We start from the raw sequence: 121,778 nt of genomic DNA on the forward strand, positions 1-121,778 counted from the left end.
TTTCAGTTTTCTACCCAAAGTCTGGATTTAAATGTCTCAGAAACACTTCAAACTAAACACATCCAAAAGTGTACTCAAGTATTCCCCCCTCCATACATAGTTCTCTTAAGTGTTCCCTCCCTTAGTGAAGAACATCATCTTCCATTTGATGATATGAGCCAAACCAATAGGCATCATTGCTGGATCATCCCTCTCCTTCAATTTTGTGTTCAATCCATATTCAGTTGTGTCACTGATGCCTCTGAAATGTGTTTCAAGTAGTCCTTTTTTCTCTGTCTCCCCAGCCCATCCTTGTCCAAGTCACCATTATCTCTTATTCAGGCTAATGCCATAGATCCCTGGGATAGTCAGGGTTCTCTAGAAAAACAGAACTGATAGATTAGGTTAAGATTTAGGGAGTTATTCATAGGGATTATCTCATGAAATAATGGAGGCTAAGTCCCATGATGTGCTATCTGCAACTGGAGGCCCAGGATAGTCAGTGGCACAAAGACCCAAGAACTGGGGGAGCCGATGATATAAATCTCTGAAGGCATTAGAACCAAGATCACTGGGTTTGAGGGTAGGAAAAGATGGATCTCTCAGCTCAAGAGAATTTACTTTTCCTCTGCTTATTTTTCTTTCTTCTTTTGGGCCCCTTCATAGATTGAACTGTATCATGTCCACTTTCATTGGTCAGAATGGTTTTCTTCACTCACTCTACCAATCCAAATGTTAATCTTCTGAAAACATCCTCACAGACACACTCAGAAATTATGTTTTATACCAGGAATCTGGCATAAATTTAAAAGTATTGAGAAGCGGCTGCAGCGCTGAGAGGAGGCAGAAGGCAGATAACGAGAAGCCGCTGGGTGGGCACCATGGCCGGGATCACCACCGTTGAGGCGGTGAAGCGCAAGATCCAGGTTCTGCAGCAGCAAGTGGATGATGCCGAGGAGAGGGCTGAGCGCCTCCAGCGGGAAGTTGAGGGAGAAAGGCGGGCCCGGGAACAGGCTGAGGCTGAGGTAGCCTCCTTGAACCGAAGGATCCAACTGGTTGAAGAGGAGCTGGACCGTGCTCAGGAGCGCCTTGCTACTGCCCTGCAAAAGCTGGAGGAAGCAGAAAAAGCTGCTGATGAGAGTGAGAGAGGTATGAAGGTTATTGAAAACCGGGCCCTAAAAGATGAAGAAAAGATGGAACTCCAGGAAATCCAACTCAAAGAAGCTAAGCACATTGCAGAAGAAGCAGATAGGAAGTATGAAGAGGTGGCTCGTAAGTTAGTGATTATTGAAGGAGACTTGGAACGCACAGAGGAACGAGCTGAGCTGGCAGAGTCCCGTTGCCGAGAGATGGATGAGCAGATCAGACTGATGGACCAGAACCTGAAGTGTCTGAATGCTGCTGAAGAAAAGTACTCTCAAAAAGAAGACAAATATGAGGAAGAAATAAAGATTCTCACTGATAAACTCAAGGAGGCAGAGACCCGCGCTGAGTTTGCCGAGAGATCGGTAGCCAAACTGGAAAAGACAATTGATGATTTGGAAGATAAGCTGAAATGCACCAAAGAGGAGCACCTCTGTACACAAAGGATGCTGGACCAGACTCTGCTTGACCTGAATGAGATGTAGAGCTCCCCAGTCCCGCCCTGCTGCTGCTCCTCCCTCTGACCCTGACTCCGCCTGAGGCCAGCCAGCCCGAAGCTGACCTTGAAACTGAGGGCTGATCTTTTAACTGGAAGGCTGCTTTCTCCTTTCAACACCCCCTCAACCCCCTACCCCCCTTGTCTTTTTCACCAAACTGTCTCTGCTTCTTCCCAGAGATTCCAGCTGGGCTAGAGGCTGAGCACCTTTGGGAACAGCATTTAAGGGAATGTGAGCACAACGCAAAGTGTCTTTAAAAGCATGTTGTGATGTACACATTTTGTAATTACTTTTTTTGTTGTTACAGTAACCATTTGTAAAACATTCCAATAATTTCATAGCTCTGAAGCAGCAATCTAATTCCCTTCTCACTTTTGGAAGGTAACTTTCCAGCCTAATCCCTATTGCCCTCTCCATAGAGGAGGAAAAGAGGAATGGGCCTGCCTTACTGAGAGCCAAACAGAGCCCAGGGAAAGACTCTACTATGGCAAACCTCATTGCTCTGTGCAAAGTACTGGCCAAACCAGAAAGGTGATTCCAAGAGGAGTTAGCCAAAAAAACAAAAACCTTGCTATTCAGGTTTTGTTTTATTTTTAGCTTTAAGGTATCTTTAGACAACTGTATTCTTATTTTTTACTTTTTTTCATCAGAAATGACCAAATTAACATGGTGAGACCTCTGAGACTTTTTGTTTTTCTGGTGCTGGGGATTGAACCCAGGGCCTCGTGCTTGTTCGGCAAATGCTCTACCACTGAGCCATATTCTTAGCCCTGAGACCAAATTTTTCTCCCATCTCTACCCACTTCCCAAGTGTTCACAGAATGGATCATGGGCCCCTTAATCTTGCGTGACCACTTAATTGCTCTCCTGCTTGCTTGAAAAAAAAAAGAAAGAAAGAAAAAAATTATGTTTTGGCCACTGATTTAGCCATATGAACTCATCTCATCACCCTTTTCTGGGTCTGAAGCTGCTGTATCTAAAAGTGCCATCTCATTGTGCTTTGTATCAGTCAGTGCTGGAGAATCTTGAATAGCTTATGTATACAACTTTTTAAATTTTATATTATTTTGAAACTGCATCTTTGGGGTGGGGTACCTGGCCATCTCGTCTGGCTGTGAGAGTCCTGCAGTCTGGGCTGGCAGTGTGCTGATCTTTCAAAGTTTCTTTCCCAGCCCAATCCCCACTTTTTTAGGTGAGGTTTCGTGAGGTCTGTTAGGTGTACATCCTGCAGCTTATTGGCTTAAAATGTATTCTCCTTTGTTGTGGTCTCTTTGGGGCCAGTTGGGAGAAAGACAAACAATAGTGCAACTGTTTTGATACTGAATATTGACAAGTGTCTTTTTGAAATAAAGAACCAGTCCCCTCCAAAAAAAAAAAATAAATAAAAGTATTATGAAATTAACCATCAAACCCCACCGATCTCACCTCCAGCCTTAGTCCTTTTCATTTGCTTTTTATACTGCAATCTCAGAGATAATCTGAACATACAAAGTCCTGCTTCAGTCCTTTAAAGATTCTCATTGTTTTTTTGAGAACAATGTACTTAGCATAAGTACCTGCAAAGTCTGGCCTCTGTCGGGAGCTCCAGACCCACCTGGGTCCCCTTTCCCTGGCTCTCTGCACTGAAGCACACATGTCTTTTGTTTGAAGGTCTTTACCCCAGGGTAGGGCCTTTGTACGTGTTATTTCTACTGTTATCTGAAATGGCTCCAACCCTGGAGTTTGGTTAACTTTTACTCATTCTTCTGTTCGTAGATCACATTGCAATTTTACCTAGACACCTTCCCTGCCCCCCCTGCCCCCCTCAGTCTAGGTCAAGTTCTTCTATCATATACCATTACAATACCAGGAGCCTTTCTGTTATACGACAGTGCAGTTTGCAATTAGGCTGCTGTGTATGTGATTACTTAATTACTTTCTTTCCCAGTGAATTATGAACACCGGAAAGGCAGGGACCAGGTCTGTTCTTGCTGAACATTGTATTTCCTTCAGGACTTTGACAAAATTTCAAATAACAGATTAAATGGCAAAAACTAAATCTCTTTTGGGTGATAGGCCATGCTAAATTTTAAGGAGGTTAATTTTTTTCTGTTTTAAAGTCTCACTCTTCTAACGTGAACTTTTAAACCCGCCCTAAATAGCTCATCATAGAATAACACTGAATATCTCCTTGTAAAAATCCTCTTAATTTTCTCAGTGGGATATGACAAAAGGGTGTGATCTGGCCTTTGTCATTTCTGAGTCTTGAATGCTGGTGCCAGGCAGTGTGTGGTGGGGAAAACCAGCCGCTCTGGGATGCTGGCTGCTGATACCTTTCCACCATGTTTTCTGTGCTGTCCTGCGTCTCTATCTTCTGAGGCTCTCAGTTACCTGCCTCCACGGATTTACTTGGTCTGGGCAAACCTCAGACTGTCTTTTTTCTTCATGGTTGGATTTTGTGTCTCTCCGGCTTTGGCTGGAGTGGGAAGTCAGAGGTCTGTGCAGACGAAAGGGTGGTGGTGGTGACACTGATGGTTGGCTAATTTCTGAACCCTGATGGAGAGGTATTTGCAAAGATCTGACCTGAAATCCAAACTGCCTAGAAAAAAGAACAGGAAGTAATAAATTGTGCATAGAAAGACAAGATGCTAGTAAAAACCACTATTTTCAGTGTGTATTGCCAGACCTCCCAGTTCTCATTCTCTGATACTGGCCTAGAAGTCTGCATTTTAATGCAGTCCCACAACTTTGATGCTTGTGGTACCTGTATTATAGATTGGCATAGAGATTGCTTTAGTCAAAACAGTTTTAACCTTCATTCTCAAAACAAAGAGAAACAAAAAATAAAATCCAAAATGCCTTCCTCTATTCTCATCTCTACTGACTTACTTGACTCAACACACACACGTGCCATTGTATGTATGGGTTGATTTCCCGATTCCTTCCATTAAGGTGTATTAATGGGTATCATTATGTTTTTTTGTTAAGATGCATAGAGGAGCAGTTAACTTTTTTTCCTTGTGAATCTCAGGAACATCTGTTCACTAACACCTGGTGTTCTCTGTAACAGGTGTAGGCTAGATTTAGCAATGGCAAAAAAAATCATATGATGTCAGTCCAGATCACAATTTGCAGCCTGTCACTCCTGCCAAATGGGTCAGTGGAGATGGAAACCACAATTTGAGCAGATGCATGCTAATAATTTAGGGAAGTGTCACAATTTAAGAGTCAAAAATATGAAAGGGGAGAGGCAGTTGTGAATTGTTCAGGAACTTCAGTTTTTCCCCTTCTTTTATAAGTTCTTGTCCCTCCCTTACTCACCCCCAAAGAATTAGCTATTTCAAAAGATTTTATAAAGATGAAAATTAGAAAGTTGTTTAAACACAGTTGTTTAAATGGAGGAGACACCCAGAGTTGGAAGGACTTAGATTGCCTGGATCAAACTCTTCATTAAGTAGATGAGGAAATGGAGGTCCAGGGACATGCTGAGAGAGGAGATAGACTGTACTATCTTTTATTAAGTCTGAATCCCAGAGCAGAGCTGGAGTCCAAGTGTCACTAGTCATTACTCTTTTCACACTGCCACCACACAGTCGCTTAAAGAGTTCTTGGCAAGAGAAACGACCAATGATGTTGTCTCTATTACAGTGGAAGTTTTTTGACATGGGACACCTATCTGTATTGCTCTCCACTGTAACCTCAGCGTGTAAAATAGTGCTAGTTATATGTTGAACACTTGATAAGTCTTAAGAAGACCTGGCTGCTGCTTCTTTGGTGCTTCTGAGAACCTTGAATTGTCTGTGAATTCTCTCTCTCTCTCTGATGGGATATCCTTGCCAAGAGTCCACAAGGAGAGATGCACTGGGTTGAACAGTGTGTCCCTCCAAAATCTCTGTCTACCCAGAATTTATGAATGTGATCTTATTTGGAATTAGCTTCCTTGATGGATAAAGTAATCAAGTTAAAATGAGGCCAGACTGGAATGGATGGACCCCAGTATCCAACGATGGTATCTTTACCAGGAGGCTAGATGAAGGCACAGACTCAGGGAGGAGGCCCTCTGAGTCAGAGGCAGAGTTTGGACGAATGCAGCTGCAAGCCAGGGAATGTGGAGGACTGCTGCAAACTACCAGAGCCTAATTGAGTCAAGAAAAGATTCTTCCCTAGAGCTTCCAAAGGAGCATGGTCCTCTTGATGAACTTGATTTTGAACTCTACCTTCTAGAACTATGAGGGAAGAAAGGCATCTATTATTTTAAGAAACACAGATTCTGGTGCTTTGTTATAGGCAGCTGTAGGACACCAATGCAAGGGGGGAGGCCTTAAAACTTCATGGAGGGGAGATACAGAGTTTTCGCATTCCTGGGTAGCCCTTAACTAACTAATGGGTAAGGGAGTTTATGTCTATTTCAGCCTATGGTTAGTCCTTTAGATGACTCTAGTCCCAGCTGCTGTCTGACCACAACCACATGAGAGACCCCAAGTAAGACAAACAGAGCTTCAGACATGTGAGTGTCCTGGCATGAGATGTCTTAGACATTAGAGCCCAGTTGAGCCCCCGTGAGTGCAGTCCCAGCTATCATCATGTGGAATAGAAGAACCACCCAGCTGAGCCCACTCAGCCTCCTGAATTGGGAGAAATACTAAATGATTGTTTTAACCATTACCTGTACCAGTTCTTTGCACTGTAATAGAGCACCCAAATATTTGGGTTCTCCAAAATCATACTCTGAGATGAGAAAAAGTGACATATTAGGACACATTCTCAGGAAAAACTAGAAGTAGCATAGTGAGGTGGGTCAATGAAATGATGAAAACCAAGTGAAGATGTGGTATCAAGCCCAAGGCCCACGAAGAGTGAGTTGGACTGAATCCTGCAGGGAGCTTTACAGATAGTACAAGTTGTGACTCAGCCTTGTCCCAAAAGGTCAAGGCATTGGAGTACGTCAAATCCCTTACCCATTAGTTATGATTCAGGGCTACCCTAGGAATGTTAAAACTCTTAGTTACCTCTGATTCTTTGGGGAATAAGCACAGGGGGTTTGGGCAGCCAGAAGGAAGGCTTATGACAAGGAGATGTAGGAGCCAGCCTGGGAGTGGAGGCACACCAGAGGCAGTGTGTGTGGAAATAGTAAGGTTGGGTGACCCATTTATCTTGGTTTTCCTGAGATGGTCATATTTAAAACAGAAAGTTCTACATCACGCTGTTCTGAGAAAATAGAACTGTTGGGCTCTCTAGGAAGGAATCCCAGGGGACATGGGCAGAGCCTGATAGCGTCTGCTACAGTGAAGACTGAATATCTCCAAACAGAAGTGGATCTGTAGGAGACCAGGGGTGCTGGAGGGCAACAAGTAGCCAAGCACCCTTTTAATAAGAGCCTGTGAGCTGTAGCAGGTATAAGTGATTTCACAGTGTTTCAAGCACTGCAGAAGGGCTGAGGATGATCAGATGGGGAAACGTCTTCAAGATTGTTAAGTAGAGGTGAGGGTGAGGCAAGAGGGGCAGAGAGCACACTGATGTGACCAGATCTGGGCTATAAGTACAAAACTGAACATGAGCACATAGACACAGCCCTGTTTCCAGGGGAGGACATCAAGGGAGCTAGAGTCTGGCTGAAAACTGGGAGTTAGAGGAAGAACGGGGGTCAGCAAATGATGAGTTTATTGTTAGGATCTTTTAAAAAAGAATTTCTGGGTTTTAGAATGATCACTTTTAAATATTTTCTGAAAGAAAGGAGACCATGGATGAACATGGATGTAAAATGTAGTCCTGGAGGCTGGTGGTTTTAGGAGGAGGAAATCAAGTCCTAGCCACTCTAATTTTAAGTAGAGAAGCTTTCACTTAAATTAAGGTTTATGTAACAGGATGGAAATAGGAGTTGTTATCAGGAGTCAGAACTCTTCAGTGAGAGTGGGTAAAGGCAAAGGGTGAGTTTCATTAAGGGATCTAGATTAATATATGGTTTGAGGACGGCAAACTTGAATTTATTCATTTAACCTCAGAATATTAGATGAAAGGGAGTTTTGAAATCAGGAAATAAATTCCTATAGGATAAACAAAATGAATGCTGCTTTATTTAAATTCCACATGTAAATATATGGAAAAGGCTCAGCTAACAGGTAATACTTAATCTAAATAGATAAAGAGGATCAAGACAAATTTGGATAAATTAGTGAAAATACATATAGGATTACTAAAGAAAGGTGTTTAATATTTACCCATTCCACCCCCTTCATTTGTATTTTATTTGGCTTAAACATTTTAAAATATGAAAGTTCATATAGTGCAAACCAACTATTATGGGTGCATCTTTCCAAAGATCTTAAAAATGCATATACAATAAATTAGGAATAAGTTCCTGGAAGGCTGGGAACTTGGTCTGTTTCTTTTTCTTTGCTGTTATAGCCCCAGTAGGGTTATAGTTCCTGGGATGTAGAAGGGGTCCAATAAGAATATGGGAAATGACTGAAAATATTCACCCTCAGTTCTTAAATCCAATTGTAGCATTCTACATACACTCCAGTGTGCGCATATTGTTTTATTGACTTACCAATATATCTTTATTGATGTACAAATATCTTGCTTATCCTTTTTAAGAGCTAAATTATATTCCATTATAGGGTGTACATAATCTGTTTAACCAATTTCATATTAATGAACACTTAGTTTGTACCTAAGTTTTTGTGATTATAAAAATCATTACAAGGAATAATCTTGTGTGGTTGTTGCATTTGTAAGATGATGTTTCCAGAAGCCCAGAGTCAGTGTTAATAAGCCCTCTCACAAATATTTCAGGTAATGGTGACAGGACTCTGGATCAGATGAATCACTGATCTACTCAGCATGATGCTTCTCGTGGTGGTTTCAGTGGTACTATTGTTGCTAAAGTCAGGCGTTTCTCACCTGCCTTTTAAAAAGCTCAGAGACATTTTGAAGAATAAGAAACAGCAAAGTGTTGGAAGCAGTGAAACCAATGCTCAAGATCCTGTTGAATGATCACAGCAGAATCAAAAGTGAAACCCCTGCTCTTGGGTGGCCACTGCTTGGATCCCGTGGGCTGGCTGTTTGCATGTGAAGCTTAGGCTTTGATGCCATTGTATAATAATACACTTCTGTGTTTTTAATATTTTTCAAAGGATTTTGAATATCCAGGCCAGGACATAATAGCTTCTTTGCTAATCTTGCTTCATCATGGCCTTTCATTTTTATCATAGTCCTAGGCCTTTGATCTTATGATTTTGGTCAGACTCTGACATTGGGGACATCAGCTGAAATGACAGCATCCCACTTGGTTTATCTCGGCATTACTTCTTACCAGGAGGATAAAGCTGAATTGGATGTGGCTGATGGTGCTAAAAAGGAACAGTCTCAGAACCTTAACCCAGGCCCACATGTTCTGCGTCTTTTTATGCTGTATTTCCATCTGAAACATGAAGATAATGACATATGCCCTACACACTTGGAGGGTGTGGTGGTGAATATTAATGATATATGCTTCAAAATGCAGTTTGAGTTCTTCAAGCCTCAAGTCCTTGATAAAACTGGGTTATAGAATTAGTGAGATAAAGGGGCACATTCAAACCATGACCATTTTTCATTATAGCTACCTTGACAAGTGCATCAAGCCACTCACTCCTACACAACACCTAGGAACTTTCACTAGAGTGCATATGTATTTTTAATATTCTGCTTTATCTTCTTATGCTTTAACTGCCAGGAACTTTGGGGAGGCTGTTTATACAGTAGGTGTGTTTTAAATGTCCACTCAATTCTGAGGGAGCCATCAGACTCAGGGAGAGGCTTGGGCTTCCATTGAGGAGGTCTGCTGTCCTCAGATCCAACCTCAACCACCTGCATGGTCTTGAGCAGGTCACTTCACCTGAGCCTCAGTATCCTTTTCATTAAATCAGGACAATAACTTTGGTCCCAGGCATCTGTGTGGCTGAATGGGAAATTTCAGTGAGAAAGGATGAACAAGAATGTTTAGTAGAATAAGGTCCAATAAAGATTTATATTATTGTTTATGCAAGGTACTTCCTCAAATTGTAAGGAAGACAAAGTGTTATGTTTTCAATATTCAGTGTTTCCCAAAAGCTCATGAGTGGGAGAATTCAAGAGGGTTCAGAAGTGAAATGATTGGGTTGTGAGTATCTTAACACAATCAATGAATTAAGCCCCTGATAGGGATTAACTGAGGAGTAACTGTAGGCTGGTGGGGTATGGCTGGAGGAGGGATCATTGGGGGTTATGCATTTGGGGTATATATAGTTGGTGATTTGAACTCTCTATTTGCTTCCTAGTGCAATGATGTGAGCCAGTTTCTCCCACCACACTCTTCCACCTCCCCCCTTCTTACCTGGAGTTTAGTCTGTACACCAGGGTGGAGATAGAAGGGGCATAATGTAAAAAAAAATCTATCAACTTCCTAGAAACCAAAATTTGAGAAACAGTGCTTTAGAGCTGTTTTAGATGACCCATTTAATTTGTTAAATATCAAGGGTCCTCCTGGCCATAAGGGAGTTAATATGTATAATGGAACTGTACTTTGAAGGCCAGGTGAGCTTCTAAGATAAACTATATAAGCCATATGATAGGAAAGGTGGGTCTAAGAAGTGAAACAAATGGGTAATCATTAACACCAGCTACTTCTAATAAGGAAGGAAAGGTAACAGGCCAACAGTGACCGTCTTTGTACTTGTAAAATAGCAATGCTGAAATGTAATAGGTGAGCAGCAGACCTTATAAGATGATCCTGTAGAACTGGTTTGCTCCAGAATTGGAAGGATAAGCAGTATCAAATGATTCATTGTCTTGTTTCTTTGACTCCCTGAAATTCCCCAAATGCTAAGCAACAGCAGAAAATGCTGGCTAGGGCACAAAACAGGGCTATGAATTTGGAGAGGGCACTTCTCTTTGAATTACCACAATTTTCTCACCCATAAAAGGGCGTCACCAAATAACGCCTTTTCAATATCCTGTAAAAGCTGTTTTCTTTTTCTGTATGTAGAAATCACTTGCACTCTGTTTAATTGAACCTGTTTCTGTTTTGATAAGATCAAAGGACTATAAACCCAGGTGATAACCCTAGGGAAGGGAGAGGGTGGGCAGAAGCCCTGGAGGGGGTGAGGGTGAATCCCAACATCCTGTAGGTTCGGCTACTTGCATCACCCCATTTAATCCTCCTGATCTCCCCATAAGGGAGAGGGCATCAAGACCTTCATTTTACAGTAAAGGGAGTTTTATTTTTGAGGGTTTGTTCCAAATGCAAATCAAAACTAAAAAAATAAATGTGACACACAAGAAACAGGGGAGTGGGGAGGTGAGGAGGAAGGGGATGTTGGAAAGCTGTGTTCACTTGGCTTTACCTTATCTGAGGACTACTTGTTGGTTTCCTTCCTCTGACCCATCCATCCTTAAGAGTGTCTTTTATTTCAGTCTTTATTTCTGAAGGATCTTACTCACCCCAGGCTTGGGTCCAGCCTCCAGATAGACAATGCCATTTCTAGGTCTGGTCTGTCCTACGTTGCAGAACTGTGTCAGCCCTTCCTGCTCTCAGCTAGCCACCTGCACTCATGAGTGAGTAGAGCTCATTGCTCATGGCCAGCTGCTGCTGGTGAGGTCAGTCACTCCAGTCCCTTCCAGAATCCCAGTGAGATTAGGACTGAACAGCATCAGATCAAACCAAAAGATTGGGAATGCAATTCAAAGTGGCACTTCTGGATTGACAGCATTGACTGTAAAGTTAATGGGCTGCTAAATGTTTTCTGAGGACCATACAGAATTTTCTGGCATCAAGAACTTTTTGGATCCCTTCAAAATTGGGGAACATCCACCCAGTATTCCCCACTAGTTCCTATTTCCATACCGGTCTCAGGCTCTGGGAAGACCATATCTTAGTTTCATTCATCATTATCCAAAGTCTAACTGTTGATATTATATCAACTCTGCTCTGATACCTAGTTTGCTGCCCTTGGGCTCACACTCTAGGAGAATCACTTCCTTATTCTGAACTGAATCAAGTTCCTTGAAAAATAGCCACTTAATAAAGATTAATAATTTTTAAAAAGTTTTTATGTTAAAATCAAGAAGACTTAGTATTGCTCTTATATATTTTGTATCATACATGATGGGTTCACATCCTAGGAACCCTATAGAATGCCTTCAGGTTTGTTATTTAGGTTCTCTAGACCTCAGTTCACATTGTAAATGAAAATACTATCTCCCTCAGTTACAAAAAAAAAAAAAGTGTTACTATAGACAAAGGGCTTAGCACTATGCCTGGCACACATAGGTGACGACAATTTCCATCGTTATTACCATTATGTCTTTTCCCATGTTAGTTCCTTTTCTGCTGCTTCTCCTCTTTTCCATTTGAAAAATTCTAGAAGACCTGACTCCACATGTTTCCTCCACTATGTTCCACTGCATGTAGCTCTGTTATCATATTTTATTATCCTATGCTCATTTTATTCACCTACTTTTCCTGCTTGGTTCCTTAGCCTGGCATTCAAAACTCTCCCTTTTAACCCTCCCTTTTATCTTCTTTTTCTTCTAGTGTTCCCCTAATACTCTACCACATGACCTTCTCATGTCTTTAACACCCCCCAGGACTGTATGTCATGCTCTCTGTCCAGAATGGAAATGGATTTTTTTTTTTTTTTTGCTACTGGAATCTTACTCATCTTTTAAGCACCAACTCTATGAATTCTTCTTTGTTTCCTTAAAGTTAGAATTATTTCCTCCTCCCAGCTTCAATAACACTGCTTATCTGTAATGAAGCTTACCATTACAACATTTTAATAATGTACACACATTCTTCCTGTTGGACTGTGAGTACCTAGAAGGAAAGTTATGCCTTATTTATATTTAGTTCCCTCAGCACCTGGTACTGTGTTCAAAATAGAGTGATTATTCAACATTTGTTGCATCTGTACTATGTAGTGTACTAAATAGCTTTTGCTGAGACCAAGAGGCCAGTGACATGACTGCCGAAGCACTTTGGGATCAGCGGCACCCTCTGTAACTCTTGTGGGTTGCTGGATGACTCCCAAGGGCAGAGTGAATAGATGGTTTAAATTTATCACAATCTCTATCTGAACTAGAATTACCAGTCATGAGCATAAGTAGACACTAACATTTAATGACTAATGAAGTCCTCAAAGTGTAAAAGAATCAGGTCATATGCAAGGCAAATAGGTCAGTAAAACCAAGAAAAATCTAATAAACTCAGCTATGATTTTTAGTTCCTTTATCATGTAGAATCCTTATTGAAATTTATGGTTGTGGAAAACTGGCCAGATTCAATTTCAGCACAGCCGGGTCAGGGATGTTTCCTGTTATCAATAGGAAGTTGCTATACAATTAAATGGATCAATGATGCAGTGTGCTAAATTAGGTTTTTTTTTTATGGTCAAATAATTGGACTAGTTGTGCATTCTATATTATTTCAGTTATACAAGCATAATCTCTGAATCTATCATGAAGGAAGATTCGTGGGTTGCTTTAGCCTATTGATTTGAGGAGCAGTAAAAGGAGCTGGTGATAGTTGGGAAGGCAGTGAAGTAATACCAATAAAATGGTGCAGGGGATGCACATTTGACACACTGAGTAGCTTTATGTAGGCTTAATGATTTTTTAGAACAATTTATAAATCTGAACTGATTCAATTAGTACTATAGTATTCTACCTTAAAATATGGTGGAACGTTCTGTTATATGTTTATTGTGTTTAGTTCTGGTCCATGGGACATTATAATACTTGTTATCAGTGGCATGCTGTTTTTGTTTTTCTCCTGTTTTGTTTTTGTTTTCTAAAGCTCTGATTTGTAGTGCTTTCCTACTTTGTTGGTGTAAACACTCTTGTGGGCTTTTTAAAGCCATCACAGTTTAACTGGCTCTGAAAATTTCTGAATATCTGACAATCAGCTCTTCAGAGATGTTAAGAATTTGGTTCTAGCACAGCATTGTAAGTTATTTTAAACAGGGGAGAGAGCCTGCAAAAATTCAAAATCATGCATTTTGTATAAGACTAGAAGTATTTATAATATTATAGTCCTATCTTTAAATTTACAGAACCTTTTCTTTGCAAATGATTTTTCCTTTCACTAGCAGATTTGGGTGGAATCAAGGTGTCTGGACTCTTCATGCTCTATTATACACAGAAGTCTTTATTCAGGGCATAGGAAGAAAATGCCATCCATTGAACATGAATGGAAACATGACTATATAATCTTGTAGAAGAAAAGATTAAACTTATGATGAGTGATGTCTTGAAAGTCATATGGAATGTTACTAGCTATTGCCATAAAAAGAAAGATATATATAACCTTTGTCCTTATTTCCTGGCATGGTGTTTCAAACCCCTTGCAATATCAAGAAATTTTGAGGCTATCATGCCTACACATTGGAAACTGTAAAAAATCTGAATGGTGGGGTTCAGAGAGCTTCCAGATTGAAGAACACAAGAGAGTGCTGCACAATGGTGTGCCCGATGAGGGCATAGAGCTTCTGTACCACTTCTGATGCTTTATCCTAGGTACCTCCTTGTCAGTTTTTTGCTGCTAGAATGACACTACTGACTGGGAAATTTACAAGTTTATTTGGCTGCTGGTTCAAAGGGCTGAGAAGGTCAAGACTATAGTGCTGGCATCTGGTTAGCATCTTCATGCTGTGCCATAACATAATGAACGGGCAGGTGAGTACACAGAAGACAAGAGAGGAAATTGGGCTGAATTCATCCTTTAAGCAGGAACCCACTTCTGAGATCATAAACACACTGCTGTGGTAATGGCATTTCTTCATTTATAAGGACAGAGCCTGGGCTGGGGTTGTGGCTCAGAGGTAGAGCACTTGCCTAGCATGCATGAGGCACTGGGTTTGATCCTCAGCACCACATAAAGTAAAAAAAGGTATTGTGTCCACCTATAAGTAAGAAGTAAATAAATTTTTTTAAAAGGACAGAGCCCTCATAACCAAATCATTTCTTAAAGGTCCTACCTCTACAATACTGTTAAATGGCAACTAACTTTCCACATGAGTTTTTGAGGGGACATTAAAACCAGAGAGAATGGAGGAGACCAAGGTAAGCCTGAAATAAGGCACTGGGGAGGAGTCATTGAATCAGGTTTGGACTTTGTATGATTCATATATATTATAAAAACACAATTATGGAAGTCTAATGCTTGAGATATTATTTAGACATGTTAACATGAGCATGATAGTTATTTTTTTCTCTCTTGTGTTTTAAATTCCAAAGAAAGAATTGTTGAAAAAAGGTGAATTCATCTGGGCACAGTGGTACACTGTATAATACCAGTGGCTCAGGAGGCTGAAGCAGGAGGATTGCAAGTTCAAAGCCAGCCTCAGCAACTTAGTGAGGTCCTAAGCAACTTAGTGAGACCCTGTCTCAAAATGAAAAATAAAGGCTGGGGATGTGGCTCAGTGGTTAAGCGCCTCTGAGTTTGATCCCTAGTACCAAAAAAAAAAAAAAAAAGGAGTGGGGTTGGGGATATACCTTAGTGGTAGAAAAAATATTGCTATAATTATATTGTCATAATAAAGACTACTGCTTTTAATTATATATATTTTTGGTATGCTGGTGTGTTAATCCAGGACCTCCTGCATGCTAGGTTTGCTCATACTCTACCACTGAGTTACATTCTCCACCCCCACCCAAAACATTTTTGATGTGTATAAAAAGTTTTAAGAAGAGCCTTTGGTCTTATAATTCTAGGTTCTCTACAGAATGTCCTAAATCTTCAAAGTCTATTGTTTTCCAAGAGCATGACATGCTTGTTAATCATCCTCATGGGAGAGTTATCCATCAGAGGGGCATGTGTCTCCTTGTTTTCTATGTAAGGGTTAGAAAATGATTGCATATTTGCATATGATTTTCACAATCATTTACCTAAAGATGCATTCTTGATGTATTCTTGCGAGAAAAGGGTCTGAGATTAAATATTTGTAAAGAATAATGGAACTACATTTACTGCTTGCAGATTCATGATATAAACAGGAAATCATGAAGGACATAAAGCTTAACATTTATCAAATTTCCCTGATTAAAGAAACATTTGTTTTTGTGTAAAACTCAGGAAAATGCTGACCTAGGTTAAACTGGAGGTCAATAGAAGAAGACTTCCTTAGTGTCATCAAAAAATTGCTCTACTTAGTGAATAACATAATTTTTTTTAGTGGGTCACAGAATTTTAATGGAGAAATCATATTATTTCAACAAATTGATTAGCTTTTTGATTCACTTCTACACAGAACATCTCATCTTTAAGAACCATCATTTAAAAAAATTATTTTGAAGTAGCTTCATATTTATAAAAACTTGAAAAAAGTAAGATAGACTTTTATATAAACTTCCCCCAGATTCCCAAAATGTTAACAATTTACTACATTTCCTTCCTTTTTTTCTTTTTAAATTTCTTTCTAGTGGATGATTTTTAATAATTAATCAACAATATTATATCACACTAATTTTATATTCAGCACAATATAACTTTGCTGTTAAGATAACTGAGAAATAGCATAGAAAAATCATTCAGAAAAAAGATGTTTTTTGTCATCTTTTTATGAACATGTATTAATTGTGCCTATTAATTGAATCATTGTGCTATCTCAACACACATTGTGCTATCTCAACATGCAGCATACAGTATGCTCTAATCAAATCAGGATAATTAGCATTTAACTCTTACACTACATGTTATCATTATCCTTCTCTTTATCTGTACATATATGAATATACAAATGCACACATATATCTTGTTCCTTGAACCATTAAGTTGCTGTCAGGATGCCCCACGACATCCAAATACTTGCAGTATTGTTAAACACAAGAATACTCTAGTATATAACAATAGTAGAAATATCAAGAAGTTAAAACACTATTATTCAATCTATGTACCTTATTGGCATTTTCTGCATTGTGTCAAAATGTCTTTATAACAACAATATATATGTATATATGTATATATGTACATATATAAGTACTATGTAAATACCCTGTTTCTCATCAAACTTTTACATCTAGTTTTAGCATTCATTGATGATTCTAACCCGAGACAATTCACTATGCTTATTGCCAGGTGGTGATTTTCTAAATCTGTCTATCTCCATCTCTCTCTCTCTCTCTCTGTCTCTATCTGTGTGTGTGTGTGTGTGTGTGTGTGTGTGTGTGTATATATATATATATATACATATATATAAATAAAATACATAATGGCTCAGAATATGATTTGGAATCATTTGCTGCATTTAGTGGTCATGTCTTTTTAGTCTCCTTTACTCTGGAATAGTTCCTTGGTCTTTATTTTTCTTAACCTTATATTTTTTTGAATATAGGCCATTTTGTATAGTCTTCCAATTTGGATTTGTCTGTTCCATGATTAGATTAAGGTTATCCATTTTTAGCAGGAACTAAATACATGTGTGCCCTTTTCAGAAGGCATCTGATGTCTATTTGCTCTCATTGTAATGTTAAGTTTGATCACTGATTTAAAGTGGTGTCTGCCAGGTTTCTCTATTGTAGAGTTATACAATTTTTTTTTTCCTTTGGGGAGTATCTTACATACATTGAGACTATGTAAATACCCCATTTCTTACCAAATGTTCACTTACTAAGTGTTTTAGCATTCATTGATGAGTCCCACCCAAGACAATTCACTATGGTCATTGTCAGGTGGTGATTTTCTAAACAAAGAGTAGACATCAATGACATTTGACATAATGCCAAATGGTATTAGCTGTTATTTTTATGACATTTGACATAATGTCAAATGAATTAGCTGTTATTCATTCTCTTACTTATAATTGTATGGACTCATGATTATTCTATGGGTTATAATTCTTCATAATGATTCACTTTGATGCTCAAGTTGTCCCAGAATCTGGCTGTGGGCTTTAGACATTTCCCCATCATTCTTTAAGTACTTCCTTACTTTCTGGAAGAGCAAGAAAGTTTTGGCTAATTTGTGCTTTACCTATTCCAGCCCATAAATCAGACCTTTTCCTTAAAAAGTCCTTATTATTATTATTTTTTAACTGGGAATTGAACACAGGGGCACTTAACAACTGAGCCACATCCCCAGCCCTTTAAAAATATTTTCTTTAGAGACAGGGTGTCACTATGTTCCTTAAGACCTGGCTAAGCTGCTGAGGTTGGCTTTGAATTCACAATCCCCCTGCCTCAGCCTACCAAGCTTCTGGGATTTTTAAATAGAGCATTTAGACTCCAAGATCTGAGTACTAGGTATTGCATATAAGTTATTGTTGGGCAGTAGCTGCTTTTAGACCCTCTCAAAGAACAGAACTAGAAAATACATGATGAGTATATGTTTATTTATACATTTATAAATATTTCTGTTTATAAACTATATAGGCTTATTGTATTTGCCTATTGTATAAAAAACAGTTCATAGGCATTCTTCCATTTTCAATATAATATCACAGGAAAACAGTTTTAAATTACAGTCTTGAAACTACATAAGGCACATAGGCTTAAAGTCATTGAATTCTTCAAGCTATAGAACAGGAGCTAGAAGTTTCTACTGGAATTGTGTAATGCCAGTCACCTGCCTATCTGCTTACTAACTCAAGTTACTGGGCACTTTCTATGTGTGGATACTTGGTTAGGAATATGAAATGAAAGTGATTTTGTCTCTCTTCTCAAGCAGCTTAATCTATTAGGGGGACAGAAGAACATATCAATCACAATGTAGTGAAGTTCAAGATATGAACAGTTTTCTATGGGAAAAGACAACCTGAGTGAAATCGAATTCCAAAAAAGGAAATAAAAATAGGCTGCACATACAATGCAAGAGTTTGTAGTTTTTTTGCACAAAATAGTGTACTTTGCTTCTGAGCAAAAACATTTTAATGAGAGCTCTGATTTATCTAGAAGGGTTGAGTTCATCAAAACACTGCTCAGCCATGACAATACCTATGCAAGTAAGTTTCCAGGACAACAGGTTATATATATTTATATTAACTGGCTTCTCTCAATGACCACAGAGGAAGAAGACAATTTCAGACTTTCATACTGCCTGTTATCCCACTATGGATCCTTCCCTTCTTTACAAATTAAATAAACTAACTTATTTGTCATTGTATCGATTGTCATCCTCTCGGGTAATAGTTTATACACACCAATTTTCTCTTATCTAAACTTACAGTATAGAGAGTTTGATGAAAAGGAATAGTGTGTGTGTGTTTGTTTGTTGGGGTATATACGTGTTTAGAATGAAAATGCTAAGAAAACAATACGATTTAAGGAAGAAAACTATTAAGATTAAAAATAATGAGATTTAATTATTTCTGTTGTCCTGAACACAAAGCATTTTTATCAAAATTTATCACTGGTGCCTTTTATTTGAAGAAAATAATGGCCACCTTTTATTTAAAGAAAATAATGTGGGCCATTTCCTGCTTTGTGATCCCCTAACTATTTTTTTTTCCAGTTCTAAGGCTGACACTATAATCTGCTTATTTCACCAATTTAGTTCAAAAAGTTCTCAGAAAGATGCATAAGTAAAGATCACTAGTACCAGATGCTGATCTTCATGTGAGCTGCCAGGGCTCCTTCTATTGAATGGCTCCTGAGCTCAGCTAGCCCCAGAGACAAGATGAGGCTGAGATCTGCACATACTTACCCTTTCCTCATTCTAGTTAGTTCATCAGCAGCCTTACTCATGAGAAGCAATAAACTTCAAATGCTAATAGGGATACTGAATTTTTTTCTATACTTAAAAAATAGTAATTTTAGGTAACTATAAACAAAGTAAGGGTAACTGAGGTTCATATAAGATTCCACCACCTATTCTTAGCTGCCTCTGGGCACTTGTGGTCACTGCAGAGTTGGATCAAAGTAAAGGGGCCAGCCTTATGTCAATAGTCAAGGTAGTGACAGCAGCAGTATCTACAGAAAGCTTGGGTCATACACATTGGCTTACACAAGGAATGCTCAGAAAAATGAGTTGCAGTTTTGACATAGGTAATGACTAGTGAAAACTTCTTTGAATGTGAGAATTTTCAATTACTTTATTACACATTATATTTAATATAAAGGCTTTAACCATCATAATAACCATGATACAATATGTGTGCGTATATATATATGCAAAAAATACCCACTGAACATGCTTAAGAGGTATAATTGTGTTTTAGAAACCTATGCAGCATGAAATATAATTTGACATAAAAAAACTAATCAGAAGGATGAAAAAATTGTATGTTTTAATAAGAGCCTATTGCTGCTTCTGGAATAACTGTTGCATGCATGTCCCTGGTCATGTTGGACTTCTCCTTCAGTTTTGATTGGAGTAATGTGTGCTCCACAACACCAATCCTAATGTCCATCTGAACAGTTTCTTGCTTTAGTTTTGTTAAGCTCTGTTTAATCTTCACCAAAGGAGCTGTAGAGTAAAAATAGCATGGAATAAAAACGTTCATTTAGAGTATCAGTTTATTATAGTTGCATGACATTTTCCTCACTTTGTTTCAAGCCAAAAATAGGGTTAAAAACACAGCTAATAACTCACTGACATTCACATGGTTTTGCTGTGGAATTTTAAACACCTGAGGTTTTCAGAATGGGGAGGAATGCAATATATAACATACGGTGGGTGGACTTTTTAACTTGGTAGGTGAAAAGGTGCTAAGAAGATATTTAAGAACTTGTTGAACATAATTTTATGGGTCAGAATGTTTGTCTGTAGGAAAGGGGATCTTCAGGTAAAAAGGGAAGAGAATTGCCTCTGAAGTATATATAATGAGCCCATTTAATAATTCTTTTTTTCTTTACACAAGGTATTACTATGTTAGCTCAGGCTGGACTTGAACTCCTACCTGAGCCTCCTGAGTAGCTAGATATGTGCCCCTATGCCCAGTTAATGAGCCTATTTAAACACTGCAACAAACTCCCTACATATCCCCTCATGAAAGATCACTGAGTATATATCATTAGAACTCTGGAAAGTCTTTCTAGGGCATATAAAAGCTTTAAGTAATCATCATCAGCTCAGAATGGAGGATGATTTTTTGAAGATTATTAAAATTCTTCTCTATTTGACCCTGCCCAGTCAGGGGGAAGAAAAAAAAAATAAAAAAGGTTACCACCCTCATTGCCTTAGAGTCATTTGGGCATATACAAGTACTTTTTTTTCTATGTCTCATGGAAAAATAAAACTCATTTGATGAAAATAGAATAAAACATTATTTTTTAAATTGGCAGAAAAAAGTACATACTTAAATATTTCCCACTCTATTTTTGAATCAATACAATTTTAATTAAAAAGAACCCCAAATCATAGTAAAAAAATTACCACTCTTCCGAGCTATTTTGTAAAAAACATAATATACTGATTATCAGACATAATTTTTGTACCATGTACTAGTTTTGAAACAAGTAAGACAGTTCATTTAAAAAAACAGACACTTCTATTTATTATTACCACTTTATTAAACAGACTTCGTGAAGAACTAGCTTTCTTTTGCTTCCTTTTCCCCTAAAATGAACATGTACTTACCACCATCAGTCATGCTGCTGCCCTTTTCTTCCATCTCTTGTTTTACCTTTTCTAATTCTTCTGTAACCTTTCATTGAAAAAAAGAATTTTCATGAACACTGAATTTTAATTAACTTTCAAAATTTTAAGTGATATATTGAGAAAAATTAAATTTAGATATTAGACATAAAGAGATAACATTATTAGAAATATTTTGTTCATAATTCAAATAATAAGATCAAGTATGCAGATATATGAAGGTTTTCATTTTCCAATAATGACCATAATGTTAAACTTCACCAAATTACTTTCACCTTAACTTTGTCATGTTGTGACAATATAGAACAAAAACCAAGTTATTTTATACATTAAGCCCTCAAATCATGTAATTAATTCATAGCATCTACCATACTACTCTCTTATAATTATTACTTACAATGGCATAAGCATTCTAAATAGGTTTTGGATTCTAAAAGTTTTCTAGGCATCTTTCATGATATTGTAGTTCTATAAAAGATGGTGTCTTTTCTAGGACACTAAAAAAATGTTTATATCATCTGTTTATATAAAAAAAGTCTTCTATTACTCTATCTAAACCATGAACTCGAAACACCAAGAGACATGCTGTGCTGTCATATTGGTTCTTACATGCACTCTACATAAAGACTATACTATTATAGCCAATATTAGCAAAATTCCAAACTAGTATTATAATATAAGTAGACAATATAATCTTTAAAACATTTTCAATTTTTCATATAATCTAGACCTAAGTCATAAATATTGTCACTTAGTAGGCTTTATTTTTATCATCCTGGTGAGTAAGAACCTTTCCTGGGAATAAAGTGCTCATCCAAGTAAAGCAAATTAATTTCTTTCAGATACCTGAAACATTACAACTGGGAATAACTACCTATTCCAAAAGAACTAAATGGTTCCCTGGACTCCCTTCAAGTGTTAATTTACCTAACATAAGTGAGCACTTTACTTCTACGTAATGTTTTATTTGCCTAGAAGCACCACAGGATTACAGTCTAAATATTTCAATGCTATATTTTGAGTATTTAAAAAAAACTATTCCTAAATAATCTATACAAAGAAAGCTTAATTCTTTACTGTCAAAACAGTAAAGTTTATGAAATTATACTTAATTATAAATAAATATAGTCTTGGATTTTAGTCCTAAACTGGCTTCTGATCTTGTTAGTTCCCTCACCCCCCATAGGTTCTTCAGTGAAAAAAGAGCATATATACATTACTTAACTTGGAAGATCACGAAAATAAATGCAGTGATATTTGCAGATATTCTAGAAGTTCTCAAAATAAAGAGGTTGTAAACCACTTTCAATTGTAGACAGAGATATACCCAGGATCACACACAAGTTCTTGACATCACTAAAAATAAAGCTTAAATCTTGCAGATTAACATTAAAATTTGCTATAGACTCCTCAGTCAGTACTTTACCTACTTTTCTATATATTATTTATAATTACTATATAAAAATGAAGATTAAGAAAAGTTATCAGTGTGCTAGTATGAGCAAATTTTATGTTGAATTTAACTTCAGGCACCTTATAAAAATGAGAGAAAGAATAAATAATTGATTCATTGATAAGAAAATTAGGGCTTTTCTCTGAAACAAGATAATTTGAAGAGGAAGAAACAATTATTAAAATAAGGGGAATTCAATCATCCAATGGCTTTGAGCCACTGGGGCTCAGCTGACAGGTGAGAAGCACAGTAAGAGCACTGTGTTTACCTCAGATAGGAGCCTGGTCCTTTCAGTTACTCCACCATTTCCCTGCTGGTACCGCTCCCTTGCCTGAGGGGGAAAGAATTTTGTTTAATGACAAATCCAAAACAGAAGCAGATTACTTAAACATGACCTCTTTGTGTTTGCAATTTCTGCATATCATTTTATGACAACCCCCCTCTTTGTTTATGAATACATTTGTGAAAGTGACATTTAACTGTAGTTATTTTATGTCCTTAATAGGCACCATGTATTTAACTCAAGCACTATAAAATGATGAACTACCTTAACCTTCACATACTGACTGTGTAACTTGCATGGGCATGGTTCACAATAAAAACTGTCCTTGGCCATCCCTAAACAGTTTAGGAGAATGGTTCTTGGTCAATCAAATTTGCATGTTATGCAGAGAAATTTTATTTTAGAAAAGAAAATCAATCAAAGTAGAGCAAACTCCGAAATTAATAAGGATTAATAAAGAGTAGGACAATACAATCAATGGGAATACACTTTTAGAAATTAATCTAACAAATAATTATTTAATATTAAGGTTGGACAGATGCATGCTGGCTATAATCAAAGAATTTCACATCAGTTCAACAAAAATATTCATAAATATAAGTGTATATGAGGGAATGACAAATTAAACAGATAATACCATAAAAAGTAAAAGCTATTTTCTATTTGGTCTTTGAGTATAGAAGTATATCAAGTTTACTTCCACTTTTTCTCCTCCTAATTTGTCTGCTAAAAGAAAAAAAAAATATGCCTTCTACTGATATGAGCAAGTATTCTGACTAGTTTGCCTTCACATTAAGAAAGAGGGTGTATAAATCCCTCAAAGAAAGTCATTATACCCCTACTTCTGGTATAAAGAACTACTGCTTTCAAAAGATAGTGTTTTTATTTTTTTTTTGGTTGAAATATAATACTTTGAAAGAATGAAAAATTTGTCTCATTTCGTTAATTAACCTGCTTGTCTCTGAACATGTCTTGCTTTCATAGTCTACACTATATTACTGCAAGCCATGATGGCAAGAATTGCCTTTTCCCTCTGACACATGTAAATGAATACTATTCTTTCTCCTACTCCTATAGTAAATTAACAACAGAGTTAGAAACAAAACAAGGTGTCCTGACACTGTTCCTGTTTTAGCTTATGTTCCCCAACAACATATGTCCTCATTTATTTAAATCAAATGAAAAAATATGTTTAAAGACTTCTAAGAGATAACAATTTCTAATACATGTAAAATGGAGATAAGTTCTATTGCTTCTTTTGTTTTTCTAAAATGGGCAGAAAAATCAAAGTGTTGCTATTTATGAAAAACATTTCATAATTTTCAAATGAAAACTATCATGTCAAGCTTAGAGATTAGGGTCATGAATTGGGATAAATCCTCAGAAATAATTTTTAAATTACCTCACTCAGCTGGGCTTGAGCTGCACGATATTCTTGAACCAGATGCTCAAGTTGATTGTTGATGTACTTTTCTCGGCTGCCAATTTTTTCCAGTGTCCTACTAATTTCATTATGGAGTTTGTCCAAAAATCCCTAAAATTCCAAGGGATTTTTAGTAGATTAAAGAACTCAGAAATATTTTTAAAAACTAGTTAAAAATGAGTTAAATATCTCTCAGTCCATATGAAAAAGAAGATAGTGTGAAATTTTAATGGCAAAAAAAGTTTATGATGAGAAATATTTTTGCCACACTGCAGAATGCTACAATAAAAAAGAGCCTGGAAAGATTGATTAAATTCATTTCTCCTTATACATGTCTACAATTTACATTATATTTGTAATTAGCTTTATATAAAGTTTAAAATCAAGGTAGGTCAGGGAAGAACATGACTTCTGTATCACACAATTCAAAGATAACTAGAATATTCCAGTTGTAAGAGTTCTCTAAACAGAGTGCTCTGGTCTCGAACCTATAACTTTTCACTTAAGCTTCACTTCTTTATGACCGTCTCCAAAAGATTATTTCTAGCATGGCAGCAAGCCCGGGAAAGCTGTAGGTTCTAGGCATTGTGGGTATGATGTTCTCTCATCCCTTGGTATTCAGGACAAAGTGATGCAATGTTTCTAAAATATCTATTACATAGATATGTGTAATATATAGAACATATGCAATATATATAGTATATTTAAAATATAAAAGGTTTACATTGTTAGCTTTCTTTAGCTGGTTTAAGTATTAGAACTGCAGAAATGTAATATGATTTATTTAATTAATGAGCTCTGAAAGACAAGAATTGTGTTATTTTTCTTTCATGTTTTCCCATAACAGGTGTCCCACAAATGAGTAAATGGATATTTATTCAATTTAAGTAATCTACATACCTTGGTCTCCTTTAGAGCAGATTCAATTCCACTTTTGTGCTGGTGCATTTGGTCAACATGGATTCTCCAATCCTATCGACATAGAGCATATAGAAACAAAGTATAAAAAACTAGTTTTAATTCTTTATTTATTATGATGTTGTGTCCTTTATCTTTATTACTTTGACTACTGCCCTATTTCAGGTGGGAAAGTCTTATATATAGATTGCAATTAGGCTATAAAGAAATATGTGTAGAGAGTACTTCAGGAATAAAGGTTCTAAATAAATGTAAATTGTTTTATGTGTTCACAGAGTGATGGCTGATAATTTGAATATAAATTATTTCTGCACTGCTGGTGGTTAATATTTATGACTACCCATTAAAATGAAAAAAATTCTAATTACTAGAAAAGAAATACTTGTTTAAGCAGTAACAATTATGTTTGCCAGAAGCAACTCTCAACTCTCAACTCAAATATCATATATCAAGGATTAGTTTGTCTCTTGGAAATTACAATGGGGCTCTTTTCTTCAGTCAGAGTTTTGAGTCTCTTTCTTATAAAGTAAGTCTGTATGATTACTAGAGTTCATGAGTTCATATATTTTGAAATATTGTCTACTACTACTACTCTGATTTGAAATCTATATCAACATTTTAATTCTCTACAAGGTATCTTCATGGTATTCAGTTTATATTACTACAGATAAAAATTTTAAGAGACTTGAGAAATATCTAAGATAAGAGAAAAACATTATGGTAAATTGACTTAAGTGATGGAAACAGGATACTTATTAATCCCACATATCTATTTGCATACTTTGATGTTCAACCTTATTATTTGCATTATTTTGTGAAGAGAAAAATATTTTGTAAATTAATTCCATTCTATTTCTGAACTTTGAAACAGGCTAGTGACTACAGGACAAAAAATTCTTGGGTATTTCAAACTGAATTATAAATTATTAATTTCATACAACATATTAAAGTTGCAAAAAATCTCAAAAGACATCCTTGTCATAAAAGCAAACCACACCCTGGTGACAGGAGGGTGTACATATAAGTCCACATGGGTAGTAGTGTCCTAATTGTCACATAAAACATACTGTCAGTTTAGTTAAGAAAAGGGAAAATGGTATTTGACACTAGTGAGGGAGTTATAGAAGAAATCAGCATTTTCTTTAACCTTAAGCCATTTTACTGTCTTGTAAGCAAAAGGTATCTCAGAACATGAGAGCTGAGAGGAACTTAGAGATTATAGGCTTGTCCATTTAGCATCATCTACAAATGCACTGGTTTCATGTTACAGCTGAAGGGACCATTCACCACCTGTGACAATGAGTAGACATAGCTGGTAAAGGAACAAGACACTTCCGACTCAGTCAACACTAGAAAACAGAGAATAAGAAACTGGCTGCCCTTCTATGTATGAACAAAATATGGCTAAGTCTCAAAATGGAAACATATTTAAGCCCAAGTGAGCATCTTTATGAAAGAAAATGAAACTAATACTATTAATAAAATTATTATTATCAATTTTTTGAAAAAAGTACTTCTTCCTGGGTACCAGGAATTGAAATCAGGGACACTCAATTAGAGCCACATCCTCAGCCCTATTTTTGTATTTTATTTAGTGAAAGGGTCTCACTGAGTTGCTCAGTGCTTCACTTTTGCTGAGCCTGGCTTTGAACTCATTATCCTCCTATCTCAGGCTCCTGAGCTGCTGGAATTACAGGCATGCGCTACTGTGCCTGGTTCAGTCTCTGTTTTTGCTCATTTCTCTCTAACTATATATATGTGAAACACATAACATATACATACACACATATATATCTATATGACACATGTGTATGTATCTCCCCATATATATATGTGTGTGTGTGCGTGTGTGTGTATGTGTATATATATCTTTATTTATTGTAATGGATATGTTTAAAATAGTTTGTGGTCTCCTTTTTCTACCTAGTATTACAAACAAATATATTTTTGCATTTATTGACATTCAAAAGAAGCAACCATATCCAACTCTTCTTTGTATAATTAGATAACTTACATTGATGTTAAACTCCATGGAGGAGCTGGGATTTCTGTGAGATCTTGAAGCATGAGTAGCATTTCAACAGGACAGAAAAGAGGAGGAGAGGAAAGGTATTTTAGGCTGAAGAAGTAATATGAACAAAGAAAATACATAGGGAATATGAAGCCTAGACTGGCTAGGGTATAAAATACCAAGTTCTTGGGGTGAGGTAGAAAGGATGGAGAATGAAGAATAAAGCTGAAGAGGCAGATTGAAATAGATCAAGGGCTTTGCCTATAGCAACTAAGGAATGTGGATCTTATCATGTGGCTAATGGAATATTATCAAATATTTTTGGTTTGAGCTTTAAAGTCAAATCTATGTTTTGAGGAATTAATAGTGTGAAGGACTTATTGGAAAAGCAAAAGACTAAAGACATGTTGAAGACTAGTTAGGAGACTATGCAATGGTCCCTGTCATAGCAGGGTTTGAATTGGAGTATTTATAAGAAGTATTTATAAGAAGGGAAGGGACGAGAAAGGAGGCTTTCAAAGGATATTGTAGAGGGATAACAAGCAGGACTTGAAGACTAAAGGGAAGGGTGAGTGTGGGGTGGCTGAAGTAGAGTAGGGGAGCAGACAGAATAAGGTTTCCAGCCCAGTGAACTGAGGGGACAGTGATACCAGTGTGACAAGAACAGGGAAGGGTTTAAGGAAGTAAAAAATACTGAGGACTTTAGTTCAGGACTTGTTAAATTTGATAAACCACGGGGATATGTGTATATTCTTAGAACTCATCAAAGTGGAAAGCTAGTAGTAATTTATAATTATCTTCCAAGCCAATCTGAAGATTTGTTTTATTAAAATCTAGATGACACATTTCCTGATGTACAGTTGCAGAAGAAATCTTAAAAATGTTCTTACTCTTTAATCCAGCAAATTTCACCTCTAGGAATTATTCCCCACATTATTCCATTCTATTTCTGAACTTGCAAAATATGAAAACACAAATATTAATGTACAAGTTCCTTGTAAAAGAGCAGAAAGCAAGTATGTAATAGTAGAGGGCAGTTTAAGCTAATTTTGTAATATGCATCCCACTATTAAAAGCAATACAGTATGAAACCAGTTTATAAAGCTCAAAACCAAGCAAAATTCAATGATACACTGGAGCCATACACATATGTAAAAACACTCAAAAGGAAAGAAACTAATGATAGCATACAAACTTAAGGGTGGTTACTGTTGATGAGAAGGCACAGCAGGAGAGGAGTATGCAAGTAACTTTGAAGGTGTTGAAGTTTAATTTTTAATTCAGATAGTGGGCCTGGTTCCTTACTGAGATTTAAAACTATGTATTGTATATTATATATTAGTGTTACCTATTAAACTGCTAAACTCATGTCCTTAAAATACTTAAATGATCAGCAAAAATGTACATTTAATAGTGTACAGGAAAATTGTCTCAATAGAGTATTCATTAGATGCTCAATTTAGTAAAAATTAATATTTGAATGTATTTGAATGTATATTTGAATGTGATAATGTTATGGATGTGCCTTTGTGTGTTTGTATATTAATGCAGGGATTTGAAAAAGGGGGTCTTTTTAAACTTTTTTATCCTGCCAAAATTTTCTAAATTTCTTACAAGGGAATTTTATTACTTTAATTGTTTAAAAAATAAAGAAGAAAGGAAAGAAAGAAGGAAGGAAGGGAGGGAGGGAAGGAAGGAAGGAAAGAAGGAAGAAAGGAAAGAAAAAACTGGACCTTTTAGGGGGGTACTGGGGATTAAACCCAGGGATGATTTACTGCTGAGTTACATCACCATCCCTTTTGCTTTTTATTTTAAGACAGGGTCTCACTAAGTTGCTTAGGACCTTGCTAAGTTGCTGAGGCTGGCCTTGAACTTGCAATCCTCCTGCCTCAGCTTCCTGAGCCACTACAATAAAAAATTCTTGAAATGGTTTTATACAGTTATAGTGGAAAATAAATATATTAAATTATAATTGTGGCATTTTTAAAACATGAATGCAAAAAAGGCAAAACACAGCTTTTGAAAAACCAAGATGGTTAAAAGCTTTTCAAATGTTTACGGTAAAAATAGAGAAGTGAGAAGTTTTAATGATATGTAAGGACTTGAAATCTACTTGGATCCTTGAAATAAATAACATTAAACTATAACAATAGCAATTCTAACATCAGTAGAAAATACATTGTTACAATGCACTTTTATATAACTTTTCTTACTTGAGACTCAAATGTTTGCAGAGATGAGTAGATATTATTATCATTTTCCATTCACTTCTCTCTTCCTTCTGAGTATATTATGGGATTTGCTCACTGGGTGTGGGAGGAATAAACTTCTGTACTCCACGGATGCTAGCCTTGGCTAGTATTCTCTTTAACTAGTGGAATGATGACATTGTGCAGAAGCTCTAAAAGGCAGCTCTCTTATACTTTCTTTCAGCCATGATAAGGAGCCAGCCCTACACAGGGGTCTTTTAGTCTGGGCCCCGGAGTGAGAAACATGGGACCTTGCTGGGGTAATGTTGAAACACAGCAGAAGACATGTATCTTGAGTGAGGATAATGTGTTACTATTACTGTAACCACTGTGATGGGGGGGGGGAGTGTGTTATGCAGAAAAATGAACTATATATAAATATTTTATAGTGAGAAAAACTAGGAATCAGGCTATATAACCCTTCCAAAGTCTCATTCTGAAAAATGGAAAGCACTTCCAAACTAGTACATTTTTCACATATATAATTTTCCTGTGTACTGGGATTTTCCCCCCTAGGCTCAGGAAAAATATACACCAGGACATAGATGACCTTGCAGCTCACAGAGTCTATTGGTACCTTTTATTTCTCCCATGAAAGAGCAGGAACAAGTCCCCATGGCTCTGATGTATCTCAAATCATTTTCTATCAAAAAAAAAAAAAAAGCTACTTCTGTTCTGCAGTGTGGCCTGCCTTTTCCCTCTATTCTCACTGCCTTTTCCCAAATCTGTTATAAATAATTATCAATGAAATCTTAATTAAATGTTCTGTTTTACAGTTTTACTTTAGTGAATATAAAAATATTTATATAAGGGTTTTTATAGTCACTATTCAAGAGAGTTAGCTCCAAATCATTAGGTCTTTGTTTCAACTCAAATTTCACTTTCTTCAGGAATTTTTAAGATCATTCTAATATATAGGGAAGGAATCCTGTATGCTCACTTCAAAGATTGGGTAACAAATGGAGATTATTTGATGTTTACACTGGTAATTATTAAATGAATAGGAAACCAAATGTCCTTTCTCTCACAGATTTTCCATTATATCAAACAGTCTCTTTCATTTTCTTATTATGTCATCCAGTTATAATAAGAAGCACAAAAATTCTGATAACTCCCAATTCAAAATTTGCACATTAAATAAAATGTTTATTATCTTTATTGTTTTGCTAAAGTAAGGCATTACAGTTTGGATGTAAGGTGTCCCTCAAGCTCCTGTTAACGCAGGAAGTAAAATGGTTAGATTGGAAGAGAGGAACTTAATCAGTCCATCCTAGTTTGAAATGAATAGGTGGTAAGTGAAATCAGGCGGGGCATGGCTGGAAGAGGTGGGTAACTAGTAGCATGTACTGGAAGGATACATCCACCTTGTGGCTGCTTCTCTTTCTGCTTCCTGATCTCTCCAACTAAGCAGCTTTTCTCTGCTGGGCCCTTCGCCTATGATATGCTTGCCTCACTTTGGGCCCAGACTGATGGAGTTGACCATCTACAGATAGAGACCTCTGAAACTGTGAGCCCAAATAAACTTTCCCTCCTCCAAGTTGTTCTTGTGAGATATTTTGGTCACAGTGACAAAAAACAAAACAAACAAATAAACAAACAAAAAAAACTGACTAAAACTTGTAGATACTAGGAGAACTTACTGTTTCTAATCTGCTACAGATGAATAATCTAGATAACCTTGCTAGAACTCTCTCTAAAACAAGGATAAGTTCCAATGGATTAATGGCACTGTCCTACAAATAAAATGCCTGAGCTTTAGGCTTTAGTTTGTGTGAGAGATTTTTATTTTGGCTAGTCAGAGATTTTCTCTTTCTTTTGACATAGATTAGTACAACATAACATCCATCCTGAGAACTTTATAAATCTACTAATGATAATTACTATGCTAACATTCATGGAATGTTTAGTATGTAGTAGGCACTATGCTCATCAATACAGATACATAATCACATAAAATTCTTTAAAAATCTTTTCTAAAATGAGTAAGTTGAGATTTAGCTATTTTTTTTGGTTTGATGAGTAATATTCATTGATGAAAGTAGAGTGCTGAAATTCCCATCTACTATTGTATTACAGCCTATCTCTTCCCTAAGTCAATGATGTTTGCTGTATATAACTGGGTGGTCCATCATTAAGTGCATATATGATTTTCTTTTTGTTGAACTAATCACTCTATTATAGATAACTTTCTTTGTGTGTATGTATGTGGTGTGTGTGTGTGTGTGTGGTTTTCCAGTTTTCTGTCTATTTATGTAAGTGTAGCTGCTCCTACACTTACTGTTCATCCATTCATTCACATGGAATAATTTTTTCTGTCCCTTCACTTTTAAAGTCTGTATGTATCTTTAACTATAAAGTGAATTTCTTATAGACAATTAAAACGAAAAAAGAAAAAGGAAACATTGAAGTTAACTTATATCATAAACCAAATAGGCCTCCTAGAGACTTAAAAAACATTTAATGCAACAGCTGCATACATATTTGTCTCATTAGCACATAGAACATTCTCCAGAATAGGTCATATTTTAGTGGTCACAAAACAATTCTTAACAAATTCAAAAAAGGAAAAATTGTATCAGGTATCTTCTCTAACCACAATGGAATAAAATTGGAAACAATACAAAAAACTTCAGAAATTGTACAAATACATGAAAACAATGCTCTTGAATGACCAATGGGTCAACAAATAAATCAAAAGGAAAATTTTAAAAATTCTTGAGACCAATGAAAATGGAAACACAACATGCCAGCAAAAAAGCAGTACAAGAAGGAAGTTTATCGCATATGTTCACGTTTTAGAAAGATACAAAGAACTCAAATAACATAGTCTAACAATTCAGTACAAGGAACTAGGAAAACAGCACCAGCTAAGTCTAAAATTAACAGAAGAAAAGAAATAACAAAGATCAGAGGATAAATAAATGAAAGACAAACTAAAAAATTACAGAAGGGATGGGGTTGTGGCTCAGTGGTAGCATGCTCGCTTAGCATGCATGGGGCACTGGGTTCGATCCTCAGCACCACATAAATGTAAAATAAAGATATTGTGTCCACCTAAAAAATTTTAAAAAAAATTACAGAAGACCAATAAAACAGAGTTTTTTTTTGAAAATATAAACAAATTCAACAAATGTTTAGCTAGACTAACAAAGAGAAAAGACCCAAAGAGAAAAATGAGAAATTCCAATTGATACCTCAGAAATAAAAAGAATCAGTACAGATTATTATGAACAACTACACACCAACAAATTGGAAAACCCAGAAAAAATGGTATAATTTTAGACACATATAACCTGTCAAAATTGAATCATGAAGACATAAAACATCTGAATAGACACATAATAATAGACACAGGATTGAATCAGTTATTAAAAGGTTTGAAGTAAAGAAAAATCCAGTACTGTAAGGTTTAACTGTTAAATTTTACCAAACTTCTAAAGAAGAACTAACATATATATTTTTCAAATTATTCATCACCAAAAATGAGAAGGAGGGACTCTTATGAAGTCATCCTATGAGGTTCTGGGAGCAAGATGGCAGATTAGCATCAGGCAGCATTTCTTTTAACTCAATGCTGCCCAGAACTCAAAGAGCAGGATTACCATGTCTCTCTAAGGCTTAGAGTGAAAAATCCTGAGAATGGAGGAACAGTCTGCCCTAGCCAAACCAGAGACTGTTTGATTCATTAATCTGATATTAAAAAAACCTCTCCACCCAAAGTCATCCTATGAGGCCAGCATTATCCTGATACCAAAACTAATTAAGGACACAACAAAAAATGAGAACTATAGACCAACGTCCCTGATGAACACATGCAAAAATTCTTGACCAAATATTAGTAAATTGAACCCCGCAAAGCACATAAAAAGTATACACCATGATCAAATAGAATATGACCTAGTGATGAAAAGATGGGTGGTCAACACATGCAAATCAATAAAAGTCATACATCACATTGACACAATAAAAGACAAAAACCATATCATCATGTCAATAGATGCAGAAAAAGCCATAAAATTCAACTTACTTTCATGATAAAAAGGCTACCTTCAACAAACCCAAAGTCCACATCATACTAAATGGAAAAAATTAAAAGCATTTCCTTTAAGAGGATGTCTACTTTCATGACTCTTATTTGGCACAGTACTAGTTAGGCAAGAGAAAGAAATAAAGGATATCCAATAAAAATGGAAGAACTCAATTTATCCCTGATGAAGCTGATATAATTTTATGTACAGAAAAGTCTTTTGATTTCACTAAAAAAAAACTATTAGAATTGATGAGTGAATTCATATTTTCAGTCTGCAAAATCAACATACAAAAATAATTAACTTGTTGAATAAGAAATCAAGCAACCCCATTTTCAATATGTACAAAAAATCTAATAAGAAATTTAACCAAGGAAATGAATGATCTTTATAATTAAAATCACAAAACACTATTAAAAGAAATTGATGAGGACACACACACACACACACACACTCACACACAAAAATGGAAAGATATCCTATGTTCATGGACTGCAGAAATTGATATTATTTAACAGTCTACACTACCCACAGTGATGTACCAACTCAATGTAATCCCCATTAAAATACCAAAGGTATTTAAAAAGCACTTTGAAATTCACATGGAAGCCTAGAAGACATCAAAAAATCAAAGCAATTTTGAACCAAAAGAACAAATCTGGAGGCATCATAATACTTAATATACTAGAAAGCTATAATAACCAAAACAACATGGTACTGGCATAAAAACCAGTACATAGACCAATGGGGTAGAACATAGAATCCGGAAATAAACCCACAGATCTACAGTCAAATGACCTGACAAAAGTGCCAAAAACCTAAATTGGGAGAAAAGGAAATCTCTTCAATAAATGGTGCTGAGAGATAACTGGATATCCATATGCAGAATGAAAGTGGACCTCAATCTCTCACCCTATACAAAAATAAACTAGAAATGGACCAAAGACCTACATGTAAGACCTTAAACTATAAAATTTTAAGCAATCATAGGGAAAAGACTTTGTGGCATTAGTATAGGCAATAATCTTTTGAATAAGATCCAAGAAGTACAGGCAACAAAAGTCAAAATAGATAAATGGAATTGTATTAAAATGAGATGTTTCTGCAAACAAAATAAGAGTAAAGAGATAAAAGAACAGAATGGGAGAAAATATTTACAAAGTATTCATCTGACAAGGGATTAATATTCACATTATATGAGGTACTAAAAAACCTCAAATATAAACTACCAAATAATTTGATTAAAGATTGGCAAATGATCTGAACACATATTTTTCAAAAAAAAAAAAAGATATATACATGGCCAAAAATGCTCAATGTTACTAATCACCAGGGAAATGAAAATCAAAATCACAGTAATACACTGTGGTAGTTAGCTTTCTGATACTAAAAATAACCTGAGTTAAATCAAACTACAAGGAAGAAAGGTTTATTTTAGCTCATAATTTCAGAGATTTCAGTCCATGGTCAATTGGTCCTGTTGCTTTTGGCCTGTGGCAACACATTCACCATGTTAGGAGTACATGTGGCAGAGGAGATTTTCACCTCATGGCATCCAGAAACAAAGACAGGAAGTTGCTAAGATTCCAATATTCCCTTCAATGGCATGCCCACAGTGATCTAACTTCCTCCCGCTAGGCATCACCACTTAAAAGTTTCTTTATTTCCCAATAGCATCGCAGGCTCGTGGCCATGCATTTACTACATGGGCTTTTGGGGGAGGTTTAACATTCAAACAACAGCAGATATCACTTCACCCCAGTTAGAATGGCTATTATATATATAAAAGAGTTCTTTATGCAGAGAAATAATAAAAATTTTTCCTTATGCAGAAAAAAGAGAAATTCTTACACACTGTTGGTATGAATGTAAATTAGTACAGCATTATGGTAAATAGTATGAGAAGTATTCTCAAAAAACTAGAAATAGAAGTACCTTATGATCCAGCAATCTCACTACTGGGTATATATCAAAAGGAAATCAGTGTGTTAAAAAGACATCTGCTCTTGCATGTTTATTACAGGAATGTTCACCATCACTAAGATATGGAATGAACCTAGTTATTTACAGATGAATGAATATTCAGAGAATTTGGTACACACACACATACACACACATACACACACACAAATGCTGTTGAGCTATTAAAAAGAATGAAATTTGGCATTTGCAGTAAGATTGATGGAGTGAAGGGCATTATGTTAAGTGAAATAAGCCAGATGAGAAAGACAAATATCACATGTTCTCATTCATATGTGGAATATAAAAAAAGTTTATTTCACAGAGGTAGACAGTAGAGTCAGGGCCACTTGATGTAGGAACAGTAGAGGGTAAGTGGATTAGGGGGAAGTCAGAAACTGAGTACCAAAAAATAGTTATACAGGAGGAAGAAGTTCTAGTGTTCTATGTGGGAGTAGGGTGACTATAATTCACAAATATTTATTATATATTTCATATAAAATTAGAAGAATAATATGAAGGTTCCTAAAAGAAATGATATATGTTAAAGTAGATGAAAATGCTAATTGCCTTAATTTGACATTACAAATAATATACATGTACTGAATTTTCATGCTATTGCCCACAAATATGTATAATTATTATATATAAATTAAAAATAAAAATATCAATCAATATAATTCACAAGGGAAAAATATTTACTGTATGATCATTTCAACAAATGAAAAACACTCATTTGATAAAACATCAACATCCTTTCATGATAAAAATTCAGCAAACTTGAAACAAAAGATATAATTTATAAGTCTACTAAAAGATAGTTACAAAAGTCATAAAGCTGATATACCTAATGGTGACATCAAAATATTGAAGGCTTTCTCCCAGATAATATCACATACATCCAATATAAGCATAGAGTTCTTAGGTAGTACAGCAGGCAAGATAAAATCAAAAGGCATAAGGATTGTAAAGAAGAGTTAAGATTGATATTATCTGCAGATGACAAAACTCTAAATGCAGGCCTACCATCTATCCAAGTTTGCTGGATAGATGTAAAGATAAAAAAGAATTGTATTTGTATATACTACCAACAGATAAACAGAAAATAAAATATAAAGGATACCATTTTCATTATTATCAAATAACAACAAGTAGAATGATAAAATAGAGTCTAGATACAGACCCACAAATGCATGCTTACTTGACTTATAACATCAGTACACTGGTGAAAGAATCACCTTTTCAATAAGTGGTTGGGTCATTTGCATATACATATAAAAACAAATCTTAAGTTCTATCTCACACCATAAGTAAGAATTAAAACTTAGATAATGTTATAGTTTGGATTTGAAATGTCCCCCTAAAGCTCACATGTTGAAGGCTTGGACTACAATGGAACAATGTTAAGAGGTGTGGCTTTTGGGAAGTGATTGGATCATGAGGCCTCTAATATCACCATTGGATTAATTTATAGATGGATTCATAGCTGAATAAAGTATAGAGAGGTGTTGGAAACAAGGAGGTGGGATCTAGTTGAAGGCAATGGGGGTCCTTGGGGATTATATCTTGTGCCTGACACTGTCCCCCCCCCGCCACCTTCCTTTCTGGCTGCCATGAGCTGAGCAGCTTTCCTCTGCCACACCCTTCTGACATGTTGTTCTTCCTCACCTCAGGCCCAAAGCAATGAAGGAGGCTGTCAACCATGGGCTAATACCTCTGAATCTATAAGCCAAAATACAACTTTGCTTCTTTAAGTTGTTTTTCTCAGGTATTTTGTCATAGCCACAAAAGCTAACTAACACAAATGAATTGCAGATCTCAATGTGAAAGGCAAAAACAATAAAGCAAGAACAAAACAGGGTAATATCTTCATAATATTGGGATAAGTGAACATTTCTTAAACAAGTTATTAACTGTATTCACCCTTGCAACAGACCACTTTGAGCATATTAAAACTAAGCCAATGTTTTTCATGATACACAAATAAGGGAATGAAATAAGAAGCTAAATAGTTGATATTTGGAATATATATGTATATATATTGCAAATATCTATCTATCTAACAAAGAACTTAGATCCAGAATATTTAAAGAACTTCTATGAATCAAAAGAAAGACTGCAAAAATTAGAATTGGCTATCCAAATGTCAAATAAACATATGAAAAGTATTTCAACCTCATTAGTCAACAGAGAAATGCAAACTAAAATGACAATGAGAGGACTAGGGTTGTGGCTCAGTGGTAGAGTGCTTGCCTTCCATGTGTGAGGCCCTGGGTTTGATTCTCAATACCACATATAAACAAACAAATAAAATAAAGGTATTGTGTCCATCTATAATTAAAAAATATTTTTAAAAATGACAATGAGATATCACCAAACACCTACCCTGATGACTGAAATAAAGACTACTGAATATTGATACAGATCTGAAGCAATTAGAATTTTCATGCACTATTGAGTATAAATTTTTATAATCACTCTCAAAAACTATTTGACAAGGTCTATTTGAGCTGAACATATATGTATATACATCATAAACTAATAATTCTACTCCTAATAAAATTTTCAGTAGAAACGTGTACATGTTTACTAAAAGACAAAAAAATTTCATAGCTGTGTTCTTTATAATAGTCTCAAATTGGTAACAGTTCACACATGCCCAGATGCAACCTGTCCTAGGAAGGAGGAGACCTTGAGTTAGGTAGCTCTCTGCCAATGGAAGGAGAAGATAGCTGGAGGCTGACCACACTTTCCGCAGCTGGGCAGCATGTCCTTGCTTGTAAAGGGATTTGAACAGCATATCTCTGTTTCAACTGCAGTGAAAGAGATTTAGTTATTAAAATTATAATTGTATCTGCAGTGGGAGAGAGGTAGGGGAAATGTGAGCTGCAGACCAAGAGTAATCAGTCTCAATATTTTAATGTGGAATATCAATGTTCCTGTGGTATGTTTAAAAAACCATTCATTGTCAATAATAGAATTTTTTAAAAAAATCTGATGGCAGGAAATTGGATTAAGTGAAATGATGAAGATGGTTTGATAGAAGGATCTGCATATGTCTAAGTTCACTGTAGCAAATATTTCTGGAACAAGTCTATCATACTCTCTGTAAGGACATGGGCAGAGTAAGTCTTTCTCTCTCCTCCACAAAGAACAATCCCTTTGCAATCCCTTTGCCAATGAAAAAACAAAAACCAAAAGCCAAACAAACAAACAAACAAAAAACATTATCTGTATTCTATTTTCACCACTTTGCACAAGGTTTAGAATCTCTTCAATGTATTGTCAGAATTTCTAGTGTAAACAACTGTCTATTATGTATATAATTGTGTGTGAGCACATGTGTGAGAGAAGAAAAATAAAGAGCATCAGACTGTTCACTCAATTAAATAACATTTTTATGATATTGACTTACTTTCTTAATGAAAAATTCCCATCATATTGAAGAATAATTACAGAATGTAGCCTTTCTGAATTTTTAAATGTGACATTTTTCTTCCATTGCCAACAGCTTAGTCTTTTGTGGTACACCCTTGTGTATGAAAACATGATTGTGGTATGAAAACATGATTTTTCTTTTTACGTGTTCAAAGAAATAAACACATACTTAGGAAGAGTTAAGAACATCAGTCCCCAACTCCATCTGCAGTTTTACTTTCTGCAGTTTTAATTACCTATGACCAAATGAGATCTGAAAATATTAAATGGAAAATTCCAGAAATAAACAATTTATAAGTTGTAAATTATGCGCCATTCTGAATAGCATGATGAAATTTCATGTTGTTTGGCTCCATCTCACCTGGTTATGAGTCATCCTTTTGTTCAGTGTAATCACACTGCATATGGTACCCACCCAGTGGTCACTGAGTAGCCTGCTAGTAGTCACTTGGTATCCCTTTTGGTTATCAGATCAACTAAGTATAGCAGTGCTTGTGTTCAAGTAACCTTAGTAGCCTAATGGTACATCATAATGCCTACATCATTCACCTCACTTAATCACATATTGTATCATCTCACATCATCACAAGTGTGAGAACAGTATAGTACAACAAGATATTTTAAGAGAACACATTCATCTTTTATTACCGTGTATGGTTATAATTTATTATAGTTATTTTTATTAACTTTATCATACATATTCATATATAGGTAAAACATAGGATTCAGTACAATCTGCAGTTTTAGGCACCTACTAGGGGTCTGGGGTACATATACTCTGTGGATAAGGGGTGACCACTGTATATACGTGTGGTGTAATGTTGTAGTGTCTTTGTTGTAGAGGGTATGGGAATAATGGTTGTTAGACATATGTGTTTTCTCAGGGAAGTTCCTGCTTTCTAGATATTTCTCTCATTGTAGAGAAAAATTAAACAGTGGCACAGTGGATAAGCAAGGCTATCATAACATTCACTGGGATTCCACACCTGCCTATAATTGAACCGAAACTGGAGAGTCACAATTTCTAAATGTAATTCCTTGTTAGTTAAATAATTACATTTCTAATGTGTGCTGAGAGTATCTTTACCATCTGTTTCTAAAGAGTTTTCATACGTTGACTCAGACTTATTACTGATACTTACTCCACTTACACTAGTTTTATTTGGCCATACAGATATTCCCAGTAAGGGTTTCCAGGCTTTATAAGGAGTTATAGGCCTAGAGAAGAGATTTGGCAAGGCAGATGCTCATACGTCAAATCAGAAATCAAAATTTAATTATTTTGTGGGATGCTGAGTAACCATTGTGGTGATCTGGATCGATGACTTTGACAGTCCCTTCCAACATCAGGTATCTACTAATCACAACTTGGATCTCACACTGATACTCAATATCCCTCCGCCAAGAAAAATGCACAAACAAAAACAATTAACAATCATCTCCTGCATATTTTAAAAAAAAACAATAAATTATTATTTGGGTAAAAGTAAACAGAATCAAATCTAATGGCATAAAAACCGTGGGTACAAAATTTGTTCAAATCTTAAGGAATTTTAAATAAAACTCAGTGATAGAACTACTCTAATATGATTGATTGGAAAAATGAGTCAAGCCAATAAAAAGGACATTTTTGTAGAAAGGCCCATATGACAAATGGTTTCTGCTTCAATTCATATTCTATATTAAGTAATTTAAAGGAAACATTAAATCATACTTTGCAATAATGAAATATTTAGGTAGTCTAGACATTTTAATTATAATCAATAAGTATTAATTCACTGCTCTCAATCACAATGTCTATTTGCAGTGTATCAGCAGTGAGGCATTAGTCACTTCCCTCTGCAGTAGTTACAAAACATGCAGTCTTTATTGGTTATTTCCTTAAAATATGCCACCACTGTTGATGCTCTTTAGTTACAGCTGATGAGAATCTCTAAAGCAAAAATACTTGTTCTCCTATTTTAACTTGTGATAAATGGAACCTTTTCCCCATCTAGTTGAAACATTTATCACACTCAGGGTAAATAGAAAGGAAGGCATCATCAACCATCTTTAAACAAAGAATATCCTGAATGTTCAATAAGACTCTGACAGAAGCGACTAAAAATCTTTCCCAGTTACTTAAGGACGGCTGGATTTTTTTCCAGCCCTTTGCTTCATTTTTACAGTATAATTTTAACCACAGTATTCCTTCCCCAAACCCTGCTATCCATGACCCACATGCAACAAAGTGAAAACAGTTGACCTTGCAAATACTATGTAAGTTCACCAAATAACACACCTTGTTTATAAATAATAATACAAAAGAATATTGTTTTCTGTAGACGCTTTTAAAGAAAGGTTGCTGAAAAGTCCATCAGTGAGTACATTCCCTCATTCTGAGATGACGTGGAAATTGAGTAATCATGCAGGCTGCTCTAAAAATGTATGTGTCTAGTTAATTTAAGCAGTTTATTTTGATAGCAATTCACCTCTCTTTGATTATAGCAGGTGTTTCAAGGATAAATTTGCTGAAAATTGCATTCTGTTTAAACAACAGCAGCATGTACATTTATGGCCTTGCTATATTAAAAAGCATTTATTGTCTGGCAGCAATAGATACAATTACAAACATTTGTGACAGTAATTGGAGCTATTACTCCTGCATGGAGCCTCATGGAGACCAACTTATTGCCACCTGTATTTACATTTGTTACTGGTAATTGCAAAAGCTGTTTTTTTTTTTTTAATTTGGTGCCTTTTTTTCTTTAATAATTTAAAGACTACTTCTTAACAGAAGGTCTGACTACCAGAAAATCTGTAAGAATTATAAAGGTAGTTTCTTCATTATTCAAATAAGAGGCAGAATTCCATTTTTAATAACTATTATATACATAAAATGTATTCCTGTATCCCAGCCCACAGAATATATTACACCTTTTGGCTCATAGATACAATGATCCTATTGATGTATCCTATCTAACAACCAGAGTATAGTCTTAAGACATGCTCTTTAGTCCCAAACAATAACAATTTATAAATCCCTGCAGGTCAGAAATATTTAGAGAAACTAAATTTTATTAACACCTTCTTATACTGCATCCAAATACAGTGATGCTATAGGTCAAAACAAGCTACTCTCTGTACTGCTTTGGAATGAGAAAAATATCCTATCTTGCTTCCAGATATAGATTTGTCTACAATAATGAAAGGAAAAAAGGCCCACTATTATAACTTTCTTCAGGATTTGACTTCCAATTCAAAGAGACTGAGATCTAATATAGCAATTTTGTAGTCCCTCCAGGTTCATTCAAATGGAATTCTACCTGCTGATTAACCAAGGCCTCTCTCCTCCCTCTTAGATTTTAGCTTTCACAGTGACTACAGAGCCCAAGGGCTCAAGACTATTGCAATGATTTCATCCTTAGCACAATGACTCTTCCCAAAAGGTTTCTTGCTGTGAATTACCCAAGGCAACACCTATATAGTTTACTTTGGTTAAAATAAAACTCAATTGCTTGAAGTTGAAATTTAAAGTTTAAGGTTCTTTTTACAACAGGACTCAGAAAATCAGATCATCAAGAATAGGAAAGAATGTAAAAAAGCAGTCCAGTGAATCAAAGGTTTGAAATAATTAGAAATACATGCTGTAATATTTCCAAAGCCTTAAAAATAATCTCTTTATCTAAATTCCTTGTAATGAATCTGAAGATTTACATAATTACTACAGACATTTTGGTGGAATGGAGGGAGAACCTACCAAACTATCTTTTAAAACAACAAAGCAGGAAACATTTAATTATAATTTGGATAAAGTCTACTTAATTCATTAATCAAAATTTTAATTACAATATCTACCGGGCATTAAAGCATGTTAGAACATTTGTTCATTGCATTAAATACCTAATATTAAATCATTACAATGTACAATCTTTTAGAAATAAGTATTGCATAATTTTAAAAAGGGTCTATGTTAAGGGTTAGTTGAAAACTGATTTCACACTTTATAATTTTCCTTACTTCTGAGGATTAGAAATAAATATTATTCATGTTTACTTGGCTTCTATTGTGGTAAGAAACCTGGATTTGAAAAAAATCATTCTATATTAAAGACTAATATGATTGATGATTTTAAGAAGCCATTTCCTTGGTCAAAAAATGAAGTTCAGAGACTAAATATACAAATGGACAACAGACAATAGTAGCCATTATTAAACAAACAAACAAACCAACAGAATTCAGATCCACAATCTCTAGTAACCAGTCCAGGAAGCCAAACTAAAACTTCTGTAGCAATTAGCCTCAAACTTATTCAGTGATGGCCAGCTTCCCCATTTTTGCCCAGCACCCTCTCTAAATTTAGGACCAACATGTTTAGATGAATCCATGCATCTTCCCCTAACCAATCAATCACATAAAAAGGTCTATGTTGGCTTAACCCACCTCTAGATTTCTGGACATGTCTGAACATATATGAAGGCTTCCCCTCTTTGTTTTGCTAAAAAGTCTTTTAAGTTCCCTTGTACTTGACTTTGACTCTCTGCCAAATACAAGTGATGGTTGGCTGATGCCCTTGCTATAGCAAGTTCTAAATAAATAGCCTCTGCATGTTCTCATTTGAAATAAGTCTCCATTTATTTCAATAAAGTCAAATAAAGGTTTACTTTTCATAGTTAAAACTCAAGACAAAAGATACATTTCCTCAAGAAACAGTATTATTTAGAGACTCAACATTAGTTAATAATATAAAAAGTAAAAATCTATATGGGTATTCATCCACATCTATTTCTGAAGAAATATGGGACATGTAGAATTCTTTGGTACCTCAGCTTCAACTACTGTTACATTCAAATCAATGACTGTCAACTGATTCACTTAAAAACTTAAAAAATACATATGTTATCATTATGGAATTCAACATTTTTCAGTTTTGTAGGAAACTTTATCCTTCCAGAATTCTCATAAAGTACCCTGCAAGAGCCTCTCACACAAACTGAAAAAAGGTTAGCAGCTTCAACCTACAGGTTGGTCTGATTATAAACTCTTGCAGCAATGAGTAAGCATAGAAGATTTCTAAATTTAGCTTTCTAATTACTCTTCATTTCTGTTTCCTACCTTCCATGCTTTGTCTTTGAATGGGCCTTTCAACTTTAATAACCACTTGTTTCTCTAACATGACTCATTGGCATGATCCATTTCATACTATTGATCTATACTGTCAGATCTTATGGTCCCTATGCTAACCTACACTCTAACCTCTAGTTCTTGTATTACTCTGCTCTGTTATTTTTCCTCCCAGATTCTAGTCCTCCTGGTTTGACTCTAATCTGCTAAGCGTGGCAGGCCTGACACTCAGCTGGATATTAACAGTAACCTTCAGGAACTACAGACAGCCATTAAAGTTATTGTTTTTAATTTTTAACAATGTGTAAAAATGCTCATGATACATCACATTTTTAAAAAGAGATATAATTGTAATTATATAAATAAAAGCACACTGAAATGGTGACCAACATATAATAAGTTATTCTTTTGACACCATTCTAAGTGCTTTAGAATGTTCATTAATTTTATCTTTTAATAACTCATTGAGGGAGATGATGTAATAAATTCAATTTTACAGATGAAGACACTGAGGTACAAAGTGGTTGAGTAACTTGCCTGCAGGGTCCAACAGTGCTGAACTAGAATATTTACTCAAGCAACCTGGGTTCAGAACTTGTGCTTTTAACCATATACTATATTGTCACTAACTGAATAGGCAAAAGCTCAAATACCATATCACTTACAAAGGCCAGGCAATCAGAGCTTGGCACATAGACCACACTTACTAAATGACAGTTATTACTATCTGTTATCATATTACATGTACATTTACTAGGGAAAAAATGAGAAAGATTTACCAAAGTGATAGTTACATGAATCCGATTATGACCCATTATAAAGATATAAGCTGAGGCTTATAAAAAATATTCCTTAAGTGATGAAAGCATTACTATAGAAATTTTGTAAATTCTTCCTGAATATAGGCACCAAATACAAAAGGGCTATAATAGAACACAATAATAATATAATGATAATTTATTAGATATTAACTATGAGTCAGACTGTCCTCAATGCTTTATGTCTTTGTGAGGTAATATGATTAGTTCTATTTTACAAATGAGGAAAAGGATGAACAGAGAGGTAAAATAGCTTGCATTAGGTCACATGGTAAATAAGTAGCATAAATATGATCTCCAGGGGCCAAGGGAAGGTATATGAGATAAGTTAATCTGTGGGTCTTCATAGCTACCACTATTCCACTAAGGTTTTGAAACTTTGTCTCAATAAATCAGGAACTGAGACTAGACTACATGGGTGATCTTTAGATCTTAATTCATAGCACACTACCTGCCCTCTTCCTCTTTGAAACAGTGCTTCCATATTATTTTTATAATTAAAAACAAAATTATATTTAAAAAGGCTCAGAAATTAGAATAATTCTTAATTAGTTAAAGATCTAAGTCTAGTCTGATTATTAATACTCTAATATAGTTTTAAGTCCAGCAGGGCAGTTGTGCAACATATATGGGTACCACTCTATCAGGTCTCATAAAGATTAACAAAAAAGAGAAAGATAAAAATTCAATAGAAAAGAAAAGGGTGAGAAAAATAATGAGGAAAAAAGTAAGGAGGAGATGGGACAAAAAAATTACAAAATGTAGGCACAGGATACCAAAAATACTCTTAAATAAATTTAGGTGGCACCAATGTGTACTCTGGTTTCAGTAACCTCAGACCAAAGAATAAACTCCTGAGCCTTACCCATTTGGTCATAACTGAAGCATTACCACAGTGGCATATCCTAGAATTTGGCTAAAATTACTGACCTTCTTGAAGAACATCTAACTATGTCTTTAAACACATGATTCCTACATGGAGCAGACCTGAGTTGGTATCTGGGTATGCAGCTATCCTAGAGTAATCATTAGGAGCTATAAGCAATGCTAATAAGAGAACTATGAACACAACCCATTACAACTGATATAGTTATAAAAATTAATTATCTTCAGTTGTGCAGCATATTTGGTTTTTTTTTGGCAACATATTCATTTTCCTAATTCTACTTTGTTTAAGCTAATATTAAAATTACTTTGCTATCTTTGAAAACTGGCAATAGTAACATGTAGTATCAGACAACAGGGATAAGTTACTTTGCAAAAAATCAACTGATTGCAATATTATGGAGAGTACACAAAATAAAATATTGCTGTATGATACAATTTCATCCAAGTATATATATTATAATGTGTAAAAACAAAAGAGAAAATTTTCTTCTCTTTTCTTTTGTAATTCCCAACCACAAAGCAGAGAGATAAACAGCCTGTGGGAATAAAAAAGAAAAATAAATATTTGACTCAGTGTCAAATAAATTTGGGACTCATTTACCATGAATGCAAGGCTATTTTAAAGAAGTTTCTAATGGATTTAAATAATAAGTTCTTTATTACTTATCTCCTATATCTTTAAGTTATTTAAAAATTAATCCAATGATTACCAGTAAAACACATTGATCCCAAAATAATTAATTTCTTTTTTTCCAATCAAATACAAAGTAGATATATATAAATGTCTTAAATAGCCTGGTGTTGAGTGAATGGTTATTAGTATGTTGGCCAAAATTAAAGGAGAGATGGTGGTTTTGATAGTCAGAAGTTGAGGAAGGAAGGGATCTATTACGACGTTAGAGTCAACTTCTTCTGATGAAGGAAGATAATGAGTCTCTGTGAAGAAACCTCATGTGTGACCAGATTATTTTATTTTTATTTATTAGAAATGAGAAACATTTCTCTATTAATTAGCCTCTTATTTTCTCAAACCAATGTATAATTTTATTTTTCTTAAGTCAGTTGAATAAAGAATTGACCATAAATCTGCATTTCCCCTTGAGTACCTCTGAAAGGCTTGGAGAAAAAGAGTTTATGAAATACTAGACATAAAGACCAAATGATCTAGAGAAGAATTCTGAAATAAAGCAAATTAGGTATGACTTTAGGCTAGTATGTTTTATGATAAAAATTGAAATTCAAAATAATATTCACATATTCTAAAACAAATTTAAATAAGTTCATCTGATAATTTGGAATGTTGTCTATAAACCTGATGCATAAATAATTTGACATAGTATATCGTTGTAGGAGTAATGCTGATACTATGACATGAGAATAGGTTCCAATTATTAAGTAGCCAATTCTTCCCTAAATTAGGAGAACAAGATTCTCCACAAACCCATGATTTTTGTTATTGCATTACCATCTATTATAGAATTTGACCCACACTTAGTTTTGTAAAACAGTATGTTGTTAGCAATTACATTTATATTCTTTCTTTCTTTATTATTTCTATTATGTGAAATTCAATGACTTTGCTAAAAAAACAAACCCTATTAAGTTCTAAATGAGATGTTTGCCTTCAAGAGTTTATTTAGCTTGAAAGCAAACAAATTAGACTTACTTCCTTCTGGGATTAAACTGTACTTGAGAGTTCCGAACTACACAATTATTTTAACATGTTACTCTAACTAGAATCACAATAATAGTGATTTTTAATTTTATGAAGTGAATTTGTTCTGACAAAGCCAAAGAATTAGAAATTACATTTCGCAAAAAAGAATCACATTTAGTTTTTACAAACTAATATTTCTAGCAGAGATCTAATCAGTGAAGAAATTCTTATTAATATGTATTTACATATGAGAGATAGGCAAACAAAGAATTCACCTCTAATATAGTGTTACTCAGCTTTTCATCTCTGTGACAAATACTTGAGAAAAACAACGTAGGGGAGGAAAGATTTATTTTGGCTCTTGGTTTCAGAGGTTTCAGTCCACAGTTGGTTGGCTCCAAGGTGAAACATCATAGTGGAAAGGCATGTCAGAAGAAAGCTGCTCAACTCATGACAACTGGGAAGCAGAGAGAGGAGAGCACAGCAGAAAGGACCAGGGACAAAATATAGTCCCCAAGGGCACAACCCCAGTTAATTACTTGCTATAGTTACCTACCTGCCTATAGTTTCTACTACCCCCCAGTAGTCCAGTCAGGGTATTAAACCATCAAGTAGATTAATCCACTGATGATGATGTTAGAGCCCTCATGATGGAATCATTTCCTAAAAGCCCTATCTCTGAACATTGCTGCACTGTGGACCAAGCATTCAGTACACAAGCTTTTGGGGGATACTCCAGATTCAAAACATAATAAATAGAGTCAAATAATAGCCGTCCTCTATATAAGTTTGGGTAAATATATGGCAAATATATGGCAATGTAAGGGTGCAGAATTTGTCTGCTTATCTTGGATAGAGTTTATCCCACAGCTTTCACAGTAAGAACTCTCATCTTCATCTTATTCTTAGTCTGTCATAGGAGTCTAGGCTACTTTTTGTCTGATATATTCTAAGAATGAATTAGCTTCTAAGACACTCCGAAAATAGCAATCTTTGTAGGCTTCTACTTTGGGGCAGATATAGGACCACAAAGTGATAAGTAATAAGCTTCCTTAGAACCTTGTTCCATAGTCCTAAGGGTTTATATCCAGTCTTCAAGGATGAAAATCTCCTTAGTTTCTTTACCTAGATGTCTCTTTAGCCCCATCTGTAGAGATTATTATACTGCTAATGAGAATAGCATTGTCTAGTTACTTATTTGCTGGTTCTGAAGACATTATTTACAAAAGTGTAGATAAAAAAAGAAACAGAAACTTTTACAGTATCTAGCTCATTTGGTCTAATCCCTAAATCTTATTATCTATGATTTCTTGATTATTTAAATATTTAACTTTTAAACATATGAACCAAATAGATTTACTAAGGCAACACCCAAGGTTGCCTTTAGCTTTGCCATTCAGTAAAATCCAAAACCATCTTCTAAGCCCAATTAGTTGGTATAATCATACAATTTCTATTCACCTCAATATAATTTCCAAGAAAACACATTGAAATATATTTTAAAAATACCCGCTCACTACTCCAGTGAAATATGATGTGTTCCAAATCATTCTTTCAAAGATCTATTTTTTGCTCTTTGGATCATAACATATTATTTATTCATTCAATAATTTGTTAAATAACCTATTATGACAAAATGTTGGAACTGAATCCTACTACCTTTCTCCATCTTGTATAATTTGGAGTACTCCCACCCTGAAATTGAATTACAGAATTTTTTTTGAACAAAATGTGTTCTCTCTTTGATACCTTATTGTCAGTCCTAATTGTGACTTTCAGTTGTGGTAGTACACGTTCAACTTCTAGACCCCATTCTGCAGCATCTGTTGTGGATTCCAAAATATCTTCTTGTTTGGCAGACTCGTTCATGTCCTAAGAAAGGAAAGATATCACAAGATTGAGAGTTTATAAAAAGAAATGGTAAAAATCTCACATTTTAGCAGCATTGCACAATTTAAATTGAGGCTGGTAGTGTTAAAATTATAGTGGCAATAGAAATTCCTTTCTGTGTTCCTACCCAAGTTGAAAGAAAATAATTCAATAACCTGGTAGAATGGCAAAATAAGCATTAAAAAGAGCAAATACATGATATATCTGTTTTATAAAGGACAATGTCTTTGAGATATCAGACTGAACTCAATGAGAATATTATCAAATGGACAAGCCATTTATGTATGTTAACTGGCAACAGTAGAAAAATACAAATACTCATGTTTGGTAAGAAAATATTATTTAGTTTAATTTTACTATGTATAAACAGAAATCCAAAAGCTGAAAAACAAAACAAAAAAGATCAAAATGCCAAAAGCAAAGAGCTTTTAAAGTGATATTTTGGTTAGGTCAAAGTATGATGTAGATTTAAAATGTGATTTAATATAGACATATTTAAACTCAAACAGGATAGGGACCAAATATCTACATTTGATTTCTGCACCTGAGTAATAAAATCAATTCATGACTGTTTTTGAAACACAAAAGGAAAACATTCTCCCCAGCTTTTCACATTTCAGCACTAAATATGTATGGACTTAAAAATGCAGAGAATATACAAATTAATGATTTAAAGGTAAAGCCTAAGGCAATAATTTTGGTAGCAATTTTTCCCTTTAAATTCCCTCGATAAATTATACGCAAATCTACAGAAAAATATATAAATATTTATATAGAGATCCAAGTGACATAAACAGCCAAATACAATGCATGAACCGTACAGGAATTGTAATTTAAATGAATAATCTGTAAAAAAGATATTTTTGAGGCTGGTATGGAAATTTGAATACAGAAGACTATTGGATGATATTAAAAAATTATTGTTTTATAAGTACAATACAGAATGGTGGTCATGTTAAGAGAATCCTTATATGCTAGAAATAAATGCTGAGTTTATAGATGAACTGACATGATATCTGAAATTTAAAATTCTATGGAGCAAAGAAAACATAATTGACAAAATATTAATAATTGTTGAAACCAGGAAATGGTACATAGGATTCTTGTGTTATGTTTGAAATGTTCCCTAATACAAAATTCAAAAATAAGACTATGTTGGCGGGCACCGTGGCGCGTGCCTGTAACCCCAGTGGCTCAGGAGGCTGAGACAGGAGGATAGCGAGTTCAAAGCCAGTCTCAGCAATGTTGAGGTACTAAGCAATTCAGTGAGACCCTGTCTCTAAATAAAATACAAAATAGGGCTGGGGATGTAGCTCAGTGGCCAAGTGCCCCGTATCCAAAAATAAATACATAAATAAATGAATGAATAAATAAGATTATGTCAACATAAAAGACTACGCAAGCATTATAGTGAAATCACATTCTCAATGTGAATTCATGTCTCTAAAAGACAATAAAGACAATTGTTAAATGAGCTAGCTTAGATTAGTCTTTCAACTCAATCTAAAACTAAGTAGATTACTTTTGGGGGGGATTTTTTTTGTGTGTGTGTGGAAGCCTGAGGGTTTTAGTGACTCTAAACTCACTTCTAGGTCTCTGTTTTACTGCTGACATAAGACAGACTCTCCTACCTCCCAGTTCATATCAGCAAGCCCTGAATAGACCCACAGCCTTAAATTTTGTTCAGAAATTCAAGGGACTGTAGTTTTTAACCTTACTATTTGAGAATGGATAACTAATATGATATGCTTTTATACTTTATAATTTGTGGTCTGAATTTAGAAAATCCTGAAGAATTAAAAAAGTAGGCATTAATCTTAGGAAAGTATGGAAAATCTCAGTGAAAAAGCTCAAAAGATTCTATTTAGACATTAAAGTGCTCATTTAAATACAGAAACACTGAATTATTTTTGAGTACTTAATAGAATGCTGTATATATCTACATAAATTGAATCCAGGGTAGCACAAAAGCACCCCAGTTTGGGGGACAGTAGTGGGGGCTGCAGCATTCACAAAGTAGAATGTTTAGTTCTGTAAGAGTATTGTGATGGCAGAAAGGGAGAGAGAGATTGGGTTTTCCTGTTGAAATCTAAAACAATGGGAAAGGTTCTCTGTCATGTACATACACATTGGCATATGCATATGGTTGAAAAAGCCAGGAATACACACTCACTTGCACATCTGGGTACCTGTCCTGGGCTACAGGAAACCCAAATCTGACTAGTTCAGTTTCTATACCAAATAGAGTATGCTAATTGGGATGGTGGATGTGTGGATGAGGATGTGTGCATTGCCAGTAAAGTGTGAATATGTGAGCCCTGACATTTGGGCCATATATGTACAAAGGTTTGATCCTGCCAGGATTATGGGCCCCCAAATCCCAGTGCTGCAGGGCCAGGCTGAATGAAGCAAGAAGGCATTTTCTCTGAGCAGAAGTTTCACAGGATTCTTAAAAGAATGTAGACACTCACTCTGTTCACTGATTTAAAAATAAGTTTGATTTATACAGCTACCATTTATGTGAATTGAAACTAGATGTCTTTGATGAAATCCCAGAGCTAGAGCTGTCCAACACCATCCCCTCATTTCCATTCCTCCTTATTCCCCTTCTTACAAGAGGTTAAAGTCCAGAAACACGAACAAGGCCAGAAGGGACACATATCCACAGTCCTGTTTTATTCAGGCCTAGTTGTAGGACTGTTCCAGTTGTGAATAATATACTAAAAATATTTTGCTCGAGAAAGGGCATGTTTCTATAATTTTCATGAAGGCAAATGTGTTTATAGTGACCCTGTTTGAGTAAGACTTAGAATTTGAGTTAGTAGAGCACATGATGATTAAATACTGCATTAGGATATCCCAGTGCTGGGCTATTTAGTAAGTTTCATTTACCCTTATTATTTGGTTCTCTTTAGCAATGTTTTACTGATTCCTACTCCCAATGTCCTAAAATGATTTAAGCTCAAAAGGTTTCACTCAGTTGTGAGCAATATTTAATATACTGAGGGAAATGTCCTGGTTGCTAAATGAATGGCAAAAAGATAACATTTAGTTTGGTGTAGAACACCATTAATTTATTCAAATTTCACAGTCTCTTTCCTCAGAGTTTCTTTTATTTTCTTTTTTTTTTTTCTTGGCAGTACTGGGGATTGAACCCAGGGCCTATGCATATGCTAGACAAGTGTCCTAATCTCTGAGCTACATCTACAGCCCCTTACTCAAAATTTCTTAATGCCTATTAACTGGATGAATCAACTAAGCAAGTTCAACATATGAAGTATAAATCATTTTAAAACTCCATTGTGCCTTGGTTATACTACTTTGAGAAAATCTTTTCATTTGTTTCTCAGTTTAACAAATGGTATTTTATATGGAGCTATTAGTAAGAGAAACAAACTGCTGTTTTCATTTAATCAAAATTTTATATCATCCTGACAAAGTCCCTTTCTGAGACAACATTAACTAAGATCAAGCACAGCTCTTAGGAAACTGCATTTTCCATATTCTGTGGCTGAAGAGACAATTAAAAGCTCAATAAGACACAAGGTATCTAGTAGTCTCATTCACAATTAATTAATTGAACCAATAAGCCATTTGTTTACCTCCTACAACATTCAAGTTAAGAATCCAGGTACTATGCTTGGTTTGGAAAGATAAAAGGATTTAACCCCTGCCTACAAGAGTTTATGGCCTATTAGGAAGACTTTGAGGTCAGTTAATGGAATAAAATTTGGTCTTAGGTAAAAGAAGAAACTGGTGAGATGAAACTGATTCTAAACTGTCAAAGGAAGAATTGAAGATAATAGTCTAAACCATCTCATAAAGTAACCTTGGGCTCAAATAGTAGGGCACAGCATCAAAGTTCAAAGATCAAACATGCAATGTTAACAGCCAGCTCAGAATCTTGTTCCCATAGGTAATCTCTTCTTCTCCCAAGTAACATTAGTAGGATGCTGAAGGATCTAAAGAAAGACTATATTCTCTCTCTTTGTTGGTGTGTGGACATGTATATTCTGTAAGTAGATATATGCATTCACTAGGGCCTTGAAAGCCTGACCAAAATTTTGTTGTTTTGTAATTTGTGTAAATGACAGAGAAAAGCTTTAAAAATTATCAAATTCAGAATGACCTGATAAAAGCCACATTTTGACAAGTTAGATATAACAGTAGGGTAAAAATACCTGGGTAAATGGTGGGGATGGGGAGGATGAGGATAAAAGACCATTTTAGGACATTACTGTTATATAGTCCAGAAAGGCGATGATGAGAACCTTGTCGTGATAGATAGAAGAAGGGATAAATATGAGAGATATTTCAAAAGGCAGCATCCACAGGTCTTTTGACCACCTAGATGTCCTGGATGAAAATCAGTCAGTCAGATATTCAAAGCACTAACACTGCCAGGGCTGGGTCATGGGTGGTGATGAGGTATAGGGGTGGGTAGATTTAAATGATAGAAGTCTAAAAACATGTACATATTCTGGGTACCATCTAATACACAGAATTATGCAATGAATATCTGCTGCTAATGTTGATTCAGGAAATGTAACCTATCCATTTATAGAATGATACCTGAAAAAAAAAAAACTTTGTTATTTTTCCTCAGATTCCCTTAGTCATTTCTGTAGGAGAGAATTTTTATGACAGAAAATTTGGTCTAGTGGGCCTTCAGTGATAATCCATGTGATAGATTATGAAAATAAAATCATGACATCACCAGAGCTTCATAACTTACATTGAAATCCAAGTTCTCTTGATAACTTGTATCCTATGTAAGCTTCTTAGTCAAAAATACTCATGGCAATCTAAGGGCTTATTTGTATTGAAGATTAAGGCTTTTTCTATTCTCCTACTGCACATAAGAATGTTGGTAACTAATTCTGTCTCTAGGAAAGGTGAAAAAATATCCAAAATAAGAAATGTACCAGGTGCAAACTCTATGCCAGCATCATGCCAGGTGCTACCCACAAGTTAGGTGATATTAATCACAAAGCAAGCCTGGAAAGAACTGTATCATGTTATGGATAAAAAAGCAGTCACAGAGAGATTAATTAACTTGCTATAGTCATGTGGCTAGTGCCATAATCAGGATTTTATCTAAGATTATTTTGACCATAGCATCTACCTTGAAGGCCTGAATTTGTATCTGGAAGAGATTTTGAGGAATCTTTGCTTCCTACTCCTTGCTAAACCCACAATGAATCTCTTGAAATTCAAGTATGGGTTCAAAAGCTGCACTAAAGATCAAGCAGAATCCTGTCTTTTACATCCAGCAAGATCTGTTGTTTGAGCCTCTTCTGAGCAGTGAGAAGCAGAGTTTTCTTCTGTAACTCACATTTCCTACACACCTCCAGAGGTAAAACCAAGGGGTGGTGCAGGTTAGTTACCAGAGAAATAAAAGCATTACTCAGTCATAATGTGTTCTACTACTCAAAATGATAACCCATGTGACAGATTATGAAATCTTGACAGAATCATTTCTCCTGTGAAAAACCAACTATAGACTTATCTCACAACACAGATAGGAGGCCTACGACTCAAATGTTTCAGGAAAGAAGAAGAAAAAATATTTTTCTCAATCAAAATCCGTGGTAATTAATTGGGCAAGCTATGTTGTAAAACAGCATCCCCCCATATAATTGAGAAAGGACATTTTGTCCAGAAGGAGGTCATATTTAAAATGTAGAAAATTTTAATAATTTAAGATATTAACCCCAGCAGATCAATCTTCTTCCCTTCTTTTATTACAAAATTGCAGACTTGCATAGATGATACTCTAAAACTGAATTGACGTTTTTATTCTAAGACCATACTTTTATTTCCTTTCAGCTTTTGCTTTTTAAGCTAAAAAGTCTCTCATTCTTGGTACAATGAGTTTTTGCTAAATAATTAAAAACCAATTGTGTTTAAACCTTTTGAGATACATGGTTTTGTGCTGTATAACTCAGGATTTGGTTTCTCAAACCTCAAATTTAGCATCTCAAGAAAGAATAGTATCTATGGCATGTTTGAAAAAAATGTTTTGAAATGAAGTGATGGGCATTTAAAAATAGAATTCAGGGAATACACAGCCCCCTCTCATCTTTTCTTCCAGGGGGAGGAGAATGACACCTCTGAGTTATACTGCCAGAACACTGTTGCTGTGATTCTGTTGAGTTTCACAATGGACGGCGGGGCTACCAAGACCACTCACAATGCAGCACAGGCACCAGGAATGTGCAGTTTCCCCAGCTGACATACTTGACTTAGAAATGACCAACATACTTTGCTAACATTCTGCCACCAGAGCCTCCCTTCCCTGCTCCCACCTCCCACAGCTCTGAACATTTTACTATCCTTATAATCATCACTGGTCCTGCCCAATTGTTAAAACTGTAATTCATCACCTGGGTCTTCCCTCTAGTCACTCTGAGTGACTTGGGCTAAATTTCAAATTTCTATACCAGGAATTAGAGGGATTTAGAGAATGTGGAACTTTGTGGGCTAGCCTTGAAGCCCAATAATCATTCATCAGGTTATCCTATAAAAGATTATCTCAAAATTCAATTAACCTACAGATATTATTTTGGAAAATGACACAAATTCTCATTCCTTGCAGTTGTTTCCTGAAAAGTATTATGTTTGGCAAAATTATAATTGGGGTAAGAAAATTATAGGGGAATATTATACAACAACAATGGCTTTAAATACATGAATGAATTAATATTAAATACATAAATATTAAATGTTAAATATATATTTGAAATCTCAAAGTAGATGAATATTCTAGAAAGCACCTACCTCTAAAACAAACCAATTTCATCACTGTAAGCTTTCATCATTAATAGGAGGAAACTTTTCTTTTCTCAGAGCTCATAAAACACTACTTCTGTGTCATGATGTTAGGCAATCCATTAAAAGTTCAGTCAATGGGCAGACAGTATCTCTTTACAAGTTCTTCAAATTATTAGCTACAGGCTTTATGTTGTGGTATTAAATAATATAGGTCACCAAGTCCTCTTTGGAGGAAGAACTTGCTGCACAACTGTGGGGAATGTGGCTCTATCTCACCTTCAGGGCCATCTAAACTGGGAGTAGGTGCTTCCCCTGGTAGCCTGCCCTCAGGGACTAAGTCAAACAGGCAAAATCTGCTCCACAGTTCCTGGCCAGATTGGCTAAGTCTTTGTCAGATCTGCATCAAAGCTAGACTTCTTCCTCTGCCCACTCCTACTTTCTGTCCTATTCCTTTCACAGATTATATTTCTAATAAACATTTGGCACCCTGTCAAATGTTTATTAAACTGTGTCTGCTTCCAGAGAACACAACCTGCAATGTGTCTTTTTCATTTGCATTTTTCTCTTGTTTCAGTTTACCACATCTTGCCTACTCCCAACTCCTACTTGTGGGTACACTTTACAGGGGTTAGACTTCACTTTATATATCAAAAGGAACAAGTATATTTACATTTCTCTCTGCATATCCTACAAGGTTCATAGAAGAGGAAATAATTATTGTTGAAATTTTCTTTACTCTATGAAGATTAAATGATTCATTGCCAATAAAATTACAATATAAAATAGCATACAAGCATGCATTAATTCAATGTTATTGGCCACTGAGTAACTGCTACACACCACACACAGGTGGAAAAAAACAGTGAAAAAGCTTCTGCTTTAGAGGAATTTGCATTCTAGCAATTGAGACACAATGAACAGATCAGGAATTGATATATTGCAATGCAATGCCAAGGTCTGTTAAGTAAAGCAGGTGAGAGGATAGTGAATGACTATAGAGTCATCTATTATTTTAAAGGCACAAATGTGGAAGAACTGCTGCAATCCACACACTGCTTGGTTTGCACTATCACACATTTAATAGATTTAGTTTCCTTGATAGTATCATTCTTGAACTAGTGAAGAATTCTTCATGTTGGATTTTACTAAAATGATATTTCTTCTGCATTGTGAGTCTACCTGCTGCATGAAATACAAAATCTTAAAATTTATGTTACTAACCTATATAGAAATTCTGTCTTGGGGAAAGAGCAGCCTGAGCCATCATAAGATGGAGTCAGACACAGCTGTCTCAGGCAGATGGCTTTAGTGGGAAATATTATAAGCCTCACAGATTTTTTTAAAATATGAAAGGGTTTTCTGTCTCATTAGTACTTCATGGTTGACCATCCACAAACACCTGGTTGTCGGACTTCTTCTTGTGAAAATGTAACTATACATAGTTTTAACTCTTAAGAATATGTATTAAGTAATGTTTGTCCAAAGGATCGAATACTTACTATAAAGGCGCATATAGAAGGAAAACCCATTCCCAAATAGCTTAAATAAGATAACAAATTGAAATCGGAACCAAACAGGGACTTGGAATAGAGATAGAGGCAAATTAAATTACTTTGGTCTTTTCCAATACCCAAACTACTCTGCCCAAAGGGAATTCCAGGCCTTGAGAGACATCTATTCTATCATCGTCAATAAACAAGTTAATACAAATGACAATTTTTTTTCCCTCAAAATAACAGTCAGCACATTTCTACTTTTTTCTCCTCATACTTAAGGAACATGTTACCATCATCTTCAACACATATATACATGAATACCAATACTATAATGTACTTGCTCGAGAAAGGAATCACCATACCTGCCCTGTCAAACTCTTGGAGTGTGGACCGTTTAAATCCAGGTACTATAATTTATTAGTTTTTTAATAGATTAAATTTGTCCCAAGGTCACAAATTTTAGTGTTTATACTTGTAAGGAGATAACACCTATCTAATACCTTGCAAGATCAGTTAAGTTTAGTGTTTAAAGTAATTTTAAAACTACAAAATGATCTGTAAAAGTAGGTATTGCAAAGACTGGAGTTTATTTGTATTTAAATGTTAACAGTATTCTACTTTTCAATTAATCAGTAAAGAAAACCTTCATTCTTTAAGAAGTATTTTTCAGTACCTTGTGTTTTACTTTATGATAAAAAGGTGGTTATCAGTGTTAGGAAGGAGTTTACAAATCTGATTTGCAAGAGGAAACATGGAGCAAAGATGTGATATTGGTTTTTGCCACATATACAGAAACTTTCTATGTGATAGATATTATTATACTTCTTTAAATAGAATAACTGAATCTTTAAAAACCTTAGAAATGGGTAATATTTTTATTTCATTTTATGGATGAAGAAGATGTGGCACAAGAAGCTTGGAAACTTGCCCAAGATTGGAATCCTCCTAGTAAGTACTGTCTCAAGACACATACTCAGCAAGTTAGCACAATGTTCTATTATGTCTCATGGTGGGCCACTAATACATACACATGCACAAATTCCCATCATTAATATCGAATGAAATTAACAATACTAAGTAAGCAATAAATAAACAGTTCATCTTGAGGTAGTGTGATCAAGGAAGTTTTCATGATATGAAACCAAAATTAGATCCAAACTTGTTTTAAAATTTTAAACAAGAAAAATTAAAGGACAAATAAGAATATATAGTACATATGTTCATCGAGTGTGCATAGGTTTATACTTTATTGGAATATTACATACATATAGAAAAATGCAAAAATCCCACATGTACATTTGTAAGAGCTCAGACTCTTTTATAGACTAGATTTATTTCATGATTTTAAAAAGGAGCAAAAGCAATCTGTCTTAAAGCAATGTCTGACTACTCAGTCTAAATATCAGTATAAATACAATCTATTTTATTTCAAAATTACAACTTAAACATTTTACTATAATCAAGATTATTCAATTCTTGTCTATTTTTAACATAAAATAATTTGAAATAGAACAATTTATGTCTTTCCATAATACAACTTGCCCTCGGACAAATTAATTACTTTCAGTTTGCCTGAGAAGCACTGTGTTGATTTTTTCCATGGTATAGATGGAAGGCTCCCTCTCTCACCCCTCTGGATTTTTATATTTACTAAAATTTTAACATTTTATATGAAGGAAAACATTTCCAGAGCTACTTTTCAAAGGACACACAAAACAGTCTCTGAAAATGTTTCTTACTCATTTAAATTTCCAGCAAAATTCACATACTGATTGCTTGTTGGTCCTGTGTGCATCCAATGAAACTTACCAAGCGATAGGTCTGGGCCTTTAAAACATTGAGATCAATAAAGTTTTCTTCGTTATCTGTCTCCTCTTCCTTAAGAAAACAAAAACATTTTTAAATTATAAAGAAATTATAATTAAAAAATTTATTTCCAACATTCATATACATAATATACTAAGCTATAACAAACTTAATATAAGGACTAACAGTAAAGCATATTTAAAAGTCTAATAAACATATGTATAAAGCAGGGCACAATATTTTAATAGCTCATATGTTCTCTGTCATTTTGATGGTGCCATTTAAATAGGATCTTTTCTGCAGTCACTGAAGAAAGAAAGAGAGGGAAAAAAAGGGGAAGGAAGGAGCTTTTGCTGCAGAACTATGGATAAACATAAAATCAGAGGAAAATAGCCCCAGTGGCAGATCAGAAACAGAGAGTGGAGGGAATTTATGGAAATTTTGAGCAACATGATTGAAATGAACAGAAATGAAAGGATGACAAGACACAGTTTCACTTGCTCCAGGGACCAATCACAGTGATGCATATATTTTACATTTCTTGAATGTGCAAGTTTAATAACATAACGGGTATCAGTAGTGTTTGGTTCATGGCCTTAATTCTATTTAAAAGAACGGTTCAGATGCATCCTAAGTTGAGGGTGGGTGTTTATGCACAGGAAGTGACCCTTTGAGAGGCAATTCTCTCCCTAATGAACAGTAAATATGGAGTCTGGGCAGGTCCTCCAAGCATACAGAACATGAGCTTCCCTTTTCTATCAAGGTCTTTGTGGTGACAACTGACATAATACATGAAACAAATATAATAAGATTATCCTAATCTTAGGGACATGTAATAAAGCCAACAGAGCTGGGTCCTCACATCATATGATCTCATAAAGAAAAAAACAGACTAACAAGTAAGTGTCAGTTGGTAAAGACACTTCCACATGTAGAATTGTTCAAGTTTCAGTGGTAGATTTCAAAGACAATCCTTACCAAGACTTTGGAAACATGTAAGGCAGTGGTTCTCAAAATGTGGTTCCAAGACCAGCAACATCAGCACCACCTGGGAACTTGTGAGAATGCAAATTCTAAGGTTCTATTCAGATCTACTCAGAAACTTTGGGAGTGGGGCCATTAAAGTAAGTAAGATATGACAACATGAGAAACTTTGGAAAACTGGAATGACTTTAGTAAAATATGAAATAATGTAAATGTGGATCCAATATATTCAAGAAATATTTACTTTTCTTGGGGTGGGGAATAATGGGGTACAGAGGTACAGACAAAAGTGATCTGTTTACATCTAAAGTCTGAAGCATATATGCACACTTTTGAAAAACGCTTTAGTCTGTTCTGTGTTTGCACTACTCAATAACCAGAGTAAATTATTAAAATGACAATGACTCAATGCACATGTGAGAAGAAACAAATTTATGATGCTTTTATAATAACTTATGTTGACATAAGTGATCAATAAATTACTCATTGAACTATACTGGATTAAACACTAACAAACAAAAAGCTTCAGTAGTAGGTACTAGAATGAGTCAGCATCCAACCTATGGAGCTGTTTCTCTCATAGCCAGGATTCCTGGGACCAGGAATCAGAGGGTAGAAATGAGTCTGGCACCATTTGTATTACACCTAGTAGCCCACTAGCAAAACTTTTTGCTTCCTGTTCCCGTGATCTTGTTTTCTGCTGGCCTAGACATCTTAGTTCCAAACGGAAGAATGTTTTCACTAGGAGATATAACGATGATTCCATTGAATTAAAAGTTAAGACTGCTATCTAACTACTTTGGGCAAAGAGGGGAATTACTGTGCTGCTGGCATGATTGATCCTGACTACCAAGAGGAAATTGGATTTTTACTCCACAATGGAAGAAAGATTATGGCTGAAATACATCCAAATATCCTTTAGATTGTCTCTGATTATTATTATGCCCTGTGATTAAAGTCAATTGGAAACTATAACCCAATCCAGGAAGGACTAATTGCCCAGACTCTTCAGGATTGAAAGTTTGGGTCACCCTGAGCTACTGGGATTATGGATGGGTACCACCATGCCCAGAAAATATTGTTATTTTTACATGATAATATTAAAGTTAAAAGATATCAAGAAGAGAAAATATCACTAGAGAACTTTACCTCCTTTTGGAGAAAGAGTTAGGTGCAATATCTGTTGAATGCAGAATCTTTTTGTTAGGTGGAATTATGACCTTGCTATTTTCCTTATTTGGAGAGTAAATGATTTAATGAGACATGTATGGGTGCCAAGCTGAAAGAGGTGGACTTGTAATGGTTAAGTTCATGTGTGAATTTGATTAAGTACAGAATGCCCAGATATTTGGTTTAACATATTGAGGGTATGTCTGTGAGGATATCCCTAGATGAATAACTATGTGAGTCAGAAGAAGGAGCAGTTAGATTGTTCTTCCCAATGTTGGTGGGCCTCAGTCAATCCATGAAGATCTGAACAGAATAAAAAGGGCAGAATTTACTTTTTTCTGCCTGTCTTTGAACCAAGACATCATTCTTCCTTGTCCCCAGACTCAGAATGAAACTTATATTCTCAGCATGGCTCTCGTGATTCTTCATATTCACACTAGAACTACACCACCAACTCTCCTGGGTCAACAGCTTATCAAATGCAGACCTTGGGACTTCTTAACCTCCATAACTACATATGCTAATTCCTTATAGTAACTTTATCCATATATAAAGGTGTGCATGTGTGTGTATATATTTGTGTGTCCCAATTTGGGGCTTATGTTTCTCTAAAGAACTCAGACTAAGCTACTGATCATGTAAGATTATTCAAGCTACTAAATATTACTAAGAGAATATTTAAAAGAAATTCAAATATAAATAGGAGGCTTAGAAAATGTATTAAAAAACAAATTAGAATTCCAATTTCAATAATTCAGAAGTTACAACTATTTCCTATCATTTATTTGCCTAATTTGCACCTTCTTAATTCTCTTACTGCCAATTATACTAAGGATATGATAGAACAAGTGAGAATATTCTGTCATGACCAATACTTTTTTTCCCTCACAATTACCAATGTGTCCTATCTTCATTTGGTCAGTTTAAAACTGAAAGTTTCTAGTTTCTACAGAACTTTGCCAGAAATGTTCTTCACCATCCTTGAGCCACACTACAAATTCAAGTAACAGGATCAATATGCCACCAACATAAGGCTTTCTGGGACTAAACCAGCTTTCCTTAGCAAGGAAGACAGGGGAAGTAAGAGAGCTTCTTAGAATAATATGATGACAATAAGGAAGAAAGGAAAGAAAGAGATATGACACAGGGAACAAATAGCATTAGGGGAAACCTCTCTGAGGGAGGCCTTTGGTTTCATCTTATGATAGTAAAAGTTCTACCTCTAATTGGGAAGAAATGTATTAAAAAGCTGCTTTCTAGTTTGTTTCTCTAAATGTATAGACTCTATAATGCTGCTTTGAACTTTACAGGATTCCTAATAAAAAATTAGATACAATTTTAAAAATTTACACAACAATATGGTGATAGATTTTATTTAGTAAAAACCTACTATATGCCAGGCCCTGCTCAATAAGCTGGAGAAACAACTAGCAAAATTAGACATGGTTTCTGCCTGCAGAGATTTTTCTTTCCCTTGATGAGTAGGAAATTTTTTTCTGCCCTTGAGTTACATGTCTTTGAAGTTAATGCTGGGGTACTAGGCCCAGGTATTTGTTAATAAACTTATTAATAACTATTAAGTATTTATTAAGAAGATAAGATGATGGGGGGGCGGGGTTGTGGCTCAGTGGTAGAGCTCTTGCCTAGCATGTGTGAGGCACTAGGTTCAATTCTCCAGCACTGCATATAAATAAATAAAATAAAGGTCCATCAACAACTAAAAAATATATATTAAAAAACTACTTTTCACTTGAATCAAAGTGTGAAATATGATATATCAAGAACTATGTAATGTTTTGAACAACCAACAATAAAAAAAAAAAAAACTGCTTTTAAAAAAGACAAGAGAGGGCTGGGGATGTGGCTCAAGCGGTAACGCAGCTCGCCTGGCATGCACGGGGCACTAGGTTTGATCCTCAGCACCACATACAAATAAAATAAAGATGTTGTGTCCACCGAAAACTGAAAAATAAATATTAAAAAATTCTCTCTCTCTCTCTCTCTCTCTCTCTCTCAAAAAAAAAAAAAAAAAAGACAAGAGAAATACCTGAGTAGAATAAATGAGATGAAAAATTGGGAATATGTGAGGAATTAATTTCTGAGCCATGAATGAAAAGATCTATTACACAGGGAATAAAGTCTCAACCTAAATGACCCAAACAATCTGGACTTGGTCTCTGCCTAGTTAATCTTAAATCACCAGCCCTCTCACTCAGAAATACTGGCCCAGTGGTTTCTCTCAGCTCCTTGATCACACAAAGCTCCTAGCTGCTTAGAGCTTTTGCACATTTCCTACCACCTCGTTCTCACCCACTACATAACTTGTGCTCAATGAATACATGCAGAGTGAGCAAATATATGCTTTGCTTTGACTTTTTATTACGTCAAAAAATATTTTTCAAGCTGACTAGTTTTACAATGATCTTTTTCCTTCTATAAGTAGCAGTCATCTACTTTATATATGATTAAAAATATTTATTTGCACTTCTGATAAAATGCATGTTAAATGTTTTGAAAGCACAAAGAATTGTCAAAAAGAATCACCTATAACCCTTCTACCCATTTACAACAAATGTTAACATATTGATATTATTTATTTTCTTTAGTTATTTTACACAGCTGAAGTCATGATAACATAGAATTTAGAATTTTTTCCTCAGTTAATTTTATAACAGTGTAAATTATTATCCTCATGTCACTCATGTTTCTTCAAAACTAACTTTTAATAGATACATAGTATTATAATTGGATATTAAGTACTAAGGATATGATTACAAAAAGCGGGTAAGAATATTCTAATTTAGTGGTTATTTTTTAGCATTTAATATTAAAATAATTCCATGACTAACAACTTTGTAGCAGATAATAACCTATTTAAACTGAAATACAGAATACATTATCTACTAATTTAAAAAAAATACCTAGGGGATCCAACATGGCGGCCGGCGAGGAAGCAGCGATTCCAACGTCTCCACTTTAACGGGATAAGAAAGACCCATCTGAACAGCTGCAGCCTACCTACGGAGGAACTTCTAGCATAATTCCCTTAAGAGGAGAGCAGCCGTGATCTGGTAGGTTTATTGGAAGTGACAGTTTGTCCCAGAGAAGTGGATCTTGGATGGCCACTCGGGCACAGAGGTCTAGTCGCGCAGCATTCAGCTACCCGGCTACACAGGTGGCCCCGCGGCGGGTGCAGAAGTCAAGTCCCGGAGCCAACAACCGATTTTGCAAGCGGCGGACACCCGGAACGGCTTGGGCCGCCCCGCCCGAACCGGCAGTCGGCCTCCACCATCCGGGCTCCCCCGGGAGGCATAGCGCTCGCTCTGGGAGCAGCCGCTTCTCCCGCCCGGTTCCTAACCACGCGGCCGCAGCTACCCGGCTACACAGGTGGCCCCGCGGCGGATGCAGAAGTCAAGTCCCGGAGCCAGCAACCGCTTTTGTAAGCGGCAGACACCCGGAATGGCTTGGGCCGCCCCGCCCGAACCGGCAGTCGGCCTCCGCCATCCGGGCTCCCCCGGGAGGCAGAGCGCTCGCTCTGAGAGCAGCCGCTTCTCCCGCCCTGTTCCTAACCACGTGGCCTCAGCTACCCAGCTACCCGGCTCCACAGGTGGCCCCGCGGCGGGTGCAAAAGTCAAGTCCCGGAGCCAGCTGCCGCTTTTGTAAGCGGCGGACACCCTGAGAGGCTTGGGCTGCCCCACCCGAACCGGCAGTTGGACTCCGCCATCCGGGCTCCCCCAGGAGGCCTAGCGCTCGCTCTGGGAACAGCCACCTCTCCCTCCCGGTTCCCAACCACGCGGCCACAGCTACCCGGCTCCACAGGTGGCACCGCGGCGGGTGCTGAAGTCAAGTCCTGAGGAGGAAAGATGGCAGCGAAGGGAGTGCATCACCCCAGTGCGCCGCGTCACTGAGCGGGAGAAAGATGATGTGAATCGCCTGAAGGCTATCTTGTAGGGAATTTCCAGTGAAATTGAGGTGCTCCAGAATCTAGTGGACAGACTTCCAACGTGCGAAGTTCGACTGCGGGAGCTCCATTTCTCCGCACGGAGGGTCGCATAGCCTGATAGGCAATCGCCCCGCGTCTGGAGTCTGTGGCGCGCACTGGGGAGCGGCAAGGTGCCGGAGCGGGGGAGCAATGATACCTGCGGCCCACTGGAAAGACAGGCCAGGTAGCTTGCCAGCGTAACACCGAGGCAGTCGCGTCAAACTGGTTGGAGTGGGGGTGGAGCAGGGTCGCCGACCTGGTCCGGAGGGGGCTCAGCGACCCGTTGGAGAGGTAGTCAGGTACCCCCATTGGGAGTGGGGGCTGTGCAGAACTGCGACCCACCGGCCTAGAGGTCTGCCACCGTGGTAGACACGTCACACCAATTGGAGTGGGGACCCAGCAGAGCCGCCACCCACATCCAGATCAGGACCAACGACCCCAGGGCGTGGTAGTTACGTTACCACAATTGGAGTGGGGGCAGAGCAAAGCCGCCACCCGTGCCCGCAGGGGGGGCAGACCTGCGACCGATCAGCGTGGTAGACAGATCACCCTAATTAGAGGAGGAGCATAGCCACTACCCGCCCTGCAAGGGAGACTCCCCAACTATACAAGAGAAATATAAATAAATAGGGGGTAAATTTCAAAAACACAACAGTTGCACCAAGCAGAAAGAAACGAGAGCAGTATGAAAAGACAAGGAAAGAAAGGACCACAAGCAATGCAGGTCAACTCAACATTAGAAGAGGTAATAGCTGCAACAGATGGAATGTCAGATAAAGAGTTCAGGATATACATGCTTCAGATTATCTGGAGTCTCAAGGAAGACATGAGACAGCAAAATCAGACAATGAAAGATCACATTGACAAACAAATCCAGGAAGTAAAAGATCAATTTCACAGGGAGATAGAGGTAATAAAAAACAAACAAATAGAAATCCTAGAAATGCAGGAAACAATAAACCAACTTAAAAACTCAATTGAGAATACTACCAGCAGAGTAGATCACTTAGAAGAGAGAACATCAGACAATGAAGACAAAGTATTTCAATTGGAAAAGAACATAGACAGCTCAGCAAGTCTGCTAAGAAACCATGAGCAGAACATCCAAGAACTATGGGACAATATCAAAAGACCAAATTTAAGAGTCATTGGGATACAGGAAGGCACAGAGCTCCATACCAAAGGAATAAACAGTCTATTCAGTGAAATAATAGGAGAAAACTTCCCAGACTTGAAGAATGAGACAGAATCCCAAATCCTAGAAGCCTACAGGACGCCGAACGTGCAAAATCATAAGAGATCCACACCTAGACACATTATAATGAAGATGTCCAACATACAGAATAAGGAGAGAATTTTAAAAGCTGGAGGAGAAAGAAAGCAGATTACATTTAGGGGTAAACCAATCAGGATAACAGCTGATCTCTCAACACAGACTCTGAAAGCTAGAAGATCCTGGAATAACATATTTCAAACACTGAAAGAAAATGGGTTCCAACCAAGAATCGTGTATCTGGCGAAATTAAGCTTCAGGATAGAAGATGAAATTAAAACCTTCCACTATAAACAAAAGTTAAAAGAATTCGCAGCTAGAAAACCATCTCTTCAAAAAATCCTTGGCAAAACATTACAGGAAGAGGAAATGGAAAATAACAATGAAAACCAACAATGGGAGGTAGGACAGTAAAGGGGGGAAAGTAGTCAAAGAGGATAACAAATCAGGTTTAGTAACATCAATAAATAAATATGGCTAGAAGAACAAACCATATCTCAATAATAACCCTAAATGTTAATGGCTTAAACTCACCACTCAAGAGACACAGGCTAGCAGAATGGATCACAAAACAAGACCCAACAATATGCTGCCTACAGGAGACGCATCTGATAGGAAAAGATATTCATAGACTGAAGGTGAAAGGTTGGGAAAAATCATACCACTCATATGGACTGCGGAAACAAGCAGGAGTGGCCATACTCATATCTAATAAAATAGATTTCAAGCCAAAGTTAATCAAAAGGGACAAAGAAGGACACTTCATACTGCTCAAGGGAACCATACACCAACAAGACATAACAATCATAAATATATATCCCTCAAATAATGGTGCAGCTGTGTTCATCAAGCAAACTCTTCTCAAGTTCAAGAGTCTAATAGACCACCATACAATAATCATGGGAGACTTCAACACACCTCTCTCACCACTGGACAGATCTTCCAAACAAAAGTTAAATAAGGAAACTATAGAACTCAATAACACAATTAACAACCTAGACTTAATTGACATATATAGACTATACCACCCAACATCAAGTAGTTACACTTTTTTCTCAGCAGCACATGGAACCTTCTCAAAAATAGACCATATATTATGTCACAGGGCAACTCTTAGTCAATATAAAGGGGTAGAAATAATACCATGCATCTTATCTGATCACAATGGAATGAAACTGAAAATCAATGATAAAAGTAGGAAGGAAAAATCAAGCATCACTTGGAGAATGAACAATAGGTTGCTGAATGATCAATGGGTTTTAGAAGACATCAAGGAGGAAATTAAAAACTTCCTAGAGTTAAATGAAAACACAGACACAACATATCGGAATCTATGGGACACATTGAAAGCAGTTCTAAGAGGAAAATTCATTGCTTGGAGTTCATTCCTCAAAAAAAAAAAAAACCAACAAATAAATGATCTCATACTTCATCTCAAAATCCTAGAAAAAGAAGAGCAAAACAACAGCAAAAGAAGTAGAAGGCAAGAAATAATTAAAATCAGAGCTGAAATTAATGAAATTGAAACAAAAGAAACAATTGAAAAAATTGACAAAACTAAAAGCTGGTTCTTTGAAAAAATAAATAAAATTGACAGACCCTTAGCCATGCTAACGAAGAGAAGAAGAGAGAGAACCCAAATTACTAGCATACGGGATGAAAAAGGCAATATCACAACAGACACTTCAGAAATACAGAAGATAATCAGAAATTACTTTGAATCCTTATACTCCAATAAAATAGAAGATAGTGAAGGCATAGATAAATTCCTTGAGTCCTATGATCTGCCCAGATTGAGCCAGGAGGATATAGACAACCTAAACAGACCAATAACAATAGAGGAAATAGAAGAAACCATCAAAAGACTACCAACTAAGAAAAGCCCAGGACCGGATGGGTATACAGCAGAGTTTTACAAAACCTTTAAAGAGGAACTAACACCAATACTTTTCAAGCTATTTCAGGAAATAGAAAAAGAGGGAGAACTTCCAAATTCATTCTACGAGGCCAACATCACCCTGATTCCGAAACCAGACAAAGACACATCAAAGAAAGAAAACTACAGACCAATATCTCTAATGAACCTTGACGCAAAAATCCTCAATAAAATTCTGGCGAATCGGATTCAAATACATATCAAAAAAATTATACATCATGATCAAGTAGGATTCATCCCTGGAATGCAAGGCTGGTTTAATATACGGAAATCAATAAATGTTATTCACCACATCAATAGACTTAAAAATAAGAACCATATGATCATCTCAATAGATGCAGAAAAAGCATTCGACAAAGTACAGCATCCCTTTATGTTCAAAACGCTAGAAAAATTAGGGATAACAGGATCATACCTCAACATTGTAAAAGCAATCTATGATAAGCCACAGGCCAGCATCATTCTGAATGGAGAAAAATTGAAGGCATTCCCTCTAAGATCTGGTATAAGACAGGGATGCCCTCTCTCACCACTTCTGTTCAACATAGTCCTCGAAACACTGGCCAGAGCAATGAGACAGACAAAAGAAATTAAAGGCATAAAAATAGGAAAAGAAGAACTTAAATTATCACTATTTGCAGATGATATGATTCTATACCTAGCAGACCCAAAAGGGTCTACAAAGAAGCTATTAGAGCTAATAAATGAATTCAGCAAAGTGGCAGGATATAAGAACAACACGCATAAATCAAAGGCATTCCTGTATATCAGCGACAAATCCTCTGAAATGGAAATGAGGACAACTACTCCATTCACAATATCCCCCAAAAAAATAAAATACTTGGGAATCAACCTAACAAAAGAGGTGAAAGATTTATACAATGAAAATTACAGAACCCTAAAGAAAGACATAGAAGAAGACCTTAGAAGATGGAAAAATATACCCTGCTCATGGATAGGCAGAACTAACATCATCAAAATGGCGATATTACCAAAAGTTCTCTATAAGTTCAATGCAATGCCAATCAAAATCCCAACAGCATATCTTGTAGAAATAGATAAAAGAATCATGAAATTCATATGGAATAATAAAAGACCCAGAATAGCAAAAACAATACTAAGCAGGAAGTGTGAATCAGGCGGTATAGCGATTCCAGACTTCAAACTATACTACAGAGCAATAGTAACAAAAACAGCATGGTACTGGTACCAAAACAGGCGGGTGGACCAATGGTACAGAATAGAGGACACAGTAACCAATCCACAAAACTACAACTATCTTATATTTGATAAAGGGGCTAAAAGCATGCAATGGAGGAAGGATAGCATCTTCAACAAATGGTGCTGGGAAAACTGGAAATCCATTTGCACCAAAATGAATCTGAATCCCTATCTCTCGCCGTGCACAAAAGTTAACTCAAAATGGATCAAGGAGCTTGATATTAAATCAGAGACACGGCATCTGATAGAAGAAAAAGTTGGTTATGATCTACACGCTGTGGGATCGGGCTCCAAATTCCTCAATAGGACACCCATAGCACTAGAGTTAACAAATAGAATCAACAAATGGGACTTACTCAAATTAAAAAGTTTTTTCTCAGCAAAAGAAACAATAAGAGAGATAAACAGGGAGCCTACATCCTGGGAACAAATCTTTACTCCACACACTTCAGATAGAGCCCTAATAACCAGAATATACAAAGAACTCAAAAAATTAGACAATAAGATAACAAATAACCCAATCAATAAATGGGCCAAGGACCTGAACAGACACTTCTCAGAGGAGGACATACAATCAATCAACAAGTACATGAAAAAATGCTCACCATCACTAGCAGTCAGAGAAAGGCAAATCAAAACTACCCTAAGATACCATCTCACTCCAGTAAGATTGGCAGCCATTAGGAAGTCAAACAACAATAAGTGCTGGAGAGGATGCGGGGAAAAGGGCACTCTTGTTCATTGCTGGTGGGACTGCAAATTGGTGCAGCCAATTTGGAAAGCAGTATGGAGATTTCTCGGAAAGCTGGGAATGGAACCACCATTTGACCCAGCTATTCCCCTTCTTGGTCTATTCCCTAAAGCCCTAACAAGAGCATGCTACAGGGACACTGCTACATCGATGTTCATAGCAGCTCAATTCACGATAGCAAGACTGTGGAACCAGCCTAGATGCCCTTCAATAGATGAATGGATAAAAAAAATGTGGCATTTATACACTATGGAGTATTACTCTGCATTAAAAAATGACAAAATCATAGAATTTGGAGGGAAATGGATGGCATTAGAGCAGATTATGCTAAGTGAAGCTAGTCAATCTTTAAAAAACAAATACCAAATGACTCCTTTGATATAAGGGGTGTAAACAAGGACAGGGTAGGGACGAAGAGCTTGAGAAGAATATTTACATTAAACAGGGATGAGAGGTGGGAGGGAAAGGGAGTGAGAAGGGAAATTGCATGGAAATGGAAGGCGATCCTCAGGGTTATACAAAATGTCATATAAGAGGAAAGGAGGGGTAAGACAAGAGAATACAAATGGAAGAAATGATTTACAGTAGAAGGGGTAGAGAGAGAAAAGGGGAGGGGAGGGGAGGGGAGGGGGGATAGTAGACAATAGGACAGACAGCAGAATACATCAGACACTAGAAAGGCAATATGTCAATCAATGGAAGGGTAACTGATGTGATACAGCAATTTGTATACGGGGTAAAAGCGGGAGTTCATAATCCACTTGAATCAAACCGTGTAATATGATGTATTAAGAACTATGTAATGTTATGAACGACCAATAAAAAAAAAATGACAAAATCATAGAATTTGGAGGGAAATGGATGGCATTAGAGCAGATTATGCTAAGTGAAGCTAGTCAATCTTTAAAAAACAAATACCAAATGACTTCTTTGATATAAGGGGAGTAAACAAGGACAGGGTAGGGACGAAGAGCTTGAGATGAAGATTTACATTAAACAGGGATGAGAGGTGGGAGGGAAAGGGAGTGAGAAGGGAAATTGCATGGAAATGGAAGGCGATCCTCAGGGTTATACAAAATGACATATAAGAGGAAAGGAGGGGTAAGACAAGATAATATAAATGGAAGAAATGATTTACAGTGGAAGGGGTAGAGAGAGAAGGGGAGGGGAGGGGAGGGAAGGGGGGATAGTGGAGAATAGGACAGACAGCAGAATACATCAGACACTAGAAAGGCAATATGTCAATCAATGGAAGGGTAACTGATGTGATACAGCAATCTGTATACGGGGTAAAAGCGGGAGTTCATAACCCATTCGAATCAAACCGTGTAATATGATGTATTAAGAACTATGTAATGTTATGAACGACCAATAAAAAAAAATACCTAAAAACTTTAATTGGTTTATAACAGCAACATATTACATAAATTTTGTTTTTTACATTTCAGCATAATTTCTAAAACATTAGGATTAAATTCATTTCTAGTTCTGAGCATTACCTTACAAAAAAGCTCTTTTATATCTCTCATCTTACTATTGTAGAGAATTCATCATTTAACCTTACACCAGGAATCGGATGTTAAGCATGGAAAAAGGTAAAGATGCTGCCAAATAATTTAAATAATGTTGGTTATATTAAGCATTAAAAAAAAAAAAATCCTGCGGGCTGGGATTGTAGCTCATTGGTAGAGCATTTGCCTTGCATGTGTGAGGCACTGGTGATATTATTTCCAACTACAACTAAAAAATATTAAAAAAAATTAAAACGTTCCTGGGCTAGGCACATTGGCACACACCTATAATCCTAGCAATTCAGGAGGCTGGGGCAAAAGGATCAAGGACAGTCTCAGCAACTCAACTACGTGAGTCACTGTCTCAAAATAAAAATTTAAAAAGGCTCTGGCTGTCACTCAGCAGTGGAGCAACTAGGGTTTTAGTACCAACAACAAAAAGATAACTCTGTAGGGTAGAATTCATCTGAATTTTAAAAAATAATTTTTTTGGAAATGAATGTTGTTCCTATGAAGTAGAATAATTTATGTATTACCCTCAGTTCTATTCTTCTACTCTAAATCCTTTGATAGTCATGGTCTATTCAATATCATGAATGGTTGTTCACAAAATATTTACTCATATAACTAGTGATATGTACTTTTAAAGTTTAAGAAACTCTGCTAAAATTCACTAGAAAATATGAACATTAAATTAAAGGTCCAAACAACTGATATTTGGTACTGTATTTAGAAGATTTTTTTTTTCTCTAGAAACAAAATACATTCCAGAAAATGGAAGTCTGGAGGAATTAAGGAAAGGAACCCAAAGGTGAAAAGTAAACACAAAGTTCAGCAACACACATACCACAAATTCTTCATCCACTTTATTCAATGTTAATTCTGCATCATCTTCTGGAACAGTTTCTTCTTCTAATTCTTCCACAGGGTATGATGGCCTAAAATAATAAGGCTTAATATGAGAATTAAAAAAAAAATTTTTAGTAAGACAAAAAATATAATACAAATATTAAGGATTCCCTCCACCTCAGATCTTGTCCTCTGTGACTGCTTCCATAATTACTGTTAAATGTTTCCTGTATTCCTTCTAAAACTTTCTGTGTGAAAAATAAAAATGTGTACTCCAAATTTAAGGAAAACATTTACAAAAATTATGATATTAGACATAGTGTTATCCAATCTACATTCCTTACTTATCAACATACACATTTAGTTACGCATCTCTCTCTCATTTTTATACACTTGCACTATATTCCACTGAATAGCAGTACTACAAATTGGCAGTCAATGTCTTAATAACGAGGTTGTTTCTAGTTTCTAACTAGACACTATTGTAAAAATCATCTTTATACGTTTATCATAATGTATGCTATTTTATAATAAATTTGTATAAGTGGAATTGCTATATTAACAATTTTATACACGTTATTATTTTGCTGCATTTAGCCAAACTTGACTTCCAAAATGTTACCCTAATTTATACTTCGAACAACAGTGAAGGATACTATCTCTCTTTCCATATTCATCATTATAATATAAATATTTAATTTTTAATCTTTAAATCTTCAAAAGAATCCTTATTATCAACCAAGTGAAAAAAATCTCATTTTTTAAAAAAAATTGCATTTCTTTGGCATGAGAGTGGTAGAACATCTTTTCTTATTTTAATTGGTTATTCATATTTCTTTCTCAGTGAAGTGCTTACTTGTGCTCTTTGTCGTTTGGCTTTTGAAAATTAAGAACACCAATGTTTTTCCTAACTTGTGTTAGAAATATCTTCTAACTTGTGTTAGAAATATCCTCATTGCTATACAAAATTACATATAAGAGGTTGTGAGGGGAATGGGAAAATAAACAAGGAGAGAAATGAATTACACTAGATGGGGTAGAGAGAGAAGATGGGAGGGGAGGGGAGGGGGGATAGTAGGGGATAGGAAAGGTAGCAGAATACAACAATTACTAATTGGGCATTATGTAAAATTGTGGATGTGTAACCGACGTGATTCTGCAATCTGCATTTGGGGTAAAATTGGGAGTTCATAACCCACTTCAATCTAATGTATGAAATATGATATGTCAAGAGCTTTGTAATGTTGTGAACAACCAATAAAAAATAAATAAAAATTTAAAAAAAAGAAACAACTGCAAACTATGGCTCAGCCAGACGCCAGCTTCATGCAAAAAAAAAAAAAAGAAAAGAAATATCTTCTTAGTTTATTACTTGTAATCTTGGCTACTCAAGACTGTTACAGTTCTGACTAGAAAGATGTGGCAACCTTTCCTTGCATAAATCCTAGATTTAACATCATTCATACAAGGTTTTCCCTAACACGATATCTCCTATGTCCCTCTGGTCTTTTAGTATTTCTGTAGTTTTATTTTTCACTTTTATATCTTTGATCAATTCGAAGTTTGTTTTATGTGGGTGATGAGCTTTATTCTTATTTCCAATGTCTAATTAATGGCCCTAACACTAAACACTGAACAATCATTTCAATATTAAAAACAACCAAAAATGTTTTGGGGTTTATTTATGGCAACTTATCATGATGTCAACTTATTAACATGTCCATATCTTGGACATGCTAACAGAATACAAAAATATAAGGAAAGAAAGTACTGTGAACCAAATCAGTCTTCTTAAAGGATGAATATTTCATTATTAGAATTAGGTAATATCTCATAAGCAATGAATGCTCTAGAATTTGTTTTGACATATTTAGACATAAAAATAAACATCTATAAATATGTGACTTCTATGTAATATTCATAGTACATAGCTGATATATTCTCTAATGTTTATTACTTTTCACAATTTCTCCCCTTTATATTCCCCTTGTATATACTTGTATGAAGTCCCTACAAATTAGTTGAGGCACAATGCCAGGCCAAGAATAAGATGTACCTAGAAATAAAGTAAGTGCAAAATCAAATAGTTAAATAGTGGTTGAGATACTAAAGCTTCTGGTGAAGTTCAAATACATTGGACTATATATTGGCAACTTTAAAAACATGCCTAACAAAGCAGCACATCACATAACTTACCTTTTCTACAAATCTAATAAAATAGTATTATGGATCATGTATATATTGCACTAAGTAGAAATGTTCACATTGAAGTAAATGAAATTTCCATATTTCAGTTTAAAGATTGGTTATTTCACAGGATTAAACCTGATGATAACCTAAATCAAAGAATTTTTTAAAAGAACTTACTAAGAGGAAGTAGATTATTTACATGAAAGACCATAATTAAATATAGATTAAAATGTTAACAGGAAATAACATATACCTCTTTCTACCGAAGTTAATTTTAATTCAGAAACCACTTCTTGCTCATGTTTTGCTTACTTAAGAGACAACCACATTCTAAATTATCCTAATTTTGAAAAGATGAAATGTATATATTTTTGAATTATGACCTACATACATTGACAGTTTCTAGTTTTATTTCTTCTTCATTAATTGTGCATCTTTGGTATACCAACGACTAGGCTAACTGCCACAGAGTACATATGAAGATTGCAGGATTTCTAGGAAAGCCAGACCTATAAATAAATGATTTTATTATTTGTTTGTTTACTTTTGTAGTGCTTACCAACTGCTCTACTAGTGAGCTACATCCCAGTTCCCCAATCCATTATTTTAATACCACAGGATAAATCCAAAATCATCATAGAAATATTAAAAAGAAATGTACTTTCAGGTTATAGAAAAAAACTATGAATGATGTCTAGGGGAGTATCTTGTGGCTTCTTCATTTCTTTAGTATACTGGCCCAGCCATTAAGCAAAGGTGGAAAATCCCAGTTAAGGAATTATTTCCCATTTTTTCCTTAAATCTGTAACTATTAGTTACCTCTATGTATGTACTATGCATGTGTGTACAAATAAAACACGCAGAAACTTTTCTTAAAAATTCCTAAATTAACAAATATATACAATTAAACCTTTAGTAATTACATATTTGTAGGGAGGGGCACAATAATATTAATGTTACTTTAGAAATGGTTTGAAGATAGGCATTCCAATTTTTCTATACTCACTTTTCTTAATCACTTGTGGCATTTTCAGTTTAAAACAGTCAATTCTTATCAGTTCAATTAAACAGCTGTGTACCTTCAGAGGAAATGCTAAGCACATAAAATTACTACTGTCAGGATGAGTAATAGTTACCTTTTCCAGGTGAAACCAATATACTTTAATGCCTCTTCAGCTAAACAATCAAGAACATAGCACACATGTTCTCCATAACCTGACTTTAATTTTGAAGGAGGAAAATCTGCAGTTCTTCCCTGAAAAACAAAAGATAACAGGCTAGTATTTGTTAGTTTTTTCTAAATGTTGCAATATTTTAAGCACAAAACTGCTGAATACATTTATCACTTTTTTATTTCTCTGATTTAAAATAACTTATTACATTGCTTCTTAGAAATCTATCCAACAACAACAAAACTAAAATAAAAACTTTATTGTTAAAAGTATCAAATTAAAAGGCAATTATATTGCAATAGCATAACAAATCATTGATCTTGTTGGGTTAAAAAAAAAATCAGCAAAACTACTAGCCTGGTAACAGTTTAAACAACTATGTGAAGGACAGAATGACTCAATTGTCAAAAATTGGTAATATGTATGCCAAAAATGTCTTACTAGTTGTCTCCAGGAAAAGTCATAAATTAAGAGTATAACTGCTATTGTAGGCTATTAAATAAAAGTTCCCTTTCAAAATACATAGTGTTTCAACTTTGTAGTTCTTTTTTTTTTTTTAATCATTCTTTTAAAGGAAGAACTAACCACTCATAAATTTACCAAGAAAAATTTTACTTTGGACTATAAAGATTATATGCTAAATATTTTCAGAAGTGGCATTAATATTCTAATATCATTCTGAGAAGGTTTTACACAAAAAGAAATGTAGAGATAATTACTATACATTATACGTATGTATAGTATATATAGTTATTATATATATTATATATACATATATTTTTTTCCTCCCATAAAGGAGACATTCAAAAGGCTAGCATTTATTATTGAATTACCAATATTAAAATTAATAACTTGAGTCTATTCAGACAGAACAGGGTGTTTATACTTACAAAGGACCGAAGCTCAGATAATATGTTAGATATTGTTGCATTAGGGTCATCATATTCCTGAGGCTGCTCAAAGGGGCGTCCTGCTTTGTTAATCAGCCAAGCAGCAAGAGTGCAAAACATGTAGAACTGTTCACCAGGGTTGGTAGGCAGAGCAAAATAGTGTCTGTTTCAAAATAAGGGAGGAGGGGAATATTCGAAATAATGCAAGTAAGTCTATAATAACTAATGGGGCTAAGTCCCAAATTGCCAAAGAAAGCCCCCATAGCCTTCAAATTGAGACACTGTTAATTCGTTCTTACATTTCCAGTAATGCACAGCACTCACATTAAAGTCCCGAACCAGCAGAATTAGGTCATTTGCTACTCTACATAAAATATTAGATGAAAGACTTTATATGCAGGGTATGTAGTGTATGTAAAAAAAAAAGTATGTAAAACTTTTGCCAAAAGTTTAATAATAAGTGAGTACCCTCTGAAAATAATTTGAAATCATAAGAATATGTTTTTAAAAGACCTTAAACATTATTCACTGTGCATTTTTACTGTTTCTAACCTATCAGGTATGTTAAATAGTTGTTTTTATTTTAACTGTATATTCAAATCAACTGAGGCGCCAGTAAAAATACTGCTACTTGACCAATCATTGCTAATTTCCTCATCAAATTATTGAATCATAATTTATGAGAGTGGAGTACCAGCATACGTATATTTCAAAAGCTTCCTAGAGGTTCTAGGATGCAGACAGAATTAAGAAGCCTTTATCACATCACCAGTCTAGCAAACAATTGTTCACTTTGACTTTTGCTAAATCCTCTACTCTAGTAGAAAAAGTTTTATGGGGATTAGAATGATTTATACGAAAAAAATGAGAGAAATAAAATGTATTAGCAACAATACTCATGTCAGTTTGGTCAAAAATCTTATTTTTTTTCATATAGCTATCATAATTATAGTCAATGTATTTACAGTTATTATAAACTTTGTCTTAAGAATCAGTGGTCAACAATCTTTCATGTTTCCCATACTTTCTTCTTCAGAATAAGTGTAAGTTATTTGGGAGATAACAGAAATATGGAAAGAAAAAATAAACCATGGAAGTCCTTCAGATATATACTCAAAACCCTTTCAAAGCATCTACCCACCACCAACTCATCTTTTCTTTATCAACTGGTTTTCTTCAGGACAGAGGAATGGATATTGATAGATATTGCAGACCAAAGACAGTAGTTTCTCAAACATTACTATGCATCAAAATCATCTAGAAGGCTTACTAAAACACAGACTGCTTGCCCCACTCCTAAAATTTCTGAAAAAAAAAAAACAGACATAGTAAAAGGCCAGAGGAATTTCATTTCTAAATTTCCAGGGGATGCTGAAACTGCTGGTCTGGGTGATCATACTTCCGAGAACTCCTGGACTAGTATATCTCCACATAAATCCAAGGTACAAAGTATCCTGCTGAACTCATAAGGAAATATTAGAGAGATGATATCAACAGAATCTTAGTTTGACATTTGGAAAAATAATATATTTTTATTAACCTAGAAAATGTTGGTTGTCTATATTTTCAGGACAAATCATTTTAAGTAATAATCCCTAACCTACTTCTTCTATCATGGATCAAGCTGAACTACTTTTTCCTCTTACCCTTTTCCTATTACGGACTAACTTAGCAACATGGACAGTTTACATAAAGCCTACATATCTTTCAAGTTAATGGACAAGAGAAGAATGAAATCAGAATTGTCAAGAAAAATTATTTTAGCCCATCTGCAAACATTAAGTACTAGATTCTTAATTGTCTCTTCCAAAATAAAATAAATGTAAGTATTAAAGTGAAGGAAAAGCAATAAAACTTAATTATCTGGCTATCATTTGGCTAATGACTAGAGGAGAAAATGCTAGCTGTCCATTACCCTCAGCAACTAATGACATTGCCTTCAGAATATTATGAACTTTTTGCACAGCAAGCACAGAACTTTAAGTTCCACGATGAGAGAACAATTGCTACAGTTGTCATTTCTTTTCCATTTCTCAATTTCTAAGAGAACTGTTATTGCAAAAGCAGAAGTCTTTTAAACCATAGTAATTGTCAACAAGTTTACTATAAAGTGCTCCCCAGCAAGGTCCTTAGATCCCAGGGTTGCCAATTGTACATATAAGGTCTAGTAATGGGAAACAAAAAGTAGAAATTATGTAACTGATAACAGAATTCATCTCCAGAAATGAGATTGTGGGTTGTGTATTTTTCTACACATTTTCATTGTGTTCTTTTGTGCTTTCTACAGTAATTATTTTTCATAATTTTATAACAGTTTGTGTTTTGTAGAGATACGTCTGTGTTTAAAGGAATGGGCAGGTTGTCTCCCAGTCCTCTGCCGTTCCACAACTTGTTTACTTTCTCTACTAAATTACGAAGTCTGAGCTCCGTGACGCTGAGAGCTCCAGGGCTCCCCGGCTGAGTTTCGGGAGAAGCGCCCTTCCCTGGCTAGGAAGATGGAGGCATGATCTGCTAATCCGTGGGCGGCGTTCCCAGCAAGCCCGAGGAAGGCATCTCCCCAGGGCCCAGCCAACTCGGGACGAGGGCACCCACCTGGACGGGGGCTTTAGGTTGCTCTTCCGGAGGAGTTCCTCCTCGTAGCGGAGCAGCTTCAGCTTCTCCACCAAGTCCTCCATCACCACGAACATGTGGTAGGCCGCTCCGGGCCCGCGCTCTACCGCCACCTCCCCAGCCCCATCGCCGCGAGACCTAGACACCCCGTCGTCCAAACCCGATGGCGTGACCACTGCTGCAGCGGCAGCCATTGCAGAGCGGACAGAAAATGCCCAGCGAGGGCTCTGGCCCACAGATCTCTGCGGCCTATGCCGCCTGCGCTGCAGCAGTCAGGACCGCCGCGAACCGTTACCAGGCGACAGCCGGGTAACCGGTCACCCGGGCAACTAGATCCCGCCTCCTTTCCACCCTCCGGGTTCCTTATAAATGTTCTCCAATCAGGGCGCGCTTCCTGAGTGACGTTATCTTGCACCCACCCCCTGATGGGAGGAGGTCCCGCCCTTGTGGAGGCGTGGCGTCCTGCTCCCCCTACCTCCGTGAACAGTGGCGACTGGAGGTTCTGTGTCAGCTTTGTTGTACTGGGGATGGCGTGAGGCTTACTGGACCTGGTGGTTGTGGGCAGCCAAACGGGAATCTGGGTCACCTGAGAGCAGTTAAAAAGATTAAGCGGAGCTGTAGGCGCACAGTATTGCTACGCTAGCCCACTGATTCCTTTTTTTTTTTTTTTTTTAATTTTCTCAAAATTGGAAGTTTTAGTACTTGTTTGATAGTCGATATCCTTAGTTTCACTTTACATCAGGAACTTTCCAACGAGTGTTCGGTGCTTGTATTTCTTAAACGTTCGTCAGGTAGTGCTGTATTTAACAATATAGTATAAAGCTTGAACTATTACAGTGCCCCGCTATTACTTCAGTGCTAGAAAAGTGTTCGGTAGGAAGAAGACAGGATGAGGCATGGGGAAAAGGTTTGTTCTGCTTCAGAAACGTTAATGCTAAACGTGCATCTTGATGCTTAATTTGTTTCAAGCTCATGGCAGGCCGTATTCATATTTTGGTACTTTCTTAAATCCAACAAAATAGAGACTATTTTGAAAGATATTTCTTTGTGTTATAACTCAAAGTGTGGCTAAAGACAGGATTTTACTACTGTATTCTGCAGCTGTTGACCTAGAAAATGCAAGAAAGGGACATAATAGATCACAGATGGAACCAGCTTTACTGTTATCTAAAAACTTTGGTTTCAAGAAATTTTCCTAACAGCTACATAAAAAGTACGGTAAGTGGTAGATGCTGTTTTCTGGAAGAAAATAACTTAAGGCAAGAGGTTGCACGTGTATTTGTGTTTATAATGTGATTTTTAAGAGTTCTCTAATCTCTTATATTTGCTACTAAAGGATATAGAAGCACCACACTTTTGGACGTGACTGAAATTTGAAATATAGCTAATATATTTGTGTTTTTGTTAGAAAAATGAAAAGAGCACTCTTAATCAGTCTGGAACTGATGTATTTCTGATACCAATAAAGATATCAAAGTGAGAAAAGGCAAATACTAGTTTCTATCTATCAAATAAAGGACATAGAATTACTAATTTATGTAGAAAATAACCTAAAATGGGAAACTCACTGAGAATTGCTGCTAAAATAAATAACATTGTTTGCCACCACAAGTCATTGACCAGTTGCTTTTAGCAAAGATTCTTGGGAAAATTTTGACTCTACCTCACTGCTAAGCTCTTTCCTATTCTAAGCCTTAGAATAGTGATTCTTCCATGTACATCTGTATACCCCAACCACCACTGTGGAGATTAAGGGTACTGTGATACAGCTGCCTATGTACAAAATACATGTACAGCTTTTTAGGATTAAAAAAAAGTTTCCATTTACGTTTTGGGGTACTTGATTAACCAACAAGCAACCTGGGACTTTTTAAATGACTCTTAAAAGGCTCTCAGACTTTAGGGATGAATTGTTATACATAGAGAGGTAGATGTTTATGCAGGACATGCTGTCTACATGAGACGTTCTGACATTTTTAGAAAGTTACATAACAGTGGTGAAATAAAAAAAAAAAAAACATTGCTTTTTGGCTGACAAGAAACCCTCCAACAATGTTAATATTTTGATTGGGAGGAAATAAAATCTCTCCTAGAACCTAGCCATTTATTTCCCATGTACACAACTGACTCATGCTAGCTTGGAAGCATGTAAAGAATTATTTTTTCCCCTTTAAGTGTGAAGAAGAAAAAGATTACAAAGCCAACCCTAGTAACTTTGGCACAAAGAGAATGAAAGAAAAGAAAAGCCAACTGTTCAACACTGCATGTTTTCCCACAGGGGGAAAAAAATGGGAAAGAACACTGAAATGTCATTCATTTTTGTAAGGTGTAGGCATAATTTTTGCTGATTCCTTATTTAACCATAATAGTTGTTAACACATCAAAAGGTTTTTTCCTTAGTGGAAGTAGTTTCCTTCATGTGTGAGAATGCACACAAATCCTCTTCTCAGTCACTTGGAAGCTTTGGAGTACTCTTGCCACAGTGTTTTTTGCCCAGCTAGCTCATTGGTTGACTAAGAAGTTAGAGCTTGAAGAGAATGGAATTTAAGTTTATCCCTGGAAATACTGTATTGACCACTATTTATAGCTGAGCTTCAGAATTTACCTAACATGCACCATTGTCTGGGTTTGATCCCCAGCACCACAGAAACAAAACATCATCTAAGAATGGTATATTTGTAGGGAAGTGACAGGACAAAGGAAAAGGAGTAAAAGTTGCTAAGGATGATAAATTGTGGGAAAATAAATTGGAAAAGTAATTTGAATAAGTTTGTTTGCACAAACCCAATTCAGCATCAACTCCCAGTGTCTAGTGAAAAAAAAAAATGTTATTCTGTTCCTGGTACAGGAAGGCATCTTTCTCCTGGGAAATTTTATGACCAGCTTTTAGGGAGGTCTCAGAGTCCTTTCTACATCTGCTATTTCTTAAGTGCCATCAGCTCAAAACAATCAATATGCCACAGCAGTATATTCTGTGACATGTTCTAAATTCCTCAATCTAATAAATTTCTGCCAAAATTCTAGAAAGAAAAGAAAATCATATTTAATGTGAGACATGAAAGGGATGCCTTTTGAAGCAAGCTGATGCCAAAGCTCATGTGAAAACATCAGCTTTTCACAACTATACTAGAAATCAGAACCATGTACTGAGACACATAACAGGAAGAAGTATTGCAGAAAAAGAAACGATTGCAGGTAGAACAATTTAGTAAAAAATCCAAGGGAATCAGAGAAGCTGTTAAGACATCTCAGCAGGTTTACCATATATCATAATTAAACTAAAGTTAGTGGAGACAGAAAAAAAAATTATAAACTCAGTAAAAAATAATATATAGTCCCCAGAAATAAATCTGTCACCTCTATGGAGAAATTGTAACTTTACTGAAAGTTATGGAAAAATCCAAATAGAAATATAATTTTTGAATGAGAAAATCATTATCTTTTCTCAATTGATAAATAGTGTAGTTTTGACAAAATTCCAAGAGGGCTGATCATAAAATTCATAAATAACGTAAATTTTAAAGAAATATGAGAAAGGAATCATGAATTTCCGAGAAAGTAATGATATCACAGGAAATAGCCTGGAAACAGATGAGAATTTATATGGAGACTCAATATACAATTAGGTATTACAAATTAGTGGAGAAAGATGAACAATTCATAAAATGTTAATTGAAGCTATGGGGTATCCATATGGAAATAAAATTACATTTCTGATTCCCTTCACATAAATTCCAGATGGATTAAAGACATAACTGTGAAATATTTATAATATATTTGGAAGAAAACAAAATAGAATCTTTAACCTCAGTGCAGAGAAGGATTTCTTAAGGAAAATAAATTTGAAAAGAGAAACTCATCAAAATTTAGGAACCGAGGTAATGGAACTAGTCATCCCACTCCTTGGCAGAACACTATAGCAATACAACCACTTCAATGTTTATAGCAATGCAATTCACAATAACCAAACTATGGAATCGGCCCAGATGCCTGTCAATAGATGAATGGATTAATAAAATGTGGTATATATACACAATGGAATTTTACTCAGCCATAAAGAAGAATGATATTATGGCATATGCAGGTAAATGTATGGAACTTGAAAATATCATGCTAACTGAAATGAGCCAGACTCAGAAAATCGAGAGTCAAATGTTTTCTCTCATATGGAAGCTAGAGAAAAATAAGGGAAAGAAGGTAGTGGAGGGGAGATCAGTGGAATCCAAGAAGGAGATGGAGAAGAGGGAAGAGGGAAATATGGAATATAGGAAAGGGGAGGAATATGGAAGGAATTTAACAAAATCATGTTATGTGCATATATAAATATACTACAGGGAATTTCAGTCTTGTGTATGCATAGAAAGCACCAATCAAAAATGAGTCAATGGAAGAGCAAGAGGTAGAGGAGGAAGAATAGAGGGAGAACAGAGTGGGGGAACTGATGGGGGTGGGGGTAATAGGGACTGAAATGGAGTAAATCAAATTCCATGCTTGTATGATTTTGTCCAAATGAACCCAATTACTGTGTATAACTATAATGCTCTAATAAAAACATTTAAGAGATTTTAGGAGTCTAGGTACAAAATAGGACTATATAATAAATAAGCAATGAGAAAAAGATATTTGTGACCTATATAATATCAATGGATGAATCTGTAAGATATACAGATAGGTCATGGCCAAAATCTCTCTGCCATGCTAAAGATTTTATGTATGTTCTTTTCTAACACAAAGATTCTTGGGCTCAACACCACTGACATTTTTAGGTTGGATAGTTCCATATTTTGTGTGTGTAGAGAAGCTGTTCTGTGCATTATAGATGTTTAACCACTTTCCTTCCCTCTATTCATTAAATGCTAGTAGTATCTACCCCCTAGTTGTGACAACCAAAAATGTCTCTAGACATTGCCAAATAGATCCAGGCAGCAAAATCACCTGTGTTTGAGAGCCACTGCTCTAAATGCATGGATTGAAATTTCAGATGACTTTAAAAGGGCCAGGCATGTACAGGGAAATGAGTGTGCTGTGTGTGAGGAAACTACAGGAAACTAGAAAACATCCCAAGGAAAAAGCATTTTTGCCATGCAGGAATGCAGCCCAATGTTGCCATGTGTTCTGATCTTTTAAGAATGTGAATCTAGAGTTGTATGTCAATATGAGGTACTAATCCCCTCAAGAATGATCTTTCTGCATGGAAAATATGTCAGGGGCTACTATCATTTGTTAGAGATACTTGATTTGTTAGTGCATTAAAGTTTAAAATTGAAAAGTCTTATTCTTAACTTTTTAGTTTGATATTCAAACCTTATACAGTTTATAAATGTGAATTTATAAATTGTAGTAGTAGAGTTTAAGGGGGAGGATGTACAACTAAAATTCCTACAGAGGTTTTTAAATTGTTCAAGTTTACTTGCTATACTTGTTTTAATGTATGGAATGGCAACCCATTCCAAATACAGATAAATCTCCTAAGTCTAAAAGTAAAGAGAAGGTGGGAGGTAAATAAGTTATACTAAATATCAAATACGCAAACATAGATTTCAATGTGAATCCAAATGCTTAATAAGTTTCTCAATTACTGCCACAGTTAGAATGTGTCCCCCCAAAAGCATGTGTTGGAAACTCAGCCACCAATGCAGTAGTGTTGTGAGGTGGGGCCAAATGAGAGGTGTTTAGATCATGAGGGAACCTTTCTCATGAATGGATGAATGCTAATTATAAAAGGTCTTGAAGCTGCAAGTTCCATCTCTTGATCTCAAATACTATCTTGCCTTTCTGCCTTCCATCGTGGGATTATGCAAATAAAGTACCGTCCAGATGTGAGTCCCTTGATCTTGGACTTCTCAATATCCATAAATGTAATAAATAAATCTATTTTTTAAAATACATTACTCAGTCTCTGTTATTTTCTTTATTCTCTTAGCACAAAACAGACAAATAATTTTATACACCATAAATTAGAATCACAAATCAGTTTCTCTAATAGGCAAAAATTTTAAACATTAGATACTTAAATATGTACAAGTTTTTCTTGATTTTTTTACAGCTATGGGTTTGACTTTTATGAGTACTAAGTATCACAACTTTCAAGGATTCCAATAAAAAACCTGGGAAACAATCATCCTAATCCAAGCCTATGACATTTTCCAAGAGATTCTTCCTTCAAACACCAGTAGGACACACTAAGTCCTAATTTGCCAATACTAACTTCCTAACTTAGAAAAGGAAGTGGTTTTGTAACCTGTTCTCTCAGGCTTACTTCATTCTGCCACTTACCACTAATGGAAGTCTTCTAACTCCACTAGGGATTATATTTAACTATCAACTTTGGCTCTCAAGGTTCACAAACACAATCCTGTCATACTGAACCTATTTCAAGGCTTTGACTGGATCCATGGTCCCATTTTCTTGGGGGAGAAATGAGGTATATATGTGAGCTGACTTGAGTTTACAGACCCTTTTTAGGGAATAGGAATGAATCCTGAAGAAATTAAGTAGGTATGTGTATTGAGGAGAAAGGGATAAGATAGATGTTTAAATTTGCATCTCAGTGTCTAAGCAATGGTTTACAAAAGGAGCTTTAGGAAGGCGCAAATTGCTTCAGGGAGACAATTTGGTTAGGTGAAAGATGCTTCTAAACTTGGATGGGTGGCAATTAAAATGGTGAAAAAGCGATAGATAACAAGCTTTTGGTGGGAGGCCAGGCGGGTGTGAGTACTGGCAACTGAACTCAGAGGCACTCAACTACTGAGCCACATCCCTAGCCCTATTTTGTATTTTATTTAGAGACAGGATCTCACTGAGTTACTTAGTGCCTTGCTTTTGCTGAGGCTGACTTTGAACTTGCAATCCTCCTGCCTCAGCCTACCAAACTGCTGAGATTACAAACATATGCCACTGTGCCCAGTTTATGGTTAACAAACTTTAGGAAGTAGATTCAATCGAATCTGGTAATTGGCATCATGGGTTTTTCTAGAACATGAATGGCGCTACAAAGTTGCCCCATTTGGGCACAAGAAAGCTGGCTTTCATGCCATTGTCTCATGGGGAGCTGGGAGCTTCCCCAGACATCTATAAGCGAGGTGACCCTCATTGGCCAAAGATAATTTTCTGGAGAAGAATGCAGCTGTGAAAGTACAATACTCATTACAGCTGGGGAATACATCTAGCCTGGTAAAAGTTGGATCTGAACAGGTATCAGCAATTTTTACTACAGTAGCTGACAATAAAATGCAACTCTTCTGAATTTCCTGCTAAGGGTTCTATTTCATCAGTAGGACTTTAATTTGATACATATTAGGTACTAACAAGAAGGATTGATCTAATCAGTCAGAGTTTTGAAGGTTAAATAGAAATTGGTTTATTTTTTAAGAGTTAGATTTAAAAAGATTCGATTTGTTTTACAGTCTAGGGCAGCATTTTTTTCCCCTAAGGAAAACTTCAATTTAAGTCAGAGTAAACAATAAATGTCATAGGAGAACGCTCTCTTGGTGGGGTTCCCCTGAGCCTAATAAAAGCAAAATCTGCTCAATGCTACCTCAGGTGGAATTATCACACCTTCATGGTACAGTTCTGCATCTCATGCACACTACGTGAGGCTTTCTGATTGCCTGTTTCACAAATGGTTATTGGCACCTTGTTTTGAAGTCTTGAAATCTCTTTTCCAAATTGTTAGATGGTGATAAAATGTTGAATGCAAATGCCTTATTTTTTATTCCTAGCTCTTTAGTGGAGATGAAGTCTTACCCCATACCTATACATTTTGTTTCATGAATAGAAAATAAATACATTCTGATTTTTTTATGTAGTGAAACTTTGACAATGACAGGACATTTTTTTTTTCATTCTGAAGAATGTGGGTGTAAGAAATCTCAAATTAATAGACCCAAGCCTCACACGACGTGTCAGGCAAGGGTGCTACCGCTGAGCCCCAGCCCCAGCTCACTTTGCTTTTTGATACCAAAAGAGAATAATTTTCTAAGGAGGTTTCCTCTCTCTCTCTCTCTCTCTCTCTCTCTCTCTCTCTCTCTCTCACACACACACACACACACACACACAACAAACATTTGAGTACAACATATATAATGTGTTAGGCACTGGGCTTGGGCAGTACAAAAGACTTATGAGCCTGTTCTCTGCGCCCAAATAGCTTGTGATCTAATGCAGATACACATATAATTGGCAATTTCAGCTACACTAAAAAAGTAGAGTTTCAAAAAAAAAAAAAAAACTCTCCAGACTTTCTATTTTCCCACCCTTCACAAAGCAATTTGCTGTTCTTCCTTTGTACTCCCCTATCCTATGATACTATCTGCCTCAATGATTCCATTTTCCTTGTAAGATCCAAAGGGTTAGGAATAATTAGGCAGGGAAATTAGTAAGAGAAGCAATATTTGAGGCAGATCTCTCACCTGGAGAGCCAGATTTGAGACATCTCTCTTGCCTGGAGAGTCAGATTTCAGAGCAGCCATCTTTTGTGTCTAGTGTGGAAATTGGTGCCCTTTAACCTTTGGCTTTTCTGCATAGGAACAAGAGTTGATTTCTTTTTCCTAGAAACTTTGGTAAGGGGTCTGCAAGAATCTTGTCAAGTATTTCCAGAATCTAGAAACAATATGTACCTGAGACCCAGTCACTAAGAATTCAAATTGAAATGTGTTTAGGTGCATTCTAAAGAACTCACCCCAAAATGACCCTAAATCAAGAGCAAAAACTAAAAACTCCTTTTATAACTTTCTAACAACTTGTCATTTTCACCAGTTGTTTGTTTTTCTTTGATCTACATGCCAGTATATGTATGTGTGTGTGTTTATATATGTATGTTTATTTATATGTATGTTTGTTTATATATATATATATATGTGTGTGTGTGTGTGTGTGTGTGTGTGTGTGTGTGTGTGTGTGTGTATGTATATATATATATTAGTGGTAAAGGGATTTAGAGGAATACTCATAAGCTCTGCATAACACTTTTCCTTCTACTCAGTACTTCACAGAACAGTAACTTTCCAAGGAAAACTAGATAATTAATTGTACATAAGCCCTGTGGTTGTCTCAGCCCTCAGGAGAAAAGGAGATTTTCCTGGTACTTTACCCATAGAGCAGAGATTGCAGTTTCCTTTACCCCATAGTTGTGAAAAAATAGCCATACACAAGTCTATTCTTTTTCTATTAACGTGAAATGTTTTACTTATTTATTATTGAGAAAAAAATAACAAATGGATCTGGAAGATCCATTTCAAGGCTTCCAACTTCAAAATAACTTAAGTGAATCTCTTGGTTTATTCTCATGCCTGTAAAACTCTTCTATGGTTTTGAAATAAGATTAAAACTGGTAAAAAAAAAAACCCACCTCTTCAATTTTCTCAGCCTTCTTGATTATCATACATTTGTCCAACCAGATGAACTCTTATGTTTATTGAATGTTAAAATATACACTAAGTATACTTTTTTAAAAAACAGTATTGAATTTACTACCTAGTGACACATCATACACCACCTGAATCTCGTTGGATGAAAAATGTCACTGATACCTCCTATTTTCTATTTTTAAAATGAAAGGTCAATTTAAAACAGAAATATTTGCTATTTTCCTTATGATAGTAAGTTAGCACTGTTGAGTATGAAAACTTCATATTTCACTTTCATAAGGCAAGGACTGACTATTATACTGTAAAAAATTAATATGCTCAGCTTCTTGGAGGAAGAATAATACTTCTGAAATGGGGTGGGGAGGAGAGCTTTTATAAGTAAAATTAGAAATGCCTCAGAGGATCTTGCTTTTTCAAAGGAAACACCAGCTCCTTTTGTAAAGTGAAGAGCAAAAGGTCTTTATTCTTGCTTAGAGTACAATGATGGCTTCCTTATAGCTTTCCCTCCAGATCTGATCCTCTTTCAGTCTTTTGTCTACATTGTTCCCAAAGTAATCTTTCTAAAAATGCAAAAGGGGACATGCTGCTATCCCACTTGACATCCTTACCTAGATGCCTATTCAGGACAACACCCAAGTTTCTTAGTTTGTTCTATGACCCTCAAGGGACAGATTTTGGCTCTGTGGGGCCAGAAGCTTATGGAGTTGGAGGAGAGGAGTCATTTTGCATGAGAAGTACAAAATTTTCAATTCCAGTTCAGCAACAGGGCCCTAGAGGGGTTCATGCAAATGAGCCTCCCTGAAGCATAAATTTCACTAATCTCCTGGTATATCTGCCTCTATTAAGGGAGTTATTTAATCATTGCAAGTGAGTTCAAGTTACCAGATCAATAGATAATGGCTAAGATAAAGTAACTATGCAACAAACTGAAGTTGCTGATAGCCCAGAGATCTCTGATTAGAATCAAGATTTAAGGTGGCTGCTTAAATGATTCCTCCTATCAAGGGACAGATGTTCTGAGCCTTTGTTATAGTCACCATAATAAAGGGAATATTAAGTCCATAGGTTTCCCTGTAGAGTAAGTGCTTCTACTGTTTGAAAGTAGATGGATTTCAAATAGGTTCAAGTTTGACCCTCAGATTACTTCAATAAAATTGGTTAAATTACCTCCCTGTAATTTAAGATTGCAACACTCAACTTGGGTAGCCACTAACTTCTTTCACTAACCTTTCATTATCTTGGTAAAACATTTATTCAACAGGGTTTCTGAACTGGAGCCACAATTCTTAGTGCTATTTCACTAGTGGCTGATTAGATTCTATATCTATTATTCCATTGTCTAACTTTATGATCAACACAATAGATCAGGTAACTGGTTCCATGATTACCTTCCTCATTCCGGTCAAGGAATATGGGTTTTACTCAGTTGAGAATGGAGAAGATTTAACTACGGAACCTGCTTCTCATACTGAGTCATTACTTTTCCTTCCCTATATAATCATTCTTCTTTCGGTAAATTTTGGTCTTTCCTTTTGTTTCCTCCTTTTGAAAAAAATGAGCAGTGATTAATTCTTTTGTGATTTTTCTCTAAGGTATTTAAGTTAGTCTGGTTCCTCCATGAATCAGAGCCCAAAATGTGAATAAACATGCAAGAATTTTATTAAACTATGCTTGGGGGATAGAAAATGTGGAAAGAATTGACCAAGACTTGGAATGCAGTCAGATCCTGGTACAAGACTGATGTCAAGTGAAAGAGAAGGAATGTTGGGTGGAAGCACTTACTCTACAGTGCCATGTAGTCTAAGGGTCCCACATAAGGCTGGCAGCTTCCATCATCCATATATGCCATTCAAAATACCTAGGTGGAATACTTTGTGCTTCCCCCTCACCCTGCCCCCATTACGTGCAGGGGTTGCAAGATACAGAAATTTGTCTTTTACTTTGAAAGGATTGTCCCAGCATGTCCCCTAATCACTGGATCCCCAAAACTTCTCCGAAGTGCCTGGCACCTGAATTTTTGTAGGGTTGACCTCTCACCCTCTAGAGTACATGCATCTTAATAGGGGCCCCAGCATACGAAACCCCTCTTGCTTCCACTCCATCATCATTACATCATGGATGTAATGGATCAATGTAATGTTCTGTGGGATGTCCTGGAAGTCTGGATCTCTTGAACTTTGTTGTGACAAAGTACAGGAACAGTTAATATAATCCCAAGGAAACATTTTAAATGACTATGATTGTGCATTCTGTGACCTCAAACTCTTTCTGACCCTCTTTTCTGATTAAAATCGAATAGAATACATTCACTCGATCATTGGTTACATAGTGTATATCTGAGGCCACGTTACTTTATTCTGTCAACCATACTGTGTCTGGCTTAGAAGCTACAATCTAGGATATTCTTACTTGACTTTGTGATAGTCTACAGTCATTATTCCTGGATCCATACAGTTTTTGAAGGGGCTGGAGCAGCACATTAATTGAAATGTGATAGGAAACACCATTCCTACATCCTTCAGCTATTTAGTGGGGACACACGTTTTTTTACCACATCCCTCCATGGGTAATGTTACATTAAAATAATGCTACATTTAAAATAATGTCACATTACTTTAAAAAATTACAATCTTTAGGGAAGAGTTTCAGAGGTCTCTGGCTGTTTCCACTATGAGATTCTTAACTCCATAGCCTGGGGAAATAGTGGAGTGATCACTCCGCCTGTCAAATGTTTCCATTGGAATCAGAGACCGTACTGTCATGGTACATGGTTGCCAAGGTGTGACAGAGTCCTTTCCCCTAGGCCCCAGCTCCTTCTGCTCTCAGTGTGTTGAAGATGAGAAAAAATTGCTGTGGTCTAAGAATTGAGCAGGTGATTATGACTTTGTTGAGCCACCTCTCCCAGCATTCTGCCCCTCCATTCTTGTCTTCATTTGGTTGTAGTGTTAAGCAGCACCCTTGTTAGCCACACATCTCCTTTTGTCCCTAGAGACTATGTCGTGTCTACAACCCTCTGTAGGTCAAGCAGCCTTGGCTGCTCACCCCGGCCCTAACTTGCCAGTCATTATGGTAATTATAGCCTCCTAGATCGTGAAAGGTAAGTGGTGCCATCTGGCTTCTGTTACTTCAAGGCCTAATTATCTTCATGGATCTTGATCAGCCCAGCTAGTGAATGCTTCTTGTAGCCTTGTCCCTGGCCTGTGGAGGAAGCCATCACAGAATTTCTAAGGGGTACGGGTGCTTCTTTCACCAGAGCATTCTTGATATCCTTGATCAACAGTGTGCTCTCTGGGCCTTTTTGAGGAACATAATCTGTCGGGTTTTGGGACCTTATGTCATATATTCATTCCACATGCCGACCTTCCTCAGCCTCTTCACTTCTTCATATAACTTTTGTTAGGATACTTTGGATATTCTTACTATTACTGAGAATTGCCCAAGCTTCTAGGAACTACCCCAGCTGTGAGCTGAATTTACCCATTCCATGGGGTCCTTGCTAAGACATTAAATCCTGAGTCTTGGGAAAGTGCTTCCAAGTCCATGAGTTCTTATTTATTCAGCTGTATATCTCGATATCCTGACTCCCTTGACCAAGAACTTTGCCAATCTACTCCGGGAGTGATTCCCTGCTTATATACTAGCTTGTGCATATAATTCTTTAGTAGTACTGTCTCTTTTTTACTTCTTAGTTCTGCTGCCACTAGCTACCTGGATTTATTCTCATCATTACACTATTCAACTGATATTTTAATTGCCTGTTTATTTCTATTTCAGTCTTCTTTATTCCACTACACCTGGCACATATGCACTTAACAGGCATTCCATTAACTGCTCTTACCTTAAGCCTACTTTGAGCACATAACTTATATATAATAGTAAACATAAAAGTTCACATGATTCAAATAGTATCATAAGAGCTAAGTTTCATTTATCTCTCCTCTGAATCAAATACAGGTTGATGAAAAGTAGGAGTAATCCAAATAAATTACAGGGAGTCGTTTCAGGATTCTTTCTATTTCTGAGGTGGTTGATTAGCATTTCAACTACCATCTGACATAGAATTCCAAAAATAATAAAACCCAAACTTGTCTCCTAAAATGGCCTTTCTGAAATGGGAATTGGGGCATTGAGTTCTTATTCAAAAGCAATTAACTGGCCTTCAATAGGTAGCTAATGGTTTCATAAGGGCTTCCTGTTGTATTCAAGAGCAGTGTGCTCATCACTGTAAAATGTACTGGGAAGAAAGATAGCACTTTGTCCTGCAGGACAGTCAGAACAGTTTTTTATAGCCTTTTGCTAGTTAGATCTTACTTTTAAAAATTTTAACACATGAATGGACATTATGGACATTGGATAATGCAATGGATTAAAGTATTTAATTTCTATCTTCCTAGTGGTTAAAATGCAAATAACAGAAGAAAAAAGGGAAATAAATGAGACCAACCCAAAATGTATCTTGTGACTGTGTGTCAAATCACTCTAGAGTTTTTTAATCTCTATGCGAATTTATATTTGAAGAGCTAGCTAATTTGTGATATTGTTTGGAGAACTCAGAGGTATCAGAGTGAAGCCAGTTTTTCCAAAGTAAAATTAGTTGGGAAGATAAGAAAATCCACCATTTAAAATAAATTGGCTCAGGGACTAGATAAAACTCAGTACAAAGCTATATCACAAATGAAATCCTTATTGGAAACTTAGCCTTGACTTATCAGTGAGAATAAAATCCTCATGTTAGTCTTGGGAAGGAATAGATATCAGTAATTTACAATTTTGATTTTGCTGGTGACAATTTACATCACTTGATAATTTCAGAAATTCACAGAATTTTAAAAAGAAAGCAAAGATACATACAAATGTGAAGAACAACACTGTTACCAATCCATGCTTTGTATCATTGATTTTATAAAGCAACAGGTTTACCTTGAACTGTATAGGATATAATTATTGAACTTGGGGTTTCTTTCTCGAAGATTGGTAGGATTATATCTTTATCTTTCTTAAATTCCCCTTGTATTTGTAGTTGGACTAGAGTAGAACAAAGTGGCCCACTTTCTCAGGACCTCCCTAACTCCCGTCTAGCAGGCCTGCTCAAAGAGAACATATATGTGGAGCTGGGACATAGCTCTTTATAGCTTTAGCATAAACTCTACTAGATTGAAAGCTTAAAATACTAGTGAAAAGTGCTACAAATCCAGAAATACCAAATTGAGCAGACCCATCCTTATTAGAGACCACGTCTAAGGGTTAAGGAGAGAGGGAAACCTGGACAGCTATATCTGACTGCAATTGAATCTAAAAAAAAAGAGAGAAAATTCTTTTTGTTTGAGAAATTCTTGAGCTTATCTGAATCTTAAGAGAACATAAGCATTCAGTGTATATTCAAAAATGCATGTATTTGCTGATACCTCTATGTCATCAGTAGGTTCTGGCTATAAACAGTGTAATTAGCTGAGAAGTAAGATTTTAGGTACCAAAACATTTAATAGTCTATTTATCAGTTACTATCAATCACCTTAAACATGTGGAGTTAGGGAGGTCCTGAAAAAGTGGGCCACTTTGTTCTACTCTAGTCCAACTACAAACACAAGGGGAATTTAAAAAAGATAAACATATAATCCTACCAATCTGGAACTCCAGCCCTACCACATGCTAGGCAAGTGATCCTAGTCTATTGTTATCTGCTTCACCCCATAACAATTGTGCTGTGACTCTGTAGATGCCCAACCCCAGAGAAGTACGCTCTGATTTACTGTGTTTGGATGGAGTCTATAAATGTATATGTTTAAAATCTCTGCAGTTGAATTTGAAATGCAGCTAGGAGTTATATCATCCTCTAAGGAAAGTTACTGCTTCTATCCTACATCTTGTTGCTATGGATAAGAAATCAGAACTGCCTTCTTGTTCACAAATACTGCTTGTCAGATTAACTACACTGCCCTGTGACATTTTACAATGTGAATTTTCCTCCATGAATTACCACTTCATCCCATCCATCTTCATCCCATCCATTTCAACTTCCTATTAATTCTTTCTTTACATTAAAGATTTTTCTCCTTTATGAAGAAGAATTGAAACCAAAATTAAGCAGTTCTGCATCCTTTTACTGGATGACTTTTAAAAAGTCTTTTTTTTTTTTCAATCAATGAGTCTATGCTGTCTTTACTGTTGCCTTCTTCTGCAAACTAAGTTTGAACTTCCTGATCCTGATGCAGTTCTTTGCTTTTTATTATAGCTGATTATCTAAACTGTAGTCTGAATTGTTTGATTTATCTGCAGGTTGGGGGTGTATCTCGGTAATGGAGCACTTGCCTAGCATGTGGTAGGCCTGGTGTTCCAGATTGGTAGGATTATATCTTTATCTTTCATAAATTCCCCTTGTATTTGTAGTTGGACTAGAGTAAACAAAGTGGCCCACTTTCTCAGGACCTCCGTAACTCCCATCTAGCAGGCCTGCTCAAAGAGAACGTATATGTGGAGTGAGACATAGCTCTATAGCTTTAGCATAAACTCTACTGGATTGAAAGCTTAAAATACTAGTGAAAAGTACTATAAATCCAGAAAGATCAAATTGAGCAGACTCATTAGACCCATACTTATCATAAAAGCAAAACAAAACCTAAAATATTTTTATTTTGTCTTTCCACTGTTGCCTCTTGAGTGATTCAGGTGCTAGAGTTTAGCTGGAGCTTCCCATAAGGCCCAAACTGTCTTTCACAATAATAGACTATCCTGCATTTGAATGCTCTGAATATTTTGAAATACACCTTGTTAATTTCTGGGACATTTTTCACAATGTGCTTGATGTTCTTTCCCTGATTTTGATGTGTTTTCACATTCTCCCAAAGTTTCTGTTACTTCGACTTCAAAAAGCGCTAATTTATGGTCAGAGTGAAATTAATTCAAGGGAAACATATGCATTCTTCCAAAAGAATAACTTCTTAAAAAAATCCTGCATCATCCTTTACAGAATGATTTGTCAGGCAAATCAAGAATTTTAAAGCTTATTCTTTTTCTCAATATTCCCTCTATACAAAACATTCCTATATCCTAGTCAATTCAGGCAAAGTTTTATGCAAATAGAATTTTTCTATTAGTTTCTACAATGGAAAAATAATTGGAATCAACTAGCATGTCCAGTGGTACATAGTTAATATTCTACTGTATATATGGGTGCTTATTTAGGCAACATTGAAAGAGATGTTTTAAGATATTTAATGACATGGAAAAAATACTCATGCAATCAAAAATATGTCTGAAAATTGTGTAAACAGCATAATATCAGTGTTCTAAAAATATATGCATAACAAAAAATCAAACTGATCATTATGTTAACAATAGTTACTCTGATTATTGCCTTGTTTGTGTTTCTTTTTAAATTTTCCAAATGTCCTATACCTATATACTACCTTAAAATAAGGACAATTTGTTAGAGCATTTTTATTGTCCATATGCTTATGTCTGTGGATATCTACTTAGTTGGATTTCTCTTTCAATTTTACACCTTGTTTTAGAATCTCTTTGATCATCATTTTATCAAGTATAATGCAGAGGACAGAGGAAACAGTTTCTTGCTAAGTAATTGTTCTGATTCTCCTTCATGACAGCTACCTACCATTTGAATACTTACTATGTCCTAGACACAGTTCCAAGGGTTTGGAGTACACAGTATTTTATGTATCAAACTTAGGTATTACCTCCCTTGAACCTTAAAAGAAATATGGTGTTTTGTAGATGAGGACAGTGAGACTCAGATTGTCATAGGTCACACAGCTGAAATGTGGTGGGCTGTATTTGAACCAAGGTTTCTAATGACAAATCCGTAATATTTTCACTATAAAGCAAACATTCTCATACTTCTTCCATAGTACTTAAGTAATGTAGCAGCTCCTAACAAAATTATTTGTATATACAGTAAAACCTCTCCATTTCCTGGCCCTTCAAGGAGAGTATTTTCTCTATGAAATTTCACTTTTTATTTTGAGATAATTGTAGATTCACATGCAGTTGTAAGGAATAGTTCAGAGAGATTCAGTGTACCCCTTTATTCCTATAGTAAAATAGCATCACTAGGATATTGACATTAACATAGTCAAGATATAAAACATTTCCATCACCACAAAGTTCCCTCCATGTTGACCTATTGTAGCCACATCCACTTTCCTCAACACCCCTTTTAACCTCTGGCATAGTAAGCTGTTCTGATTTGTATAATTTGTCATTTTAAAGAGTATTATATAAATAGAATCATACAGTATGTAGCCTTTTTGTGATTGGCCTTTAAAACTCAATAAAATTCTCTGGAGATTTATCCAAGTTGCCCTACATGGGAAGGGTCAGTTTCTTTTATTGCTGAGATGTATTCTGTGGTATGGGAGCACCACAGTTTATTTAACCATTCACATATTGAAGGATATCTGGGTTTCCAGTTTTTCTCTATCATTAATGTAGCTGCTGTGAACATTATTGAATAGGTTTCTGAGGTTATATAATTTCTCTGGGCTAATACATGTTTTTGTATTAGTTTTTAACAACAAAAAATTCTTTTAAAGTTTTTTCTAAAGGTTATAAATGCTCAGGGATGTGATTGTTGAGTCATATGGTTGTTACATATTCTGTGTTGAATAAAACCACCAACTGTTTTTGGGAGTGGTTGGATCACTTTATGTTCCCATCTACAATGTACAAGTGATTCGGTTTTTTCACATTCTCACCTGAGTTGGATGTTTGCATTATTTTTTAGTGTAGTCATTTTGATTGGTGTGTACTAATTTCTCATAGTGGTTTTAATTTCCATGTCCCTGATATCCAGGATTGTTGAACTTGTTTTTATGGGCTTATTTGTTATCTATATATTATCTTGGATGCATGTGTCTTCATACCTTTTGCCTATTACCTTATTGTATTCTTTGCTTTTTAACTTTTGGAGATTTGATATTCAAGATACTAATCCTTTGCCAGTGTTATGGTTTAGGTATTAGGTGTCCCCAAAAGCTCATGTATGAGACAATGAAAGAGGGCTTAGAGGTGAAATGATTGGGTTATTAGAGCCTTAACCCAATCAGTGTGTTAATCTCCTGATAGGGATTACCTGCAGGCTGGTAAGGTGTGGCTAGAGGAGGTGGGTCATTGTGGGTGCACCTCTGGGATATATATCCTGTGAGTTGAGGTAGTGATGTCTTGAACTGTTTCCCTCCACCACACTCTTCCACCCTCTCTTCTGCCTCACTTTGAGCCCCAAGGAAGGGAATACAGTAGGTCATCTATGGACCAAGACTCTGAAACTGTGATCCCCCAAATAAACTTTTCCTCTAAATGATAAGTCTTTTAGTCACAGCAGTGAAAAAAAAACTGACTAAAACAGGCAGATATTTTGTTTACAAATATTTTCTTTCGTCTGTAGATTGTTTTTTCATTCTTTTATTGTTTTAAATTTTGATGAGGCCCAGCTTATAATTTTTTATTTTGTAGATCACACTTTTCATATTAAATTCTAAGAACTTTTTGCTTAACCGTAGTTCCTGAAGATTTCCTAATTTTTGTTTAAAAGTGTTTCAGTTTTACATTTTATACAGTTATGCATCCATTTAATGATAAGGATAGATTATGAAAAATGTGTCATTAGGCAATTTTATCATTGTGCAATGATCATAATGCCTCCTTACACAAACCTAAATGGTATAGCTCACCCTGTACAGTTATGCTACAGGGTATAGCCAATTGCTTCTAGGCTATAAATCTGTACACCATGTTATTGCACTGAATACCATAGCCCGTAGTTACACAATAATAAGTATTTGGTATCTAAACATGGAAAAGTCCCAGAAAAAATATTGTATAAGATTTTAAATGGTACATTTACACAGGGTATTTATTAGGAGAGTGGTGAGTAAATGTGAAGGCCCATGACATCACTACACACTACTGTAGATTTCCTAAACCATTGTACGCTGAAGCTACATTGAATTCATAAACAAAAAAATTCTTCAGTAATAAATTAACCATACTGTAATTATTTTATTTAATAAAATTTTAGCTTTTAACTTTTTGGCTCTTGTAATAATAGCATAAGACATACTTTGTACAGTTACATAGAATATTCTAATTTTCTTATTCTATAAGCTTTTTCTACTTTTAATTTTTTTCTTTTTAAACTTTTTTGTTGTTGTTGTTTAAAATTAATACAAAAGCATGTATTAACCTAGGCCTTCATAGGGTTGGGATAATCAGTATCACTGTTTTCCACCTCCACCTTTTGCCCACTGTAAGGTCTTCATGGCAATAACATGCATGCAGCTGTCGTCTTCTATAACAGCACCTTCTTCTGGAATCCCTCTTGAAAGACCTGCTAGTCTGTTTTATGTTAACTCTTAAAGAAGATAGAAAGTACAGTAAAGTCATAAACCAGAAAGATAGCTCTTTATTATCAAGTATTATGTACTGTATATTTTGTATTTGCTATACTTTTACACAACTGACAACAGAGTAGGTTTGTTTATACCAGTGTCACTGCACACACATGAGTAATTCATCGAGCTATGACAACATTATAATGGTTATGCTGTCACTTAGGCAATAGGAATCTTTCAGATCCATTATAATATTAGAGACAAACTATTATATATGCAGTCTATCATTGACCAGAACATTATTATGTAGCTATGACTGTATTTAAGTTCAGGCTCATCTTGAATATTTCCTGCCTAGTGCTAGATTCATCAATTTTTCTAATGGTTGCATTTATTTGGAATGATATTGGGATTCAAGACCTGGGTGCTAGGTGTGCTTGTTGTTACTAACTTATCATTGCTTTAAGTTTCTCTCAGAAAAGAGAATAAGGAGATATGTGTTATACTAAGCCATGTACTAGAGTTTGCATTTGCATATCTATAAATAGTTTCAAATTCAAACATCTACATCTATATTAGTAAACGAGTTCATATTGATGTCTCCAACTATATTACCATACAGACACTATAGTCTCTTTTCTTTGATTACTTGCAAATTCTCAGCAACAAGAAAACTGGCTCCTGTTATTCACCATCTGTATTCAATTATATAATTCCAGTGGTAAAGTGAGTGATATCAGAATTGTTAACTTGTACCCTGGTCACAAACAACTCTATCAACTAAAGTACAGTTTTTTTATGTCCAGTTTTTTTTTTTTTTAATTTAGCGTCAGAGATTCCACTCATTTCTAAAGTTACTTAGGTCATTGCCTGCTCCCCACCTTCTTCAGAGAGATTGTTTCATATACAATTAGATTGTTTTTATTACAGTCTGCATTCCATCCTTGGATTTCAGATCATCTAAATATTTTTTTTTTAATTTGAAAACATTTGACTCTTTGTGCCACAAAAGTCTGTGTGTTTTGACAAATGCAGTGTCATGTATCCACATTTGCAGTTATCATAAAGAATCTCTGCCTTTAAAAAATTCTCAATGCTTCATTATTCAACCCTCTATGTTCCCCCAGTAGCCACTAATCTTTTTATGGTTTTCATAGTTCTGTCTTTTCCACAATATCTCATAACTGGCATCATAGAGCATATAGCCTTTTTAAATTCACTTCTTCCATTTTGTAATATACATTTAAGATACAACTATATCTTTGTTGTGGTTTGATAGTTCATTTCTTTTTTATCATTGATGATATTTCATTGTGTCTTTATGCTACAGTTTGTTTATCCAATAACTCATTGAGGAAAATCTTCGTTGCTTATGAGTCAAGCTGACATAGACATTCACATGTGGATTTTTGTGTAAACATAAATTTGTAAATCAGTTGGGTAAATATCTACAAGCATGATTGTTGGAATTATGAAAAGACTATGTTTAACTTTGGTAGAAGCTGCCAAACTATTTTTCAAAATGACAGTACATTCTGCAGTCCCACCAGCAATGAATGAGTATTTCATTTGCTCCACATCCTCACCAGCAGTTGGCCTGCCTTCTTTCCTTCCTTCCTTCCTTCCTTCCTTCCTTCCTTCCTTCCTTCCTTCCTTCCTTCTTTCTTTTTCTTTCTCATTGTAACTAATGTGTAGTAATTAGCTATGCTTTTATTCTTACAAATCTACTGGAAGACAGTGTTTTTTGTTTGTCTGTTTGACAATGCAGGAGAATTAAAGGCAAAGATACTGTTTAGCTATTTGTGACCATTCACTTGGCCTCCTCCTCACAGAATGAGGATTGGCCTTACAGCTACAAGAGCCTATGTTTATAAATATTCCCTTAAATTCATGGTCCTTGGCCCCATTGGGCTCAATGTTCCTTACAACAAATGTTTGTAATCCCCTTTTATTCTATGCCAAAATAAAATTTATCAATAATGTAACCTAATTATACCATTTAAAAAAATCAATATAATGTCCTATTACATAAAGAAGAATTTTTTAAAATTTGAAATAAATTTTATATTCCAACATGTAAATGTTCAGACTTAACTACATTAAAGATAATGAAGTGTTTAGATACCAGAAACTTCTTTATGAACAAATAGATTTGAATATCTAAAGTCATTCTATATAACACAGAGAAACTGAAGCAATGGTATCTTAGTGTATATGGGCTGTTGCTATAACAAAACTATCATAGACTGGGTGGCTTAAACAAACATTTATTTCTCACAGTTAAGGAGGCTGGAAGTCCCAGACCAGATTTCTAGCATGGCTGGGTTCTGGTGAGGGAACCTTTTCAGGTATTTGATATTACAGAATACCAACTTATCATTGTATCCTCATATGAATGGAAGAGGGCCAGAGAGGTCCTTGGGATCTCTTACTAACCCCATTCATGAGGGTTCCACCTTCATGACCTAAATTATTTCTCAAAGGCATTACCTCCTCGTACCATCACATGGAAAGTTAGGATTTCAACATATGATTTGGGGGGTGGGGGAGAGACACAAACATTCAGTCCATTGCAAGTGGTATAGATAGACACTAGAATAAAATTTAGTATTTCTCTTTTTGGAGGGGGTGGGTACTGGGGACTGAACTCAAGGGCACTTCACCACTGAGCCACATCCCCAGCTCTATTTTGTATTTTATTTAGAGACAGAATCTCACTAAATTGCTTAGCATCTCACTTTTGCTGAGGCGGACTTTTGAACTTGTAAGCCTCCTGCCTCAGCCTCCAGAGGCACTGGGATCACAGGCATATGCCACTGTCCCTGGCTAGTGTTACTCTTATGTTTAAGAAAAAAGGTTTATTTGTAAGCAGCGAGAGGGAATAATCCCAGCTGAAGTCAGGAATAATATGCTAAGACATATAGATTGTTGAAGTGGAAATAATGAATATGTATGATTCTTGCAAATGAGCTCAGCATTGTCAGTATGGCGTTAAATTTTCTTACATTATAAGTTTAAGAGTGGCAAAGTATCTTATCTCCTATTTTGAAATCATATCACATGTTGGGGCATATGTTCAGTCTCAGCTAAAACAGCAAAGAAAGCTACATTCTTTAATGGGTAACAGGAACTATAAAATGGATTGGAAAGATTGTAAAAATAAATGGCTTTAGAAAAATTGTATGATAGTATTGGAGTTAGAGTTGAAAACAGGCAACTCCGAAAAATTATTTTTAATTCTATTTCACAACCTAAGTGTTTATCCTTGTACAAAAAAAATATGATGGTAAGAATATGAAAATTTAAACACATTTTTATAGTGAAATGTAATGAAATACGGGGGTATGTTCTGTTAATTTAATATTTGGCATTAAGTCACCTAAAAGGATCCCCAAATTTATTATATATTTATAATTTGTGGTCTAATTGCATACCTAGGGCTGGGTGGGGATGTAGCTCAGTGGTAAGAGTTTGCTTAACATATTTGAGGCCCTGGGTTCAATTCCCAGTACCCACCACACACACAACAACAACAACAACAACAACAATCTATAATTGTACACTGGCACCAAAACTATTTCTAACAATATGTACTTGGAAATGCTTTAATACATTGTTTAGGCAGGAAGCAGAAAATAAGTAAATTTTTCAATAATTTCAGAAAGAGTGTCTTCATCCCATTTAAGCCTCTCTCTATATAGTATTCTTCTCTTATATTACATTGACTTCTTGCATAAATATGTGTATTTTTCAGTATTTTATCTACTAAAGTATTATTGATTTCTTCTTGTAGTGGGTTTGATACTATGGGACATTAAAAAAAATTGTACAAGAGGAGATTTCCTGTGTTTTTGGCTATCTAGCATCCTTGGCTCCTTCTTACTGAGTGCCTGAGTTCCATGTCTGTAATCATCAATGAAAAATGCTCCCAGTTTCCAAGATGTCCCCTAATTTATAGCACCTGACTTGATGAGAACAACCCAAACTAAATCTATGGTTCTTACTCTTTGTGAGGAATATCATAAGTTTCAGCTCTTTGTGTCTGTAGAAAAAAAAAAGTGTGCTCAAATAGCTTCTGTAATGATTTTCTGGTTGCAGGAGAGGACACATTTTTAAAAGCTGGGTGTGAAAAAAAATGTTCTTTTGGAGGAAACCAGCTGTTAGCAAAGAAGATAGCAGGAAAGCTAGGTTAGAAACCAATTGTGCTCTTGTTGTTTTAGTCCAGAAAGCTGTATTACAATAAGCAAGAAACAATAAGAAGAAACTAATATGTAAGCATAAATTATGTACAAGGACTCTATTGATGCTTCCAACTGTAGTCTTCATAAAAGGTCTTTGAGGATGTTGCACTGTTCTCATTTGATTCTCACTTAATATGAGAGGAAACTGGTATTCTGAGAATTATGTAACTTTTGCTACCTTGTTTGGAAAACAAAATTTCAAAAAAGGAGAAAATTGAATGTTCAAAGTAGAGTAAAATTGGAATTACCCATAATATTGGATGGTCAAGCAAGTTGAGGAATATCAGTATGTTTGGAGGAAAACTGAAAACATTTATGCAAAGGTTGGTTCAGGCTTTCTGTATTACTAAATGAATATAAGGTCTTTTTCCCAAGTTGTACAAATATTCAACAATTCAACTGTGCTCTCTGTGGGTAGGAAAAAAATATACCAGCTAAGAGTCAGGATTTTTTATTCAGTTCTAGACAACCTCCATTAAAAAATGAGACCCATGTTTTTGCAATAATTAAATGTTTCGATTTGAAGATAGAAAAATTTCCCTTAGCTCAGATTAAAGATTCAATGCAAGACAAATGAGTTACTTTCTGAGAGATTATGGAAATAAAACTTCTAAGTATTTATTTTGTGTACTACACCTGGGAAGATCTGTATTTTAATCAATAGTCCAGTGTTTTAATTCTGTAATCTCCAAGGCAGTGGAACATGCTGGAACATGCTCCTCTCAGGCCCATAGCTAAGCTTTAGAAGTTTTGCCATCTGTTAGTTAAATCATTGATAGTTTAAAATCAACCACAAGGAGAGTATTTACATCACAGAAATTGGCAAATCTTACCAAAAAAAAAAAAAAAAGAGTCCCTTATTCCTCCCATACAGAACAATTGTTGAACATTTATCAGCATACTACAGCTTATAGGTTATAAAATCATTCTATTTTGGTCCCTGACATTTACTTGTGCTCAAGGGATCCTGGGGATTTTCCTCAGGGTTCTTTCAATGGTTTAAAATATTTGGCCATATGACATTACTAAAAAAAATTATTTGCTTCCTAGTCATAACTCATTTTTGGTTGTGATGAGGAAAAAAAATAAAGTTACTTATTTGGGGGGAGATCTCTAGTACAGATGGTGCTGCTAATCCATTTGTGGCTCATTATCATTACGGCTTTTATTATTTTCATTTATCCTCCTTCTTTACTCCCTTTGCCCTATGCTGACATTGGCAAACATCCTAATTGATTTAATGTTAATCCTCTTGTATATACTTGTGAAATGTATACTGTTCTGCATATATCTGTTAATTTGCACAAATGGTTTATCTCATTCTATTTTATTCTATTTCAGACCTTTTTACACCATAACTAGTCTCAAGGATTCTTAAATTGACTATGTAGTGACCAATTGCCCTCTGCAAAGACTGTTAGTCAATTTTCCCATCAGCCATTCTCGAGGATTCACACATTTGCCCATTCCTCCCAACCATCAACAATTATCCAGTTTTCTATTTCAATGATAATAGATGTAAAGTGATATCTTTTCTTAATTTACATTTTTCTGATTACTAATGTGTTTGGGCATCATTTTATATTCTTGCTAGCCTTTTGAGTTTTCGCTTCTATAAAATAACCTTTACAAATGTACCAAGTATATATACCTGTGGATATATACTTGGTACATCCCCCCGCCCGCCGGGAGTTTCTCTTTATTGTATTATTTTAGTTATTAATTTATTGTCAATTTCCAGTCCTGCAAAATATTAGAGAAACAAATTTAAGTACCTTTAATATCTAGCCCCTAAAATTATGAACCCATAATCATATAATTTTGGTGATTCTGTAACCAAAAGAAAAATGCCCCTTGCCTTTTGTTCACCTTCCCCATTGATTCTTTTATAAGTCAAAATCAATTAGATTTTGTGGCAGTACCAAGCATCTCCCAGATCTTTGTTGCTTAAAATAGGCTGTATGTCTGAATGAGAAATGAACATGTCAACTGTGGGTCAACAGAGAAGTTGTGCTTGTCATAGTCACTTAGGGACTGATGGATCAGCTCTCACCTTAATCATTTAAGGTGGTTGCTGAGACAAAGGGAAGAGAGAACACTGGGGGTGCTAGCACCAACAATTACACGGTTGGTCTGGAAGTGAAATTGTTTTACCTGCTACTTTTTGTCCAGGAGTGGTCATGAGACCTTATCCTTTCCTAAGGCAGACAGGAAGCACAAGTTCTTGCCATTTACTAAGAAAACAGATATAAATAGTCTAGAAAAAGCACTAATATCTGCCTTTTAGGGCACCAAATATTCAGATCACTGCTTGCCTTCCTGGGAAATATAACCCCAGCGTCACTTCTCGTCAGTGCATCCAACTCAGAGCTCCAGTGTCTCTGAGTGATGAATAGAATTCGTTACATTAAAAACAGGTAGGGTTGGTTCTTCATTATCTAGAAAACTATGAACAAAGATGACAAATTATTAACTTCTCTCACTCCCAGTATACATGGATGGAATAAGAAAAGGATAATTGTAATAATCCATCTTGTTCAGATGGGAAAGTTGGGACACAGAGTCATTGAGATGAAGCAATTCTGAAATCAATCTGGGAACATGTTATGAGGGGTCCTTAATGCTGAGGTCAGGGATGTTTCTAATTAGGATTCAGTGCTACTTCCCTTGAGGGGCTTCTGCTCTCATGTTTCCTAATGTCTTCTGCTTCACCCCTGGGGTGTTACTTCCTTTTTCAGAATCTTCCTAGGATGTATCTGAGGGAAGAACTAGTGATTGTCTTTCCCTCCTCCTCCTCCTCCTCCTCCTCCTCCTCCTCCTCTTCCTCTTCTTCTTCAATATTGTTTTAGTTGCAGATGGACACAATACCTACATTTATTTGTTTACTTTTATGTGGTGCTGAGGATAGATCCCAGTGCCTTCCACATGCGAGTGGAGCACTGTATCACTGAGCTACAACCCGATTAAGTTCTTCTTAGGGGTTGAGAAGTTTTCTTGTGCTCTAGGGACCAAGGGTTATTTTAAGTTTAAAATAGTCACCAAATTTTGATCTGAACTGTAGTTTTTTAGACTATAACTCCATGTGACTTGGTTCTCATCTATTTGAATCTTAACAACAGCATTTGCCAATGGATATGGACACAAAAGTTTCAAGACTGGGCTACTTCTAATTAAGTACAGTTTAGGCTTATAGTGTTTTGCTGGGAGAATCATAACCTTTTAAAAATTTTCTCTGAGCCATATTGTCTTCTTGAAAGCACATAATGGGTTCCGTAACCTTTGGTAGATCTGTGCTTTAAGCTAACTGACAATTCAGAAGTTTTAATCTTCGGTTATGCTTTTGATTTGGTTCTTGCTGCACAGCTAAGTTCTAACAAGGCTTGTTGCTCAAAAACCTCCTCATTTTTATCTTTTACCAGTTGGAATGAGAAGCAATGCCTCTCCTAACCTAACAAGTCTCAGACTTTCTGGATTCTCTCTTCTTCCTTTACTTGACAACTTTTTCTTGAGGTAATTGATTTCTTTTTACTGACATATGTAGCCAGTAGTAACTAATATTCTCTTTTTCAAACTCTTTCCTCATAAATGCAAGTTCATCAAACATATATATTATCTGTCTCCCTTCCAAGTTATCACAAGTGACAGTTTTACCACGTTTCACTTTTATATAACATGATTTGTTATTCTTCTAACCTCCTAAATTTATTTTCTTGACACCCAGCCCCCGGTCAATGTCAATCCATTTGGAGTTTTAATTACGGTAATACCCTCATTTCTGAATACTTATTTGTAGCATGATCCAGGCATTTGCCTCTTCAAGATGGGTGACTAGGAGAGAGGGTAACTGTAAGGTCTTCCTGGTTACTGGACTCTCTTACTCTGTGTCACTGAGTTACAAGGAAAAGATCATTAGTTGATTTATTTTCTCTTAAAGCCAAATATTTTTAAGTCATTTACTCAAACATAAAATATCAAAATAACATTGAATAAATATTAAAATCAAAATAATTACTGACTAAATCTAACAGTGGTATCTCTTCTCCCTCTTGGTAAAATTGTGGCAATCTTGAGAAAATCCCTCACATGACTTTCTTCCTTACCAGACTTTTTCATACTTGTATAAAGAATAAATGGGCTGAAATGATGGAGAGCTGGCCGTACTTTTTCTTCTAGTAGGTGCAGGGTCTCTGGTCTAATGTCAAGGTCTTTGATCCACTTTGAGTTGAGTTTTGTATAGGGAGAGACACAGGGTTTCAATTTCAATCTATTACATATGGATATCCAGTTTTCCCAGAACCATTCGTTGAAGAGGCTATCTTTTCTCCAGTGTATGTTTACAATGCCTTTTTTTCTAGAATGAGATAACAGTATTTATGTGGGTTTGTCTCTGTGTCTTCTATTCTGTTCCATTATATCTGCTTTTGTGCCAATACCATGTCATTTTTGTTATAGTTGCTCTGTAGTATAATTTAAGATATGGTATTGTGATGCCTTCTGCATCATTTTCTTGCTAAGGCTTGCTTTGGCTATTCTGGGTCTCTTATTTTTCCAAATGAATTTCGTGACTGCTTTTTCTATTTCTATAAAGAATGTCATTGAAAATTTAATGGGAATTGCATTAAATTTGTATAGCACTTTTGGTAGTATGGCCATTTTGAAATATTAATTCTACCTTTGTAAGAACATGGGAGGTCTTTTCATTTTCTTAGGTCTTCTTCAATTTCTTTCTTTAGTATTCTGTAGTTTTTATTGTAGAGGTCTTTTACCTCTTTTATTAGATTGCTTCCCAAGTATTTTTTTTTTAATTTTTTGAGGCTATTGTGAATGAGATAGTTTTCCTGATTTCTCTTTCAGCTGATTTGTCATTGGTGTATAGGAATTAAATTGATTTATGGGTGTTAATTTTATATCCTGCTAATTTGCTTAATTCGTTTATGAGTTCAAGAAGCTTTTTGACGGAGTTTTTTGGATCTTCTATATACAGAATCATATTGTTGGCAAATAGGGATTGTTTGTGCTCTTCCTTTCCTATTTGTATCTGTTTAATTTATTTCTGCTGTCTAATTGCTCTTGCTAAAGTTTCAAAGACTATGTTGAATAGAAGTAGTTTTGTTCCAGTTTTAGAGGGAATGCTTTCAAATTTTCTCCTTTTAGAATGATGTTGGACTTGGGTTTAGTGTATATAGCTTTTACAAAGTTGAAGTATATTCCTACTATCCCTAGCTTTTCTAGTGTTTTGATTGTGAATGTTTTGATCCTGAACTTTGTCAAATGTTTTTTTTCTGCATCTATTGAGATAATCATGTGGTTATTCTCTTTAAGTCTATTAATGTGATGAATTACATTTATTGAATTCTGTATGTTCAATCAAATTTTCATCTTTGGAATGAACCTCATGGTGCACTATCTTTTAAATAAGTTTTTGTATGTAATTTAGCAGGATTTTATTAAGAATATTTGAATTTATGTTTTGAGGGATAGTGGTCTGAAGTTTTCTTTCCTTGATGTGTCTCTGTCTGGTTCTGGTATCAGGGTTTCATAGAATGGTATCATAGAATGAGTTTGGAAGGAATCCCTCAAGAATTAATAAATAAGATGGCATTAAAACTAAAAAGCTTCTTCACAGCAAAGGAAATAATTAAGAACATGAACAGAGAGCCTACAGAATTGGAGAATTACCATCTGTAACTCTGATAGAGCATTAATATCCAGGACATACAAAGAACTAAAAAAACTTAACACCAAAAAACAAAATAAAACAAACAACAACAACAAAAAGACAAAAACAAACAAACAAACAAAATCTCCCAAGAAAACAAAACAAAACCAACCAAGCCAAAAAAAAAAAAAAAAAAACCAATCAATAAATGGGCAAAGGAACTACTGAACAGGGACTTCACAGAAGAAGAAATACATCTGGTCAAAAAATATTTGAAAAAATGTTCAATATCTCTAGCAATTAGAGAAATTAAAAATTAAAACTACCCTGAGTATCTATCTCACTCTAGTCAAAATGGCAATTATCAAGAGTTCAAGTAATAATAGATGTTGGTGGGGATATGGGGAAAGAGGTTCGTTCACTCTTACACTGCTGGTGGGACTAAAAATTGGTACAACCACTATGGAAAGCAGCATGAAGATTCCTCAGAAAACTTGGAATGGAACCACCATTTGATTCAGTTATCCCACTCCTTGGCTTATACCCAGAGAACTTAAAATCAACATACTACACCAACGCAGCCACATCAATGACTATAGCAGCTTAATTCACAATAGCCAAGTTATGCAACCAAACTAGGTGCCCTTCAACAAAGGAATGGATGAAGAAAAATGTGGAATAGAGGGCTGGGGATGTGGCTCAAGCGGTAACACGCTCGCCTGGCATGCGTGCGGCCCAGGTTCGATCCTCAGCACCACATACAGACAAAGATGTTGTGTCCGCCTAAAAACTAAAAAATAAATATTAAAAAATTCTTTCCAAAAAAAAAAAAGAAAATGTGGAATATATACACGATGAAATATTACTCAGCCATAAATAAGAATGAAGTTGTGGCATTTGCCTGTAAATGGATGAAATTGGAAAATATCATGCAAAGTGAAATAAGCCAATCCCCCCAAGCCAAAGCAGAATGTTCTCTCTGATATGTGGTTGATAACTAATAACAAGGGAGGGTAGGAGGAAAAGTATTAAAGTTCATTGGGTTAGACAAAGTTATGCAGGGAAAAGAGGTACGATGGGTATTGGAAAGACGGTAAAATGAATTGGGCATAACTTTCCTATGCTCGTATATGGATACATAACCAGTGTACTCCACGTTATGTTCAACCACAAGAATGGGACCAAAATTGCAGTGGGTTGCACTCCACGAATGTATGTCAAAATACACCTTACTGGCATGTATATCTAAAAAAGGAGAAAAGAATAGCTGGGTGACCTGGTAATATGTGTCCTCTGTCAAAAAATGCTTGCATAATCAGAAATCTCAAGAATGACATTGAGGCTTCTAAATGTCCACCTTCATGAGTTTGTCCTTCCAGGTAATTCGTATGCATTTCTTAACATTAGTGCAGATTTTTGAGAATATAATAAATTAATGATTCTCATTTATTGCAGGGGCAGTAGACTCTTCAGTAAAGCTCGAGAGGCCTGGGACCCATTCAATGTTTAGTCTATTAAGCAACAGGACTCAAGCAGCCCTGCCTGGGCACAGGAGGAGGGTGGAGATGATGAAGAAGTCTGGATGGGCTACAGGAGGCTGAGATGGTCCTTAATTAAGTACAGCAATGGGGTTGGCCTCCGAAAGTCTTAAGCACTTCATGAGCCCAAGTGGTTAACCCCTAAGCATTGGGTACAGGAGTACCAACTCCAACTCCACAGAACTAGCATGTAGAGAAAAGTGACATTATCATAGGGATTTGTGAGCCAGGTTGGGGGCTCTTATATAGAGAAGGGATTGGAGAACTTCTCTTCTAAAGGCCAAATACTTTAGGTTTTGCAGACTATATATAGTCTTTCATCTTCTGTTTTTCTTTGAAAATATTAAATCTTTCTTAGTTCCTAAATCATACTAAACCAGGATCAAGGTAATATTTGGCCACAGGTCATAGTTTCTTCTTCCTTAAATGTTAGCATTTTATTACTAGACACACAATTCACAAGATGATCAACTTATAAAGATAAAAGGTTCATTTTGACTCACAGTTTTGGACGTTCTAGCCAGTGATCAAGTGGTTGCACTGCTTTTGCCTGTGGTGAGGCAGCCGTATTATGGCAAGAACAGGTGACCCAGAAAACTGCTCACGTCATGACCAGGAAGCAAAAGAGAATGAGGATGAGATTCATGAAGGAATGTCCCCTTCAAGTACGTACTCTCAGTGATCTGAAGACCTCCTGCTATGCACCACCTTATAAAAGTTCCACAACCTCTCACTAGCCCCACGCTGGGGACCAATCATTTAAGAGATGGATGGGCCTTTAGAGAATGTTCAAGATTCCAACTGTATCACCTAGTATAGTGGAATTCAGCCAAATCTCAATAAGACAATAGACACTTGGATGCTATAAGGGAGGCAAGGGATATCAGAAAGAAAAAACTCATGCTATGTGATAGAGGGCTTGCTGGCCAATTTCTGTGCTGAGACCAAATACTAAAGCATCAACAGCTACAAAGTGCCTAGAAAAAATGTGGATGTGCCCTTTTCTATCCACAGTTGTGCGGACATATGTTTTGAGCAACTCCAAAGAAAGGATGAAGAGAAATCCTGTAAAAGGATCTTTAAAGAGAAATGCAACAAAATGATTTTGAACTTGATTGGAAGTAATTGCTGCATTGAACTACTTTTTCTGCTGCTGAGCAGAAGTGGATCTCCAGAGTTAAGATGAAATTAGTTACAGAGACAGCGTTTCCATCATGTTCTTTCAAATTTGACTTCTAAATGTCTACCTAGCTTATACGATGTTTAAACAACCACCCGTGTATATGAGATGCAGGAAACATACATCTCTCAGCCATTGTCACTCCGAGCTGTCAAGTTTGCACGGTGCCCATTCAATACCGCTTTTAGTCTGTGTGTACAGCTTTTGTACTCCTTTCTTCTTGTGTACATCCAAACCTCTGATAGGTGAGAAAGTTATTTCAGAACCCCCAATTATTCTTAACTACTTCTTACAAGAGAGATAAGATGTATTTTTTTTTAAAAGTTATTTCTTTGAGAAACTGCCTTAGCCAGTTTTGTTGTTGTTGTTGTTGCTGTGACAAATACTTGAGAAAAACAGCTTAAAGGGAGACAGATTTATTCTGACTCATGATTTCAGGGGTTTCAGTACACTATTGGCTGGTTTCATTGGTAAGGGCTTGTAGTAAGGCAGACCATTATGGCACAGTTGGCAGAGTGGAGCCTATCTGCTCACCTCATGGCAGCAGAAAAGCAGAGAGCACAAGAGCAAAGAAGGAACTCGGGACAAGAAATACTGTACCAGGGCATGCCCCCAGTGACCCTCTTTCACCGACAGGCCACACAGCCTACAATTTCAGCCACCTCCCAATAATGGCATTAATAGGAATCCTCCAGTGGGTTAACCCATCGATGAGGTCAGAACTCTCCTGATCCAATCTTTTCTAAATCCCCAACTTTTCTAAATCCCCAACTCTGAGCATTGGTGCATTGGGGACCTGGCCTTTCAAACATGAGCCTTTGGGGGACATTCCAGATCCAAACCATGAGTGTGACTTTTGTAGACTTTGAAAATTGGTTATGTTTCAAAGCAACCCAACAAGGCCAAACTCACATAAAGGTGTGCTATCAATATTTACTTGTTAGGAAAAAAGGAACACTATCCAGTCTACATGAAAATTAATTGTGATTATTGAAAAAAAGTTTTAATATTTGAAAAATATCAAAAGTACATTTAAAAGAATAAATTTCAAAATGTTCCCTATATTTGCTCTTTATGATTCTTAATCCAAGGACCCATATGACAAAAATGTTTTCAATTTGTGAGCTAGTATATATAAAGTGTTATTTGGCTCTTTTAAATGCCCCCGCCAAAGGAGTAGCAACAATCATGGTCGCCTTTGGGGCAGTGAAACTCCTTTGATTCTATCTTGTGCCTAATAATGCTGGGAAAGGTCTCAGGGTTTTGAGAAGTTCATACACATTGTTCTTCCTATCTCTTCTTCTTTTTTTTTTTTTTCCTGTCATAGAAAATGATGAATTATGCAGAATTTATTCCCAAGATCTTCAAAGAATATTACAAACACAAAATATCCTTCTAAAAGTATTCCAAATTAAATCACAGGCACACCATCAAAGTCAAACCACTTGTGACATGAAGAATTCTTTTAGGTCATAATATTTTCACATTACTTTGTTTTTAAGCATTTGCAGTGTTCCGTATGTAGGTCCTATTTTAAACATTTTTAAACATTTTTTAAAGGCATGAAATAATGTAGTATCTTTTTAATATAATGTAGTATCTTTTTTAGTATCTCAACTATAAAGTAAAGGAACTTAAAAAGAGATCAAATCTGCTTTATGTTCAAGATGGGGCAACCCAATATATCGTAACACGAATCTTTCTAAACAAGTTAACTAAGAAACACCTCTCATGTTTGGTCTTAAAAATAAAATGATCTTCTCATTTAGAAAAAAATCAAGGCATCATTTGATTAGTAAAGTCTGTTCTTCCTCCCGATTTTATACTTTCTTGTCTTCACTTAGTAATTGTAAATTTATGGTAGAAGAACAAATTTTTTTATAGACTAAAAATCGTAGGAACAACAAATTACAAATATTCCAATTTCTTAATAAACAAGTGTTTTCCTTCCTAAAATGTAAACATCCAGTTAATAAAACATACATGATATTCTAGGTATAGCAACACTAGCAACTTACTTCTTAAAGAGGTGTACTTTGATATATTTGGTGGTAAGGTTTTTGTTTATCTTAATATGAAGCACTTCATCAGGAGAACCAGGCCATTATTACTTAAAACAATTCTATTTCTACACTCAGTTTCCTTATTTGAGTAGAAAATCATTAATTTCTGTAGAATTTTGTGCTGCGCCCCTCCCCTGACTCAGGCAATGGCAAGGCCCTACTGAGGTGGATGGCGCAAGGCGTCCATCCTCTGGAGGAGCGCAGTATGTTTCTGGGAATGGGCTGATTTGTTTCTGTATTCCTTTAATAAGTATAGTTGCGGCTTCTCATATGACCATCAAGTATGAAGGAAAAAACACGACTTTCCCAATTAATGCAACTACTTCTAAAGAATAGATCTGTTTGCTCTAAATGCAATGATTCAGCTGTGGAGCGTAAATTGTTAATGTCTAATGAAAAACTCCCTGTATTCCTGTCAAGGAAGTTTTTGAGAAATTAAATTAAAATCTAGAGAAGAAAAATTAATGTTAAGAAGACAGATTAGTGCTTAGTACTGGGCAACTTGTTCTTGTTCCTGTGCACAATGGTTTGTGCTCTTACTTTTGTTTGATTAAAAGTAATAACAAGTCAACCACTTGCCGTAACCATGGCTCCGGTTCCAGTCAGTAAGTCAAGAAAGAATAGTCAAGGTATAGGCCAATAGTTTGGGACATTTGTAACTATTATTAAAAGTTAACTAAGCAGAAACAGATCAAAGCAAAACTCCAACTGAAAGTACAAATGCTTGCTTATGCATAAGCCAAGATACATTCTTCTATTCTAATTGTAGCTACGTAATATTTTGTTTCTTTGAATAATGATTCCTGTTTTGTAACCACAAAGTACTGTGAGCCTGCCAAGATGAAAAGTATATATGATCAACTTCACAAGTAAAGATTGGGATCAACGCCTTCACTTTGGTGTCTGTGTTGTTTCTCCACCCCTCTTTCACCGACTCCTCACCATCCGTTCGTCTCCTGAGACCCCCTGTTGGAGCTGGTCTCCGACAATTTTGGTTGTAAGACCAGGACATAGGAAAGATGTGAAATATTTCAGTCATTTGGCTCAAGAAACGGTGTTTTCTTGAGACTTGGAGTCAGTCAAGAGCAGAGTCAAGTGAAGGATCTGGGCTCTCAGAAGGGGGTTGAACCCGACCAGCAGAGCATCCCTATGGGCATTCTGCACACAGTACTGCTGAACCTTGATCCTCTCCACACCAGCCTCCAGCTTGAATGGCTCCACCAGGTGCTGCAGGGCGCTCACGCTGGCCCAGGAAGACAAGGTGGCGGCAGCGTTGGCTCCAAGGGTGGCTGAGCCGGCCTTCCCGTCTCTTCTTTAGGAGATCTGACCCATACATTCAGAATCTGCTACAGACACATGTCAGAACAGAGCTGTGCATGGTTTGAGTCAGGTGCATATGGTATAAACCAAGTGGGATCTCAAAGAATCTGAATCTGCCGGGCCAAGAAACAGAGAAATACCGCTGGGTGTGGTGGCCTATGCCTGTAATCCCAGGGACTCCGGAGGCTGAGACAGGAGGATCAAGAGTTCAAAGCCAGCCTCAGCAATGGCGAGGCACTTAGCAACTCAATGAGACCTTGTCTCTAAATAAAATACAAAATAGGGCTGGAGATGTGGCTCAGTGGTTGAGTGCCTCTAAATTCAATCCCCAGTACACAAACAAACAAACAAAAACCAACTAAACAACAACAGCAACAACAATAACGACAACAAAAAAACATAGAAACCCCAAGGCTAGACATGACTGTGAAGAGAGTGAATGTAATCTAACTTCATGATGGTTTTTGCTTTTTCATTCCAAGGCAGTCCTGTCTCCTGGTCCACTTCTATTTGGACTTCATAGCACTTTAAAAACTGAATGAAGAGTGCTTGCATTTTATCTTTTAGTCTAATGTCTAGCAAGACTATATTCTTGGAATGATTTAGGGATCTTCAGAAAGACTTATACCAACCATTTTTTTTTTCAGAGACAAATTACTGTCTGAGCACAATCTCCTTCTATGGTTACAACAGGAATTCTTTCAAGAGTTCTATAGTAGCTGCATTAAATATTCTGCCCTTCTACAGCCTGTCTATCCAACTATACCTTGTTTGTCCAATCTCTGGGCTGGGCAGGAGAGGGTGGCATTTAAGGGTTCAGGACATCCTGTTCAGATTTTGAGAAGAAGTGAACTTGCTGCATTGGAGACCAATCTTTCCAAACAGGAGCCTCAGGACTTGAAGCCTGTAGTGGTCTTGACCAGAAAGTTATCTGGATGATGACATTTTAAGGTCTCTAATGATTGTAATTTTTCAATTTTGTAAAGAATCCTCTACTTTCCCAGAGGATTCGGGGTTAATCAGTAAAACTGAATGAAAGACAAAAGCTTTGTAAATCATGACTAATTGCCCCAGTTAAATGTCTTCCCATAGTAATAAATAGGATAAATATGATAGGATGGCCTAAGCAGAAATCATGAAATCTTATGTCTTAAAGGCTCATACCCATTTCTAAACTATGTCACTGTGATTATTATGTGTCAGTACATCCAGAAAATTAACATCATATTACTGTCACATATTCACCTATTGGTAGCAGTTAGTTTTGTAAAATTTATTTTGAGGTGCTGAATTAATTCCTTTGATCATGGTCTAAGTCTGTTTCATCTTTTATTTTTAAAACAGGAGAGGCAATGAAAGGATATATTCTTTCGTGTTCTAGAAAAGTTCCATATTTATATTTAATATCAGAAACAATTTGTCAGTATTATAAAGAACTGTATCATTAATTGCTAGTAGAACTGAAAATTGGTGCAATCACTCTGAAAAGCAGTATGGAGATTCCTTAGAAAACTTGGAATGGAACCACCATTTGACCCAGCTATCCCACTCCTTCAGTATATACCTGAAAGACTTAAAGCCGCCATACCACAGGGACACAGCCACATTAATGTTTATAGAAGCTCAATTCACAATAGCTAAGCTATGGAACCAACCTAGATGCCCTTCAACATATGAATAAATAAAGAAATGTGGTATATATATACAAACTGGAATATTACTCAGCCATAAAGAAGAATGACTATGACATTTGCCTATTATGCCTATTATGCTAAGCAAAATAGGCCAATCTCAAAAAACCAAAAGTTGACTTTTCTCTCTGATATGTGGATACTAACCCACAACAAGGGGAGTGGATAGAAATTTAGTAGATTAGATAAATAGACAAAGGGGACTGAGGGGAAGGGAAGGAGGACAGTGATAGGAAAGACAGTGGAATGAATCTGACTTAACTTTCCTGTGTACATATATAAATACACCACAGTGAATCTCTACAACATGTACAACTACAAGATTCTAATTAGAAGAAGATGTACTCCATGTTTGTATAAATTTGTCAAAATATACACTACTGTCATGTATAACTTAAAAGAAAAAATTAAAAAAAACTTTAAAAAGAACTGTATCATAGATGGAGGTGAAAGACCTTTATACTTAAAATCACAAAATGCTGAAGAAAGAAATTAAGGATGACCATAGAAAATAGAAAGATCTTCCATGTTGGCAGAATTAATATTGTCAAATGGTCATAATACTAAAAGTGATCTACAGATTCAATGTGTATCCCATCAAAGTGCCAATGATATTTCTCACAGAACTAGAAAAAGAAACAGTCCTAAAATTCATATGGAAGAATTGAAAACTCATAATAGTCAAAACAATACTGACAAAGAAGAGTCATGCTGGAGGTATCACAATACCTGACTTCAAATTATATTACGAAGCTATAGTCACAAAAACTGCATGATATTATCATAAAACAGATATTTAAACCAATAGAGCAAATAAGAAGACATATAGACAAAGGCACATAGACACAATCATCTTATCCTTGACAAAGGAACCCAAAACATACATTAGTGAAAAGATAGTCTTTTTGACAAATGGGATTGGGAAAACTGGATATTTGTATGTAGAAAACAAAACTTGATTCCTATCTCTCACCTTACACAAAAATCAACTCAAAGTGGATCAGAGACCTGAGAATTAGACCTGAAATATAATAACCACTAGAAAAAAATAGGCTCAACCCTCTAATATATTGGCTCAGGTATCAACTTCCTTAAAAAGACCCATAAAGTTCAATAAATAAAACAAAGAAATCAATAAGTAGGATGGCCTCAAATTAAAATGCTTCTGCACAGAAAAGGAAACAAGACCATAAAAAGAAAGCCTACAGATTGGAAGAAAATCTTTGCCAGATACCTTCTGACAGGGGATTAATATCCAGAATATGAAAAGAACTCAAACTTAACATTAAACCAAACCAAACCAATCAACGAATCAACCAACCAACAACAACAACAACAATAACAACAACAACAAAAACCCTGCAAAAAGCAAAGAGCTCCAAAGAATTAATACCTGAAGAAATGTTGAGTATCCTTAGCAATCAGAGAAATACAAATCAAAACTACATTGAGATTTCATCTCGCCCCAGTTAGAATGTGAAAGGGTAAAGTTTCTAAGCTGGAAAGCTTGAATGTAAAAGATTAGGTATTATTAAGTTCCTCTGTTACACCCAGAACTTGGAATTCCTGAGATAGTTAAAACAACGCCCTACTGGCCGTTTAGCCTAGGGCCCTGTGCAGTTCCTCACAGGGCCCGGACCAATCAGTTTGAATGTGTAACCTGCTTAGGAATGACGAATCACCCCCGCCCCACCTGTTCCTGCCAATGATTGTGCCAATCACGTCTCAGAGTTGTTGTTCAATTTCCCCGCGCCTCATGATGATTTGTTCTGATGTATGCAAAGCCCACCGCCCTCTCCAAAAAGTGTACTTAAGCTCTGCTTGACCTTTGCTCTGGGCTCTGAGCTGTGCTCCCTTCTTGAGTGGGCACAGAGTCCCAGCGCGCTGGAATGGATCCCCAATAAATCCCCTTTTGCCAATTGCATGGAGTAAGTCTCTTGTGTGGTCTCTCCCTCCGACGTTCCGCCAGACCCCCCCCTTACAAATGGAAATCATCAAGATACAAATAACAATAATTTCTGGCAAGGATGCAGTTACTGTTGGTGGGATGGCAAATTAGTACAACCACTTTTGGAAAAGTAGCATGGAGATTCCTCAAAAGACCATGAATGGACCCACCATATGACCACCTGTTGAGAGCCACAGCCAAAGGGGCCCCAACAACCAACAACCACCAGCTCTCCCTCTCCTTAGTATTTATCCAAAACAACTAAATCAGCTTGCTGTAGTGACACATACATCCCAGTGTCCATAGCCACACAATTCACAATATCCAAGTGGTGGGACCAGCCCAAGTGTCCACTAACAGAGGAATGGATAAAGAAAATGAGGTATATATACACAATGGAGTTTTACTCAGCCATAAAAAGAGTCAAATTATGTCATTTGCTGGTAAACGGATGGAATTTGAGAACATCATGCTAAGTGAAATAAACCAGACTCAGAAAGTCAAGGGTTGCATGTTCTCTTTCATATGTGGAAGTTAGAGAGCAATAAGAAATACCAGTAAATGAGGTATCTCATGAAAATGAAAAGGAGAACAGTGAAGTGGAGGGAGGGAACCAAAGGGTAAGGAAGAGGGGTGGAACAGGGAAACAACTGTGGAATGAAATGGAGCAAATTATGCTATGCGCATGTGAATACATTGCAATGAATTCCACTTTTATGTATAACTATAAGGCACCGATTAAGGAACAATAAATAAATAGAAAGAATACCAGGAGAGCAGAGGAAAGGGAACAGGGGGAAGGTAGGAGGGGAGGAAAAGAAGAAGGACTGGTTATTCAAAATGAGCAAACTATGATATATATATATGCCAAATGCCAATGTCTCGGCTTGGCACAGAATCACGAGCCACCACACAGCTTTGTAGGTTCAAACAGCAATTCTTTATTCCCGATCTCACACCAGCCTCCACACACGCTCAGGGGAAATTTCCATCTGCCCGCACAATTCACCTACTCCACGAGGCTATTTCCAAATCCCATTTGAATCTCAGGAGAACTCAATGGGAACAAGCAGCAGGAACACCCTAATCCCAGCAGCAATAATCTTCAACCTCCAACTTCCCTAAAACCCCTATTGTCTTAAACCGGGGAAACGCCTTAAACGGGGAACACCCTAAACCCAAGGACCGGGATACTTCCTCAGACCTGCAGGATACTTCCTCAAACCTGGATCCACCCTCGATCACCTTGAGCAGGGTCATCTTACTAAAGCATACATGCAATGTCCCATCGAATGTCCTCTAAGCAGCATGGGGTACGCTGGCAAGGAAATTTTGATGTGTCATTCCTACTTGGTAATGGCCCTCAGCATATATATATATATATTTACATTCAAATGAACCCCACAATTATGTATAACTATAATGTACTAAAATAAAAATGTTTGTAAAAATAATTGTATCTTGGAAGATTTTTTAAAAAATATTTTTAGTTATAGATGGACACAATACCTTTATTTCATTTATTTGTATGTGGTGCTGAGGATCGAACCCAGTGCCTCAAACATGCTAGGCAAGCACTCTACCACTGAGTTACAACCCCCGCCCTGTATCCTGGGAGATTTTAGCAAGGTCCATTTGAAGTTATCTGTAACATCAGATATCTTTGGACTTGACAGAATTTCTCCTCATGAATTTTAAAGCGAATGATTTCCATTCCCTGCCCACAGAACAGAGGGGTCTACTTTAATATTTCTTTTACAGACATTTTGAACTTCTCCTTAGATTTTTCTTTCTGTTCTATTGGGGGATCTTTGTACTGGAACTTCAGTCAAAACAGCATATGTAGTATGGTGCTATTAGAATCTTTTCCACTGTGAAACTTTATCATGTTTGTTGGGTAGAAAGCCTTTGTGGTGATGTTCTATTGCATTTCAGAGTCATGAACTACTCCGCTGGGGTATCAGTACTCATGTGTGTTGTGAGTACACGTAGACACTTGAGGATATTTATTTACTGCTATACTTACTGGAAATTTAACATGTTTTTGAAAGGACCATAGCTGATAGGTGATTGGGCATCTGGTAAGGAATTGGATTCTATAAAATTCTGGAGTAGTATTGTACGCCCATGTTGAAATTATTCCTTTTCAGTGTTAAAGTAAAATCCTCCAAAAGTCAGAATTTGGTATGGGTATGTCCAAAAGATCTATTCTAAGAAGGATACATCTCAAGATACAGAGAAACAACCATAAGATTCTCTTTGATTAGGTAAGAGTAATAAAGTAATGAAGTTTAAATGTATTGATTACCTTCAGCTTTCTGTTCTTTCACTTCTGTCATCTTTTGTTTATATTTTTTACGTAGCAATGCCATTAACTGGTGGTCTATTGTGTCTTTAGAGACACTGTAAGTCTCTTCATGGCTGCCCCTCTAACCCTCATGGTTTTTAAAGTAGTTTTGGTCCCCTAATTTCTGGCATTTAAATACCACTGTCATTATTATCCCTCATTAATTATATTGCAATTAATTAGCTAAACTCTGAGAC

General features: G+C 35.9%; 2 protein-coding genes across 3 annotated transcripts; one reads left to right on the top strand and one right to left on the bottom strand.

Annotated features, from left to right (window-relative positions):
- Nucleotides 1–860: 860 nt before the first annotated feature.
- On the top strand, nt 861–1,722 carry LOC144251750 (tropomyosin alpha-3 chain-like). Of its 2 annotated transcripts, XM_077794503.1 has the most exons (2): nt 925–992; nt 1,127–1,722. In XM_077794503.1, the coding sequence occupies exons 1-2, from the start codon at nt 925–927 to the stop codon at nt 1,605–1,607; spliced, it is 549 nt and encodes a 182-aa protein (XP_077650629.1). In that variant the 3' UTR covers nt 1,608–1,722. The 2 variants fall into 2 exon arrangements, with proteins under 2 accessions (XP_077650627.1, XP_077650629.1); XM_077794501.1 differs by having other exon boundaries at nt 861–1,722.
- Nucleotides 1,723–18,005: 16,283 nt separating this feature from the next.
- Nucleotides 18,006–80,163, bottom strand: Ift57 (intraflagellar transport 57). Its single transcript, XM_026396198.2, has 11 exons — nt 79,863–80,163; nt 77,271–77,433; nt 76,345–76,463; nt 73,017–73,107; nt 59,345–59,413; nt 49,125–49,247; nt 25,207–25,278; nt 24,286–24,417; nt 22,869–22,931; nt 21,130–21,196; nt 18,006–20,016 (listed from the first exon to the last, which is right to left on the bottom strand). Exons 1-11 carry the CDS (start codon nt 80,072–80,074, stop codon nt 19,838–19,840), a joined length of 1,290 nt encoding a protein of 429 aa, XP_026251983.1. The 5' UTR covers nt 80,075–80,163; the 3' UTR covers nt 18,006–19,837.
- Between the last annotated feature and the right edge of the window lie 41,615 nt (nt 80,164–121,778).

The sequence above is a fragment of the Urocitellus parryii genome, chromosome 2 (genome assembly GCF_045843805.1).
Source record: "Urocitellus parryii isolate mUroPar1 chromosome 2, mUroPar1.hap1, whole genome shotgun sequence".
In the NCBI taxonomy this organism is placed as follows: domain Eukaryota; kingdom Metazoa; phylum Chordata; class Mammalia; order Rodentia; family Sciuridae; genus Urocitellus; species Urocitellus parryii.

Coding starts and splice junctions, on each gene's coding strand:
- LOC144251750 (XM_077794501.1), top strand. CDS start 861: ATGGCCGGGATCACCACCGTTGAGGCGGTGAAGCGCAAGATCCAGGTT.
- Ift57 (XM_026396198.2), bottom strand. CDS start 80,074: ATGGCTGCCGCTGCAGCAGTGGTCACGCCATCGGGTTTGGACGACGGG. Junction 73,108..76,344: donor ATTGGTTTCACCTGGAAAAG/GTAACTATTACT, acceptor TTATTATTTTAG/GCCATCATACCCTGTGGAAG. Junction 24,418..25,206: donor CTGCTCTAAAGGAGACCAAG/GTATGTAGATTA, acceptor TTGGAATTTTAG/GGATTTTTGGACAAACTCCA.